The following is a 125,483-nucleotide window of genomic DNA, read 5'->3' as shown; positions in this document are numbered from 1 at the left end:
TGGCAAGCGGACGCGGATTTCATCGAGGCCGACCTACAAATCTCAAACAGCCCCCCGGTTATCCTCGGCCGCCGCAATACTAAAATTGACGAGATTCGGGCCCTGGAGGCTAGAGTTAGCCAGTACTTCTCAGAAAACCCCAGCCACGAATCACAAGATACCCAGGCCGCTAGCCCAAGCGCCTCAGATTTTCGGCCTGCCGCGGAGACTCGAGATGAGGGCCCTGCATTGCCCAACCAGCCTCTAGAGTCTCATATACTTGCCAAGGATGCACCGGAGGATCAACCCGACGATGGGAATGCAGGTCTCCACCCCCGATCGGTCAGCCAGACAAATCTGAAAGTGGATGAGCTCAGGTTGCGTGAAATTGAGACCTTATCCAGGAAGGCACTCGCAACGGCTAGACTGGACGAGTTGCGGGAGAGAAATATTAGAATTTCACGTTCACCATCCCCAGATGTCGCACGAATATCTAGCAGCGAACGGACGCGGGCGTTCTCTCCGCTGCGTGACAGGCTGCGGAAGCCAGGGAATGAAACGTCCGGGGTCACAATCCAAGGTGAAGGAGGCCAACCCGACAAGAGCATATTTGGTCCACCCCCTCCTGTTCAAGATCGCTCCCTGGACAATCAAGTGGATACCGGCGGCGAGAGAAGCGGCGAAGGTAGGAAGGGTCAACACAGCGCCCCAGAAGCGGGGGAAGACCCGGGTGACGAGGTCTTACGCCGGCTGGGAGCCGAAACGGGCAGCAGCCCGACTCTCGAAGTGTGGACAGTTGCAAATAGCAACCATTCAGCACCACGTTCCCTCGGGCTAGCCGAACGAGCAAGGCAGAGAAGGTCAATCGGCGGCGCTAAGAGCGACGTCAGGCCCACCGTTGGCTTCAGCGGCCTCTCGAGAAGTCCGTCAGCTGACTCGAAGACGGCTAAGCGCAGAAGCTTTGCGCATTCGGACGTCGACCCGACGGAACGCATAGAGGGGGAAATGAAGCTCTTTGCGCCCCAAGAGAATCAATCAGAAAAGGGTTCCTTGCGGGCTCCGTCGCCAGAGGCCGAGGAAGAGGCTCCCGATGAGACGCCAAAGCCGACCAAGACTGATCCTTCAACGCAGCCTACTCCTAAGGTGACGGGGGCGTTTGTCGAGACCCCAGCAACGGTCAAGGTGGAGAAGGTAGAGAGTCCTGTCTCGGCTCCGCCTGCTGAGAACAAGGACGTCGAATCGCAGCGAAACGGGGCCAGACGCTTGAGTAACAGCAGCAGCGGGGATTCTAAATCCTCTCTTTCTCTGGGCGAAAGAGACGGTATTACGGCGCGCCGACGAAAGCGTACGCTGTCGTCTAGGGGCGAGCGGGCGCCTGGGCGGTCGTCATTGCTCTCTGCACGGCGGCGTGCGAGGTCATTATCCAGAAGCCGCACACCATTGATCAATTCGGCGAGGCCACCAACCGTCAGAGACGACTTACTAGAAATCCAGCGGGCCAACCAGATTGATGACTCGACGCTCGAAGACCTCGCTGATCTGCTCAGTCACCAGGGTCACTCACCTGCCGTTCCACCAAGTGCAGCAAGCGACGACGACAAGCTCGATAGGCAGAAGGAACTGGAAGCATATGATCGGATAAGCCGGTCGCTCGAGACTGGCCTGCTCGGAATCCGAAGTGCAAAGCAAGGGATTGAGCGTCTTGAGGACAAAGTCTCCCAGGCGGAGCTCAAGGATCACACACGACACTCAGGTCACGGCGACCGCGTCAGGGGAGAATCGGCATCGTGCCTGGTTTGCCAGGGCTCCAAACCCCCAGTCGACGGGTCAGTGACGTACCTCCACCTTCCGCTTCCATACCTCTGGTCGCGACGCCCGAAGTTTCGGTTCACGCTCTTTGGTCTCAGCCTATTTCTGCTGTCTCTCTGGTATATTTTGGAGTCGTGGATTTGCTTCCGGTATTGCAAACCAGAATACTGTTACCCCGGCACGGCATGCGACTGGTCATCGGATGATCCGGTCTGGGGCTATGCGCTTCCAGTGAAGTTGGATGAGTGGGCTACTGGCGGACAAGGAAGGCGTCTCGTGCGTCGACTCCAGCCCGAGGTGTCTGACTGGTTAGCTGACATGTGGGATGCCGCCACCGGGACCGATATCAAGACGATCGACACGTCTCGCTACGGCTGGGAACAGAAGCGGCAGTACAGAAGACGGCTGGCTAAAAAGGGACTCCGCAAGCCGTTCGTCGAACGGCCGGAGGACAAGGCTGTATTTTCGGGGTGGAAATCTGTTCGGCGAGCCAACGAAAGGGCCCAATCAGCGCAGGAGATGGGATATGAGGTGGATGAAGACGAGACCATCGGCTCCGATGAAAGGCTCTAGCAGTACGAGAATGCTGTGGTCGTTGATACCAGTGGAATTTACGGAACTTATGCCTGTATCAGGAAGAGACCGGAGGTTGCCGTGGGCCGGGTCGAACTTGGGGTTACGGCAGTCACTGAAGAGCATGACGTTCTCGGTTGGCGCCATTTGGCCATAATCTCACAGGATGAGGGTAGGAAAGGAGGAAAGGAAGGAGGGCCGGGGAGGGAATGGGTGTACTCCCGAAGCGATACCATACTCGTCTCCGTGTCTAGTGATGTCTAAAACTGGCAATGATGCTGATAGCAGCCTAGATGGGCTATGTTTTCACTTGACCCCAGCTCCTCCTCTAATTCGTTGCTCCAGTGTGCGTCTTCATTCGATGAGTAAGTGCTGTAGGTCCTGAGAGGCACATCCTTGCAGCACCGATATGAGTGTTGGGGCTTAAGGGTCAATTTCCCAGTGGCTACCTTCTCTACCATGCTATCCAGGAATGCCCTGACCCGACCCAGATTTACGAGATGCCTTCAGTAGCATTGCTTCTTGCGCTCGCTGCTGTTGCATTGCCCATGCAACCTTGGCCAGCTCCTCCAGGTTATGGTGGATGAAGTTGCGGACAGCACTTGTGTCGTAGAAGCCGTCTGCGAGCCGTAGGCCTGAAGGATCGAATCCGAACGACGGGTCGCCCTCCAGTATGATCTTCTTCAGAGCACCTACTACACATGCTCTCCGCTGCGGGTCCACGGTGCTCGGAACTGATTCCTTGACCAGGGCCTTCATCTGCTCACCGTCTCTTTTTAGCCGCCACTCCCTCAACCGCTCCCGATACTCCGCCTCCACAGAGAAGCGCTCAAATGCTTCATCTCGTACCATGGCTCGCAGCTCTTCGGCGGACTTAGCGGGATGGTTGCTGAGGAATTTGCCTTCGGCGCAGAGTCGGGGGATGAACTCATTGATCCAGCGTCGATAGACCGGGCGGCTAGCCATCCGCCGTCGATCGTTGGCTTTCAGCCTTCTCCGCCCATCCTCCCCGCCAATAACTCCAGAAGCGTCGGCGTCCTCTTCAGCCACACCAACCGGGGTGTCTCGGACCCAAAACAGCCGGCAGGTCGTCGCATAGTCGAACAGGGCATCCACCGATTGGAACGGCTCGTCCCAGAAGCCCTCCACTTTCATCCCGAGGAAATGGATGATCTCGACGGGGTCCCTACTCAGGCACACTTTGGCCCTCTTACGGTCGAACTTTTCGATCTCGGGTATCCGAAGCCACAGTGCTTCCTCATCAATGGTGAGTCCAAATGGCCTGATGGTGCTCCCTAGGATGTTCCAGAGGTCGCCGTGAGCATGTTTGAAGAGTCTCTGGGAGGCGCGGTCAGCGATGTCGGTCCCTGGCCCTCTCGCGGGGCTCAGCGCATCCTTACCCAGCAGAAATCGTCAATGTCTGGGCAGATGTGAACATCGACCTGCACGTACTTGGCTTCCGGCTCTCCCTGGCTCTCGGCAATTCCTCGGTCGCCCAACACCCCACCGGGCGTTGAGACATGCTGGTCCATATCCGATGGCCACTGGATCGTCAGGTGCGCCGAGGTACCTGCCGGGTGGACGATGGCGTGCTTCGCGCCGAGCTGGTGTTGAATGATGGCCATCAGCTCATGTGGGCTTCTCGGGATCGAGTCATCGCGGGTTCGCGGAAACACGGTACGCTTCTCCAGCGCCACCAAGATGTCAATGTCGCCATGATCCTTCTTTCCTGGCCCTTCGATGGGCGACGCCACGCAGACGAATATCTCACTCAGTAACGCATTACATGCGGATAGCGCGCGCCTGTAGACCGCGGGAGGCATCCGTGGCGTGTAGGGAGGGTCGGGAAGAGAGGAAAAAGCAGAGCCGCCCATGATGATTTTTAAAAATATGATGATGTTGGCTGGCGAGGGGGCAGAGCGCGATCCTTGTTGTACAATGGGAAGGTAGAAAGAAGGCCCAGGCAGCGATCTGGAGAGAGAACACAGAGGGCAAAGGGGAGGCAGAAGAAAAGAGCCAAATGGAAATGAGTTCTCAAATATGTAATGCACCTGAACCAGGGAGGAGCGAGGCTGTGGTGGCTCGCTTCGCGGGCCCTGCACCCTCGGGATGAGAGGCCTCTTTCTGTCTTGCCCTTAAAAGCAAGGCTTCTGTGGAGAGTTCTTCTCAAATGCCTACAGGTAAAAATAAAGCGGGTATGCCTATTGGGCGAGAGAGAGAGAGAGAGAGAGAGAGAGAGAATGTGTGTGTTTGTGTTTGTGTGTGTGTGTGTGTGTGGGTATATGCGTGTTTGAGGTAGAGAGGGAGGGAGGAGACATATCCAGAAACTCTCGGGGACTACAGGGTACTTGGCGCCCTCTTCTCTAAATATGACCCCTCCCAACATGCTTCCCAACCAATTTCAAGCTGGAAATTTATGGCATCCAAACGGAAAGTTATTTCGTGGTCATCTTTCATCAAGTATTTGCACCTTGCGTAGTGGGAGGATTTGGAACTTGGAGAGTAGGCTTGCGAAACGTCAAGGAGTGCATCAATTGAGTGTGTTAACCTCCGTTTCCGATGCCCAGAGCGAGTCGATGCTCTGATGTGGGCCTCCTTCGTCCCACTGCACTGCAAATCCCCCCACGTCTCTCTCCCTCTCTTCTGCAAATCAAGTGACCTGGCCAAGCATAGAGCTGCCAACCGCCAAGTCGCACAACGCAAGCACCAACAAGCGAAGTTTCTCTCCCCCCCCCTTTCTCTCCGTCCTTTTCTTTCCCGCTTTCATTCATTCTCGTCAGCAACATGGAGAACGGCGCGGCTACCCAGAGCGGCGAGGGAAAGGACCCCTCCAGCTTTTTGGGCGAGATCATTGGCAACCCGGTAACGGTTAAGCTGAACTCTGGCGTCGTCTACAAGGGTAAGTGCTCCATTCATCTTCTCACCGGTGATGCTTGATAGGCAGGCCTCAACACTTGAGCACCTAGCTATTTCCTGCTGTCTCCTTCATTTAGGGCACTCGGCTTGAGTCTCTGTTAACATATTCTTGGTGTTGCTCCAGGTGAGCTCCAGTCAGTGGATGGGTACATGAATATTGCGCTGGAGAAGACGGAAGAATACGTCAACGGCACAAAGCGGCGGACTTATGGCGATGCTTTCGTGAGAGGAAACAATGGTCAGTAATGATCTTACCACTCTGTGCTAGCTGTCTCTAACTCTTAAGCATAGTCATGTACATCTCGGCAGATTGAAATACCTCCTGTGTCTCAAGCGAAGACTCTGAAGGCCAACCTACGGGCTGCACCTATCTAGTAAAGCACGTGTTGCTGTCGAGGTACTTGCAGCTGGATAGACTAGCGATTGGCTTTGGGTCGGGGCCGTAGGGTGTGGATTGTGCTCATATGTTGGGCATCCCGAGCAGCCGATTCAACGTGCAAGGACAACGATACACCAAGCTGCGGAAACGAGGACGAAGCACCAGTGGGTAGTGGCAGAGAGGAACCGCAATGTCTTTGCTCAACCACGGGCAAGAGAGAACAGCTTGAACAATTTAGGAATGCTGACATTGCACTTTCTATTGGGTATCAACGCTAACTCTCAAAGAGCCCACCAAGTGGTTTCCCACGCCAGGTTGCCAATACCTCCCGGGATACATTGGAAACACTCACATCTGTGTACCCTTTCTCCCAGCCATATCCTCACCACGTACGCCGATGCCATGCCAAGAGGGTGCAAGTGACTTGCTATATATACAACTCAGAGAACCCAACGCAATAAGATCGAGAAAAAAAGAAAGCTCATTGCAGAAAATGAACTCCAAATGGTGGGGAAGAGGGTGAAAGGTTCGGATAATGCGAGAACGTCCGAGATGGTTCAGTTGATGGCGATGCGGCGGGCCTCGTGCCTCCTGGCCTTCGGCACGACGACGCTCAGGATGCCGTTGTGGAGGCGTGCAGAGACGGCGTTCTGGTCGATGCGAGTGGGGAAGTTGAAGACGCGAGCAAAGTCGCCGACGGTGCGCTCCTGCAGCCAGTATCTGTCCGAGGCTGCCTTGCTGTTGTCGTCGCCGGCGCCCTCCTCGCTACTCTCGGCGCCGGAGGTGTCAGCCGGCTGCCGAGCTGACGGGGAGGGGTAAGCGCGCTCGGTGCGGCCGCGGATCACCATGGTCTGGGGCTCGGTGAACTCGACGCTGATCTTGTCGCGCTCAATGCCGGGGAGCTCGCCATAGAGCTCAAAGGCACTGTCGGTCTCGCGGGCATCGAACTTGGGCTGGAATGCACCGGCCTGCCGGCGACCGCGGGGACGGAAGCGCTCATTGGTCGTACCGTGGACTTCGCGGGTATAGTTGTCGAACTCGTCCAGGAGACGGAAGAGTGGCGTGAAGCTCCGGTTGGGGCTGTAGACGGTGTCGGTGAAGAACGCCATTTTGTATGCTAGTGTGACTTTGCAACACTCGGCGGTGGCGGTTGGTATGAATCGTTGGACGATGGTCGAGAACGTTGTCAACTTTATTAGATGATTTTTTTTTTCTCTCTGCTGTACATAACACGAGCAGCGAGCGACGGGACTGAAGATGTCGCCTAGCTATATATACCCCACGAGACTCGCCTCCCAGAAGTTCTACTAGACTCTCGAACTCTCGAGACTAAGGCGTAGAGGCGCAGTCGCCATGTTTACTCTAGTATTCTGGAATGCACCGGTATCTACCAGAGGCCGCGATCCGCTTCAGCGTGGCGCAAGCAGGAGAGAAGCGACGAGTTGAGTGAGTATCGCGATGGGACTGGGAGCTTCTGTAGGATAGTACTACACATGTATTAACTGCACGCCGAAACTCCCGACTAACCATCCACTAGTTTGGGCAGCAGGAAGGTTGTTTGTGCACGCAGCAGTACGTTACAAGGTACATCTCGTTGAGGCTGGAAGGCGTAAGCGGCTTCTCGAATGACGGATCCACAGTTCGAGGTGGGGCCAGCGAGAGCTTGTTGGAAGCTGCGACAAAATCAGTCAGCCGTGCGAGTTAATAACTAGGTGTATGATGACGTCATTGGCCTGTTGCGCAGCTTGCCGCGCAAGTACGAAACTTTGAAATCGAGCAATCCGTATTCTGTACGGATATACACCTCGCACGGTGGCACACACTTAACACTGCCTCCCCCATCCTCATCCCATGACTATAGCAGGATGGGGAAATTTGCAGCCGGTGTACGGAGTATGGGCAAGGTTCCGCAGTGGTGGGGAAACGAATTGTAGAGACCACGGCGACGACACGCCCAATTGAAGGACGGAGGAGAGCAACTCAACATCTCTGTTGACTTTTTCAATACCCGTGCGCAGCTTCTTGGGTTGACAGCCACAAAGGTTTGTTTGGTTTAACTTCAGTGGCACCACCTGGGGAAGGGAGAGTGCTCTACGGCTGATTACTTCTCTTCAGTAGCTCCCAAGGACAGCACCTGTTCAGACAAGCCGGCTCGGGGGTATTGGAGAGAACTATGAACACATAACCAATGCTACCGCCGCCTGTCCATGCTCTGTCTCGCTGTTGCAACGCCGCTTGGATCGAGGAAGTACGAAGTAAGGTAACCAAGTAAACATAAAGGTAATTGGAGAAATGAAGACAGCCAAGGCATTTTACCGCAAGGGCGGATACCCAACCTGTGGTAGAGGACCGTGCATTCCGATGCCCACTGGAGCCACACCGGGGACCATGACGGGCAGCACGTTCGGCACGGGACTCTGTACCTTGTTGAAGAGTCCAATCACCCTCCTCCCGACCGACGGCTCGAGTTCCGTGCCGTCTCTTGCGATCTTCACCTCCCGGTTCGAGTTCCATGGATTCCGGAGCCCCCTCGTGCGGTAGAACGGGAGACGGGTCGTTGACAGCCACTCGACCCGGAACGGCTTGCCCCAGGCCTTGGGCTCCGATGCGCTGCTATCCCGTCCGCTCCGGACGCTGCCCGTGTCCCCCCCCGCCGAGGCGCCCGAGCCTTCGTCCTCCTGCCCACCATCAGACCCAGCCCTGTTGTTGTTCTTGTTCTTGTTGTTGTCATCATTGTCGTCGTCGTCGTCGTCGTCATGCTCTGCCTCCCAGAAAATGGTGCCGCGGGCCGAGTCATCGATGATGCGGCCCCTGGGCGCGAACTCGGTTGGCTCCGTCGGTATCGCTTTGGGGAGGTCGACCTCGCTCGCTGCATGCGCGCTCGGCGCGAACTGGATGGCCGCCGCCGGGTCTTCGTTGATGGCTGACGCCATGCGTGCGTAGCCAAAATACTCGCCTGATTTGTTCGCCGAGAATACGAGATAGACATTGTCCGAAGTCTGTCGCGGTTAGTCTGCTGAATACGCCTCAGGGGAGGCCCCTCATTGCCGCCACCTCCCTTCGTTCGCCTCGAATACCGCGGCGCCAGTGAGGGATCAAGTGTCTGCCTACCTTGAATGCAGTGTTCAACGTCTCCTCGTTGTGCGACTGTGTCGCCCAAGTTTTGGTCCGGACACTCAGCTCGAGATCTTCGACGGTGAGGCTCTTGAGGACAAAGAAACGGTCCTTGCGGGGAGGCGCCCCTCCGTCTACAGGTGGAGAGCCTGCCGGAGAGCCTGAATGAGCTGCGGCCGATTTAGGTAGCGGAGCGCTGCTCTCTGCCCTCTTGCCTCCGTCACCCTCACCACCCGCGGAGGCGCTCGCCCCTTGCGTACCCGCCACCTTCGGCGCCGATGCGGCCGGTCCCGTCGGAGCCGTGACGCCCGCTGGCCCTTCCACAGTGCTCTTCCTCAGCCTGCTCACCAACCGGACCGTCATGAACCTAGAGTCGTGAAGTTTCCGCTGCGCCGCTACGCAGGACTGCTCGTCCTTGAAATTGGCAAACGCGCAATTGCTCTTAGAAATCAAAAACAGCGACTCAAGCCCCTCTGTCTCCTTGCAAACATGATGCACGAGACTCATGAGGTTGGTTTGGGGAGGAAGGTTTCCGATCCAAATAGCGTGACCTTGGAAGTTGTATCGTAGACCGTGTCAGCAACCCTTGATGCACCAAGAATCCCTCTTGACTCGGCTCGTCCCCCCAGAAAAGATAAAACAGCGTGAGTTTGGAGAGAGAGAGAGAGAGGGGGGGGGGGGATTGATAAGTGAGGAAGGGGCTAACACCTACCGCTCTGCCTTGGTTTCCTCGGTGGTCCCCGAACCATGCTTTGGCGGGCTCCGGCGCCTACAGAGGAGCGATCCGTCAGTGCCACAAGTTCCCAAAGTGCTGCAGTGTTCCCGGGAAGAGGGGGGTTTACCGTTTCCCTGGGGGCTTGACGGCAGCGGCAGCGGTGCCGCCACGCTTGGCTCCTGGGTCCTCCCGTGCTGCATCTGGCGCGACGACCCATGGTCGGAGTAGCAATGCTGCAAGTCTGGGGCTCCGAATTGCCCAAGCGCTACTTGCCCCGGGAATTGGGGCGTCGGCGCCGAATAGGCAGGCCCTGGCTGGTAGTAGAAATGCTGCCCCGCAGGGGTCGTCTGGTTCATGACCAACGGCGGGGTGTAGTATCCCAAATCGGGTCTCGGCGGTATCGTGGGTGGTGGCTGCGCCGACATGGGCGACTGGTAGAAGGACGCCATGGGGCTGTGCGGCGAGGCGTAGTATGGCTGTGGAGGCATGGCGCCCATGCCGTTGGGTGTTCCGTACTGGGCCGGAGCCATCTGGGCAAAGCCCATATATCGGGCCCCGACATGGCTATAGGGTTGTCCTCGGTAGGGACTCTGTGGCAGAGCGTGACCCATGGAACTCATGTCAAACGGCACTGCTTGCGGCTGATGTGCCATGTCAACCGTGAAAAACGGCTGGGCGCCCGCGGATCGCCCGTCTTGCGGCTCTTGCGGTACTGCTGCGGAGGCGTGCTCCTCGGCCACAACGTGGCCCGGGCTTGGTTCAGACGCTGGCAGCGTGGCAGAAGCGGTCGCCGGTTGAGAGAATTCCGCTTGAGTGCTAGGGTGGCGCGTATCGTCTCCCATGGGAGCGCAGGTGACTCCGGAAACCGGAGAATCGATTGGGTTTATCCTCTCTTTGCTCAGTCAGGTCTTGGTCCACATCCACTTAGTCGATTATCCCGGGGAGTGGAGGGGCAGCTCGCTGTAAGACGCTGTGACTTCCTTCTAATGTCGCTGTAGGTATCGGTCTCTGATGGTTCCAGAAGGTGTGTGATGAACGGGGGGTGGCAGGGGAAGAAAGGGTGGGAAAAACGAGGTTCTCAAGGAAGGCGGCAGCAGAATAGCGGAGAGGAAAAAAACCACCTTACAACCCACTCAACAATCTTTTTCTGTTCCCTTAACTTCTCCTTCCACCTCTTTCCTTCTTCTCGCCACAGACTGCGAGAAGACCGGGTGTAGCAACGTCCCAGGAGAAGGGGGGAGGGAAGGGGACCCAGGATAATGCTTCGGCAAGCCTAATCTCGGCAGGCTATTCCGAACAGTACAATGGCAGAAGTGCAAAGTTTAGGTCCTTTAGGGTGAAATAGACAGGCGTGAGCGCATGAGATTAAACAGGCGGGGACCGAGAATCTTCAGCGTGGCAATTGATAAACCTAACGTTATCAGAAGCAACCCTCACTGGGCTGCCGTGAGCAATGACAGGATTGAACTTGTTGTATAGCCGTCAGGAAGGCGTGGAGAGAGCTCTCTCCCCCAGTGGTAGGGCAGGGTAGTGGTCCAATAAGAAGGGCGGCCGAGGAGGGTGAGAAAAGCGGAAGACACGGCCAGTGGCGTGAGGCGCGGAGGCGAAAACCCTGGCCTGCCTGTCGAAAAGGAAAAAGAAAAAGAAGAAATGCTGCCCAGTGCCAACGGCTTTCTCCTCGGGCCGGGGCGGTTGCGTAGGGCGGCTGGCTGACCGGGGCGAAAAACGGTCTGGCGGGTTGTGGGTATGTCACGGAGCTGCAGCTGCAGCTGGAGCCGGTGCAGACAAACTACCCAACGCGACCTAACGTAGGGTTTCGGTACTCGAGGCGGAGGCAACGGCAGGCCAACCACTTTATCAACGCCGACCAGTTGGCGGGGAGGCTCTGTGCGTCTAGAACCAAGGTGAGACGAACCGACTAACTTGGCCTGCGGACACGGCGCGTACTCTCCAAGCTCCAGTCGTGATGGCGTGGGATTGTTCGTCAGCAGAGAACTTCCCTTTCAGAAGGAGCCCCTCCCTTCCTTTTCCCTATTTCTTTATTTTTTTTTATTTCTTTTCTTCTATTTTTTCTCACTTCTTGATTTTGCCCTCGTGAAATCAGGCCGCCGGGAATCTTTCCTCAGAGATAAACAAGGACTCCTAGGGACCTGTGTGTGTGAAGTAAAGAAGCTGGTTTTCCCGGGAAGAGGGTTAGACGAGACAGTTGCAACACAGCTTTCTAGACCGGGAGGAGCAGTGAGATGCCGGACTCTGCGTCTGTTCGTATGTTCCGTGCCTATGGATGAAGAAAATGGACGAGTCTAGGCAACTGGAGGTATGGGATGGGCCGGGGGGGGGGGGGGGGGGAGGGGAAGACGCTACCTTGGGATCTTCTGCTAACGCACCCTGGGGCTGGAACCGGCAAAAGATGGGCGCCCCGACGGCCGTTTTGCCACCGAAACAAAAAAGCCAGGAAAGTACTTACGACCACTTGGATCCAGTGCCTCTCCCCTGCATTTAACATGCGCGTGGGCAAATTCCCTCCCCACTGTGCGGAAATGCGCCAGGCATGCATCCACCGTGTCCCATCAGAGTTTACGGGCGACGGATGTCAATTCATGGGACAAGGAGAGCTTCGGTAGGAGCTTAGGTCGTCGGCTATCACGTGTCAAGGAACCGTCCTGATCCTGGGCAGTCCAGGACTCCGGTTTATCCTCAGCGACTGTCAATCTCTGTCTCAGTTTTGCCGGGTTCCTAGCTTCGACCCATGAGAGGAAAGCGGGGTGTGCAACCTTGCAACCTTTGCAGAAATGAGCACGATGACGGCGACTTGCTGGGGAAGTGGCGATCTGGAGCTCTCGTTTCTGCAGCCGGCAGCCCTGGCAAGGGAAGGTTCAATAGAGCCCTCCTGAGGCAGACGCACCACCCATGATGACACCCCAGTGCCTGGGCCCCCACTTGAGTATTCAATCACCCAGGACCTGCTCTGCTGCGGACGGGCGCGCAAGCGCGCTCGCGTGTACGTTGACGTCGTCGCGGTTCAATTCAGAGAGAAAGTGGGCCCCGCCCTGGAGCCTGCCAGGCCTGGTTACGTCATAGGATGCACCAGCCAAGTTAGGGTTTTGTGTCACCGCCCCGTGCTCCCTGAATACGAGACAGCCTCGGGGAACTACGTTTGCAGACGCAGTAGCAATAGGTATCATCGAGGTACCACCTACCTTATTTACCCACCTTGTACAGTACCTACCTTACCAACACAAGTTCGGGACATTCTATATGCACATGTTGGGGTCCAGCTATGATCAGCAGCTATACTATGCTATAATATGGTTCTTTGGCTCCAGGCCACGAGGCCTGGCCTCTTCACAGACGACATCAGTTTCGTAGTAGTTAGTGCAAGGGTGTATTTTATAAGCGTATTGTTGTGTCTTGGGTCGTTTGTGCTGCTCTTTTCGTTTTTGGCTCACTCGTGGCTAGTGTTTGCCGGTCAATGCCCAAATACTGTGATTGCTGCAGCTCGCACCAGACACCGGCACGCTTCTCTACGGAGCATCCCGCTTCGTGCAATGCGTTTACTTATGTATTACCCAAGGTAGGTGAACTTCCGTAGGTAGGTCGGGAGGTAGGTAACTTGGTAAGGAAACCTGTGCTCACGGCACAGCCCATTACCATAGATTGGGACCGGCATTCCTGGCATGTTTGCCAGACACTTCTCGGACAGCACAAGAAAACCAGAATATGCCAGCTATCGGTTTTAGAATTCGATAGCTGCTTTCGCTTGGGCAAAGGGCAACCTGCCAATGTACTGTACACAACCGGCCAACCCTCTCGTCATCCACCCATTTAATCCTTCTTGAGGGGGAGCGTGATCTCCTCAATTCCGTCCTTCGTGATAGTCATGATCTGTAGGCCGTCGCCCACTTCGATGTGTCGCTCGACCGCTCCGTCAAAGGCATCCTTGACCAAGACCTCCACTTCGCTGCGCGTCAAGGGCCGCCGCTCGCGCTCCTGCAGCGCATGCCCCTCGCCGCTGTTCGGAACGTACTGGTTCTTAAAGTTGACCTGATTGTCAAGGAACGGCATAATCAAGCTAGCGGCCGCACCGCCGGCACGGCACTGTTCTCGCTCGTAGCTGCCCACGGGGTCGTACGAGTACACGGCGCCCTTCCCCTCCTCGTCCAGCCCGCCTAGAATAGCGTGGGTGTAGTATGGGAAGAAGCGCTTCTGGTATAGGATGGTCGACAGTCGCTGAGCACACGCCTTGACACTCATCGGCTTTCCGTGGCGGTAGCGGTACATCTTGCAAATGGTATCCAGCCGTTCCTTGAGAGCCTCCCCGTCCGCCGCAAAGCCCACCACCGAGAGCACGATGGTGGCGTCCTTTTGGTCTGCCGTTGTACCACCAATCTTGAAGAGCTTAGGGTGTTGGCGGGAGTTGATGCTGTAGCCCGACGAGAGGCGCGTGTCGCCTGCCATGACGGTAAAATCGGCACCAGCAATCGCAAGCGTCGACCCGCCGTTGTCAGCGTAGCTAGATTGAGGGTCAGCGAATTCATGTGGCTGTAGTGAACGGGCAGCAAAATGCGCACGTATCAACACAGGGGAAGGGGGGAGGGAAAAAGAGGAAGGGGTTCCCCGTACGGATCAAAGCGATGCTCTCGGGCACCCTCGGGCGCATTCATCCTCGGCGTATCGCTAATGGAGTAGTTTGGCCCATTCATGAGCGGGTTCTGACTAAACATGGCGGCCATGGCTGCTTTGCGTCGAATCCGCTGTTATCAACCTTGGAGTCCGCAGATTTGCGTATTTAAGATTCTAAAGGCGAAGACGGTCGTGGTAATGGGAAGAGGCTTGGGCTGCTTGGTGCTCTCTGGAGGGTTGCTGGAGGTTGTTGGCGAAGCTCCAATGGTGGGGACGCTGGAGGCAGCGCGCGTCAGCCCTGCAGCCTGAAGAGGCTGAAGGTCCGCTGCTCGAGCCCGAGCGTCTTGGCCTGATGACTCAGCAGAGCTTCAAGGGTATGTGGGTACCATCAACATGCTAGTTACACGGAATGGTGGGGCTGAAAATGCCTTATAAAGTGTATGCACTGACTACAGTACGTATATGGAATCAGTAAGGTAGGTAGCTTGATTAGCGTGTTTCGAATGCAGCAGCAGGATTTACGAGGCAGTTACTCCCTGTCAATCTCTGTTCCTGGGTAAACGATACCATAACGGTAACGGAGTTGACAGGAACCGGGCGCAATTTCAACCTCCGTACCACCGCACTGAGCCGTGAAATGTTCCAACATTGGCAACCAACATTGCCCCACTCTCCGCAGATCTGCCCGAGGGCGACCGGGATCCGTTTCGGTCTTTCCCAGGGACGGCCTTGAGCGAGAGTTCCCCTGATTTTCCTCTTTGGACTTTGAGGTCGACCAGCGTTCCCCGCCACGGTGTCCCGCAAACCAATTCAACCCGAGCCGCCAATATGGCTCGGAACCTCCGAAGCCAGGCCTTCCAGCGGCTTGCTGCCCTTGCTGCGACCAGCTCGGAGACGTCTCTCGATAAGTCTGACCTTGACAGGCTGTGCAGCGCTACTCCCAGCCGTCGGGGCTCGGTGCCCTCCATCAACGGTCACAATGCGCCGGCTCCGGGGCCTGAAGTTGGTCGTGTACCTATGGTAGCTTAGTCCCCTAACCTGCTTGGGTTCCTGTCGTGCCGGGCCTTGCACGTTGGCTGACCAGCGTCCGTGTCGACCGCAGACTACCCGCGAGTATGAGATCCTCTTGGCCGTCTGCAAGACCGCACCATCGCTGCAGACGGCTCAGAGCGCCCAGAAGCTGTCTCGCCACTTGGTTCCATACCTTATGGATGTACATGTCCAGACGTTTGCTGCGTCACCGTTCTTTCGAAAAGTCGAGCCCTCACCCACCGAACACTTGAGCTTTCATGTTACCGCCGCGCTGCTTTATCTTGGCATCAACCACCCAGATCTGCGGCAGACCATATCTGACGGCATCTCGGCCTTTGTCAACGCCTGTGCTCACGCCGCCGAGAGCGTTTCTCACGCAACCGCCGCCGACGCCGACGACGATGACCACTACCACGACGAAGACGACGACGACCCGAGCGCTGTGGAGGATGCCACCAGGACTGCCACCATTGCCATTGCCCTCCTGGGATTCTTGGATGCGGCCTGTGCTCAGGCAAATTTCTGGCGAACCGGTGGCCGTGTTGGCCTGGTGATGCGTGTGCGGGATCTCTTTTCACAGCCTTTCCTCGTTGCAGTCGAGGCTGCTTTCTCGACCATTCGAAACGCGCACTCTCATGATCGTCACGCCAAGGAGTGGAAGCGCTGGGCTCGCCACTACGACGATGCTGGTCGCCCGCTGGGCGCCATGCTTCTGCAGCGCAGCTTCATGAGGCTGCTCGTGGCTGCGACATCGCTCTTGATCGCAGAAGAGGACGCTTTGCGGAAGTCGCACATCCTCGATATCGTCATGTCTGGCAGCGGCCTTCGGCGACCGCTGACTGACCGCAGCGCCGAGGCCGATTTCCGGTCCGTCGAGCTGTATGCAACTGTCGCCATTGACCAGATGAACTACCTCGAATCCAGTGCCGACTTTGATAAGCTGTCACCCGCCAAGCAAAAGCTGGCCTTTTCCGTCAAGGCCTGCGCACTAATCAGCTATCTTAACGCTTGCACCTTGAATGACGATGCCGCCGACGGCGAGATCCTCATGTCTTGGCTCGAGGACGCCCTGGGCGATGCCGCGGGCATGGCCCACGATGAACTCGCCGCTGTGGTTCTCAAGTCCATGGCCTTGCTGTGCAGGGTGTCGCCTTCGTACGCCGTCAGTGTCAGCCGGCTTCTCCCTCGCTTCATCGTCCAAAGCGGTGCCAAGAGCACAATGATTGCCGTCGCGTCCAAATCCCTTGCCTTTGTGTTGCAAAATCTTTCCAAGGATGCAGTCATCACCACTCTGTACACCCTCGGTAACGTCTTGGGTCCTACCAACGATCGGCTCCCGGCAAACGGCGCTACCGGTGCCGACGCCCAGGACCCATCACACGTATACGGAGCCGGACACCCTACCGGCAGTTCCATCTCTCTGCCGACCTCGGGCGAAGAAGTATCGTCGGCTGCCCAGGGAAACGTGGTGCAGGCCATCTGCGAAATCGCGGCCGCCATAAAGGACGAGAAGATTACCGGCCTAGCCCAGTCAATGCTCGCGCAAAAGATTGTCAAGCTCAGCAGCCCGCTCGATGCTAGAATCATTACCGGTGCTGCTGCCCTGTCCCTCAGCGGTGGCCCATCGGAGTTCCGCTACCTCCTCAAGCGCTATGCCGCTATTGTCCATGATGCCGTAGTGGAAGGCAAGGACGGGATTTTGCAAGCGGTAAGTCCATCCATGCCGGGGTTCATGGAGGCCTTTGCTAAACAGATTGGTCAGGTAATGAACGCCCGGAACTATATCTCGGCCAACATCCAGCGGGACTCACCCTTGTTCGATGTCTACCTGGAGGAGCTGCTCGATGGCATCATCTCGCAAGGCGACGCCCATGCCAAACAGAACCACCACGCCAAAGCGTCGGAAGTTGAACTGGCTGCCCGAGAAATTGCTCAGCTGCTTCCGCCCCTCGCCATCTTCATGTCCGCCAACCCTCTGGCGTTCGAGGAGCCGTCCGATGACGACACGCGCTCCATGCTTCGTGATGCCTGGTTCAACATTGTTGTCCACGGCTTTACGACCTCCACCGATCGCGGGAGGCAGAGCCTCAAGCACTTGAGGATCATGGCTGTTCACTCGCCGCCGCTGGTTTCCGAAAATCGTGGCGAGCAAGATGAGAGCGACATCGACCTCAATCCTATCTTGCGCCGCGGCGAGAGCTCCGATCGGGAGTCGATGCAGAAGAAGCTCCTCGCAGAGCAGGTCCCCGCACGAAGCAGCGAGATCAAGGGACTCAGCTATCGCAAGACAATCTTCCTCCAAGCTGCCTGCCTTGTCGAGAGCCTCCGCGCAGACGCGGGCGACTGCACCAAAGCCTTGTCGTATTTCCTCGAGCCCAGCATGCGTCGAGGCGAGGTGAGCCGCACCATGGACACCATCATGAACGCCGTCGTGGACCGCTATCTGTACAAAGTTGTCAACATGGCCAACCCAACCTTCTCCGCCCAGTACGCTGCTGCTCAGCTTGCCAAGATCTTCTGCAGCTGCTGTCACCGGATAGAACGAGTTCAGCAGGCGGCGTTTGGTTGCGCAGATCGACTGGTGGAGTCCATCCCTTCCGCCTTGTGCCAGCGGTCATCTCTTTTCACTCTCCTCGAGCTCCTGTCATTGATGTGGTCCAGCTGTCTCGAGGCGGAGACGGACAGGTACGAGCCGAGGACCACGTTCAGCTCGGCGAGGGGAGACGTAGTTGTTGAGCTCTCGGACGACTACCAGCTGAGGCAGCTGACTCTTGAGAATCTGCACAAGAAGGCTAAAACATGGTTGGCGAGGGCCGTCAATATCGCCCCCGCAGACGTCAAAGGGCTGCTGCAAACTTACCTGTCCGAATTTGACGAGGAGAGTGGCTATGGCCACATGTCTCTGGGCAGGTCGTTTGCCCTTGAGATCGGCTCAACTATCCCATCAACCGACCAGAGGCTGTCGTCGCTCGGCATGCTTGGTGAATGCCCCATCAACACGGCCTCCGACTTCATAGCACAGTATACCGCCCGGCAGGAATACCGGTACTCCGAAGCATTGCCTGATCGGACCTTGTTGTCCAGCTCCATGCGTTTAGACCACCGGCCATCGTCCTTCACCCCCTCTGAAGCTGAAGGTGCCGACGCCATTGCAGCCCTCGCACTGATCGAGAAGCGCATCCTTAGCCGAACGGCCACGTCTCACATGGAGGTGAGGGACGTCCTTCGCCGTGCTGCTGCGTTGTTGTGTCGGAGCGCGCAGGACGAATGCTCCATCGTCCACTATCTCGTCAGCATACCGTTTGCCATGTTTACGAAGCAGTCGATCAAGCTCGGCATCTCCCTCTGGCTCGGAGTCATGAACGAGAACCCTAGGATGGAACCCCGCATTCTCGCCGAGATCGTGCATCAATGGGAAGTCAGCATACAAAGGCGACAGGGGCTCTTCAACCCGTCCATCACGAGCCCAGACCCGTTCTTCCTCAGACAAGAGTTTGCCCCTAGCGATAATGCAGCTCTCGCCAAGCGCAGACAGCTCGTCCACAATCTACTGGCGCCTCATTCTCGCCTCCTCCAGTTCCTGAGCAGCCACTACAATGCTACCCGCCTGGGCAGCCCCGACACGCACCGCATCTTCCTCCGGCTTCTTGACGTGACACTCGAGGCGATCAAACGCTCGACGGCGCATCCCATGGCCAGGGAGATCCGATTCCAGGTGGTTCTCTTTGGTCTCCGAGTTCTTACCGCGAGCACGACAATGGATGCCGTTGCGCAGTATCGCCTAAAGGATCAAATTCTGTCGGCAGGCCTCGGATGGTTCAACAGCCCACCGCGTTGGTCCTTCGGGAGCAACATCCTCCAGCTTAGGACCGAGATTCGCTTGATAGAGGATGTCATGGCGGGCATCCAAGAGACGACCCATATTGGTGCGCAATCCATGGGCCCGGCCAAGTCGCTGGCCCCCAAGGAGAAGTTGCTAGTGCTGCTTCTAGAAAGCGAACAGGCTAGGCTCCATGTCTGGGCCCGCCCGGTTGACGTGTCAAGGCATCAGATATCCCCGTTCCATCACGGAGGGAAGGACAGCATACATGAGGTAAGTGTGCCGCCTCGTCCGTGCAACTTTCTCTGCTAGTATATACACTCACGCTCACCTCGTCTACAGGCCGCTGTCCAGCCCCTTGTCCGAACTGCTTGGGCAGAGAATCCATCATTAGCCGTACACCTGGCCAGCAGATTTCCGTACCCTAGAGTCCAGAGGGAGGTTCGTTGGCTACTCCTCAACTTCCCCGCCAAGGCTGCTGCAGAACCTGAGGCGATACCTATCCTCATTGGCGGCACCTTGCCCGACGACGTTAGCTTTCAGCTCAAGGTATGCCAACCGAACCTTAGCACTAAGCCCGTCGCCCTCTATCGCTCTCGTGCTAATGGCCGCTAGTACCTCTTGTTTTGGGCGCCAGTGAACCCCATCACTGCCGTGACACTCTTCCTACCGGCATACCGAAATCATCCGTACCTGATCCAGTATGCTATGAGAGCACTGGAGAGCCACTCGGTTGACGTGACATTCTTTTATGTCCCGCAGATTGTCCAGACGCTTCGGTACGACGCTCTGGGTTATGTTGAGCGGTATATTCTAGAGACTGCCCAATTTTCCCAGATGTTCGCGCATCAGATTATCTGGAATATGAAGGCCAACGCATACAAGGACGACGATTCTCAAATTGTAGGTCGAGCCTGGGGACTTTCGCACAGGTTACTATGTGACACACACTAACACCCCATCTCACCAGCCCGATGCCATCAAGCCGACCCTGGACAAGGTTATGGGTCACATGATTGACAGTTTCTCCCACGTCGATCGGGACTTTTACGAACGCGAGTTTGCCTTCTTCGACGAAGTCACCAGCATTTCGGGCAAGCTGAAGCCCCTGATCAAGCGCACAAAGCCCGAGAAGAAGCAAAAGATCGAAGAAGAGCTTCGGAAGATCAAAGTGGAGGTCGGCGTGTACCTGCCAAGTAATCCTGACGGCGTGGTCGTCGGCATCGACCGGAAGTCCGGGAAGCCGCTGCAGAGCCACGCCAAGGCTCCTTTCATGGCGACATTTCGCATCAGGAAGAACAAGAGTGGTATCGAAGAAGCGGAAGAGATGCTCGAGGAGAGCGCCAAAGGAAATGGCAAGGCAGGCAATCAGGACAACACGGTCGAGGTATGGCAATCCGCCATCTTCAAGGTAGGCGACGACTGCCGCCAGGACGTGTTGGCTCTGCAGATGATTGCGGCCTTCCGGGGTATCTTCCACAGCGTCGGCTTGGACGTTTACGTGTTCCCCTATCGGGTCACCGCGACTGCCCCCGGTTGCGGAGTCATTGACGTCCTTCCAAACTCCATCTCTCGGGATATGCTTGGCCGCGAGGCGGTCAACGGGCTCTACGACTACTTCGTCTCCAAGTACGGCAACGAGGATTCGCTTCGGTTCCAGCAGGCCCGGAACAACTTTGTCAAGAGCATGGCAGCGTACTCGGTCATATCGTTCCTCCTCCAGTTCAAGGATCGGCACAACGGCAACATCATGATTGACGACGCCGGGCACATTCTCCATATAGATTTCGGTTTCTGCTTCGATATCGCCCCCGGAGGCATCAAGTTTGAGCGTGCGCCCTTCAAGCTCACCTCGGAGATGGTCGCCGTGATGGGTGGCAGTCCCGAGCATCAGGCCTTCAGGTGGTTCGAGGAGCTCTGTGTCAAGGCGTTCCTGGCGTCCCGGCAGCACGCCGAGAAGCTTTCGCAAATCGTGCTGCTCATGATGGAAAGCGGCCTGCCCTGCTTCAAGCCAGAGAGCGTCAGGCACTTCAAGGAGCGCTTCGTGCTAGAGAAGAGTGAGCGCGAGGCCGCCGAGTTTATGAGAGGACTCATCAAGCGGAGCTATAGCAGCTACTCGACTGGCATTTACGACCAGTTCCAACTTTTGACAAACGGCATCCCGTACTAATGTAATATTCTCTAGAAGCCAGTCAACAGCCTCTTCCTTTCTATCTTCTTTTCCTTCTATTGATCTTCGTCTTTTTCTTTACTCCCATCTGACTTGTCCCTCGAAAGGGAGTGAGATGCGGGTACGTGGTGTAGTTAACATCTCCTTCCAAATATAGTTGGTATTGATTTGTTCATCGCCTTTTTGACTGCTAAAATATTGTGTTCGTTGATTGTGTCGGAAGCACGCGTTTCCGAGGGGACGACGGTCAACTTACAACCGGCTCGAAGATAGTTCTCAGCGGGCGTGTTTGACCAAATCATGCCCGACCAAATCGGATTATCGAAGTTATCTGGTGTGATGCCCAGACCCAATCCCCCCTCCTCCCTGCCTTTAGGTCCCGAACACACTTTCCTTTTTCAAGGCGTCTTTCCGAAGGTGGTTTTCATTCGGCATGCGACCGACCTCTCTCGCTCTGACCGTCGTCAGATGGATGCTTCTTCGCATCATGATCCGACAAAGGACGGCAACCTAGGCGGATCAGACTGGTAACCACCGATCGAACCGTGCCTTTTGCCGCACTTTGATGTCTAGCTCGAACCTTTCCGGGGGGCAGGAAAAAAAAAGGCTTAGTTGATTTGCTGTTGCATGTGGGTTGGCAGATTGTAGGTTGCGTAGTCCACGTGAACAAACGCCCTGTCGACGATGGGGACCGACTCAAGAACATATTGCAAACTTTCACTGTTTGTGCACTGGGTCAGCACTCTGGTGTATCTCGGGAAACGCTAGCACGATACGGGGCGACGGGCTGTAGTATCTCACCTCAAGTCGTGGCTGTCTCTGAGCGGGGTGCTGGCGTCGAGCACAATGTCTACTTCGACATTGAGCTTGTCACCGGCATGGTAAGCCTGTAACCCCTGGATCTGCTTGATGGTTTTTGCAAACCGCATGGTCAAGTAGAGCACTGATGTGGTTGTCAGCCCAGGAAACAGCAAGCCAAAGCAGCGCAATTGCCAGCCGAGGGACTCACGTATGTTCCTCTGGTCCGCAGTAGCCGAGCAACCGGAGAGGTGTCTGATGTGTTCCCACAACGTCTGGGACCAGTTGAAGATGACGATGAGGGCGAGGGTCAGGCCGCCCAGGGCATCGAGCCACCACAGATTGGCGTAGAAACCGACTACATCGATCCTCGTGTCAGATACCGATCTCCACGGTTGGCAGGAGGTATGGCGGACATACCAATGGGGAATGCTATGGATCCGGCGTTAAAGATGACATCTGTACCACGAACGTGTCAGATATGCATGGCGGGTCTCCAAGGTTGTGATCGGCGGAGACGTCTCGGTGCACACATACCGGTAAGTGCATCTGCGGCTCTATACGAACAGGTCAGCAGGGGAGAGGAGACGAGAAGGGGCCAACAACAGGAATGAAGGACAGAGACGGGGATAGAAAAACAGGAGAAAAAGGAAGTCGAAGTTTTTTTTTTTTGGGGGGGGGGGGGGGGAACGTCGAAAAGGGAAACTAACAATGCTTGAACGCTCGAGTTATTAACCGAGCGACACCAAAGCCAGCACAAGCCCTTGACCACGATGGTGCTGAGCATAATTGCGATGGAAGGAACCCCGCTATGATGGTGGTTTTACTTGGTTAGCACGTAGCACAGGGTGAGCGAAGATGGCGGTCTGGGTAGGCTACAGTTGGATGACCTCGTGGTCGGGAGATGCCAGCCGGGTCACGGCCTCGAGGGCGACCTGGACGAAGGAAGTGATCATGATGACGGAGAAGACGAGCACGCCCAGGGGCTCGAGCCTGCGCCTGCCGACGGGGTAGCGGTAGTGGTCCTGCTTGCGGATGAGCCAGGTGGTGACCCAGACAATGACGGTGGAGAGGAAGTCGAGCATGGCGTCGACCAAGCTGGCGAGGACCGAGAGGGAAGGGACGGAGATGACGATGAAAAACTTGGCTGCCAAGAGGATGAGGTTGGCGGCGAAGTTGACATAGATGGCGAGGGTGACGATGGGCGCGTCGCTGTCGATAACGTCGTCTTCGAGCCAGGGGATCTCGGGCTTGGAGCGGCCGTTCTCGACATCGCCGTCGGCGCCGTAAGAGACACGGTCGCCGGCCGAGACGAGAGGGGTCGTCTCGGTGGAGCGGTAGATGGCCCTGGGGGTCCGCTCGACCTTGCGGGCGGGTTGGCTGGTCGGGGCGGACGAGGCTTCCAGGATGGTGGCGGGAATCTCGACGCCGCGGAAGGCCGATGCCGGCATGTTGTTGTACTCGTTGAGCAGGTCGTGGGGCAGGGATGAGTCCAGCAGCCTGTCGATGTACAGGTACTGCTGGACGAGGTGGTTGACGCGCTCATAGTACTTGCGGCTGGGAGGCAGCGCGTCAGCAAAGCAAAGGCGGGAGGCGCGGGAAGAGTGAGAGCAGCGCAACGCAACGGAGGGAAACGGGAGCAAAACAGACTGACATGTGCTTGGGCATGGTGGCCAGCTCGGCCTCGGTCTTCCAATAGCGCTCCCAACAGTAGCGCGGGTTGCTGTTCCCGATCAGGCGCATGCTGCGCATGTTGGCGCTGTTGAGGATGGCGCTCATGCGCCGCTCATCGCGCCGCGGCGGCTCGTCTTCCAGGCTGTCGCCGGCGTGTCCGTCCTCCTCCGCCCGGTGTTTGATGAGGGACGCGAGCGCTCCGTGGCCCGCGGGCGCGAGAGGCGGCTCGTCCTGGAGCAGAAAGGCGCCCCGGCTCCGCGGGAGGCGCAGAGTGGTTGGCGAGCTCATGATGGTCCTCTCTCTCTCTCTCTCTCTCACACACACACACAAGGATACGGCGGAATAGGGGGCGCCTGACCTTCCGCGAGGCACCTTCGGATCTGTATATGTAGGTCCCCTCTGCCAGGTATGCAGTGTCGACCACAAAGCTGCGAGCGGTGCAGTGACAGCAGAAGACGCGCCCTTTTTGAAGTCGGCAAGTCTCGCAGCCGCGATGCCTGTTGTTCCCTTAACCGGTCCCCGCCGGTCCCCCGATGCGCTCCGCCGGGGTATCATGTGCTGTAGTTACGGATACCTTGAGCAGAGATTTGTTCGAGTGCGCCTACCAATGGGTGCTGACGCGACTTGGGACGGAGGACCCTTACTTGCGTCGACGCGGCCTGGGTCTCTTTTCAACTCGAGACGAAAAGCAACGGTGGCGAGGTCCCAAGTCGGGCAACTGCAAGCGCAGGCCGGGGCTGCTGTCAGTGCGATGCGCTCTCCATGTTCCAGATGGTCGGCAGGGCTCCGCCTCGGCTGCCCCTCAGTACCCCGTTCTGCCCACGCGCCAACGGCATCTACACTACGATATGCAGTGCATTCCCTACTTGGCAATAACATCTGTCACCGGCCCCTGAGAGGCACCCCTTTGGTGTTTCGAAACAGCCGGCGCTGAAACAACACCGCCAGCTCCTTCCCCCGAATTTGTTCCCCAGTTCGGGCCTTATCATTCGCCAATGCCGCCCCGCGGTACCTCCCCCGGCTTTGTTGGTTGAGCTGCCGTACTATCAAACTATTACCACCCAGCACGGCACATGCGGCTGGGTTGGGGAAGTTACAGTAGTATCCGTAGCGTGCATTGTTGCGTACATACACTACGCTTCTGCAGCATAGCGCAACGGAAGATCTCCTACTTTTGGTCCTTGCTATACACACTGTGTAGCGCCGGTAGTACTGCCGGGTGGGTGGACAGGAGCTACGGCGGCTGCTTTTTTGCTGGCGGATCCCATGCTGCGAGTTTGTCGTGTTGCGCGCCGGGAAAACGGTTTACTGATGTCATACCGAACCAGAAGGGGAGCCAAGAGTCACGCAAGTGCTTCAAGAGGCGGGTGCCCCACTTCATCTGCCGAGCGTTGTCGAACCTTAGTGTATTCGCGGCCAGAGCGCCAGAACGACACCAGCCAAACATAGCTAACTATTAAGTATGTCTCGCATCGCCCTTCACCGGCTTCCGGGCAGCGCTGTGTCGCGCCAAACCGCAGCCGATTCCCCTCGTCTGCTGTTTGCCGTTCGGAGAAGGCCATCTGGTGCTCGACGTAATAAGCTTCCACTTCTCTGCTGCTTCTGGGGAAATGCATCGTACATACCTACCTACATCCACAGTGAATGGGAACTCGGTTTACAGATGGGTGTACGGATTACTGTATGTATGTGCGGAGTACGGATTACGGCTCCCTAAGTACATACACGCGGCAGATCTGTGAGCGGGCTTGCCCCACATCTTCCGGAGATGCAGGCGCGCTCGTTGTGTACTCAGCAGCAGACTCCCTACGGAATAATACTTGTTAACATCCTGGGACTTGTTTGTATGTTATACGAGCTCAGTTGCTGTCGCGTCGGCCTCTGCCGTCATGGAGCTTCACTCCCCAATCATCACCGGATTCGGCATCTTGTCCGAGTACGTGTTCACGTGTCACTACCTGCCTTACCTACAATACTCGATACTAGTGTAAAGGCAGGGATGTGGCCTAATTCGCACGTACCTGACCTGACACACAAACATGGAATCCATACCTACATAACTGCCGTTTGTCTCCGTGCCACAGGTAGTTGCACCTACTGATCTAGGTCTTCGTCGGGATCAGAAAATTGTGTAAAACGGCACATTAGGCTCGGCCGAGGCTGGTCGCCCTCCTGATCATTGATGGATGCAGTCGATTGCGACCTTTGGTGACCTCTTCCGTAGTTTCGTCAATGCCTGACCAGGGCTGCAAGATGCTCCGTTGCCCGGGGCTTGGCCTCCGCCACAATGAGCCCCCTTCCCCCCCCCCCCCCCACCACAGTTTGTTCCGGCTTGTCTCTTCTTGCCTGGCTCGGTTCGGGTGGCTTCCATATTGTACACTACTTTTTTTACGACCAGTCAATCTTCCTTCATTTCACGTCATTGCTTCCGGATGACAATCCTAAGCCGAGCTGGCCGTTTAACTCTCCAGCTACCCAGGGGGAAAATTACAAACACGAAATTAAAAAACAATAAAATATTCAAATATCTTCCGCCATTCTAACGTCGTGGTTCCCGGCGCAGCCCCCAGGGGTCGTCCATTCTCCCTGCGGAATGGGAAGCAGACTTGCAGCAAGCCTGGCTGCTGCGTGTAATCCAGAAAAAAAACCATTGTGAAGCACATTTACCAAGTAAAAATTCCTGTTAACCGTCGTACCTGAAATTGGACACTGCAACACAAGAATTGGATGACCGGCACGTTCCATTGGCGAGGGAGAAGCGAAACTCGAGAGGGGGTTCTGTGACGGGTGGTGTTGTCAGAGGTGGGTCGAGATCAGCGGGCATCAGGCTGATCTTCGTGATCGGTTCCTGGCTGCCCCGAGCTCCTGCATACCCACGTACGGAGTGGTTACCTCCTTGAACTCCACGCTACAAGGTGCTCTGTACTGCATAGTGCGCAATGATAAGTGGCCGCTTCCGGTGGGAGGAGCGCCTTCTGGTATTGGCAGCTTCCAGAAAACAGACCAACTCCTATCGCGGTGTTGAAGTAGCGGGCGGCTGGCTTTTTGCAAGCGGCCAGAGACTTGGTGACCACGAATAGTATTACTGGCTCTAATATTTACCTACCTTGGTACCCGAGGCTCGAGAGAGTTACCCCTGATCATTCGCGGCATTCGGCTGATTGAGAAACGTAGCTACCCAACTTGAACCTGAAAGCTAAGGTACCCGACCTAACGGAGACATCAGCAACCGAACCTGAAAGGCAGCAGCACTCAGTGTGTATGCTATAGCGTTTCTTAACACATCGCAGTGCATAATATCAAACACCTCTTATACCTTCTACCTGGACACTATGTTCAGTCTAGGCGCCACTGGCTTGAATTATCAGTGTGCTGCCACGCTCAGTGTCAGGTATTGAGTCCGCAGCGCCATTAGCAATGCAACACCAAGAAGGGAGTCCGGCCCGTCTGCAAAGTGGAGAAACAGAGCGATCCTTGGCGATCCAGCGCGTTGCCTAGGCCCGGCGCCTGGGCCACCGCCCCCGGTTGCATCGATACCACACCCGGTTTTCTCGACAATTCCAGGTTGCTCCCTTCAATTTCTGATGACTCCGTGCTCTAGGTGCATTACATAATACATCTTGCCTAGGTGGGCTCCTGCTCGTCGAGCTCGAGTCCTTGGTTAGGCCAGTCAGGTCGGCAGGGGAACAGCGAGCGTATAGTACACGGGATACTTGTGAGGTACTAGCCAAGTCACCCACCAGAGCCCACGGTTCTCGCCCAATGGCCCTGCCGCGTTGCCGGTAGCGCCTCTCTCGCTCCCCACTCCCCTGTCCCAATAGTGCCAGTGCGACGCTGGGCCAAGAAATAAAAATAAATTCATGTCGACCAACCGATTCCTTCTTCCCTTCTGGTTCCGATCGTGTTGGTGGTCTTCATCACCGCCTTGTTATTCCCCATCGCCATCAACGCCATCGCCTTTCTACCTCGAGCTGAAACAGCACGACTTGGGCATTTTTGGCCTGTTTGCTTGGTACATATTTGTTTAACCCTCTTTCTCCATTTATTTTCCTCCGGGACATCCATCGTCATTCTCGTCGTGCTAGGCATCGTCACTCCACTCCGCTGCGACCCGTGGCATTGCACATCGAAAACACGGCCGCTTCTTTTGGCGAGTTTTCAAAGTGCCGGGTTTCTCTCACTCGAAGCGTAGTTTCGCCTTTGCCTTGTGCATCGTTACCTAGACATTCAAACTACGAGGCCAATCCTCGCCATACCACAGATCGAGGGGCACAGTACACCAACTTCGTCCTCCGACAGGCGTTTCGCTCACCTTAATCGCCAGTCTGCTCCACACGCCTGCTGGTTGTTCCTGAATCCGTAAGTTGCTCCCTATCTCAGCGCGAACCCGAGCTGCGCAGCTCTCAGTAGCGAGTTCCTCTTGTCGCCATCCGGAAATCCATGTCTGGTTTTTCCCATGGTTCCAACTATTCGGGATACTACCAGACCTGAAAAACCTTCTGGCCCCGGACGCTTTAGATGAGGGGAGCTTGCGCCGATCTTGCTGGTTTTAGCTGCTTGCGAGGCCATCGATCCCTGTCTCGACCCGGAGCCTTCTCAATCATGTTCTTCTCTCGACGGTCGCCCTTTGGATTCTGGCGATGTGTCTTGCCTTTGTCACTCCGCAGCCGGCCACCCTTCCTCCCCCCCCCCCCGCCCCCGGCTCCCCCGGCCGCCCTTATGTCGTTACGCTTTGCGGTTAGGTTATACGAGCGCGATCTGAACCGACTGACCAGGCCCCTTCTAGTACAGGCAAACCGTCTTTAAAAGAGACGACAGAGTGCCGATTGTCCCGCACTCCGGCCCTCGAAACTGCGCTCGGCCGTCGCTGTCTCGCCCCACGACAGACAGCCTTCCTGCGTTGCTCTCGCAACTCGATTTGTTTGGCTGGTCACAGCGAATTCACAGTCCCAGAAGTAGCCTGGCCCTCCTGTATCCTACATGCCTAGGTTTTCGGTTGCGTTTGGCAGGCGGAAGTCGGCCTCCGATAACCTCGAAAATGCCACGCTAACAGGTTCGTCGTTTCGCGTTCTCGAGCGCACCGAGGTGGTTGGGGCCAAGCCTTTCGATGGCGGTGCGAAACTCACGACAGCGACCCATGCGCTCCACAGGTCGACGGGGTCCGACGTGACGATCGATAACAACATATTCGCCGATCTCAAGTCGAATCGGTATGTCTGGCCCCGCTCTAAGTTCTCGCCGCCTCAAAGAGCCTGTTGCTGACCATATACAAGAGGGAGCGGGTCTTCGAACACAACCAAGACCACCTCGACGGACAACTCGTCCCGGCACAGCAATGCCTCCACCGCTCCATCGTCTGCCGATACAGGAGGTTCTGATGAATGGCGGACCGCGCAGAGGAGACCCCCAGTGGACGTTCCGGTACCTCCTATCCCAAAGCCTTCCTCCGCCGGGTTCCTGAAAGCTGCCGGGCGCACGTTCTCCTTCGGCGGACCAAAGAAACCATCCCCCGCCCCCGCTACGATCGAGGAGTCACCGCCGTCGAGCCCAGCTGTGACCGGTGTGCCGACTCCTGCCAATGGACGGCCAAGAGCACCCACTTCTTCCACCTCGACGACTACCACGGTGACACCCCCCCGGCTCGACAATGACTTTGACTTGGATTTGGGCGGCGATTTCGGGAAGTTGGTACTAGAGAGTGACAAGCGAGCCAGTGTGGCGACCGTCAGAAACGAGCAGTATTCTGGGCCGGTGCCCCCTCCCCGATCCCTTACAGCGCCCAGACCAATTCAACCATCACCGATTCAGATCGACACGACCACCAAGGTTGAGCCACCGCCACACTCATGGGGCAGCCAGCATTCCAACGACCAATTGATTGCCTCCTCCAGTCCTCCATTGTCGCCCACTGTCAAGAACGACGCGCCGCCTCCGGTGCCGCGTCACACATCACCGCTGCCCGAACGGCAGGAGTCGGGACATTCGCCAGAAGTAGGACCGAGTCGGCCTTTGCTCGCTCCCCAGAGGAGTGATTCGGTCGAAGAGGACGCAGAGGATGAGGAGGCCAAATTGCTCAAGGATTCGCTATCGACCGTGACCAAGTTCATAGCAGGGACAGGTGGCTCAGACTCTGAGCCAGTTGACGGATACACCATGGGTGGGAATGGCTTGGAGCAAGATGGGGATGGCATGTTCAACTCGCGCCCGGGACGTTCTTCCCAGTATCCGGGTCGTCATTCTGGTGCTCGGAACGAGAATAGCCTGTCCGGAGGCTACAAAGTTATGACTCCCGCCGAATTTGAACGATACCGCAAAGATAAGGAACGCCAAGACAGGGAGCGCGAGTTGTTACGTGCACCTGGGGCCAAGGTTGGCGAGGATGAGGACGATGAAGAAAATTATGAAGACGAGGAGGACGATGCGGAGAAGGCGAGGCAGCAAGCGAAGCAGAGACGGAAGCAAGAGGCACACATGTCGGTCTACCGGCAGCAGATGATGAAGGTGACAGGGGAATCTGCAAGCAGCACCCCTCCCTCCAGACCGGGTCTGCAAATGTCGTTCAGCACGCCGAACCTGCCAAATTCGGCACCCGCACCCGGCCCAAGAGCGGCTAACACGTCTGAGAACTCTGACGAGGACGAGGACATTCCCTTGGCTATCCTTGCAGCGCATGGCTTCCCGGCAAAGAACCGCCCGCCGAACCGCTTGAGCACCATGGGGTCGAATCCGAATTTGCGGGCCTCTCAGCAGCCGAGTTATCAGCGACCGATGTCCGTGGTCGGGGATGCACCGGGATTAGGGAACTCGCGTCTTCCTGCCTTCGCAAGAAACCTTCCCAAGGACCCTTTTGTTGGCGCCAGCCTCGTTCGCAATTCAGTCCGGGAGAGCTTCGCCCTCGGCGGCGGTACTCCTGCGCCAGGTCAATCCGGTTCCTCAGTCCCTCCGGGTGGCCTCATTGGGGTGATCGCCAGCGAAGAACGTAACCGCGCAATGAGAAGAGGCAGTCCGCATCTGGACGGCCCCGGACCGACTGCCGGAACAGCTGGGTTTGATCCCATCGCGGGTATCCCTGCTCACATGATGTACCAAGCCAATCCAAACCCGAACCACCAAGTGCTCTCACCTGGCGATCAGGCACAAATTCAAATGACCCAGCAGATGCAGCAGTTCATGCAAATGCAAATGCAATTTATGCAGATGATGGCGAGCCAGACCGGAAATGCTCCGTCTATGGCTAGCGGTTCGTTGACATCGCCATCGACCGGGAACCTCTCCGCTATGGGCGGCGGTTTCGCTCAAGGTCTCAGGGGCCCTGATATGCGGCACTCCTTCGTCGGTAACGACTCGATGCTCGATCTCCCTTTCGGGCGGGGTGAGACGCAGATGCGCACCATGAGCATGGTTCAGCCTAGTTCCGCGTCTTGGATTCAGCCAACACAGCCCGTTGGCTACGCGCCTTCGAGTCGGGGCCAAAGCGGCGGCTATACCCCGTCGATCGCCCCCTCGGAGCGCAGCAACATCGGTCTTCCGGGCCGCTACCGTCCCGTCTCGCATGTGCCAGTCGCACCCGCAACGAGCCACCTGCGAAAGTCATCTACCATGTCCGGTGCCGTCTCGCAGCTCAACATGACCGCGGCAAAGTCTGGCAGCGCTTCAGATGACGATGACGAAGAAGGGTGGGAGGCCATGAAGGCTAAAAGAGAGAAGAAGAAGTCGCTATGGAGAGCCAAAAAGTCTCTTGGCGACGGTATTGGCGCGCTCATCAGCTGAGAGGAGGCTGGAATGTCGGTGTGGAGGTGTGTTAAATGCATGGCTGAAGCTTTGGTTTCTTATTCCGTGAGACCATTCATTTGAATATGCCGGGCAAAGGTGCTGCATTGTATATTCGCGCTCAGGCTTCTCAGGCAGTTTTCTCGACGGGGGTTGACAGAGTGGGTTGAGAGTCGGCAGCTGTGAATTAAGGTATCGGAACTCAGGGGCGTCTGCCCCTGCTGCACGGAGGATCATGATAGACATAGCATTTTTGATGCTCTAATCTGGTAATACCGATATACAATAAGGGAAGGACAATAAGCGACCCTTTGTCTTCCACTTGTATGTGCGGTCGTGTAAGCGGCTCCGGGCTTAAGCATACAAGAATACTTTGACAGTTCCGTTTCTATTCAATGATTCCGGCAGCCCAGGCCTTCCGTTTTACTCCCATTTCAACCGCGGCGAGGCCCCAGTCTTCGCCGTGGTTGTGGCTCCCCGCGGTGAGACCGGCCCGAGCCTTGGCTTGCTCCTCGTTCAGGACGGTGAGAACGCCAAAAATGACTGGCACACCCGTGTCCAGGGAGACGCGCATCAACCCGTCCGAGACGCTCCCGGCGATGTACTCGAAATGCATCGTCTCGCCCTTTATGAGCACCCCAATGGCAATGATGGCATCGAACGGTCCCTTTGAGGAGGAGGCTGAGGGGAGAGATGCCAGGTCGGTTGTTGAGCTGCCGAGCAGGTCCCCCGCGGAGCCGCCGCTGCCGGCCGATGCCGATTGAACTTGCGACGCTGCGTAGAGGCTGTCGAGAGAATCACGAGGGGACGGTCATCAGTGGAATGCGCGGTTCCGTGGTGTTGGTTGAGTAGATACATACCGCTGGACGGCGATTGGCAGCTCCCATGAGCCCGGGACGGTTTGTACCACAATGTTCGAGTCCTTCACGCCGCACTCCTTGAGCTTGGCCTTTGCGCCGGCAAGGAGGGGCTCGATGATGGTGTTATTCCATCGCGCGTGCACAATGCCAATGCGGAGATTGCTGCCGTCGTGGAGCTGCGGAGCTGGGCCCTTGTTGTACATCTTGACCAGCGGCCGATGCGGAACCGTATGAGGAGATTGACTATGGAGCTTTCTCGATGAATGAATGAAGACAGGCTGATTGGTCGCCGCACCAATGCCTTGCTCACCGTCTTCCACCTGACCTTGGTGCGAGGTGATGAGGTGTTTGGGATGGAGGGGGCGGTCATGGAAGGGTAAGCACCGAGGGGCAGCCCCACCTCTCCAAGCAGCTTCTGTGCGCAGTGTGTGCTTGGGTTAAAGTGCTTCTGCTGCGCTCGGACGCTGAGTCAGTTAGTTCGCTCCGCCAGACGCATCCAGGCAAGGAAGCTCTACCCCTGAGGGGTGACAGCTTCTTGGAGACCTCTGCAAAATGCATTGCCTCCGGATAGACGAAGGCGAGAACTCACTCAGCAGATCCCGACAAGCTTCTTGACGCAATGCATACAGCACTTTCTTCATGCCTGCCTGCCCTGGGACCAATGTAGGACAGGTTGAACGAGAAGGGTGCCCAATATTGTCGTCAACCAGCTCCTTCCTTCTCCCTGCTCCTTCCTCATCGAGACTTGCAGAGTGATGCCTGGATGACGTGACTAGGAAAGGTACTAGATTGCTTCCTCTTCTATCTGCCCCTGCTGCCTTACGCCTACCAAGCACGAGTCTTTCTCTTCCTGGGGTTTGCTAAGCGTCTACCATTGAGTACCTCGGGATAATCACTCAAACCCCTTCGGGTCGCCCTGCTGCCGTGGTGGTCACAAAACATAATGCTATCTCACCTACCCCCCACACCTCCCACGTTTTCACGGCATACTTTGTTCCATTCGTCGTGCTATTATCTTTTTAAGTCCAGTACCTCACGAGATGCCGATATTACCTTTAACGCAAAGCACTGCCAGACGTCTAGGCTCGACTCTGGCCATCACCAGCCCGGTGCTCTTGCTTAAGGAGCTCTTGGACAATGCAATTGACGCAGACGCAACTTCTATGGATGTTCTGGTAGCGCCTAACACAGTCGACAGAATCGAAGTCAGAGATAACGGCCACGGTATCAGCCCCGAAGATTTTGATGGCCTCGGCCGCCCCGGCCACACAAGCAAGCTCAGGTTCTTGGAAGAACTTGACACGCTAGGAGGAAGAACGCTGGGATTTCGGGGTGTTGCGTTGGCGAGCATTAACGCTTTAGCGGAAGTTTCTATAACGACTAGAGTGGCGACGGAACATGTTGCAACAGTCATATCCCTCGCGAAGGGAGGAGGCGTTGCCACTCGGCGCCACGCTGCCTCACCCGTCGGTACCGTCGTCCGTGTGACGAGCTTGTTCTCGAATCTACCCGTTAGGCAGCGTGCCGCCCTCAAAGATGCACAGAAGAGTTTGGACAGAATGAGGGATCTTCTGCGAGCCTATGCGCTTACGAGACCATCCATCAGGTTGCGGTTCACTGTTTTGCAAAACCCTGGCCTATCATGGTCCTACGCCCCGGCCGTCAACGGGGGTGTCAAAGAAGCTGCGCTGCAGCTGTTCGGAATGGACTTAGCGTCTCAGTGCACGTTTCTAACGTTCCCAGGCGAACATTCCGAGAGAGACGATGGCTATTCGAACTTCCAGGATGACACTGAATGTTCATCTAGGCAAGAAGGAGGCGCAATATTTGAAGCTCTCTTGCCTGGAGCTACAGCCGATCCACTAAAGGTTTCTAAAGGAGCGTTTGTCTCTGTGGACGGACGACCGATCTCGACAGCGCTAGGGACGGCAAAAAAACTCGTTTACGTTTTCAGAAGGTGCATCGAGGACCATTTTGCCACTACTGCCTCGAGGAATCCGCCCAGAGACCCCTTCATAACGTTGAACATTCGGTGTCCGCCGGGAGCCTACGATGTAAACATCGAACCGTCAAAGGAGGACGTCATCTTCAAGGAGGAGGATAGGATCCTTGGCCAACTCGAGTCGTTCCTATCACGAATATACCCTCCCTCTGCCCCCCATGGCTCAAAACAATCCGCTAGGGCCGACGTCAGACCAAGTGCTAATGCAGGTGCCGAGCGAAGTTCAGAGGGTTCCCTCCGAAGCCTGGCGCCACAGGTACGGTGACATTCATGCACACCCCACCAGCCTCTTACTGACATCCAAAGACTGCGACCCAGACATGGGAAGTTGACATGTCTGCGGGACTCGACGGAGAGAGCGAAAGTGACGTCGATAGCTACGGCAATGATGGCTCACAATGCACGCAACGGCGAGTTCAGGACGACGCGGACAAGGAACCCCTTGAGTCGCCTTCGAAGGAGGGTCTAAATCCGTGGTCTATCGCAAAACTCGCGAGAACAAAAAGAAAGAGTGAACTGACGATCGAAGGAGTTGTGCAAGGAAACCATCACAGAGCTCACACTGAAATTCCAGGGGGCGGTTCCATGAACTCAACTGACGTTGTTTCACAGTCAACCACGCAAGGGGAGATCTCAGGGACAATACTGGAATCCGCACCTGGTCCTGAAATTAATAGGCTTGAGCATCCAGCATCTCAGGGTCGGCGTCTACAGGACGGATCCGGGCACAAACGTCGATCTCCGCCTGATTGTTCGGGGACCCTATCAAGCCACCGTCGCCGCCCTCGCCACAGTTACGGGCTTCGAAGCCCACCGGCCTCTTCTCCACACGAGTCGGACTACAACCTGGCTGGTTTGAGGGAGCTTCCCGGTCTACACCACGCAACAGGATCGAGTCGTTCGGCACAGAACCGAATAGCGTCTGGCAAAGGCAACAGCCGGCAAAGGCACCGTGACCGACCAAGCGCCAATCCCGACGAGCGATTTTCTGAGCCGACTCGGCCAAGAAAATGGAAGAATGGGCCAGCACCCCTTCGACAGGCAGAGCGTAAAGAAGAGGTTCCCATGGCAGGGCAGGTTGTCACGGGTAACCTTGGGCGGGCGATGACGGTTCGACGGGCACAGCAGCCTCGCCGGCCCCTAACAGACAGTGCCTCAGGCGTCGGTGGACACGCAACGAATATCCATTCTAGAGCAAGATTCGACGGAGACATAGCACAGCCAACTATCTTAACAGATAACATGATATCACAGCCCACCCAACTGCAGCGTCTTGGAATGAATGATACCGAGAAGAAGAGAAACAAGCGGTTGGAGACAGAGCAGCTACCTCTTGAGACGATCCCTCGGTATCAGGAGACTTGCACCCTGTCACTGACGGTAAAGGTTGATGCCCGTGGCCTGGCGCAGCTGGTCGCTGTGGCGTCTCAATATGACGCTTGGTTGGTTGACGGAGAGTTGAGGGGCGCCTTTCAGTATGGAGGCATTCCTCAGGTCACGGCCAGATTGATCGACAATCTGCTGGCGCGAGTCGGCCAAGGAGGATCTGTAACGGCCTGAAGAGAAACGGCCATGCCGCTGTGGCGGCGATAGCACCATTAAGTCTGCTGATGGCGGAGTGGGAAGATGTTCAGGCTGTCACCGGCGTGCTTACCATGTTTGGTCTGTGCAGGAGTCATTGCGCACAGCTTCGTAACATGCATCGCCAGTGGAGATCGCTACCCACCTAGTTGCAGATATCTTACATCGTCCGGTGGGCCGAATCGCGGGCACGGGGGACGGGGAAGTCTAAGGTGCAGCGACAGACACGAGGAGATGGGACTGAAGAAATAGGAGAACCTGGCCGAGTGAAGGTTTAAGCGGTACCAGCATCTTCCGGTTTGCCGCTGCCACTGTGTGTGCGTCGGGATGGGCATGCATTAGTGTAGTTCATGTTGAGGATGTTCTTGCATGAGGTTTCCGAGTATGCGTGTCCGCCCGTATTTGCACCATGAGAAGGGTGTGGCGGGTTTCGAATTCGCGAGCGGCCCCAATCCGGGAAATGCTTGGTCCAATTCCTTGGCCAAGCCGTCGCCTTAGCACTCGTATTATGCAAAACATCGGCAACAGCCTGCCAACTCAACTACTAGATAGCTATGAATCAACGATGAAAGCTGTACTGTACATACCGCCAACATCCTCCCAAAAGTCAGAAGAAACTAGGAGCGAGATCAAATAGTAAATAGTAAAGCTCCCCAACTGGGGACAGTACCCAGAGCAATGTTCTTACCGTCGACCCCGGAGCAACTGGAGACAAGCGCATCTAGTTAAAAGAGAAAGGCTTCTGCCCCGATTTTGAGGTTGTTTGGATTCGATTGTCCCTGCTCGGCTTCAATCAAGACCCTGACGTTCTCGTGGAATTGGTGACGGTAGCTTAGTTCGCTGTGGGTGGATGGTCAAGGGGTAAGACGTCCACCCAAGAGTTACTGGGCTGTGTTCGTCTATTCCTCGTGTTGGGGGTGGTGGAATGGAGCTGCTACACCACGCTAGTGTAGAGGATGGGGAGGCTTAGATGGTGCTTCCTAAAACTTCGTTACTGCCGTCTCCACTTTATCTGGCTGGTAGCGGACGTCATCGCTGACTTGGCGTCGCCTGTCACCCTTTCCAGGTCTCAGCCCCAGCAGAGCGCCATGGGTCACTGACGGGCTGAGGGCGCCGCAGCCAACCCGCGCCCAACCAGATTGAAGTGGGCCGCCGTTGATCAACAAGCCGGCGCTGTGATGCATTGTGGACCTCGCCCAGACCACGCCCCAAAATCATCCCATCCAACACCATCCAACGTTCGCGAAGCCCTTCTTGCTGTATCTTTTTTCTTCTTCTCTTTTTTCTTCGTTTTTAACGAGCTGTGGACGCCCTTCAGAGTACGCGACAAACAGTAGCGCTCGCTTCGGTCTGTTGTTGGCCGGGTTATTGAGCCCTACTTTGCTTCGCCAGCCGAGTTGACAAAGAGGCGTTGCAGGCCGGGGAGCTTCGACCAAGATGCACAGCTAGTCGGCTGCTAACGCCTGCCGTCGTCGCTCCATCCACCCTTTCCGCCCGGGCTTCTCTGGAGAGTGCACTGTCGCCTACAGGCCGCGCCGCCCGACCTTTGAGTCAGCCGGTCGTCGACGCACTTGGCAATCTACGGCCTCGATTTAAATCATGCCAACAGTTGATGCTTTCGGCCCGTTGATCCCCGAGTCCGAGCCCGAGCCCTATGGTGCTCGCCATAGCGACCGTCGCCGTGGGCATCGGCGATGCTCCGGCCATGCATCTTGCCAGCCGCACCACTCGTTCTCCGTAGCCAGCCGGACTGGATCACTGGCTGGTCTTTCATTCGACGGTACCGGCGGGCGGCAGCGTTCTGGCTTTCATCTGCCCCGGCCGTCCTCCCTCGCCGCCCTCGGTTCGCTGATGTTCTTGCCTAGCGTCTTGCTTCGCCCTGCCGCAGCAGCAACCGTTCCCTTCGAGAATTGCCTGCCCGAGTCCTACGTCCAACATGTGCCTACGCCTCTGCAATGGGTTCCCGAGTGGGTTGACGCCTCGTTTGAAGCGACGGGTCCCAAACACACACTCCGTGTGACCATGTGGGGGAACGTGACGGGCTCCTTCACCAATGTCGCGCTACCGCCGCCCGACAGCCCGTACTGGAAGGACCCCAGCAAGACCGACGGCAAAATCGTGGATGAGCCAGAGCCGGACGTGCCACATCCCAAACTCACGACGCTACATAGCAAGGTCCAGGTCCTGACATACGAGCCATGGAGTGAGAACACCAACTTTTGCAACACGTCGCTGGTGAATGCTTCGTGTCCGCTGGCGCCGGTTTTTGTCGAAGCCAACTCGAGGTAGGTTCCCGGTCGCTGTCGTCTTGCACCGTCTTTGGTTCGACCAACTCGGGCAATCCCCTCCCCTCTGCTTTTCAAGATGCTGACCATTGGCGATTCCCCCCCCCCCCCCCCCAAAACCCCCAGTGCTCTTCCGGACATTCTGCCATCTCTGCCATCCGTGACAATGAGCAACGACTTCTACTCGTCGTACGCCTTTACCTCTTTGACGGCGACTTTCATCATCATATATGGAGACTCGAAAGGCACCAACATCGGATGTGTTTCTGCTGCGGTCACTCCCGAACTGGGAAACCTCGCATGGCTGCTCAGGTTCCTGCCTCTGCTCGTCCTGCTGTTTGTGGGCGCGGCCACCGTCTTCGCCGGTATTTTCAGCCCGTGGGGAGCCGCCGATATCTTCCACTGGAGCTCCAACTACGGCCGTGATCCCGATCTCCTTCGCCTCGTCACGCCTGGCTTCGGCGACTGCCTGCAGTACATCCAGTTCGTCGTCCTCACTGGGGGTCTTACTTTGAACTACCCGGGTTTCTACCAACCCATTGTCAGCCGGGGTTCTTGGGCTGCCCTGATGTTCAACCAGAGCCTCGTGAGCAAGGAACCGGGGTGGATCAGCGTCCGAGACGGCATATATGTTACGGATGGCAAGTATGGCCTGCAGAAGCTTGCCCAGCTGGTTGGGATGAGCAGGGTGGACGATGTCTGGGCGGGCATGATGGTGTGGCTCCTCGTCATCATTGCCAGCATGATAGTCCTTGTCCAGGCCGGCTTCTTTGGTCACTGGCTGTATCGCTTTGTGATGAAGATCCCAGAGGAGGATCTCCGTTCCAAGAACATCCCCTTCACTCTTGGGAACGTCATCAGGATAGTCTTCAACTATTTCCTGCTACCCATTGTAGCATTGTCGACTTTTCAGCTGGTCGTCGCCAGCGGCTCGCCGGCCTACGCGGTCGCCCTCGCCGCCCTCACCCTGATCCTCATCATCGGCTTTGCAGCTTGGCTGCTCTACCTCATCGCAACCACGAAACCGAGGGCGTTCTTGTTCGACGACCTTCCGACGCTTCTTCTTTACGGACCTCTCTACAACACATACTCGGACGAAGCTGCCGCCTTCACGCTGATACCGGTCCTACTCACCTTTGTCCGCGGCATCGCCATTGGCGCCGTGCAGCCCGCAGGAGTTGCCCAAGTGGTCCTCCTTGCTATCTGTGAGGTGATTCAGATCTTGACGCTCCACGCTTTCAGACCGTTTCACTCGCCCACGTCCATGAACGCCTACCACACGCTCTTCTCTGCGCTTCGCCTCATAACCGTTCTCTTGATGGTTGCTTTCGTTCCCTCTCTTGGGGTAACTGACGGGCCAAAGGGTTGGATCGGTTATGCAATTCTCGTCACCCACGCCGGCGTACTCGTACTTGGTTTCCTGCTCAACGCCGTGCAGACCATAGTTGAGGTGCTCGCCCGACTGCTCGGAGCCGGCGGTGACGACATCCGTGGGCAGACTAGGGGTGCTTTGTCCAAGATCTTTGGCATGCGCCAGCTGTCGCGGCGCATGTCTCGTCGTCGGGAGAATGGCCCGTCCAGGAATAGCCAGCTGTCTACTTCCGCGATGCTTGATGCCGATGAGGTATCTAAAAATGGATACATCATGCCAGGCGGTCGTCTTCGGAGCGAATCGGCCGGAAGTATTGGGATGTTGATGCATCGTCGCCAGAGAAGCTCGTCTGTTCTAGACACCCTGAGCCTCGATACCCCAGCTCGCAATCTTGACAGCGGGGCAAGTTCCTTCACCCCAACGACACCGGGCGAGACAAGTACATTCTCATACTTGCCTTCGCCCAAGCAAGCCCTTCGCCACCACGGCGCCTTTGGTATGCAGACGCCAGACCCTTATTATCGACCCCCGAGGCAGCGGCGCCAGACCATGGAGACGTCATCTTCGCCGTCGCCGAACGCTGCCGGGCCATTGAGAAATAGTGAGCTGTCCCAGAAACGCCTTAGCCAGGCCTGGTCCGGCGCCGCTGAAAATCCAGCGGAAGCCGGTGCTTCGATTTCTAGGGATGCTACTCCCGCTCCCTACACGGTTCCTTTCGCTCCAAGAGCCGATTATTCGACTCGTGAGGTCGATTTCTATTACGGTGTCAGGGGCGAGCGGTTGAACTCGGACGCGCCGAACCGTAAACTGAGGACCGGCCCTGCTGACCCAACCAAGCCGGTAACCTCACCGGCCGGCTGGTTCTGGGGCATGTTTGGCAAAAAGAGGAAAGACAAGGGGAAAGGATTCGAGGTGGTTAGGAGCTCACGAATGCCGCCAGCCATGCGAGTTGCGGGCAGCGACTTCGACGACGATCCTCCCCCAGAAGGGATACCAGTCGCCATGGGCGTGTTGCGGAACGGTCCGATTGAGTCAGACGAGGAAGACGAAGGGCGGGAGGCGCAGAGGCGCGGGAACGGGAGCGCCCGCATCTCTCGGGTAACATCACCAGAGAGAGAACCACTCAACAGCGGGAGGCGGTCTCGGGACGATAGCTTGGACGGACTCGGCGCCTCAGACGCACCGCCAGCCTCTGCCTTGTCTAGGAATGGTTCCCCAGAAAAGGGCGCCGATGATACCGTTGAAGCGCTACTCACCGAAGTGGAAAGCGACCTGCGGGTTCCCGAGGTTCCTCGGAAGAGCTCGAAGCGGAATTCGTGGACTCAGTCGCAGTCTAGGGAGTCGCATCCCAAACAACCCGAGCCAGATCAACAGGCAAATCTTTCTCCATCTGCGGCAACGCCATCCCGGTTACCGTTCGAACGGACGAGCTCGCAAAAGACGGGCTCGTCAGCAGGACTCACAGACGATTTCGTCCAGGTGGACTTGCAAGACTCTAACAGCGGGACGCCTGCAGGCTACGGCTTCGTGAATCAGGGAAGTGCAAACAGGGTTGACCATCAGGTCGACCTCCTTGGAAGTTCAGCTGAGGTGGTGGACGAGAGACGATAGGCCCATCTTTCCCCCTCTTCATGAATAATCCCCGCTGTGAAAACCGATTTCCATACTTGATCTCTCAGCTCATATGTTTACCTCTCGCTCAAGCATGCCAAAAGTGTTGGTTGGAGGATCTGTCGATATATCCCCGGATGGGCCTCTTTTTTTACTCTCCCTTTTCATGATTCGGCATTGGATATCCATGAGTACTAAGCGGGGGCGCACAAAAGGGGATTTTGTTTTTTTACGGGCGGTGATTGAAATGGTCCTAATTGTAGACTGGCCCAGTAACAGATAATAATGCTGTGTGTATGTAATCAGGAGCCCAAAATAGGATTCAGTGGGGTAAACTCGGATTTTGAAATGGATAATCAACAAAACATTAAGGACATGAAAGTAGCTGGTGACGGGGCAGTAGCCATGTGAACAACATCTGTCAACAAATGGCGCAAAACAAAGCAGAGACAACAAAGTGAAGCAGAGTGGGTATTTGATCATGTATTCATGACTTCGTGAAAGCAATATCGAATGGGTATGATGGAGGCGGAATGCAAACAAGACGTTTGCCAGTCTCATCCGCCAGTTCTATGAAGATCAAACCAGAGAGCCTTCAAAGAACCGGGTCGAAGCGCAAAACGAGCCCGTCAAACCTCCCATGTTAACTGCGGAATGGCCTTTCACAGGATACCTAGGCCTGCAACACCAGCCGCAAAGACACCGACCACTCCGGCACAGGCTGCCGCCGTCGGCCTCGTGGCAGGGTTGTCCGTGCCCGTGCCGAAGTAGAAACCATCGGCGGCGGTGCCAGACCTGGTGCACATGCTGGGTTGTAGACTACCGCATGCCGCGCTGGATAAGCTGCTGCCTATACAACAGGCCGAGTAAGCTCCTTGCGGGCCAGCAATGGGTTACTGAAATCGGGTGGGAAGCGGGAGGGCCGGGGAATGCGGTCCTTACAGATGCTGGTAGCGGCTGCGGCATCTACGCTGATCCCCGCGGCCGCGGTCACCGTCGTCCCGCCACCGCCCGGGACGACGACGGTAACGGCGTAGCCGCCATCTCCGGAACCGCCCACCAGAGCCAGCTGCGAGGTACAGGCTGCGTAGTTGGAACTGCATTGCATGACGGCCGCCGAGCAATGGCCCGGGTTGGCAAAGGAAGTGGCAACATAGGGGAAGGAGAAGAACTCGTTCGGGACGTAGGATACGGCCGTGGTGGCGCCGGCCGGGTCTGGGGTCACGAAACTTGCTGGTGCGGTGCCTGTACACACAGCACTGGATAGAAGCGGAGCGGAGCGAGTCAAGCAGTCAGTGTGCTGCTGCTCCGTTTGGTGGTTCGAGGCACGCCCTAACGAGACTTACTTGGTAGGACAACAGGCCGGTTCATTGTTGGCATCGAGGGCGCATCTTTGGCCGTTCTGGCAGCAGGTGCCGTCGAAAGCCGGACCCTGGTCGGCGCAGCTGAAGAAGTTGGCAAGACATGATTGCTGACGTCGCGCGATGGCAGCTGCTGTCTCGACGGGCTGGAAGGGCTGCATGCTCGCGCAGGTTGCCGATGCCCATGCAAGCACCAGAAGCAGGCCGCCCAGACTTCGGGCATGAGACCGTCCTTCGATGCTCATTCTGAAATCTGACCACTGGACCAACTCCGGTTGGAAACGGCCGGTAACGGGGCCCTGAGGCCAATCACGCAGGAGGACGAACGGAACGGCGCCCAACGATTCCAGGAACAAGATGGTCGCCTGACTGGTTGGACAGACGCTTGTGCCTCAAAGCCGCATTGTTCCTAGCAAATATATAGGTATGTACAGGAAGCAGGTGTGCCCGAGTGCGACCTTCGTGATCCTGACACTTCTCGCGAATGCCATACAAAAAGAACGTGAGCGGCGGGTTCCTAGGGCAGGGCGGTGTGGCAGCCGCGAGCCGAGATTGTACCGTACAACACAGCGCTGCGAGAGGCTTGGCTTTCCAGGTGATGGAAGCTCGGAGATATAGCATGGACCAACCACAGGCCTACAAAAGCGGTTGAGTGATGTCATGGCGCCGCTGCCACAGCAACCCAGGCGCTGGAGACCCCGGTTCGCTGGCCGTCCAGCGGGGTAAAAATGCAACACCGCGCTGTCGAGCGGGGCAGCCAGGCGTGCCTGGTCGCGATCCCAGCACTAAAAATCCCACGCAAACACGTGGGAAAACATGGGACTCCAAGCGGCATGGAAACGGCCGCTGTGCAGGTCTCGGGCCGAGTCCACTCGCCGCCTCATCGCCGACAGACTCTGAAGCGGCAAGGCAGCGCATATCTTGACTTGTTCCGCTGTTTATGGCTCGCGAAGATGACCGAGGATGGCCCGCAGCCTCAGTAACGCAGTTGGTACGGGGGGCTTCTCCCCAGGCTTCACCTCCTCCATCCGCCGGATCTCGGTGCGGGCCTCGTCAACAAGCGCGCTCAAATCGCCCCAGACCTCGTCCTGGTAGCTTGTCAGCACACGGGACCACTGGCTTATCCACGTTTGCCAGGCCTCGTCCGGGGCAACGGTGCCCAGGTGCGCCGAAAGTTGGCCGTCTGGCTCGATGCCGGGTGCGGATATCGTAGGCGTCCGAAGGTACTCTGGGATGAAGTTGAGAACGTTATCCCACGCAATGGGAGATGAGTTGCCGGAATCTGCTCCATCCCCGAACAGCGCCTGGCGCAGTGCCGATAAATCGCTCGCTGACGGGGACTCGTCGACATGCTCAAATACACTGTCAAAGTCGCCGTCACGAGACAGCAAGGCGACGACATCGGCGCCGTCTCTCGCCTCTTGATCTGCAACTGACAGTGGAACCGAATCCATGGGCCTAGTGACTTGCGCCGCAGCTGCACGAGGAACAGCCGACTGCCAGGCCTCTTCCAGGCCGCCTGGCTCCGAAAGCATTGGTGCGCTTCCGCTGTCTAGGAAGGCAGCAAACGATGCCTCCTCCTGAGCAATGTGCTCCTGTACCTGCCCGGTTCTCATGCTCGCGCCGCCCGGGCCGTTTGGTCGCAGCCGAACGGAGCTCTCGCCTACCCTCGCGAAGGCTTCCCCGACTCGCGATGAGTCCCCCTTCTCGGCGTCGGGCCCTCCTCCTAGCGGTCCCGACAGCAAAAGTGACGCCGCTGACTGCGCCATTCGAGAAAGTGACGGGCCGGAAGCTGTTGGCTCGGCCGGAACATGGCTGGAAGCCTCGTCATGGTCCGCTGCGGTAGCCTTTCCTTTTCCCTTGAAATCGTTTTTCGCGGCCTCGCCCCCCATCCTGACCAGCGGTTGTCATCAGCTGTAGGCACGGCTCGGCACTGGTCACAGCCAGTGAGAGACGGGACAGGGCTTCACAAACTGTAGATTTTGGTTAGCCGTCAATGAGCGAATCCACGTCGCCAGCCGATGAGTTGCATGTGATGCGGCACGATCCGGTTGGGAGATTGAGCATTGCTGCCCGGTGTCGGTTCCCAACAAGGCCGTCGGCGGGTGGTTTCTCAAACCCTTGATTCAGGATCTCTTCCGTATCTTGATGTTTCAAGGCGTCTCTCTATGGCTGAGGTAGTCCGCAAGCTGTTGCAGGCAGTGAAGGTTGCCTGTTGGTTGTTTGCGAAGAAGTTTGGGGCAGGTGAAGAACTGGCAGGTACAAGAATCGCCTCTGTTCATGTCCTTGCTAGCTTCCCTCGGTTATAGGGAAGGCATGCTCCACATCTGACCGCGGGGACAGCACCTACTTGTTGTGCTCCAGAGGGTGGTAACCGGGATTGTATGTCTCCAGTGTAGGTGCCTGACCTCCTCTATGTATATAAGATACATACCCAATGCTGGAATCGCGCTGATTGTAGCTGAGCAGTGGCTCTAAGGAAGCACAGTGATACCTTAGGTAGTGTCTTTGTAAAATATCTGCGTTGAGTGAACGTTGGGGTACGTATAGTGTACGTGCATGTATGTACCGATATACATAGGCACATACTTAGGTAGCTCTTCAGCGAAGCACAGACTGGCTTATCGATGCCCGCCTTGGTGGGCTCTGCGGTGGGCTGGTGGCCGGTGCTTTTGGGGGGTCTCCATTCGGCCCCAAAGCAGTTTGGCCGATTCGGGCAGTGCACCGTCAAAGTCATTGCGCCAACGCTTGCTCCCGTCATTTCAAGATCAACCTGCTTCTAACAACGTTCGTGCCCTTCCGCATACACCAAACATCGACACACGACCCCACTGTGTCCCTTACCACAACGTATGCCTCATTTGAAATCCCCTGTCCCGCGCCTGCCGTATACTGAGGTTTGAGCTTGGTGCCAGGGCTGGCCATTTGCCTCTCTTTCCCTTCTTTTTTTGATCGCCGCTCCGTGCTACAATCCCCTCGTGCAAGGTGGCACAGTTGCTTTCCGCGTCCTTCCCCGCCAGCAACGGATCACAGCAGGCCTCAGTTCTTCCCATTCAGATCCTGCCTCTCCGACATCTGCATCATAGACTTTGCATCGCGCCAGCTCGCCCAAGCTTCCACGCACCCCGGTACGATCGCCGAACCCCGCCTTCGTACCGCCCCGACACAGAACCAACCCGCGGGGACCCCTTCAATACCACTCCAGACCTCGACTTCACCGCGTCGCATCCCCGGCTCGGCCCCCGCCTTCCTGTTCGTACTTTGGCAGCAGTTGTTGGCAGAAGCGGGCTATTTCTCGCTTGCGCCTCCGGATTTCCAAGATGGTGGACGCAGAAGCAAACGTACCGACATGGAAATTCACCCAGTAAGCCCGCACTTCCTCGCCGCGCTCGCGCACACACAATATGGTTGTGATCAGCCAGGCCCTCGGGCCACCTGTCCTGCTGTTCGCTAACCGCGAGTCCTAGATGCTTTGGTGATAAAGGAGATGTGGAGGACATCACAGAAGGTACGACAGGCTCGAGTCCAGCGCTGTAACACGAGGTAGTTTGGGTATCGAATCGTGCTGACCTTCACCCAAACCAGCCGATATCATCTCGACCGTCGAGTTCGACCACACAGGAAACTATCTAGCCACGGGTGATAAGGGCGGGCGCGTTGTTCTATTCGAGCGCAATGAAACAGTCAGTCGGAAATCCGTGCCCACCCCACCCCTCGTCTGGTATTTCTCCCTCGGCGGCTCAGCTAATTCCGCGCAGAAAAAGACTTGCGAGTACAAGTTCCACACCGAGTTCCAGTCCCACGAGCCCGAGTTCGATTATCTCAAGTCGCTTGAGATAGAGGAGAAGATCAACAAGATCAAGTGGTGCCGGCGGCAGAACGCTTCCCACTACCTTCTGTCAACAAACGATAAAACCATCAAGCTCTGGAAAGTGTTTGAGAAGTCACTCAAGGTCGTGGCCGAGAACAACCTTTCGCACGACTTGACCCCGGCAAACATAGCTGGAGGAGGCGGAGCCCCGCGCCCGCTGCCAAATGTCCAGTTCCGCAGTGCAAGTGACCTGAAGCTTCCCAGGCTGACCCACCACGATACCGTCGTGGCCGCTGTTCCCCGGCGGACGTATGCGAATGCCCACGCCTACCACATCAACAGCATCTCGGTGAACAGTGACGGCGAGACGTTCATCAGCAGTGACGACCTGCGTATTAACCTGTGGAATCTGAACATCCAAGACCAGAGCTTCAATATCGTCGACATCAAGCCAGCAAACATGGAGGAGCTGACCGAAGTCATCACGGCAGCCGAGTTCCATCCTCTGAGCTGCAACTGGTTCATGTATGCCAGCTCCAAAGGGACGATTAAGTTGGCGGACATGCGGCAGAGCGCCCTGTGCGATCAGCATGCCAAGTGTAAGTAGGCCGGCGTGCACCCGTCCGGCCGCGGCTAACATGGCTGCAGTGTTTGAGCAAGAGGAAGACCCCGCTTCGAGGTCGTTCTTCTCTGAGATTATCTCGTCCATCTCAGACGTCCGCTTCTCGTACGATGGCCGATACATCCTTTCACGCGACTACCTGACCGTCAAGATCTGGGATGTGAACATGGAGAGACAACCCATCAAGACGATCCCGATTCACGAACACCTCAGGCCAAGGCTCTGCGACACGTATGAGAACGACAGCATCTTTGACAAGTTCGAGGTGGTGTTTTCGGGCGATGGCAAGAACGTTATGACCGGAAGCTACAACAACAATTTCATGATCTACCCTTCAGACCCGGAGCAGGAGGTGGAGGTAGTGCTGCAGGCCGACAAGTCGGCCTTCAAGGCTAAAAAGGTAGGAGTACCGACGCCCATCAACTCCTCGACGAGCTCCACGGCGAACGGAAAGAAGGGCGGCTCGAGGGCGGGGAGCCCGGCTGCACCAGGCCAAGGCCAGAGGATGCGCAAGGAGACGGATGCCGACCAGATCGATTTCAACAAGAAGATTCTCCACATGAGTTGGCATCCTTTTGAGGACAGCATCGCGATTGCCGCGACGAATAATGTAAGCGCCAGTTCCGATCAAAACCGACCAACGTGACGTTCGGCCGCCTGCTGACATGATGTGTAGCTCTTTGTCTTTTCTGCTTTGTAGACAGGTGCTCAACCCACCTCAACAGTGGGACGCTCCGGAGAGATGATCGTGTGCGGCACTTTCTGCCTGGCCTGAAATGCTGTGGAAGTTACGGATGATCTTGGCGCAAGACAGCGTCTGGCACGAGTCGGCGCTGCCCACACTGGACCTTTCAACTTTATTCCCAACTGGGTCTATGCGACCTTCATCGGAACGTTTACCGAAGCATAATGGAGATTGGCGAGAGTGTTGGCTGGGAACATGGGCAGAAACAAAGGTGAAACAGACAAAGATACATGAGAAAGCGAGACGAGACTGGCATTCCGCCAGGTGTTGGAGGCGGCTGGTTGGCCGGGGTCTCTATTCGTACCTCGCCAGAACTTGGACATCACAATGTCCTTGGCCGCAGACGTCCCCGCATAGTGCGGGACTTGCATTGGGCGATATAGCAAGGCGCTAGAGGTGGCATTCCACGGGGTGCCACGGCCACAATAAAACTTTAGTAATGAACCTTGAAAGGTTCTTTCCTTACTCGCCTGCAGACGCGACTGGAGTCGCGAATCAGCAAATCGGAAAGCTGTTGTGGAACATATGAAAGTACTACGAATTGCCATTTTTGGAAGCCTGTCTTGGGTTCCGCGGGAGTGAAGTCGCCAATATGAACGAGGGTTAAGCTTTGTTTGAGGGTGAGCGATCAACCATTACGGAGTAATCCGTACATGGGCCCATATGTATGTAAGGACGTAGTGTACATGCACGCACGCACTAAACGGATTCCCTGGTCGAATCCTGAGCTCGGAGCTTCCCTTGTAGGGCTTTCCGAGTTGGGCTGAACGACCCCACCACGTTGGGTTGAGCCGCAATGCCCCGACAGCAAGGGACGCGGTCGATCCCGCAAGTGATGGCCCCAGCTCATGCTTCCTAATACACAGTATGCGTTTGTTGAAATCAGATCCCCGCACTGTAGCCGCAACACCACAAAGGCATGTGCTGTCTGCTCATGGCAACACCTGCCCAACCATTCCAGATCCCCATATTCCCGAAGCCGGAGCAGCTCAATACTTTAAGGACTTCGCGAATCTCCGATCAAAGGAACTGGTTGCAGGCAGCGCATTCTGATCGAGAACAAGCTTGACAGCATATACCGTCGATCGAGGTTTGCTCTGAGGAGTGGACCAGCGCAGCGGCCTCGGCATCAACTAGTTCTCGAGACGCCATCTCCACGCACACGCACACGCACACAGGGAGACAAAGAGAAAGAGAGGAAAACATGTCAGACCAGAATCACGCACCTACGTCCCGGTCGAAGCCGCCACCGCCGGGCGAGGAGGAGGCGGGCGCGGTGCTCAAGCTGGGCGAATTCGAAAACGTTGACACACTGACGCTCTCGGAGGCGTCGCTGGTCCTCGACGCGCTGCTGACGAAGCGGCGCAAGGATCGCAAGGACCGTAACGAGACGGACGTGCTCAACAAGACGCTCGACTACCTCGACGCGTTCGCCCGCTTCAAGGAGAAGGAGAATGTCGAGGCCGTCGAGCGGCTGCTCAGCTCACGCAAGGAGCTGACCAAGTTTGAGAGGGCGCAGATTGGTTAGTTTTTCCCTCCCTTACCGACCGCCCGTTCTTATGCGCGTTTGAAGGCAATGAGCTTACCATCTCCGCCTCTCCAGGATCTCTCTGCTGCGACGGCGCCGATGAATGCAAGACCATGATCCCTTCCCTTGCCGACAAGATCAGCGACGAGGATCTGCAGGAGCTGCTGGATGAGATGGCCAAGCGGATGAGCCATTAAGGAGGCACCGGACAAAAACAAGAAAGTTTAAGAAAGAAGAGAAAAAGGGAAAGAAAGAAAGAAAAACCTTCTGCTGGTGGACACATGCAGGTTCTGGCCCTGTTCCTGTTGGTGACCATACACATAATGGTAACCTCTTCCTGCAGCAGTATCCTAACTTCAAGAGCGGAGTGGAAGAGGGGCAAGTAACCTTCACGGTACAAATCCGCCGTGTTGCCTATCTACGCCCTTTGAGGGCAAACCTCGGGCGAAGCGCACGGCACACAGTGGTTCGATAGGAGGTTAGGTGTGTCTTTCCTCTTCTTCCTGTGGCATTACTAGATAGTTCCCAGCGCTGTTCTGACATAACATTGAGATACCCACACAAATCATGATTCCCATCGCCCTGAGTATCGTGATGCGTGATCAACAACTTCTCCGACATCCCAAGGCCCTGATCCAAGTAAGGTGATTTCCGTCTACTTCGTAGTGTTAATGTTTGACTGGATGGATCGGCTTTATTTTCTTTCCTCATGTTACCACAACTCTTGTTCCGGAGGACAGTACATCCCCCACGAATGGGCAATCCAGCCTTCTGGCGCTCCATTTACAACTGGACGTTCTGAAATTTTGTCCAGCTGTTCGCGTAAGTCCCGGTCTCTCGCTCGTTCGCGGTCGCGCCGAGTGTTGCCCGTGGCACAGCTTCTGCTTCCTCCCTCCTGACGATATGGGGGCCGGTGTTGGCCTGTTTGTTGTGCTGTTTGTTGTGCTTTGTTGAGTTAATCATACCACCGCGTATCGGGTTAGTATCCAGCTCTGGAGGGCAATAGCGCGAACCGCAACCCCCCGAGCTATCGGGGCTGAGAGGTCTGACGGTGCCGATACCGTTGTGTGCGCCACTGCTCAAGATGCTCTGGCGGGAACTGTGCATGAGCGGACTGAAACCCACCAAGCTATCCGCTTTCGCCATTCGTCCTGGGGTGGGTAAGCATCAGCCCCGGTGATCGTTATCCCTGAGCCATGACATGGAGAGTCATCATACCTTCTGATCGGTCAAAGACACTCCCGGGGCCAATCTGTGCCATGGGGTTGAAAACGGACTCCAGCCCTGGGGGTATCTGCTCCTCGCCTGGTCCTCTCGATGAACCAAGCCTTGCGACATGAACGCGCTCCTCCTTCTTCTCCCGTCGGTGCCGGCTCCACCACATGCACGCGACCAGGGCCGCGAACACGGCGACGATACCGCATCCAACAATAATACCGACAATGGCGCTTAGGGAGACGGTCATCCCATCGCTTTTCCCCTCGTCATTGGTGGCGTTTGGCGTGGTAGGGATGGTGGCTGATGATGGTGCGGCTGCACTTGGAGTCGGCGTTGAAGGGGGAAGGGACAAAGGGAGCGATATCGAGGGTGTTTTCGTGACCGTCTGGGTCGATGGTGATGTTAAGGTCAAAATTCACGTCTAGCGAGGCTGGTTGGCCGCGCGCTTGCGCAGGGCAACCGCTGGGTTCTTGTCTACAAGGATTGACACTGCAGCAGCCGCTGCAGAATGGGGTCGTCCAAGTGAAAAAATGTACCAAAAGTACCCGCTATCGTTCTCGCAGACCCTGCTGGTTGTATCCATGGCTGTCTCCGCCCGCCGGCCATCGATACGAGTTCTCGAACTTGACGGCCCTCTCGGTCGCTCCACCCTGCTTGAAATGAGCACTCCACCGGCGAAATACTCGGGAGCTGAGTTTTTTTTTTTTTTTTTTTTTTTTTTTTTTTTTTTTTTTGGGGGGGGGGGGGGGGGGGGGAGAGAGGATGCGTAGTGGGTTCGACTTTGAAATTCAAAAGCCGGCGAGGTTGGTTTTGTGACGATACCTTTGGACACAGCGCTATCCCCGAGCAGAGAACGGAATGGGTGACGACAAGGTGAGATTCGCAAGTGTGAAACCCATATTTGAGAAGTACGAAGTTGACCCAGGGGTTTCGACTCGGTGCCGAACGTCGCCGGGTGCACCAAGTACGACCCCCGAAGTCGGATGAAGGCGCATGGGCAGACTAAAGAACTTCACGAACACGGCAGGACCCTGGGTTCTTCTTTCCTGTTGTGCCTTCTATCTATCGCCTTCCCCCCTTTTTCCAATCCATGCGAGTGTATTGTGATCTTGAACTCGCAGCCTGAGCAGACACTGGTTTCCATGTACACGCATATACTAAGAAAGAATCTCAAAGAGAGCTGATGGAGCAAACCGAAGGTCAATTCTTCCAATCTCGGTCTCGGTACTTCCCCTTCTAGCTTAACGAGACCAAGAACATCAGGTCAAGTCTCAGATTGTCAGGTGTGATCCATCCCGTATCTCCGTCCTGTGCGCCTGTCGCCAAGTGAGCCCGCCACATGCCCCGTTATAACTTTTCGAGAATCAGCTTTGCTCCCTGATTTCCACCAGACTTGCCCTTATCCTGCTGCTGCCCCTTGGCTTTCGATTTCGATTTCTTCCCATTACTCGTTTCAGCCTTGTCAGTCGTTTCCCCAGCAGCTGCTTCCTCGAGCGTCTTCTTGTTCGAACGGAGAATCTTTAAGAGCTCCTTCTTAGAAGAGAAGTCGGGTGCCTCTAGTAACCCCAACACAGTAAAGGAGCTAGGTCCAGTTGCCCACTGCAAAATGTATTCCTTGATGATGGGGTAGAGGACATCGGCAAAGTTGAGTGGCGGATCAACCCGTTTGACGACACCGGCCGCCTTATCAAACCTGCCGCCGGCGATCAAGGTCTTGAACATCTTGCCACCGTGCGTTGTCAGCGAGATGTGAGGTGGGGAAGGGTATAGGGAGTCGCCATCCTCTGGCTGTGTCTGCGATGGGTTGCCCGCCGCTGTCGAAGCCACGGCCTCTAGAGCAGCTTTCTTATCGCCAATTGCTGATAATAGGACGTCGGCCACGAATTGACATCCAAAGGACGTGGCAATGAGGTCGGCGGGCGAGGTCGCGACTGCGGCCAGCAGGGGGGGGGACATGGCCGCCACCAACTCCTTGCGCCGAACCTCGGGATCCTTCTTGCTTGTCCTCTTGCGGATCTCGTGGATCTCGGCTAGAAGCTCCAGGTCGTAGGCGTGGCTGGCGGGAAATAGTGACTTGGATTGCCCCTCGAAGAGATAGCAGACCGTGATGCGAGCATTGAGGTCGTTAGCGAGGAGGACAATGTTTTCAATGTTCTTTTCCTCGTTCCTGCCCAGGATCTCTGGGAAGATCGTCTTGGAAGTCAACACGGTATCGTCGATGACATCGTACGCCGCCAGCAGGATCATGTGACCGTGAGGATCGCCGCACATGAGCTGGAACGTGTCCTTGTATGTCTTGATGATCTGTTTACGGTCCTTGGCGGTCCCGTGGGCCAAGAGCAAGCACACAAGGCGGGCCCCCGACTTGGTGAAAGCCATGTTCTTCAGCAGGTCGCCGTTATCATCCTCCTTGACGATCTCCACGAACTCCTTGAGTTCCTCGCTCTCTGGTTTGAGATTGAGGAAATATTGTAGCATGGCATCATGGAGCATGGTGAAGCCGGTCATCTTTTTCTGAATCAGGGTGTTCGTCATGTCGAACAGGTACTTCATAACCGGGCCTCGCTTGCTAGGCTCATCGGCAAGGATCTTGCTGAGATCTGCAGTGACCTCTGCATCCTTGCCAGCCTTGAACAAGGCAAACTCGGGTCCATACCATTCTCGCAGCATTTGGGCCTTCTGCTCCTTGGTAGCCACCCCGCGGTAGATGTCATCCAGGATCCAGGAAGCTTCCGGGTGGTTGATGAGCTTCCGGACCTTGCCGTAGAACTCGGGGATGATCATGTCTCGGATCTCGACATCGTTCTGAACGAGCAGTTTTCCAATGAGGAACTTGGCGTATCTGCTTTCGGCAAGCTGGGCGTACGTGCCCTGGAGCTCCTTGGCGATCTGCTTCCGCTGGGTTGGGGTCGAGTACTTGATGGCGGTTTGGACGGCGCGAACAGCGTCATGCTTCAGCACAAAGTCCTTGATGCGCCCGGTGATGATGCCGTACAGCTCGTCCACGAGCTGTTGGCGCTCTTGCTTGGGCACATGCGACTTCCGACGCAGTTTCTCCCACAGCTGCTTCGTCCGGTACACCTCATCAGCCAATGGCTTCGCAGCCTTGCGCTCTTGTGCCAGTTGTTTCTGTCTTGCGTGGGCCTCACGGGACGTCTGGGCTGAGAGGGAGTTAGAGCAGAGATCTTGCGGGGGGTCAATTGGGAAGAAGCCAACCTCGTTCGGCCGGGTGCCCCTTGTTCCGCCCATTTTCTTTTCGTTTCGCCGGGCCCCGGTCGCGTCGAGCGTCCGCCTGTTCGGCGCCCCCGTCTACAGCGTCCGAGAACCCGCTGCCATCGCTGTCTAAGCCCGCCTCCTCCTCATTGTCAAACCTCTGATGCTTAGGACCAGTGGCCGTCTTCGCCTTTTTGGCGCGGTTGCTGCCGTCACTATGTTTATCACCGGAGGCTGCCTTCCGTTTTGTCGAGGCAGCGGACGTTGAGTGTTTGGACGCCATGGTGGGAGGGACGTTGGAGATATGCAGCCGGCGGCGCAAATCCACGGGCACGGAATTGTCGCTTTATTCAAGAGACAGAAACTCTGCACCGCAGCTCAGGTCGTTTCTCCGATTATTTTTTTTCTGGGGCCGACCCCTGTTCTGCCAGGCGGTCAGACATAGTTTGGTGCAGGAGCCGGGATCTCGTGGACCCCACCAAAAGTCCCAAACGCTTGGCTCACTGCCCCTCCGTCGGCCCTGTCTGGAAAGGCACGACTTCCGTCTTCCAAGACTGCCTACCCTACGCCTGTAATAGTTCTTTTTTGGATTCGGCAACCTCACCTCCTTGCTACCCCACATAAAGCTCAAGATGGGGCGCGAGGAGCAAATTGAGGAACGGGAAGTTCTAAACTCCATCTTCCCTGACGAAATAACAGGTGGGAACGGCCTGTGTAAAGGGTGCAGAGTGCCGAGGAGGGGCTGATGGGTTTCTTCTGCTCCGCAGACATATCGGAGACCGAGTATCGGATTACCATAAAGCTTGACATTCCAGACGATGAAGGAGAACCGCCGGTCATGCTCCTTACCGTGCGGTACCCGGAAGAATATCCGGACAAAGCGCCTCTCCTGGAGTTAGCCACACCTCAAAACTCTACCCCTCACCAATACCTGAATATCGCCGAGGACAAAGACCAGCTGCTAAGCGGGCTGGAAGCCACGATCGAGGAGAACCTGGGCATGGCAATGGTCTTTACTCTGGTCTCTGCGGTGAAGGAAGCTGCCGAAAAATTGGTGGAAGACCGAAAACAGGCCGCTGCCAAGGCGCATGAAGAAGCGATTCTCGCCGCCGAACGAGAGGAGAACAAGAAGTTCCATGGCACCCCCGTGAACCGCGAGACATTCTTGAAATGGCGGGAGCAGTTCCTGAAGGAGATGGAGGAGGCCCGACTCAGGGAGGAGGAGGAGAGGGCGGCCGAAATGAAGAAGGCAAAAATTAAGGAGCCGGTAAAGCTCACAGGGAAGCAATTGTGGGAAAGGGGTCTTGCCACTGCTGGCCAGGAGGATGGCGATGAGGACGGGGTGCCAACAGAGGATGTACAGAAGCTCAAAGTTGGCGGTAGTTAAATCTGCTACCCTCGCTGGGAATGGATGCTTGCACAGCCACCGCTTTCCAAGAATCGCTAACACTGAGGGATGCCGCAAAACTCCCCAACCAACCGTCCATATGAGTCCGCAGGTGCCTCTGGATCGCCAGCCGACAATGTTCTGTACAGAACGCCTGCTAGTATGCCGCGGAAATGTCTGACATAACAACCGTCTATCAATGCCGTGTGGAATTTCCCGCTTGCGAGAAAGAAAAAACATGGGCTCGTCACTGCATTTCCGTGTCCTCGTCGTCATCAATACCCTCCCACTCTTCGTCGTCGGTATCCTCCCATTCGTCTTCATCCTCTCCGTTCTCGGCAGCCTCGCCAAGTTCGCCTTTTATGGACTCAAGAAGCTCCTGCGCATGCTCCCCTAACCTTTCGTCCTCGTACTCCTCCTGCTTAAAGACCTTGAGGCACTGAGCGAGCCACTTCCTGGATGATCGCCAGAAGGCTTTCCAGGTCTCGGCATCTGAAGGCTGTCCCTGGGTCTTCAGGTTCTCCCCGGAGATGTACCTGGCGTACCCGCCGAGGTACAGAACCTCGACGCTCCGGTCGTCTTCGGCTATCAAGCGCTCCGTGACATCAATCGCCTCCTTCTCCATTCCAACCTCGATCAGCAACCTAACAAGACTGACTCGTGTAGGAAACGGTGGTACGGCAGGATCTTCCGGCGCAAGATCGCTCCACAGCCCCAAACTTCGCTTCAAGGCCTCCCGCGCCTCCTCGGTCCTGGTCTGGGAGATCCGAACGTTGGCGACCGTCTGCCACGTCTCGGCGGACTCGGGGGCGAGCATGGTCGCTTCCGTAACGAGAGCCTCGCATCGCTGTTCGGCGTCCTCCTCCCAGCTGAGGTCCGTCATGTAAACCTCCGCCACGGCGCACAGCGTCTCGGCAAGGCGCTTCCGCTTTTCTGCTATAACCGCCTCTTGCGCGTCGCGTGTCAGGGGTCGTGATTCGAGCGATTCGGTGAGTGTCTGGATCTGGCCACGCAAGACGGCGGCCCCGCGCTCATACCACGAAACACTGTCTTGCCCGCCCTCCTCGCTAAGCTGCGCCAACCATAAGAATTTCTCGGCTCCGCCGCCAACGTCTTCTGGGAGGGAGCCGTCCTCGTCAACCTTGACGGCAGCAGCGAAGAAGCCACGGGCGGTGTCAACTTCGCCCAGTTCGACATGGATCTGACCGAGGATGGACAAGACGGCTCCAGCAAGCCTTCCGCCTTCTCCAACATGCTCATAAGCGGCGAGCGCTATCTTCGCTGCGGTTTGGGGGTCGCCTGCTTCAAGGTGGGCGGTCGCTTGGGCAAGGAGCTCCCTCGGGTTAACATTTGCGCTTCGTGCAGCTGCTGGCTTTACTCGAGCTCGATCCCTCGCTCTGTCCGACTGCGACTTCTTCTTGGGTTTTGTCGGTGCCATCGCGCGAATGTCGACCGAGATATAGAGGCAGGCAATTGGTGAGGAATGAGCCAGGTTCAATGGCCAAATCGAAATTTGGGCGTTATCAGAGGACAGTGGGGCCTTATCGATAACGATTTTCCCCGCAAAACCTTGGTGGGCTGGCATGGGGTGGGTCTGAGATCTTGATATTACGCAGTAACAAACTAACGTAATCCATACCCTGCTCGCGCGGCTACCCTGCTCGCGCATCAACACCAGGGACATCTAATTTCCACCAATTTCCACCAATTTGAACTACTATTCGAACTACAATTCGAACAGCAATTCGAACAGCGATTGGAATAGCGATTCAAATAGCGATTCAAATAGCGATTCAAATAGCGATTGGAATAGCAATTCGAATAGCGATTGGAACAGCGATTGGAACGGCGATTGGAACGGCGATTGGAACAGCGATTGGAACAGCGATTCGAATAGCGATTCGAAAGGCGATTCGAACGGCAATTGGAACGGCGATTCGAACGGCAATTGGAAAGGCGATTCGAATAGCGATTCGAACGGCTTGAACGGCTCGAACGGCGATTGGAACAGCGATTCGAACGGCGATTCGAACGGCGATTCGAATAGCGATTCAAAGGGCTTAACCGGCTCGAACGGCAATTAGAACAGCGATTGGAACAGCGATTCGAATAGCGATTAGAACGGCGATTTAAATAGCTACCAGAAAAGGCGATAATAAGCCTCTTGGCAAGTGCTAGAAGGGGTATATAAAGGGGATTGGCGATGCCTATAAGATCATCTTCCTATACGAAGTTCAAGTAGATAGATAGACGTTATACTAAGGAAAGTATCACCAGATTGAATTGAACTATACTATTTAGCTATTTGGCTATTGGAATTGTTGTTATTGCCTAGATGTTTCTCCTGTTCATGGGTAAATTTGGTGGTGGTTTGGGTGGAGGTTTGGCTGCGCGAGCAGGGTAGCCGCGCGAGCAGGGTATGGATTACGTTAGTTATCCGCTCATTCCCGCCATTGCATGCTAACTGTGCCGATGTTCCGAACGCCACTAGGTGGCCACCGCATCCAAGGTAGCCTATTATCACCACGGAGACTGTAACTATACTACGCACAACATACCGCACCTCGAGCTTGTAGTACATACATACATTACATACATTATTTGAACTTGCAGTCAACCTCCCAAACCCTCGCTGCAAATATGCAATACGGGATGAAGTTCGAGAGCGTGGCGGCGTGTACGTATGTTGGTGTAGCGCTCGCAAGTGAACGGAACTACTCCGTACCTGCTGCAGCATGTAAGACTCGGACGCCTTCAGGTACGTTACTAATTTTACACTACATGTGGTTGGCATCTGCACCCGCACCTTCCAACCTTTTTCGACGGTGCTACGCTAAATCTTGGTGGTAGCCACTGCAGAGGGTGGTGGTGACTCGGGACGCCCATTGGCCAATGCTCGCGATGTCTGATTAAAGGACCTGGTGTTTGTGGCTTGACCCATCCCTCACCCCTGTCCGTGATGTTTCAGCCTAGCAACGATGAGTGACCTCTTGTCAAATGACGAGGTAAAGTTGGTGATCGCCGGCATTCCCAGTGCCGTTGAAGAGGGAAGGTTCCGCATTGGAACCGAGGGATCTCTCGAGGCTAGTTTAGGAATAATCTGCGCCCGTCTCTTTAAAAAGAAAACAGTGTCCTGAACATGCCGCTCATCGCGTCTCTCCCATCTCTCCTTCCATCCCTCTCTCTCTCTCTCGGGTGACCGCTCCAGGACCCTCTGTACAACAGTCTAAGCCCGGGCGCTTGTGTGTACATACCTCTCCTCAAACTTGGGCGGGCAGGCCTTCTCCCTCGTCTTGCGACATCCTCGCTCCCCTGCCGTGGCCAACCATGGTTCTCGCCAGCTACCTCCGGCTTGCTGTGCTCGGCACAGTGCTGCTCTTCTCCCAAGCCCAGGCAGCCTTCGACTTCACATCCTGTGTCGAGAACTGCATCTCCTCGTCCGGCTGTGAGCCAGACAGCGCAGGATGCGTTTGCAAGGAAGCAAGGGGGCTCCTGCTCGACTCGGTCATCTCGTGCCTGTTCTTCAACTGCAAGAGCGACCTCGTCAATTTCGAGGACGCCTTCCTGGACCCGGTCAAAGAAGGCTGCGAGGACCGCCACCGAGATATTCCCGAGTCCAAGCTCGAGGCTGCTGAAAGCCTAGCCAGCAGCTACATCGACAAACTGCCCTCCCCTACCACCGTGAAGACCACAACGGCGGAGGCGTCGAGGACGACGACCAAGCCGAGCACCACTCAGCCGCCAGAGGCCTCGTCCTCCTCGTCGACCTCAACGACCACGACGGCGACGTCGGAAGAAGATGCACAGCCCAGCAGGTCGGCCACACACAGGGGCGCCGAACAGCCGACGTCAGTCACATCCGCTCCTACCGATGGGGTCGCCGCGCCAACGTCTACCGTAGAAGTGCCCGCCGCTCAGAGCTCGACCACGTCATCGTCAGAATCGTCCCAGCCCGGAAGGTCTGGTTCTAACCCTTTTGATTCCAACCCTTTCGCAACTATGAAGTCCGCGGTGTCGGCTGTCAAGCCGTTGGTCACGCTTCTCGGGTTGCCCCTGGCTATTTCCGTATTAGCGTTGGCGTAGCAGGAGTACTGGCGAGGAGGTATGGTACTCCAAAAGGATTAATAATGGGGTGTGAACGTACATGCATCATGAGGAGGCCGCGGCTTGTTCCGTGTCCTTGGGAGAAGATGGCGGCTGTGTACGAAGTGGTGGCGGTTTTCATGATTTTCATATTGATACCCTCCGTCGATGGTTACGGTGAACGGTTTTTTTGTTCTGGCTACATCATGGTCAAGAATCATACCTGGCTTGTGCAGGGCCATGTTTGCTAATAACGTGTAATATACTGAAGCAGCAGGATGTCGGCAATTGATGGAATGCATACCCCTCGCGCTTAAAACCTGTCGCAATTCGTCGCCATCATGTTTGATGTACCCTCTTCTTCTGGTGCGAATATGGCTTGTAACAGCTCTCGGATGGAAGCACCGCCGTCTTCTCCGTGGCCCAGGCCTCGAAATTGCAACTCCAAGAAATTTCTTGCAATGAGCTCCGCTTGTTTCAGTTCCAACCTGTCTTCCTCGGATAACCCAGAGCAAACTTCTAGCAGGCTCTCATTCTCGTTCTGCAGTGCTACGAGGGCTTCAGCCCTCCTAATGATGTTGCTCGGTACATCACTCACTGCCGCGCACATTACTCCGAGGCTCGATGGACCTCGACCGGGCACTAACCGGTAAAGGAACGTTACTTGCTCCGATAAGTCCTCGGCTTTCGGGTCGAGGCGGACATCCATGTGCGCAAAGGCGATATTCTTTCCTGAGCGGAGGAACTCGTTGTCGAACACTTCGTGGAAATGAGTACCAGCAAGAACCTTGGGGCTTTCCGTGCCGAGGTCCAGAAAGTAGGTAAGATATGCTGCTAAGAGAGCGGAGCCGCTCTCCGCCGTGGTGCCTTTCCCAAACTCATCGATTAACAACAGGCTCCGGCGGGTTGCGAAATTCATCGAGAACGCAGCCTGTTTCAGGTCGACCAAGAAGGCACTTTCGTCATCAACAACCGTCTCCCTCGTAGCAATGCGGGTAAGGATGCGGTCTGTCACCCCGATTGTGGCATGGGTTGCCGGAACGTAGCTGCCAGTATGTGCCAAGTACACAATGAGGGCGACCTGCCTCATGTACACACTCTTGCCTGAGTTGTTTGGGCCCGTCAAGATGAGCATGGAAGGGGCTAGTTCCATTCTGCCACCGTTGATTGCTATGCCGCCAGTGCCACAGCCTCCGGCCACCGTAGTGTCGTTGGGGATGTACGATGGCACTAGAAGCTCCTGGAGTGGGTGACGGCCGCCGGTGATGTCTATCACATTCGAAGTCGTAATTGTAGGAGCCGTCCAATTATACTTTTCCGCGGCCAAGGCGAGTGCGAGCATACTGTCGAGTTCTGCGAAGAGGTCAGACGCGTGGAGGATCGCCCCCTCATGCTCCATAACTTCATTTGCTAAGGCCATCATCACCTCGATTTCCTCGTCTGCCCATGCACGTTAGATCTATCCGAAACAGCAGAAGCCAACTTACCCGCAATGCGGGAGAGGAGGTCCCCGTATTGGGAGTCAAGGTCCAGCATGAGTCGATTCTTGTAATACCCCATGTCTTCGCTAACGAAACACATCACCCACTCACTGTCGGGGTCGTTTTGGCCATGGTAGGCGCCTTCACCGGTCTCGGGGTCGAGCTCCATGGCGACCAGAAACCCTATTTGCGGCATGACAGTGCAATGACGGATAAACCTTGCCGCCTCTCTGGGAGTCTCCCGGACGACGGAATCCTTCAGTTCGGGAAGTATATGGCAAACATTTGCGAATTCTCGTCTTAACCCGTCGAGGTATTCGCTTGCTCCCGCGTGAATCTCTGCATGGCCAGACTCCTTGGATAGCCGAAAGTCGATGGTTCTCATAATAATGTCGCCGAGATACAAGAAGCGGTTAACATCAATTTCGTTGCGTATCTGTCTACGTTAGTGACCTGGCGGATCTGTCAAGTCTTGTCGCCTATGAGATGCTCACCTTATCGAAAACGTCGACTTCGGAAGGCCCTTTCAACGCGTGAACAGCCCGCTTCAACTGGCTGGACACCATAGCGAACCTCAGCAACGCTTTCCATTCCCCAACACGGATGGATAACTGGCCGCGTATTCGATCCACCCCCTTCTTTACATGGAGAAGCAAAGTTTTGGCGTTCTTCGCCTTTCTGAGAAGCATCCGCATATTCTTCGCAATTTCCTGGTTTTCTGGGCGGAGTAGAACTTCAATGCTCCTGTGTCGCTCCTGGATCAGTCTGATATCAGTAGTTGGCCGAAGGATTATCTGACGGAGCCTCCTTTTGCCTTGGGCGCTGGAGGCAAGGGCTTGGAGAAGGCCTGTGACTGAGAGCGCCTCTTTCGCTTTGGGCTCGGAACTGTTTGAGAACCGGGCTTGCACGTTGGGGTGCAATTCTGACTGCAGGATTTGTAGGGAGACCAGGGAGTCACCGCTCACGAGTAAAGTGTCTGTGGCTGTGTTCATCCTGATGTCTTTTACACAAAATAAGAACGCCATGTCCTCTTCCTCGTCTGAAGATAGGCCTTCGGCTCTTCTTCGCCGCTCAAGGTCGGTAAGAACTGCTCCTGCGCAACCGACAGACAGGTAGCTCTCAATGCTGATCTTCTCTCCGACACGTATGAGTTTGTTATGGGCGGCGGAGCCGAGAGATTGCACGGGCTCTTCTCCCACCGCTAGGATTGCAATAGGGTCAGGCTCTGCCGGCCTGGGATCGGCCTTAGCCAGCGCTTCCTTTCCAGCCTCGTAGTCGAACTGTGCAGATGATATGTACTGTAGAACATACGCTCCTTGCCCACCAAACCGGTTCTCGTTGTCGTCAAACCGGTGTGCATCACGCTCAAGGAATTCGATCAGGTCACCAGGTGCCCTGTTTGGTATGATGATGGATGTCGGCTGGACCTGAAGCAGAAGCGTGTCGACAGTTGCAACTCCTCCCATGGAGACGTCTTCCTCGAGTACCAGGGTTTGGTCCATCGCGATATAGTAAGCACATCCAACCCTGCCGTCCTTGTCCACGTCAATCGCCATGATGACCTCGTTGAGGGTATCTTGGCGATCGCTGTTCCTGTCCTGTTGGTCAACTGCATAGTCGATGCGTATGTCAGGGTGTTTATGTCTTCCTGACGTGTTAAGGTGTGGCACTTGTGACGGGCAGGCGTGACGATATGATGGCCATCGTCTTGGAGGTTGTGACCTGACTTCCGCTGGTATCGTGTTCGGTAGGACGGTTGGAGAGGTCAGATTTAAGGTCCTTCTTAGGTTGGAGTGGTCGAATGAGGCTTCCTGGCCCCGGTACCAATGGCTTACAGACGCGAATTGATTCTCGGAAGGGCTCGAGCGGCGAGGAATAGTAAGATGACGGCCAGTGCCGTTGTTGGATCTGGACGCCCTATTTTGAGGTGATTGGTAATCAGATACCGGAGCGAATCCGGATAAAGCTCTATTTGTGTGATGAGTAGGCCCGTAGCCGGAAGAGCATGGTTGGTTAAGAGACGGGAGTGGCGTTCCCAGCCGCGATAATGTAACCGACTGTGAGCGGGATGGAGCGGGGGATGAGGACGAGTCAAGACTCCGAGGGGACAGCAAATGAGACGCGGTCGAGTAGACACTGCGAGTACTTCCATTGGTTGCCATGGTTGCAGTCCGCGTCGAACACACTCTCACCGAGGGTCGACAAACTTGAGAGGCTGCGAAGCGTCAGCCTGGAAAATACCCATTCATATACATGCCTTCCAGCGTTCTGACCCACCAACGTTGTTTCAGAACAGCCCACGAGGCGGAATAGGTTGCAGTGGTACGTATTCTCTTGGTGGTTCCGAGCGGCAGGCAGCGGACCTGGACCCAGAAGAATCCTCGAGGAGCTGCGAGGCACATCAAGGTTGGAGGGTCATAGAGGGGAGCTCCTCCGATTGTTGACTTGTTATGGTAAAATGATGGAAAGAAAACCGGGAAGCAAGCAGCCTTTGAAGTTCTATGACTGCTACGAACGCGTCGCGCACGGCAGTTGGAAGGAGCGCCCGACATATCTGACCTGCTGTCTCCTGCTGCAAACCCCGACTGGCAAGAGAAGCGGATTCGGCACGAGAACTGGGGTCATTGTTGGGAGGCAGCCCGGAAATATTTATGTTAGCAACCAAAAGAAGGGAGAGAAGAAGAGACAGGTTGTATTTCGCGGATTCCAGGCTATCACTGCCCTTGCTGAGCACCTCCATTCTGAATCCAGTCGGTAAACTCCCTGCGTTGCTTCCGGATGTCCACGAAGTTGGGACGAGACTCCAGGACACTGAACGGATTTCCCATATAGTCCTTTGCTACTGCTCCAGAATTGTCTGTAAAGCCTTCTTCGCCTTCACGCTCAATCTTCCCTGCCCAGACGCGCCACTCGATCGGTCGCAGCGGGCGCGTGCCTAGGACCAGCCCGAGGAGAATAATAAAGGTTGAAACGATCGTTTCGAGTTTGATGTCAACCGGAAGAGAGGCCGCAGACGAAGTTACTGTGGCAGTGGTAGCAACCCGTAGAGATTGCAGAGCAGTATGTTCTCGCGCGGAGTAGCAGCTTGGAACTGGTCAGAACGCGGTTTCGCTAGCTAAGGCGGGTCTCCTTACGCGTGTGCAAGCAGAAGACCGCCAAGGACGGTGATTGATCTGGAAAGGAGCGTCATTTTGTGCAGCGCTCGATGATTCGTCTCGACGTGGTTGAAACGGGTTGAGGCTCCTGATGACGAGAGCCTACAAGACCTCGAAGGAGCTTGGAGCTGATGTGGGTCGTGCGATGGTTGGGTAAGCATTGAAGCTGATATCAGCGACAAGGCGAGTTGCAAGCACTACCTAGGTACCTCCATTACGCCTGTAAGGAGAGGTGTGTATGTACCTAGCCATACAAATTAGCTGCGCCCATGCATGCATCTACCTGGTAGTTACACCTCCTCCAGGATTCTGAATCCTAGCGTGGTACGTGGGTCCTGCGCCAAAAAAGCCACTGGCGGCAAGTACCGCGCTAGGATTCAGAATCCTGGAGGAGGTGTAGTTGTAAACATTATGGGGTAGGCGCCTGTAATCTCCAGGCAGTCCAAACTCAGTTGATACATATCAGATAGATGCATAAATGTATCTAAGCAACACATAGTCCCACTTCCTCTAACTTGCTGTTCCTGGCCATTATTGACACCAACTTTCGAACCACTTACAGGCTCGCTCCGGGCTTGGTGGTTTCAAAAGGAGTTTTTTCTTTTCTTTTTTTTTTTTCGGTCAGCCTTGCTTGGCTCTAAGGTCCTTAAATCCACCTGGTAGCTAAAGGAACGGCCAAATGCAAGGAGCTCGCACAAAGGCGTTGTCATGAGAGCCTCGAGGCACACACGCCGAAGGCAAGGAGAGCTGCAGCACATATCAGCCCAAGCACAAGCACAGGCACAGGCGACTTGATAAGCCATGTTGTCCGGGCAGTAGTACTGTCTAAGATAGGACGCCAAAAGTAGGCCAGGAGTTTCTTTTTGTCATTATTTCACTCGAAAGCCCTCCACAATCCCCCCCCCCCCCCAAAAAAAAAATCAAAAAATCTGAAAACAAAGAAATGCTCATTATTCAGAACCCGCTGAATCACACCGAGACTCCCGTTCCCCAAATCCCCCGGACGTCTATGTTCTTCTCCTACCCAACGCCAACGCTGATACCCATGGATCGTCGGGATGAGACATCTACAATGCTAGCACCTGGTTGATGCTTTCCGCTTTTCTTTCTGTACTGTTGTTCTTCGTTCCCGTTCCTTTCGGCTCACTCCATCCTCTTCTTTGCCGCCGCTCTTGCTCCAGCGGTTGCGCACTTCGACTTCCCCTTCTTTCCCATCTCTCTTCCCCCCTTTCGCCATCTCTCGCTCCCCCTCGGGAAGGTTTCATCTTCCTTTCTTGGCCCGGGACATCACAAGCTCAGTCCTTCTGATCTACCCAACTGGTGTCCAAGTGCGCAGCGTCTGGCAGGGGCTCGACCTGCCATTCACCTCCCAGGAACTGGGTCTGCTGCTCGAGAGACAGCGGCTCCGCGAGACCCATAAAGGCGTTGGAGAACTGGCCGTCGGCCTCGGTAGCTGACGCCAGCTGCGTCGCCTGCCAGGTCTGCTGAGTCGCCGCGCCCAGGCTACCGCCGAACATGCTCAGGAGGTCGTTGAAACTGCCTGCGTCAAACATGGAACCCTCCTGTGACAGCAGCGACGGGTCTATGCGATGCTCGAACGGGTGGTGGGCATAGTGCTGCTGCTGGTGTTGATGGGGCTGCGACTGCGACTGGGCCTGGGCCCGGGCCAATTGCGGCTCGATCTTTTGCTGGTACTGATCGAGGTCGTAGTATGGATGCAGGCCGGCGGCAGCCGGCTGCTGGAAAGCGAGGCTCGGGGATGGGGTCCTGTGCATCAAGACATCATCGCCGACACCGGGCTGCTGGTGGCGCTGCTGGTGGTGCTGGTTGCGCATGTGCGTCTCATAGTACTGCGCTTGCAGGCCGTCGTACGTGCCCGGCAACGGCTTCCCGGGGTCGAAGCCGAGCCCGGCCGCCCGAGTGTGGTGCAGCATGCTCAGCGGGTGCATCCCCGCGAACTGGTTCGGATGCGGGTGGGCTGCCGCGTAGGCGGAGCGGGTCGGGATGTAGTCGCTGTCGGCGCCGGGCGTGTGGGTTGCTGACCGTATCCCCTGGCCCGCCACGCCAGCCCAGTCATAGTCCTCCAGGTCGGAACCGTCGCTCTGCTCGTCATATTCGGCATCCAACTTGGGCGGCGGCTTGTGCGGCTTGGCTGGGGTGAACTTGTAGTTGGGGTGGGCTTTCTGGTGGTTGTCGCGCTCCGTGTCGGCCCACAACTTGAACTGCTGCCGGACGTGCTCCGGCTCTAACGGCCAGCTCAGACCGCACACCCGAGACACGACCTGGTGGTTGTGCTGCGACGCCCACTCCTTGGCGCGTTGTTGGTACGCCTTCCGGTACAGCATGAAGGCGTTCATCGGCCGCTTGACCCTGCCGGGATTCTTCCCCGTCTCGACCTCCTGCCGCCGGACCTCGACTGGCCGGTTCACGTACGCCTCGATGTCGGCAATCGGGATCGACGAGCCCTTGGTCAGCTCGCTCATGGGCTTGTCCAGCACTGGCATGTTCTTGGGCGGCCTGGCGCGCTCCTTCTTCCTCTTCGGCGTCGACTTTTCGACGCGCGTGCTCCGGGGACCCAGTACCTTCGCGCCAGCCTCTCCCCGAACGTTGCTCCGACCGCTCGCCACGTCCGACCCCCGCGACGGCGTTGGCGGCGAGGTTGCCGGAGTGCCGTACGGCTGGGTAGGCTCGACACCTCGGCGTTAGCACGTTTGGCCGCGTGCTCAAAACGGCACCCTGGAGACTCACCTCTGGAAGGGGCCCATAAGGGCTGTCATCTTGTGGATACAGTACCTGCTGGTGATACCCCTGATATTGAACACGTTAGCAGCCAGGTCCCGTCCGACCTGCGATTGGTTACCTACAAGCTCACTAGCACCTCCGCATTGTTGATCGTCCACTGGTGAGTCCCCTCCCTGCGGGTGGTGCGGCAGTGGGTGCGGACCCGGCGTTCCGTATCTCGAAGCTGGTTGCGAGTGCGCGTGGATAGACTCGGCATGGATTATTCCGCAAGGGTAAGACGCGGAGGCGTTATGCTGGATCAGCTCGTAGAAGCCGGTAGGGAGTGGTTCGGCTTTGGTCGGCGCCGGGGATGGCGGTGTATGGCGATCCATGATGGGTTTCGCTGTCTGGCGTCTCCGAGGTGACCCAGGCGAAGCGATGAGGAGACGACGTTGGTGGCTCGGACACGGGGGTAATAGTTGTTAGGTTGGGGGCTTGCCTGGGGCTTCCCTGCTGCCCAAATACCTTTCAAGATGGGCTACTGCGGCTGCTGACGGGGTGTTGTAGCATCGAGCTTGGCCTTTCAAGACGAGCAGGTGGCTCTGCTCCCGAAAACGAAGTGGCGGCTCCGGACTGTGAAGGAGCTGTCAAGTGGAAGCAAAATCTGGTGCAGAAAGTCGGAAGACGGCCGGCAAGGCCAGCTTTTGCAGCAGTGCTTCGCCTGGAGAGCCGGACGGGAATGCCTGGATGAGGAGGACTGTGCACGTAACTGCGTCAGGGGGCGCTGGCTAGGGGTTGGGGGAGGTGGCGGCCAAAGACGCGCAGAATATGGTGGACGATACGCACCCTTTTCAACAAAATTGGCCCTCAGGTTGCAGCGGGGACGTCGAGCAGCTCTTGCGATGCACACCAAGTCTTCTGGGACACTTCTGTTCCCTCCTCGCGCCCTCCAGCGAGCAGTGTCGTTTTCTCTTGATTATCCTAGTGGGCCTTTTGCTATGCAGGCCAGCTCTTCGCGGAACAGATGCTGCCTTTCCAGAGAGGCAACGGTGAAGTTTTTTTTTCTTTGTCCTGCGTCCTTCGATGACAGGGTCCGGGACGCTGGAGCGGCATCCGGTTGATGTGCTCGCTTCTCTCTGCTGCGTCAATGAGGGTGGCAAGGGGGCTTTGTCTCGGGGCAGAGTACCATGAAGGCCCTGGGGGGAAAGGGGAAGGGGGCGGGCCTTGTATTTGTATTCTCTTTATCCCAGACCTTCTTTAGTGGGCAACGTTAGTTGCGATCTGGTGTGCAGGCCCGGTGGCTTGACGCATTCGGAAGCCGGCCGGGTCAGCAGTGCAAAGGGAATCTGGATGGCAGGTCCCGGAACCCACTCTGCACCGCCTGTTGGCAATCCATCCATGTTCGGTCGGCTCAGGAGACCTGGGGCTGCCGCACGAGGCCTTAGGGTGACTGGAGGTAGCAGGCCGCCATCTTAGTAGGGATGAGAGGCTTTCCTGAACCCCGGCCAGCACCCAAAAATGAGCCGCCTTCTGCAGCAAACAGCGGGCAAATGACACTTTCACGGCTTCTGTGCCGGTCTCTTTTGGACTGCTTCTCCACATGTTCACGCAGCGAGCCGAAGCACCAATCCTCGAAGGGCAACGAGGACTCGTTGCGTTGCTCCTCCGGTTGCACAGGGCCACGGGAGCAACGCAGGGCTGATGATTGTGTGCGCGAGGTACCCGAGGCTCGCTGGAATGTGGCCGGTCATCACCCGGAAACGGGATCTTGGTTGCGGCCTGTTCTTGGCCCATTGCTAAACCTCCGGCACGCGCCGAGTCGAGTGGCTGCGCTCTTCTTTGACAAGACCAGCAAGCCCCAAGGAGGCCTTCTGACGGCGTAGGTGGCCAGCATTGCTTCTATTCGCCTTCCCGCCCTGTACCCAAGGCCGACAGGGCGGGAAGCGAAGCACACACAGGTTTGGTAGGTTTGGGACAGAGAGATGTCCGCCGACAAAAAAGCAGGGAGCAACCTCACTCTCAAGGTTTCGCTTGTAGCATCTTGGGCGGATATCCGGTTGACTGCCACTCCCCTCCCTAACCAGTACATACTAGTACATGGTGCTCTCCCTGCCCAAACCGCGTGTGCATGCAGGGTTGGCTGGGGTTTACGTCTGGTTCGCTATCTCCCCTGCAAGCCAATACGGGTGGCCGCATTAGTCTGCGACTGTTTGAACATCAGTCGTACAGAAAGGCGGATCCTGGTTCCGAAGGGTCGGCCAATGGAGCCGTCGCTCGTGGTTCTCTGCAAGTTGCAGTTGCCCATCTGGACATCCGGGGCCAAGGGTACGAGATCTGGACTGCGGTCCCTGCGACTTCTATTTTCCTCCCTTGCGGCTGAGCGGCTTGCCCCAAGGCTGCGCTTGCTGCTTTGGGACTGTGTTTGCTAGGAAAGGAATTCTTAGCAACCAAGGGATCCCAGTCTTTCCCCCGCGGATTGGAAGGAAAAAAGGGCACGGCTGTGCTTCTCTGGCTGAAGGGGTGGGTAGTGGTCGCTCGGCAGGTGCCCCCGAAGATGCCGTGGGTCACCTCTTGCCCACTGGACCGGTTGGTTGCTCTCGCCCTCTATGGTGGTCGGTACCAAGGCAGGTGACGACGATGCCGCTCACCTGGCGGTCTGTCTGCGGTTGCAGCGTGCCTGGAGCGCCTCGCGTTGAAATCCTGCGATCTCCCGGCCGACCGCCGGGGGCCAATCGCGGTCTCTCCCGCTCGTTCCGCGGGCTGCAGAATGTTTTTCGTTCGCATCATCTTCTTCCATGGGCGCTCGGCCATGTGCTAGACCCAAAGCTCAGACCATCCGTTCGTGCAGCCTATCGTACCCGAGAGAGCGTTGACGCGGCTAGGAGAAGGTGATATCTCACTTGTCATATCCTCCTTTAGACCGCCGACACCACCTCCGCCCCTTTACGCCCCGTAGCAAGTGCCGGCATCAATTACCTAGGCGACCTGACCGAGAGCGACAGAAAACTGGCAGATAGCCCCCTAGACACTTCGTCGTGGGAAGACCGTCGTGTGGTAGGTTCGACTTTCGTGGTGTTGACATTTTGGAGCCTGCCTTTCGATAATTTGCATATCATTCAAAACACGCAGGTTGGGAGCTGTTGGGCCCGATCTGAACCTTCGACAATAAGCAGAGGGGGGTCTTTCAGGTACCTCACGACGGTCTTTTTAGTAGCATGGATGTCGCGAGATGACGCTGGGCACAGAAGGTGGTAGTGATCGGCTTCACAGGTTCCGCCGGGCTCATTCTCCTGGTGTTAGAATGCTCTGTGGAGGCTGCCCGCCAGTCTATCTTCTAAACATGCTTAATTAATGCCGTAAGTGCCGGTGCCACGCCTTGCCAGGCGCACGTACGTCCCAATTCCAAGCCATGATTCTCAAATTTGTATGATACAACAGTACATGCCCTTCTCATCGATGCCCGCCAACAATCCGATATGCATATCAAAAACCTTGATGTTCTCCCGCCATCGCGTTCAACCCAGCCATAGGTTCCAGCTACCATGCATCAACTCGACTGAGCATCCGATTGTGGAGAGCTGGCCGGGGCAAGCTTAGGCGGCTGCACGCCCTTGGTCACCTGTGGAGGCGGGACCCTGACGGGTTCTGCAGGTTTGACTGGAGGCGTCAGTATCTGTTGCCGCGGGGACGGCGACAGGGACGCCACGGGCGGGAACACGGTTGAAGGCGGGTGGGATCCCCCAACCATGGGACTCGCGGCGCTGCTGGCGCCCCCGTTGACGTGCTGCTGCGGGCGTCTGGGCGCAGGCGGCGAATGCTTCGTGGGAGACAAGCCACCGCTAGAAGGCGGTAGTGGCGAGGAGCTGGAGGCGGCATGATCAGATCTAACATCGTGCGACGGCGCCGGGGTAAGATGTGGTGGCAAAGTCGCCGAGGACGAAGATGCCACACTGCCAATATTCTCCGCAGAAAGCGGAGGGGCTTGCCCGCTCGGAGCGGCGGAAACAGTCGAAGATGTCTTTGTTGGAGGAGAAGGGGGACTGTCTTGTCGCTTTGATGGCGAGGCGCCACTCCCGCTTCCGGGCAGCGTTGAAGGAGGCGCGGTCACTTCGGCCGATTTAGCAACCAATCCCGCCTTGCCGCCATCGCCAGACGGGAGAGGTGTGAGGGTGCCGCGAGTGGATTCGTCAAGGCCGCGTTGGGTCGACTGGCCGCCGGAGGGCAAAAGACTTGGATGTGGCGACGAGAAAGGGCTGTTCCCCTGGCTCGTTGATGGTCCTTGAATGGTCTCTCGTCCGGGTTCGCAGTTGTTCGTCGCATCACCGCTTGTTTCTTGCTGTTGTGGATTGGAAGCGCTCGAATGAGCTGGTTGAACCGCCGGGGTCTCCTGGACGCTGCGGCCTTGGTTTGTTGGTAATGGTTCCGAACTATCAGCGGCGTTTGGTGATGGCCGTGCGTCGAGTTCAGCAACTGACTGTCCTTGGGGTTGTTGTTGAGGGGCTGCTGTGCCCTCTACCACCGGTTGTTGGCCGGTAAGGGTATTCGACGCCTGGTGGTGGTTGTTGACTTTGATTTTGATCATCCGAGGGTGCGAATCGTCCGCTGCTTCCCGACGCCGGCGGCAGGAGCTGCATATGAAGTGGAAATCCTCCTTGTCCGCTTCCTCCTCGCTGATGCCCAGGCATTTGCTATGCTGCCAAATGTTGCATTTCTCACATGCGACGCTGTGCGTGCCGTCATCGACCTTGCCGGAAACCCCACAGACGCAATCGAAGATCCAGTCTTCCTCCTCCTCCTCTAGCTCCTGCAAGGCTTTCTTGTTCCTCTCAATCTCGGCTAATCGCCGTCGCTCTGACATGCGGGCGGAGGCATTGCTTGCCCCCCTGCTGCCCTCTGACAGTTGAGCAAGTTCCTCCTCATACAGCCTGCGGCGCGCCTCCCGTTCCCTGAGACGCCGTTCTCTCGACATCATCCGGCGTTCTCTCTCACGTTCCATCTTCAACCGCTGCTCCTCTTGCTTCCTTCTGGCCGCTTCCTCCTCGAGCCTCTTCCGCTCCTCTTCACGAGCCCGCTCCTCCATCTTTTGCTGTTCCATTCTGCTAGCAATCCGGCTAGACCTCTTCGCGAAAGCCAGCTTCTGCAGGTTCAGAAGTTCCTTCTCCCGCTGAAGCTGTCTCCGTTTCCTCGACTCTTCTTGCTTCTCGAGGATGGGCACCAGATGATTTTGAATCTGATTGTATAGGATCTTCTCGTTGGCATCCTTGGACTTCTGGATGGTCGACAGGAACTCGCGGACTTCGTCGAGGGTGACAGCGATACACTCCCACTTCATGCCTCCAAGACCATCATCTTCTGGTTCCGCCGCATCTTTTGATTCGCAAGCATCGTCGTGCGCATCAGCATCGCTTGCCGCTCCGGTTGCGACGCGACGCCTCTTGCTGGACCGTTGCGCAGCTCTGAATTTTTTGGTGTTCTTCTTCGGTTTCGGAGGCGGCGGTGGTGCATCGGTCAGGCGGTACAAACGGTTGTCGTCGAGGACAAAGTAGGTGCGGTCGTGACGGTCCCATCCATAGGGCTCGATGCGCTGCAAAAGGTTAGAACAACGGCTATACGTGCCGGTTCGGAGCCTATTCTGACGCACCCATGATGTCTGCTCTGTGTCTTTCTGTTCTTCGGTCCTCTCTCGCAACCGTTCCGGGTTCATCATGATCAACTGCGTCATCTGTTGTAACACGCGAATCTGTTCCGTCGTCAGCTTGTTGTTCAAACGCTAGGCCTGTGGATTGGCTGGCGGATACGGCAATCGGGAGAGCAGACCTTGGTAAAGACGTCGAACTGCGCAAACTTGGCGGGTTCCTCTGCGGTACCGAACGGGTTCTTCTCCGGCGCCTTGCTGAGAAATTGTCTCCTTGTATATTCGTCAAACAACTCGTGGCTGTCCGAGTGAGCAACTGTGGGCAGGAATACGAAAGAAATCCAATCGGGTGTCCGGATGATACATACGTTAGGCCGCGGTGCGAGGAGAGGAACTTAAGAAGGCCGAGGCCAATCTCCTGGAGTGCCATGGACCCTGGTTTAAGGCATTCTGCCTCCAGATCCTAGAATCAAACCAAGTCGCTCATCAGCAAACGCTCCTTTCCTCCAAACGAGGTGATGCAGCAACACATCGGGGTAGGGCTGCGCACTTCGATGTCGAGGTTGTCGTCTAACTTGAGAGCTTGTCCGAAGAGCACGATGAACTGGTACAAGTTGGCAAATTGCCACATATTTCTGAGGCGATGCAACATCGACGGCTGCGCCGGGTCCTGGGCATCGTCGGTACTGAGCTCCTGCGAGGAGCGCTTGCGGCCTGTCGGCATCTTGCTCCCCGTGTTCAAGGCGCGATGTCGTCCCGCAGGGTTGGCGAATGCGACGGATTCTGCGCACAACAGTTCAGTGGGTATGACGGTTTCTCAAAGCTCGGCAGCAGGCAAAATTCGGCCACAGTAGGAGGCCCTCATTGCAAAGCTTCGTTGGCTTAGAAGGATTATGTCCTGTCAAGATGGTTAAAGAAGGGTTGACTGCCAGATTGTACCGGAGCCAGGCTCTGGTGAAGGAATCTGGAGCAATGTTGCGTCGAGGCTTTTGCCAAGCCAAGTTCACAATTCAAGTCGCGGCGCGGGCTTGTCAAGACGCGACGGACCCCGCGTCGACAATCCGGTACTCTCTAGCGCCTCGTTTGTTGCAAAGATCCTGCCTTTGCCCCCATTTGATGAAACCTTAAACCTTGATGGACCGTTCGAGCACCAGAAACTCTTCTCGCGAAATGACAGCCAATTCCGGGCCATCACCGGCGTCTGCATTGGCTGATGGTAGGACTGCACTGAGCTCGGGCTTGAGCACACCACTCGAGTTCATATTTAAGTTGCCCCTGTTTCGCCTACCTGTGCGTACATCAGGTACATTCAGCCATACATAGGTACTTGTCCATACATTATATATATAATAGAAAGAGTACTCAGTAGTGCAACCAGTCCGCTCGATACGTGAGTATGTATAGGACATAAGAATCAACTTGTAGGAGAGCCTTCGACGTCTGGCTATGTGACTCGAATACCAACCTTCTTTATCACTAAGGCATAGCCATGGACAGCTTGCGATGATAGTTTAGTTAAGGCTCTGCTTCATTTTTCGGGAGGACAATATCGTGAGCCGTCATACCTGCCATGGCCATGATTGTATGTACGGAGGACTTCTGTTGTATTTATTTCATTTATTTCCCTTCCTCCTGTTGCTGCGGCAAGTTCCGCGACGCATGAGGCGTAGGAATCCAAGGCTTGCGCATTCAAGATAGTTACAGGAAACGTTTCAATATTATGCTGAGGTGGGGTCTAGTCCGTTCTCCGTAGTGAAGCTTCAGACAATCGTTCAAAGTCTCAAGATGCTGTGGCCTGCCCGAGCAGGCACCAACTGGGGTATAGGGAGAACCTTAAGTTGGGCCCCCTGCGACTTGAACGCAGCAGGATCACAAAAAATGTGCCACCCTGCCTGGGATTCAACGACCGAACACTGACTTCTGTACGGATTACTTTGCTTAGCTTCCATGTTTGGCGGCCTCGTTAGCTGTTGCATCCAGATGGGGTCTAAGCGAACGCCACAAGTCGGTGGGCGGTGCTCTCAGCTTTCCCCCTGGGCCCTGGGCGGGCCGGGTGAGGGTCGAGGTCCCCCCTGCTTGGGTTTGCGGCTTGCCATAGGTGGAGGAGGTACGGAGTACGGACCGTACTTCGTACGGCATACCGGAATACGCACCATACAAACCCCAGATTCCAGAATCCGTTTTGCGGCGCAGTGAGACGTCGGCCAACTCGCAGGCCCTCCCCAAATATCTTCCCCTTTTGTTCTTTTCTTAGAATTGCAGTTGCTCCTTTTGTCTTCGATTCCTTATTTTTGTTATTTTTTCCCCTCTTTTCTTTGGCGACTACAACACCATTCGGCAATTGCTGGGCCACTTTCCACGCAGCTCGCATTCAAGCACGGCAGACGGCGAGACAATACGAATCCGCTTCCCGTCCTGACACCTGGCAATTACCTCTGGCGCGCATAATGCTTGATTCGAGACGCGGCGAGCATACATCGCGACTGTGCTAGCGCATCGCGCGCCGACTCTGCACGCGAGACCAATCGGCAACGACGGCTCGGGTTCCGTTCGACTCCCTCAACATGAACGAGAACACGCCGCAGTCTTCGCGTCGGGCCCCTGCTCCCGCGCCGAATCAGCCGCAATCAATCCCCCTCCAAGAACTACAGCGACCCGGGCAGGCCGACGGGCTTCGAGGGGCGGGTGTACCGGCCGGCGCTGGAAGCGGTGGGACGGCTGAGGAGGGATGGCAGCAGCATTCGGGGCTTGGAAGACACAATGGAGCCGGGGAGCCATCGTCGCCCATCATTTTGTCGGCAAACCTGCCTGGTTTATCGTCATACTGGGAGCGTCATGATCCGCATGGCGACGACCCAGCGAGTGCCACTGGTAGTGGCGGCGGCTCGCCCATCGACCGCATGGGCTTGCAGTCTGCCCTCCCTCCCGACATACACCCTTCCACTTCCTCGCGTATGGGGGAGTACATGACCTCCGCCGACGACCCCTACCGAACCCCCCCAGCGTATTTCGAGGAGCGCGCCGATACCGACTCCCTTGAGTCGGATACAGTGCCCCTGAAGCCGGCAGCCCAACCCATCGGTCGCTTGGGGCCCGGAGATGGCGAGCCATCGCCCAGGACCAGTTTTCAGACTGTATCCGATTTGGGAAACACGCCCTCCCGCTCCCGGAGCGCCCAGATGCTTGGCTTCAATCTGGAAACCGGCTTGGCCTCGGATCGCCATCGCAGCTACGGAGATCACCTCTCGCCCGTGGACCAGCGCCGGTCTCGGTCACCGTCGACAGGCGGGGCTCTGTCACGAGCAAGCTCCATCATGAGAGCCATGTCCCAACGTGTCGTCATGATCAGCGGAGAGGGTGACCTAATGGACCAGGCAAATCGTGGAGACCGTTCGCGATCACCGAGCCCCAATGGACGCCATCCGGCCGCTCCACCCGAGCCCATGCTGGTTGATACGTCGTACCCTTCTCAGACGTTCTCAACGCCCGCCGAGAAGAGATCGGCTTCCGATTATTTTCAGCCGGAGCCAGCGGCTCCTATTCTTCGTCGGCGTGGGCCCCTCCCGAACCCCTTGAGGGGGAACTCATTGGGCATATTCCCGCCCGATAACCCGCTACGAAAACGACTTTGTGACCTCCTGGTCAATCCATGGACTGAGCCGTTTATCTTGGTCTTGATCATTACGCAGACGATTCTCCTCGCCGTGGAGGCTGCGCCAGACGTTTTCGTGCACGGAAATGGCAGACCTGAGCGCTGGGGTTCCACCCGGATCGATTGGGCCATCCTAGGTCTGTTTGTGATTTTTACTCTCGAAATCATAGCCAGGATTATTGTCTCCGGGCTTGTGATCAATGCGGATGACTACGCGCCGGTCGGGAGCAAGCGGAGATTCAGAGAGAAAGTGGCTGAGCAGTACCGTGCCATCTTCCAGCCACAGCGCCAAAAGTCAGTCAGACAGCCGCCGAAGGAGCAACAGTTCGTGCCTACATTGGCGCGGTCATTCACCATGATGCAGGGAATGGAGACCCAGATCTCGCTCGAGGAGCAGCAGCGTCTCCATCTCGCCCGCAGAGCGTTTCTGCGCCACGGTTTCAACAGGCTGGACTTTGTGGCCGTTGTTTCCTTTTGGATATCGTTCATCCTCGGCATCACCGGTTTGGAGAACAACCACCACGTCTACGTATTTCGCATGCTCAGCAGTCTGCGTATCATCAGGTTGCTGGCTCTGACAAAGGGCAATCTCGTGAGTTAGCCACCCCTCAGCCGAGACGGTCAGCACTCGCATGCTAATAATATATCCTCTGCAGATCATTCTCAGAAGTCTCAAGAAATCCGCTCCGCTTCTCGTTCGGGTGTCGTTCCTGATGGGCTTCTTTTGGCTTCTCTTTGCCATCATCGGAGTCCAGAGCTTCAAGTCCAGCCTAAGCCGCCAGTGCACTTGGATCAATCCGGAAGATCCCACGAATTTCGATGCCACGTTTACTCCAGACCTGTCGTTTTGCGGAGGCCACGTGAACCTCACAACGAACAAGACAGATCCGTGGGTGTACTCCTCCTCCCCAACGAGGAACCTGTCGAACGAGTTCCTCATACCGGGCGCGAGCAGCGCCAAAGGCTTCATCTGCCCTAGAGGATCTATTTGTCTTAAACAGGACAACCCCTTCAATGGAACGGTTCACTTTGACGATATCGGACATTCTCTGGAACTGGTCTTCGTCATCATGAGCGCCAACACCTTCTCCGATCTCATGTACTACACTGTGAGATCGGATTTTTTACCAGCTGCCTTGTTCTTCGGGGCCGGTATCATAATCATGATGCTCTGGATGACCAACTTGCTTATTGCCGTCATCACTTCATCCTTTCAAGTCATCAGAGAAGAGTCCAAGGCCAGCGCGTTCACGGCCGAGGAGGAACCCCCTATTTTCCAGACAAGCGTTGACCACGGCTTAAGGAGACAGTCGTCGTTACAGCGAATAACCGAAACGACCTCTTGGGTTTGGGTTCTGGTCATCGTTTACGGTCTCTTTTGCCAGTGCTTACGGAGCGCAAGCATGTCACGAAGTCGTGAACACTTTATCGATGTTTCCGAGATCGTCGTCACCAGTCTCCTCGACGTTGAGATTGCCTTGCGATTGGTGACGGATCTCCGCGGATTCCATCACAAGCCTCGTAACTTGGTCGACCTCGGCCTCGCCGTGATCACTACCATCATTCTCATACCGCCAATCCGCAATTCTGGCCAGACGTACAACTGGCTCACCATCTTCCAAATCCTCCGGGCCTATCGCGTCGTCCTGGCCATTCCTATGACGAGGACGTTGATCGAATTGGTGCTGGGGAATGTTACCGGTATCGGGAATCTGATGATGTTCGTCTTCCTCATCACCTTTCTCATGGCCATCTTCGCCTCACAGCTGTTCCGGGGCCAGTTGCCCGCACAAGGGGATGACGGCGAGTATCTGAGGATTCCGTTCAACACAATCTACAACTCGTTCCTCGGCATGTACCAGATCCTCTCGAGCGAGAACTGGACAAGCATTCTATACAGCGTTACGTCCCACACGGTTCATATGCACACGGCGTGGATCGGCGCCATATTTCTCATTGGATGGTTCATCCTCTCCTACTTTATTCTCATCAATATGTTCATTGCCGTCATTCAAGAGAACTTTGACGTCGGCGAGGACATGAAGCGCTTGGAGCAGGTTAAGGCGTTTCTGCAACGCAGGGAGCTGGGCACCTCGTCCAACCTTGCGCTGTCCAAAGTCTTCGGCTTTGGCAGATCCCGGTATCGGGTAGACCCGCTGGATCACACCACAGGGACGGGAGTGGTTGACATGCTCTTCAAGGAGGGCTTTGTGCGCGAGTTCCTTGACGAGCACTTGGACGACCTGCAGGATTCTTCGAAAGACAAGCCATCGTCACAACGTCTCGGGGCAATAGGTAAGGCTAACCTCGGGTTTCTGGCTGCTGCGCGAGAAAAGGTTCGCTCGATATTCCGCAGCCGGGAACCCAACCCCTTCTATTCCGACGTTCAATTCGGCGGGCCCATCGCGACTCTCGACCCTGGACAGTTGGCTCGCCAAGCGGTGAATTCCACTGCTGCCAGGCGTAAAGCGCAGAGAGAGTATTTGATGCGACACCCTAACTACAATACTTCTCTCTTCATCTTCAAGCCGCGGAATCCTCTTCGGCGACTCTGCCAGAAGCTGGTTGGCCCCGGCCACGGTACCGAACGTTTCGATGGTGTTCAGCCCAACAAGTATGCCTGGTACACCTTCTCGGCCGTCATCTACGCCGCCATCGTGGCCATGGTCATCCTGGCTTGTATCACTACGCCTCTGTACCAGAAGGAGTACTTCGACAAGCACAAGTTCAGCATTCTGAATTGGTTTGTCTGGACCGACACGGCCTTTGCTCTCGTATTCACCGTGGAGGCCGCCATCAAGATTATCGCTGACGGCTTCTTCTGGACACCCAATGCCTACTTTCGGAGCACGTGGGGCATCATCGATGCCATCGTGCTTGTCACTCTTTGGATCAACGTCATCACGCTTTTTACCAACGCGGGGGCTATCTCTCGGGCCGTCGGCGCCTTTAAGGCTCTCAGAGCGCTGCGCTTGCTTAATGTCAGCGATAGCGCGCGAGATACGTTTCACTCTCTCATCATCGTCGGCGGCTGGAAGATTCTTAGCGTAAGTATCAGCAGCCCGATTTATAGATTTGTTTTTAGCAGTATAAGGGGTGGGAAGGGATGCTGATTTGCGCCGTAGGCCGCCTTCGTCTCAATCTCTCTGCTAATCCCCTTTGCCATCTATGGGCTAAACCTCTTCAACGGGAAGCTGGTGGCCTGCAACGACGGGGACGGCATCGTGCATTTGAGTGACTGCGTCGGCGAATATAACAGCACGCCTTTCAACAACGACTGGCCCGTGCTCGCTCCGAGGGTCGCCCGCAACCCGTTCTTCGACTTCGATGACTTTGGGTCTAGCCTCTTCATCCTCTTCCAGATCGTGAGTCAGGAAGGGTGGACGGATGTGTCGTTCGCTGCGCAAGCCATCACCGGGAAGGGCCTCCAACCCCAGGGCCAACCGCCTTACAAGGCCCAGGGAAACGCCCTCTTCTTTGTGGTGTTCAATCTCCTGGCGACCGTCTTCGTCCTCACTCTGTTCATCTCCGTTTTCATGAGAGGCTACACGGAACAGACCGGAGTGGCATTCTTGACAGCCGAGCAGCGGTCCTGGCTTGAGCTGCGCAAGATGCTGCGGCAGATCTCGCCATCCAGGAGCGCATATGACGACAAGAAGAACAAGTGGAAGATGTGGTGTCACAAGCGGGCCATTGAGAAGCGCGGCAAGTGGTACACGGCCATCACCAGCGTCCTCGTCTGTCACCTGCTCCTTCTTCTCACCGAGTATGACGCCGAGCCTTTATGGTGGACGCTAGCCAAGGACATATTCTTCCTCGTCTTTACCCTCATTTACATTGTCAACATCATCGTCCGCATCGTCGGCCTGGGATGGACCCGGTTCCGGAGGAGTTCATGGGACCTGTTCTCTCTTGTTGCCGTGGCGGGTGCCTTCGCCACCTCGATTCTCTTTCTCACGGACAGGAATGAAGTCACATATGTCCAGCTACACAAGTTCTTCTTGGTAGCGCTGGTCCTCATGCTCATCCCGCGGAACGACGCTCTCGACCAGCTGTTCAAGACGGCGGCGGCCAGTTTGACGACGATCGGCAGCTTGTTGGCTACGTGGCTTGTGTTCTTCCTGGTCTTTGCCATAGCGCTCACGCAGACATTCAGCCTCACGCGGTTCGGTAGCGGGGAGGATGCCAACGTGAACCTCCGCACCGTGCCACACGCCCTCATTCTGCTCTTTAGGTTCAGCTGTGGAGAGGGCTGGAACCAGGTGATGGAGGACTTTGCGCAGATCAAGCCTCCGTTTTGCGTGGAAGGCGAGACGTTCTTTGACAGCGATTGCGGCAGTACCGCGTGGGCTCGGGTGCTCTTCGTGGCGTGGAACATCATCAGCATGTACATCTTCGTCAGTTTGTTCGTGTCGCTGATCTACGAGAGCTTCTCGTACGTGTACCAGCGGACGAGCGGCCTGGCTGCTGTCGATCGGGACGAGATCCGGCGGTTCAAAGAAGCTTGGCGCAGCGTCGACCCATCCGGAACGGGGTTCATCAGTAAAGACGCGTTTCCGCGCCTCCTCGGCGAGCTTTCCGGCGTTTTCGAGATGCGCATCTATGACAATGACGACTCGGTGCGAGCCATTCTCGAGGACGTGCGGAACGAGAACGATGCAGCCAGCATCAGACACGCATCGCTCGTCAGCAAAAATCAATATCATACGGGCATCGATCTGAAGAAGCTGAACGAGCGCCTGTCGAGGATCGACGTGGCCAAGGTTCGCGAGCGCCGGCGTCGGTTCAATATCTTCTTCGAGGAGGTCATGGTGTCTGCGGACCCGGAGAGAGGCATCTCGTTCACCACGGTGCTGATGTTGCTGGCCCACTACAACATCATCAACGACAGCAAGAGCTTACGGTAAGTGTGTTACTTTTTCTTTGTAGAGCATGGCAGGGGCTGACACGGCGACACACCAGATTGGAGGAATTCTTGCGTCGCAAACTGCGGCTGCAGCGTGTCGAAGAAGAAGTCCGCAGGCGGATCGTCCTGGGCTTCTTCGACATGATCTACTACTCGCGCCAGTTCAAGCGGCACTTGGAGGCCAAGCGGGCCGGGCGCATGACGGCCATTCCGCAGCTCGGCATTCCCGAGATCTTGGTGGACAACGATGATCATCAGTCCGAGGACGATGAGGGCCGCAACAAGGACGGGCAACAACAGCAGCAACAACAACAACAGCAGCAGCAGCAGCAGCAGCAACCCGCAGTAACCCGCAGCAGGGCCAAGTCGAGCGCAGCGGCCATCACGCTCGGCAGACAGGGCTCGGGCAGCTTGCTCTCACCGACACTCACTCGGACACGATCGCAGCACCGGAGCTGGGCGGGTCTCGGCGCCGACCTGTCGTCCTACGATACTTCTTACGGACATCCGCTAGCCGGGCCGCGGAGTTCCAGGCCGGCCGGCTCCTCGTCCTTGGGACAACGCTCGGAGGCGAACCACTTCAGCTTCGAGCTGTCGGAGCCGGGGCTGGTGGCGGGCGACGACGCGGACGAGGCGACGAGCCTTGGGAATCGCGGTAGCTCGGTTGATCCTGCCGCCGTCAGGGAGATGCTGGACGATTCGGAATGGGTAAAGAGCCTGAGGAGGAGTGCGACGAGGAAGAGTGGGCCGAGGAAGAGTGGGTGGGGAGGCGTAGGGGGCGGCGGTTTCAAGTGAGGATCTCTCTTGGGATGGGACGGTGTTGTGTAACAGGTGGGGGAGTGGGGTAAAGGGGGGAAAAGGCGTAGTGAACATGTGGGATTAATTGAGTTGTCGCAGGGCTGGCGTTTGGGAATTCTTTTTTTTTGGGGGGGGAAGGGGAGGGGGGGTGTTTGACTTCATGAGCGATGATAATGGGGGGGATGTAACATTTTTCTTCTGGTTCACAGGTTGGCCTGGCTCCTGTAAAACAAGCACTGGCGCTCGATTCTTGGAGGGATCCTGGGGGGGAAAGGAGGGCATTCTAGAATTGCTAGCGGTGTTTATGCGTGTAAATAATTGTGTTGACGGGGGTACCGTGTATTGTTACTTCCTAGAGCGATTCTTTTATTCATTTGGGTGTACATACGTATGTACATCCGTACTATGGCTGATAAATGGCTGCTTACTTGGTACTATGAAGGACCGAGCCATCATCATCATCATCACATGTGAGTAAAGGTCGGTGCGTCGCGAACACTCCTTTGTTTTACCGTGGACCTTGAGAGCGCTCCTTGGGGAAAGGGCATTGTTGTTGTACGGGGGACGAACTCTGATACCCCAGGGATCAGTGATTGGTATTTGTTGCTCTCAGCGCAAGGACATTCGAGGGGTGTCATCATTGAAGCTTTGCTTCAATGACTGAGTATCTGAAATGTGAATACATTGAAGAGCGAAGGGAGGAGCTTCGCTTCTATATAAACGGCTAATCCTCCCGATTTATCTTGCCCTCTCTATCACGATCGAGGGTGCATTTTTTGAAGCGAAGCTTCATGGCTACTGTGGGCCTCGATGAGAGGTGTGCGAAGTGTACGGACGTACACCACAGGGTATTTTAGCGGCATCACACGCATATCGTTCGCTTCAAAGACTAACGAGGACTGGCACCCTGGTGGCTGGCCAAAACCTTCTTTGCTAAAACCGAATAACCCCGTGATAGGGCGAAGGGCCTCTATGCGCAGTTTGTTTCTGTGCCTGAATTCGGTACGGAGTACAAATAAGGGTACGGAATAAGGTGGCTCGACTTCAATATATTCGCATGCATGCGTGTGTCCTCAATATGCGCAGGCCATTCAATTCGTTGTCTCACTGTTTCTTGCATACTCTGTAGGGAAGTAGTCTACTGCACGCTTCGTTCGCGACGGAGATACGGCGGGGCAAAAGGGAGAGCTGAAACGGCCATGCATGTTGCACAGGGCCCAAGCTCTTACACCGCGCTTGGTGGCTGCCGAGAAGGCTCGGCTCACCTGGAACGACGATCATACAAGCACTCCTGTGGGCTTGTACGGTGGGTCCACGTCTGGGGGACCCGTCTGCTCGGCAGCGCGCAGTTCGATCGACGGGCTCAACAACGTCGCTGCTTTTGATCATCATACAATATGGAGTACCAAGTACAGGGTGGAAGCTCTTCGTCTGCCCCGAAGTGCATGGGCGCCCTGCGTATGTTAGTACACTAGCTGTGGGATCAATTGAGAGAGACCTTTGCCATCCCTCTTTAGTCCACGGAGATCTCGGCTCGTCCTCGCCCGACAAAAAGGGAATGGGGTGTTTCATCATCGCTCGGTTGCCCCACACAGCTGCCCCGGGCAAGTGCACCCACCTTTGGGTCAAGAACCATCGGCTGCATTATCGACAATCGCCGTCGACGAGATCCCGAGGATCATGTCGCTGCCCATCAGGTTAGACCAATGTGTGACCGGCTCTCCGAGCAATGGTAACGCTTACGCCGCTGAGGATTACTGGTGCTGGCGGACTGATGTGCAACTGAGTCGCTGCTGCGCTGGCGATCGTAGTGTCGGACGTAGTATAGGCGGCCACGCTCTCTCCCTGCTTCTTTCTCGGAGTGGATGTTGTCTGGATGTATGTGTGTGTACTCTTTCAGGGGTTCCGGCCTTGATATTTGAGTGCACCGAGCCACTCTAAGAGACACGTTTGCCCCGGCCATTCCCCGACAGCGCATGACGGATGCCCTGCAGCACCCGTCCATCCTTCCTGCCTTGCCGAATCAGTTCGCTGCCTATCCTCTGAGGTTTTCGTATTCCTCCTACTACCGAGCCGGGCTGTGCCTGCTCCTGCATTGTGTCCACTTCTCTCGCTCCTTCCCCCTCCCCCCGGTTGCAGTTCTTGTTTCTGACCCAAGTCAGTTCCAGCCAGGGCTGAAGTGCACGCAAACGTAACTACCCCTTGTCGAGCACGGGGTAGCCCCCTAGCAGATTACCCGGTGCCCTTCTCTCGTTTGATACGAGACTTGGGGCCCTGCATCACTAAGTTTACTTAAAGTAAGTGCGCATCCCCGTCGGCACACAGTTACCGGGAACCCGATAACCCTTCTTCCTGCTCAGGCTCTCCGGGGTGGGCTGGCTTCATCACGGGCGTAAGTTAGTCGCTGACGCGGGCGAAGACCGACCGACCAAACACCACCACCATTGGCATAATCGTCTGCCACCTGATCCGTGCCAGCCATAGATCGTCCCGTCGTTTATTCATCAAGAGAACCTGTCATAACCAGTCTCTCGCTTCCATCGTTCGCCCTTCGCTTTCCACGGACAGGTTCCTTCGGGAGAAGAAAAGAACAAACTTTGTTTCTACTTCTTCGTCTTCTTCATCCTCCTCCTCTTCTTCAACCACAACAGGCTGTGCCTGTTAATCGGACTTTTTTTTACCACTCGAGCCTGAGCGGTTCCAAAACGCAGGACATCATAAACAAAACGTCGCCTGCGCGAATCACTTCCTCAGCCACACCGCCCGTCTCAGTTCCAACCGCCAGCCATGCAGACCACCGGCTTCCAGTCCATCCGGGCACGCCTCTCGCCGCGGAGCCTCCGTGGCTCGCTTCGGCGGTCCATGTCGTCATCGTCGACATCGTCGACGACGTCGACGACGTCCTCGCGGGCCAGCAGCACTGACGTGGCGTCGTTCACCTCGCTGGCCAGCTCGCCGGTCAGCGTCATCAACAGCATCGTGTTCCGCCAGAAGTCGGTTCTCGAATCGTATGACGAGGCGGAGCGTCCCGCGCACATTCTCGAACCGAGGCCCATTGCCCCCTTTGGCAGTGTAGAGCAGCGCTTGTTTATGTGAAAGACCTCGGCGACAAGGGGGGCGGGGTATCCTCTGGTGTCGGCCGGCCTTGGCTTCGTTAGAACCCCAAGTCGGGTTCTATCTTTGTCTATGCTATTCTTCAACCACTGTTTTTTGGTGACATGTTGTTGTTGGGGGTTCACGGGCACGAATTGGGAATGTGATGGTTTATGAACGTGGGAGAGACGCAGTTTCTGAGGTCACGATTCTGGCAGGTATGGCGTTTATGCCTAGGCTTCCCGGCTGAGGCATTGAAGGGTCTTATGTAGGGGTTCTTATGTATGCTACAGAACGCCACCTCATGAATGCTTTTGTCGTTGTTGCAGTTGCTCGCAAACTCGTCCCCGCTTGGGACCGTCAAGCCGGCTCTCACTTGCATATATATTGCTAGCATACCGTAGCACACCTAAGAAGGGTGCATGAAGTCCCTTGCTGCATGCATGCAGATGCACCATGCAGGCACGGCTACCGAGACAAAAATGTCACGGGTATACTACTCAAGCACAGGCATGTATGTATGTATGTAGGTACATAAACTCTCCGTACCTGGACCTTTTTGATTATCTACAAGCCTCTGGCGCAGTGTATGTATGGTAAGGGTTTGGGTTGAACGCATTGGGCTGTAGTGGCCGATTGATTGGCGTCAATCGCCCATACCGGGGATGAAAAGTTGAACCTTAGGTGCCAGAGCTACCACCTAGGTATACATGTATAGTACGGATTACACTAATCGGTACTGAACATGAGGTTCATGTGTTATGTGTATACTGTACAACAAATTTAGGTGCAAAAGGACGGATTATTGCGTGCCGGAACCTAGACTACGCTTAGTTTGCTAGCCCCGGCGATACCCGGGTTCTCGGAGCCGAGACCGCCTTCAACCAAGCAACCAAAGCCGCATTCGGCCGTAAACCGTCGCCTGGCGGTGTGCACGGCGCCTTTCCCAAGGTCAACCGGGCGCAGAAGAACGCTAAGGTCGCAGAACCGCAGGGCTGTCAATTCACAGACCCTACACAGTAGCCGTGTGGTTAAGCTGTCCCTTCCACGAAAGCGAAACGGTTGGGACGGCTTGACCGGTGCCGACGACGTGGCAGAACAGCGCGCTGCCCAAGCCACGTCACGCTTCGCCTCATGATTCGGTGCGACTTGTGGGGACAGATATGGGTGACCAAGATGGGGACACGCTCTCTCGCAACGTATGGACAGTACCATCCAGCTAGCATTTGCCTCGGTCCGTCGCTTGGATTGCCTTACGTTGCTGCATGCACAAGGAATCTGACCGCGTGGATCGGGCACCAAGCGCGCCCCCGCCCCCCGGTCCGTCTTGGTCGATGGTGATGATGATGATTCAGCACGCCTCGAATGGCAGCCGTGCGGTGGCACTTGAACATACGCGTCTTGTTCGTCCTACGGATAATGGAGCTGCTCTTTCGCTTTCTTCCTCTTCTTCTTCCTCTTCTTCTTCCTCTTGTTCTTCTTCTTCTCCCCATCCGTCATGACACCGGGACCGCTTCAACACAACCTGCCCTCACTTTTGGTATACTTCCAAAATTGGTAACTCCCAAGAGACTATTGTTGTCTCTGACCCTTTTTTTGCGCGCCAGCCACCGATGGACACCACCATGGACCTTAGCACAAGCATGGTCAGTATCATGGCCGACGATGGAGACCGGCCATATGCCATGAGTGGCATCTGGGTATCGGTGCCGCGGCGAGTCCCTGCTCGGGAACGGTCTCGTCGCAATGCCCGTCCAACAACGAGACTCAACGGGAAACCTGGCAGCGGGAGAATCGAGCGCCAGCTTCAAAGAAGGCGGGTGTCCGAAAGGCGCCACGGTGAAGGTGAGAGAAGCCATTGATGCTTTTACTGTTTTTTTCCTTCCTTGTTTTCTTTCTTTTACTTGTTCATCGCCATCTCTACGCGTATTCGTCTTCTTGTATCTTCCCTGTTTGATACCTTCTGTCTTATATCCGGCTGGCGCCGTTCGTTTACCCTGCTTTTATGGACTTGTTGCTGGCGGTGACTTGCACGGGAAGCGGTTTGCTTTCATCCCAAGTAACCCGACCACAACACGGCCTGTCCAGTGAACAGAATGCAGTCACAGGAGTCACGGAGTTGGCAACGATGGATTCAACATTCTTCTTCCCTGGATTAGTTTCTGCCCACTTTCTCATTCACGAGTACCGGTATCCCGGGTCGATCTTGCAATTCCATTTCCTCGATTTCCTGCTTGTCAGCCGCGGATCTCATGAGAATACTTCATCCTTCTCAAGGTTGTCTCCCGAAGAAGATTCTTAGAGCACTAACAACCTCTTGAATTATCAAATCGCTACAGCTCTTGCCGCCATCATCGCAGCAGCAATGCTCGATTATATCCCTTTCTACAGACCGCTCGCCGCCCCCAACAATCGGCTCGCCAAATACGTCCTCCTGCCCGGTCGCCCGTCGCATATCGACAAGGAACCGATCCTGACGGGCCTCCCGTTCGAGAGCCGCCTTCCGCGTCATCGGGAGGATCCTTGCTCGTTCCGAACGAGGCTGATCGATCCTTTGACCGGCTCCGACGTCGATCTCACTCTGGGGAGCACAGAGACGCTGCTCAGCAGTGATGATTTCACGTTTGATGACACCCAGTGCGTCTCTGTCGGTCGATGGACGGGGAAATTCATGGCCAATCCCGAGATTCCAACCTTTTTGGCACCGGGCCGCGCGCAGCCCAACGAGGCCGGAGTTATACAGATGGACGTAGCTCCCCACCCGAGCTCAGCCCCGGCGGACGATGCCGCCCCGAAGGATCACGAGAAGCTCGAATCTATCGAGCCCGCTGCGACCGACGACACGTGCAGATTCGCCATCGCGTCCTTCGGTGGGCACCAGGACCGGGCAGTCTTTCAGGCTCTCTCTAACAGCGGCAACGGAGAAGCCGGCGGCAGCATGGAAGCCATGAACATGCCGTTCTGGGACCTTCCCAGGCGCCCGAAGCGGCACCCGGCCCGCCCCGCGGACGCCATTCCCGACGACATGTCCGTCATCTCGGACGCGTCGCTCATCCCGACCTACTGCCCGACCGACGTCGCCAGGCAGCAGCGGCCCCCGCCCCGCGCCCTCCTCGTCAAGCGCCTGATCCGCGCCAAGGCGAGGGCGGCCAGACAGGCCATGCGCCAGCTGAGGCGCTCGTGCCGCGACGCCGTCGAGCACGTCTTCGTCGAGCCCGCTGCCCACGTGACCACCACCTCCTCCACCACCACCACCACCAAGTGTTTCGCCGTTGGCTCGACACAGTGATGGGAGGGTGCAGCGAGACAAGGCATCGTCCTCCCGGGAAAAGCGAGGAGACTGACTACACAAAGAATGGAAGGGGGGAGGAGAGGATAAGTTAGGGGCCCTAAAGTTTGAGAGGGAACTTAGAAGAGACATCAGCAGACTGGTCAAGCTTCAGGCAGCGACAGTTCTTTTTTTTTCTTCCTCCCTTCTTTGATGATACCCCCCTCATTGTTGGTTTGATCTGGCGTTTCGGGCTGCTTTTCATTCCTGGAATCTTTTTGGTCAAATCTTCTATTCTCTTTCTCTCTCACTTTCTTGCTCGCACACGTTCTCTCACGATGTAGACCCCGCCTGCCCTTGTGTGCTGTGTGCTGGAGAAGGGATCCGGTTCTGCCCAGGAAGCGGGGGCAATAATTCGATGATGTTTTTTGGAGAAAGGCGCTAGGTCCATCGTAATTCATATCAATAACTTTTTGAGCCAAAGCTGTCTCCTACGGGTTGACTGTGCTCTCTGGCACATGCATGCACTAGGTGAATGTCTCGCTGGTCTGGAGAGCCTCGGAACCGTTCGCCGTTTCATGCCCAGCGTTTCATCTTTCATGTCAAGTCAACTGCTTCGTTGACTGGGGGATTTGAAGAGCACACAGTCCGCGACAACCATCCACGAAACGCAAGTCAGCAAAAGGGGGGGGGGGGGAAGACGCACGGCTTTTGTAACCGCTAATCACTCCCACACCAGCTAGAGCGGGTTAAACGTACCAAAACTCCAAACTCACCATCTCGTCGCACGGCTCAGTGTGGCGATGGCCGAGGAAGAGCCTGTTATCACAGCGGCCTGTCTTGAAGTGCTAGTTGCACATTTGCCAACCTACGCAATCTACTGGCCAAGCTTCCCAAAGGTCCGGTGACGGTCATAGCAAGATGTTCAGAGACAATGCAACTGCTCCCATTCCCATGCCTTAAAAAAACATCCATCATCACCCAAGGCTAGACCAACAAACGGGTATGTACACAGTTTCCCCCTCGTCCCCAGCCCTCGTTCCTCTTCTAGGGGCTGCCTCCCGCCAGCAGTCCATTCCGTACGTCTACCCCTGCCCATAATTATGCAGCAACCGAGCACCAAGTTTCCCAAAGCCGTCCTTCAGGAATCAAGCGGGAGAATCCAGCAATCCAGCAGCAGGAAGGCGGCATTTAAAGCCTCAAGCGAAGCCCTTGCAAAAGCAAATCTGCCAACGAAGAAGACGGGCCAAAAGCACATCCACCCAAACACCATCCACTTGCCTGTAACCACCGGGCGCCGCTGCCATAATAATCCTGTCATCGAAAGAGGAATAAGGTAGCGGAGAAGAGCAAGACCAAAAAAAGACACTGAAGACAACGAAACCGACAAAGCCGTGGAGTAGACGCCTAACAACGACCATCCTAAATGCACCGGTAGTCCTCAATGGGGCATTGCGTGAAGACCAAGATGCCGAGAACAAGACCTGGCGTCCCAAGGAACGGGAGCCGAAATGCGTCATGACTCTATAATCGTGAGGTCTCGTCAGGGGGGCGAATCCTACCACAGCGTGGTATCCTGACATTTCGCAGCATAAAGATGAGGCACAATGCTGCGTAGTGTAATGCATAATAGCAAGAGCGAGGCTTCTATGGCGATACTTCATCGAGGGTGAGGTGGATATCATGGATCCCGAACAGGTGTGCGTTCTTCTTTGACCATTGTCGGGTCAAAATTGATGCTGCGGCTCAAGTTTTAGACATGTCTTACGTATGGCAATAGCTGGCATAAAGTGCACGTACCTTTCAAGAACTTCTTGCTAGCATACTTCTTGAAGAAGGCCTCATGAATCACAGGTCTTGCCATGTAGTCAACCATCAATGTAACGACTGGCTGGATCTCTTCTTCCGTATAGCCGGAATAGTACTCAAGCGTCTCGTCCTTATAATAACACACATGAAGGTCAGTCAAGCTCTTAGGCCAGAGTGCTCCTCGGGCACGTACCCATTCACCCCTGTCGAGGATCAACCGGGAGAGGTACATCGCGGCAGCGGCGATATGGCTGGGACGGTATGCCATGAGGCGGTGGTCCAACAGGCTGATCTCCATAAGATACTTCCCGATGGTACGTGATTGAATGTCATAGTTGTCGGCCTTCGAGATGCGGCGGAGGAAATTCATTGGGTTCGGGTAGCTGAGGTCATAGTTCAATGTGGCGAGAACAAAACGCTCAGCGCTGAGAATCTCGGCCTCGGTGAACCCATCGTCGGCGATATGACGGAAGTTAGCAATGTGGGGCGAGAGGACTTCCTCATACTTAGAAGCAATGAACATGGCAGTGATGCCAACGAGTTGAAGACGGTCGAGCTGAACCACCTTCTCGGAAAGGAAGCGGTCGACGACATTGACGGCGAGAAACAATGTTTCGGGAAGCAGATGAAAGCGGAGGTGGACTTCGACAAGCCAGTCGATAAGGATTCCCCGCGTCTTCCACTCAAGATCGTCTTGATGCGCCATGTACTGGGGGTTGGGTATTGATTGGCACTCAAGGTCCCGGAGGTACTCGAAGATGTCATTGGCATATTCGGCAACCATCAACGGGTCATCAAGGTCTTCGCTGTCAAGGATCCTTGCAGCCTCGGGGGTCGGAGGACGAGGCTGGAGCTCGTTGGTCACAGGGGCTGGTGATGGTGCCGCCTCTTTGAGCACCGGCTCTTCTTGCTTCACGTCGGTCTTGGTTTTCTTGTCGTCCTCAAGCGTGTGAACCTTCTTACGAATCGGTTCGTCCTCCTCTGGGGTAGCCTCCTTGGAAACAGTGTTGGCGGCCACAGTGCTCAGGGTCTTGCGCTTCTGAGCGACAATTGAACCAGGCCCTGAGCGTTTTACCTCCGGCTTCTTGTTGGCGTCCTTTAATGTGACGGTCGACCGCGTCGTGGTCTTCTTGACACCGGTGGGCTGGGCCGCCTTGGACACAAGACCGGTCCGGCCGACCGGCTTCTTGGTATCTCCAGCCTCAACCTTCGTTACATTGCTGACGTCGCCAAGCGCGGCGCGCCTCTTCCCGGGGTTAGCGTTGGTAGTTTTCTTTGTCTGCAGCACCTTGGTGGGCATTGCAAGTTCGTCGACGTTCAGAGTTGCTGCGGCCTTCGCCCTGGTGACGCGGGTCGGCGCGTTGCTGTTCTCATCATTCTCGTTCGTCACCAAACGTGGGTTTCTTGTCCTGGTCTGCCCGGTTTGTTAGATGGACCTACAGCACTCGTGGTCGAAATCAATCGCGTCAAAGCAGAGCTGCCCGACGAGATCGATACTTGCCCGGGGTGTATACACTTACAACCGGCATCGTGGCGGCCGAGTTTGTGGACAAGTACACAAACGAATGCTATGTAAAGCTAACGAAAAGGTTAGCCTTGACGCGCTATTGCCGGACGGCCAAGGTCGCGACCGGAGATCTGTGGACGGTGAGGAACAAAAATCTGCATACTCACCGAAGATGAAGGAATAACAGACGACGGGGGGCGATATGACGTGTTTTTGTGTCGATATGCCGAGAAAAACTGAGCACCAAACGCGCTCTAGACCGGGATATGTTGCTGTCTCGAGATGCGACGCGTTCGCTCTCGCACTGCGAGTGCAGGGCCGAGTTATTAACCCGATGACCTCTGCAATTGACAATGGGAGAAGTCGAGAGAACTCGAAGCGCGCCTTGCTGGTAGAAGGCTTCGTAATGTCGGAATGGGAGGGTGCTCGCGGGTTAGAGAGCTATCTTGTTTTTAAGATGCGTTCGGTGGAGAGGTGGATGGGGTAGGAAGGGTTCGCGAGTTAAGGGAGAAGCTTGACTGAGGTGGGACAGGTGAAATCAGCTTGGTGGGTTGGCTAAAGTACCTGGTACCACGCAGGTTGAGGCACAAGCTCTGCGAGTGGGTCTTCTGCACACAGGAGCGCGTCGCTACGAGGCGCGGAACCAAAGCTCACTGCAACGAGTCTGGTCTCAAATTATGGCCAAAAAAGCCAGAAAGTCAGGAAATCTGTCGGGCAACTGCAAATAGCTCATATGGATGGGTATTGAGAAAAAGAAAGAAAATACTGCTCTCAATGGCCAGCGGCGAGGTGCTTGTGCTATAAGACAAATTTTCAGGTACATGGTACAAGGAGCGAACGCGGTGGCCCAAACCGTGCTTGCTATTTTCCGAACCCACTGTCAACAGCGGCAACCACGGGGCAACGGCCCTGCTATTGGCTCAGCGAGGAGAGCTTTTCAATACCCCTGTTAAACAAGCACCGCGTTTTTCGCGCCTCTTTGATGGGTCACAGGTGTGGCTCCACGCGGCACTCAGCCCCATGTACATACATCATCAGCCACAGTTTCTTGGTTGCTGGTGCACGGGCCTGCAGACCGTGCCGGGGCAAGCAAATTTCCAAAAGTCCGGAGAAACACTATCAGCGACCGACGGGCGTTGACGGGACGACCTGTTACCACCTGCCGCATAACCACAGCGTCGCGAAGATTGGCGGCCAATTGGCTGCTGCCCGCATTTACAAACCCTTTCGACATAGAGACGTACCTCGATGTGCCGACCTTGAGTCAACCTTGTCGGTTGCTGGTTTCCCTCCGGTCCCGGTCGAACTCGCGCCACTCGAGACCTCCCGACAATGCTGAAGCCACGGCTCTTCCCCTTGACTTCGGGGGTAGCCTCGCTTTCCATCCTCTGTCAGAGAACCCTCCAACTCAACGCTGTCAGGCGGTACTCAGCCGTGGTGCCGAGCGATGCCAAGGATGCGCCCAGCGAGGACACGACCGCAGCCTTTGGGCCCCCCTCCGCCCAGCTTGAAGCTGTGAAGATGCGGACGTACAAGCCACGGACTCCCGGTCTTCGACACCTCAAACGACCCATCAACGATCACCTCTGGAAGGGCAGGCCGTTTCTGCCCTTGACCTTTCCCAAGAAGGGTCATGGGAAGGGTGGCAGAAACAACTCGGGCAAGATTACGGTCAGACACCGTGGAGGTGGCCATAAACGGAGAATCCGTATCGTTGACTTCAAGCGGTGGACGCCGGGGCCGCACACGGTCGAGCGTATCGAATACGACCCGGGCCGGAGTGCCCACATCGCCCTGTTGACGGAGCAGGCAACAGGAAAGAAGAGTTATATTGTGGCCGCTGAGGGCATGCGCGCTGGAGACGTGGTGCAGAGCTACAGGTCTGGCATTCCTCAGGATCTGCTCGACAGTATGGGCGGCGTTATCGATCCCGGTATCCTAGCGGCCAAGACCGCTTGGAGAGGAAACTGCCTGCCTCTTCACATGATTCCCGTCGGCACGGCTGTGTACTGTGTGGGATCGCGGAAGGACGGCGGTGCGGTCTTCTGCCGTAGTGCCGGTACATATGCAACCATCATCTCCAAGGAGGAGGAGACGCGGGACGACGGCACCAAGGTCATGACCGGGAAGCATGTCATAGTCCGTTTACAGAGCGGCGAGATTCGCAAGGTTAGCAAGGATGCTTGCGCAACAATCGGTGTGGCCAGCAACGTCATGCATCAATATAGGCAGCTGGGAAAGGCCGGACGTAGCCGGTGGCTCAACATCAGGCCCACGGTGAGAGGCGTGGCCATGAACGCATGTATGTGGAACGCGATTCCGCCCTCTCCCCCCTCCTTGATTCCTTTCTCGCCATCACCCCTCATTTTGCCGCTGACATTGAATCAGTTGAACATCCCCACGGTGGTGGTCGTGGTAAATCGAAGGGTAACAGGCATCCTGTCAGCCCCTGGGGCCAACCAGCCAAGGGTGGCTTCAAGACGCGCAAGAAGAGAAATGTCAACAAATGGGTGGTCACTCCTCGGGCACGCAACATGGGCAAGCGTAGAAACAAGAACACCGCCTAAGGAGGGCAGCGACTGCGTTGTGGAGCGATGGGGTGGTCATTATGTACAATATGTAGATCAGCAATCATTGTTCTTTTCCGAGTCTGAGGTCGAAAATCGCGCCAAGCGGCGGCATACCAGCATGGCTTTTGCATCGGCTTCTGAGCGTTCACCGTGTCTCAATCCCGCAAACAGCAACCACCCCACCTGGAGAAATTGGCAAAGCATGGTAAACCGATAGGTGGCTAGGGCGTAGTCTACACTAGCACCGAGGAGATTGCCAAGTACGCTACTCCGCACACAACCTCGTCTCATCCGGGTTGGACATCAGTACGGATCTGTACTGTCAAGTGACCCCCTGACCATCAGGTACATTTAGTTTTTCGGAGTACGAATTAGTTACTTCGTATTGCTTTTCCGGAAGTTGACAAAAAAACGTCGTTGATTGCTGCAACTCTTTAGTCCGTTACATAGTACCCGCTGGATGGACCTGGTACCTGCAAATACAGTAAATCCGTACATCCGTACAGAGGATTACGATGCAAGTTCAGCCATCGTATTGGCTCTTATACTCGTATCACAACGTGCTACTCTGCATTACGCGTCTGGGATTCTATAATCACTGTCTCACGCTACCCTTCAAAGGGGAGGTGCGGAACATAGCGTGTGTCAAGGAATCCAGTTCACAACAGCTTGCAGGTAGGTGAGGGCAAGCTACCCGGGCTTATAAACCGATTCTAAAGGTATTACTCCGGACTAAGGCCGTTAGGGGGGTTGGTACGGATGGTGTTGGCAAGGTACTAGTGTTACCCGAAAGTACCAACGAGCGCCGAGGTACTCCCTTACCTGCCACCTCACAAGCTGAACCAGAGATACACTAATCCGTATACTTCGTAATCTCTTCGCGGTATACCATCAATTTTACGCTCCTCCTTGTGGAGAACCCCTTCCGCGGAAACGTCCTGCACCGCGCTTGCTCACTGCCCTTCGTTCCAACTAGCCCTGTTTCCTAAGGTTCTACAGAGTACGGAGAAATCCGTAGTTATAGGAGTTGTGCAGCACAGTAGTTAATCCGCATGTCGAACATTCAAACTGAGAAACCTGGTCTCTCTTAACATTAACAACGCGTAGTTCATAAAAATCTCGCGGGACCTGCTTGTGACCAGTGTTTCAGGATTTGGGTCGAACTGTGGGCCCCAAGGCTTTGCTTTGTCGATCGACCTTGGGCCACCCACTCGCATCTCAATCCCTTTGTGGCTGAGCTCCCACAAGTCGGCGGCAAAGCGCATCCCTTTCTTGGTCGGTTGCAGGGGACGTGGCGGCAATCCAACCGCCTACAACTGACTACTAGGGTCACATACGTTCAAGAAACCCAGTGGATGACGCGTTCTGGACGTTCGCATTTGGTTTTCAACCCTGCTGGAACCAGACCGCCGTTCCCTTGGTATAGTTGCAGCAACTGGTGGCGGCAACTCGAGCTTGGTACTCTCCTAGTTCTTCTCGCATCCTAGCGTGCCTTGCTTCCATTTTGGGGTGGTCTGGCCCGGCGCTTGAACATCGCCGCCCGCAACTGGCACTGCTTCACCCCTTCCCTTCCCATTACACTACCTTACCTACCTGAGGTACAGGGCATCCCAATGCCCGACGATTCCATTCGACCTCTTATCCACTCTCGCTCGGGTTCTCCTGCACCGACCTTCGGAGCCCACAACAATATGAACAATCTGGATGTCGCCGGGGAAAGTTTGCGAAGGATGGAGCGGACTTCATGGGTAGTGACGATTTCGTATGTCTTCGACTGGGTCGTGCTCGCTATCTTCGCCGCAGTCGGCTACGTTTTGGGGAAGATCACTCCGAACAAACGGCCGTTTTCTCTGGATGACCGTAATATCGCGTATGTTGTCGCCCCTTTGACCTTGCTCTGTTCTCCGGTTAAGGTTGCCGAGCAGTGCTGACAGCGCGGCAGTTTCCCTTACACGGTCGAGGAGACTGTCCCAGTCTGGCTGCTGGTAATCATTGCCATCATCGCTCCGATCTGTCTCATCGCTGTTATCTGCCTCATATTCGTCCCCGGTGCGACAGTCCCCGTCGGGACGCCAAAGTCGCTGATCTGGAAGCGCAAGCTATGGGAGCTACACACCGGCCTGCTGGGCCTCGCCTTGTCGATAGTCGCGGCTTGGTTTATCACCAACGGCATGAAAAATCTGTTTGGGAAGCCACGGCCAGATCTCCTGTCCAGATGCCAACCCGACCTTGATAATCTCCCCAACTACGTCATCGGCGGCACGAAGGGGTTGCCGATGGCGACAGCGGCTGGGCAGCTCGTGAGCCCCAGCATTTGCAAGAATCCGGACAAGCATATGCTGGATGATGGTTTCAGGAGTTACCCGAGCGGGCATTCAAGTTCTTCAGCTGCAGGTGCGCACCCGAGAGTCTCGGGCTCTCGCGGGTGACGAGATTGGCTAATCATGCGCTAGGTCTGATTTACTTCTCCCTCTTCATTGCGAGCAAGTTCGCCATTACAATTCCGTTCCTCGCCCCGGCCGGCTTCGCCGACGCGTCCGCCTTTACCGCTTTCCCCTCGCGCACACGCCTCTCAAACATCAGAGTTTCAGGCCCCAATTCATACGAGCTCCCTGACCGTAACCGCGGCGCGCTGTCAGCATCGACGCAGGACACAGCCTTGGGTAACAAGGGTATTTCGCGGCACAACCAGACAATCTCAGCCGTGCGCCGTCAAGCGGCCGCGCCACCTATCTACCTTCTCTGCATCGCGGTTGTTCCCTTCTTCGCTTCCGTTTTCATCGCCGGCTCGCGGTGGTGGGATTTTCGACACCACGGTTTCGACATCATATTTGGTTACCTCATCGGAACCATCACTGCTATCTTTTCCTTCCGCTACTATCACCTGCCCATCTCCAGCGGTGCTGGATGGGCGTGGGGACCTCGCAGCCGCGACAAGGCATTTTGGGCTGGTGTGGGAAGCTTCAGCTACGCAACGGACCATTTGCGAGGGACGTACCGATCCGGCGACGAAGAGGAAGCCCTTCCGAGTGCTGATCCATATGGCCGTGGCAGTGCGCTGAACGGCACCACGGATCATGCTCCATCCTCACGCAAGGTTGCGGGGCCGGAGGGGAGAGATGTGGAATATGCTGGGGATTCGAGGATCTAAAAAGTGTTGTGATAAGTATGTTATCTATTTCGATATGATTTGGGCAGCCAGGTGGGACTGAGTCTCTCGGTGCCCTAGGGAGGGTTCGACGAGCTCATTCGAGAGCGGAAGATGCATGGGCATGGTGGTCCGGCGTTTAGGGATGCCATTTCCAACGTTAAAACACAATACAAAAGCGGGCGAGCGGAACATGGCGTGGACTTCATACTTGATTCTGGGTCGGTCTGTTCAGGTTCTAGCGGGACAAATTGATCTTTCTCCAAAATCTTAGTTCATTTGTTCTTTCCGAACACTCGATTCTTGAAGATCCGGCGACTCTTGCAAGCTGAGAGTCCCATGTCTGCTTCTCGCTCGGGAAGCTGCCATGTCGATTGGTGACACATCCACCTGAAGCATTACCTGCCCGCGATTATTCAAAGGACGTACCTTGGAGGGCTCTGGATAACGCAACTCTTCCCAAGTGGGCGGGATATGCACCGTTTGTGACGCACGGCAAAGGGACATGTCGGCCTTGAAGGTTCTTGTTATACCCGTGTAGTAGTGTCATGTTCCATCGTTTCGCGTCGTGTTCCGTGCATTTGGGGACAAACTCGGAAACCGAGCCCGCTTCAATCACAGATAGGCCCCCCTTGACTCCGGTGTCCCGCGCCCCTTTCAATACAACATTCCTCCTTCAGCCTTTCCCAAGAGAACGCCCAGTTCAAATGCGCCAGCCACAAACTTTTCCCTAAAAGGAATAACGGAGAAGTCAACCACCTATAGAAACGAACCGCTGTTACCATGCCGTTCAAACGCGCCCCTTTTGCGATGCCAGACGTGAGATACCATACCTCCTCTTTCGGACACCTTATGCAGCGCTCCCCGTCTGCGCCTCACCCCCAAACGCTCCGGACGAGCCGGCCCCGGCTGAGGGATTAGGACGGGTAAGAGCCATCTGTTCCTCCTCCTCCTCCTCCTCCTCGGGGTCGTCCTCCTCCTCGTCATCGTCCAGGTCGTCCTCGCCGTCATTGAACCCGCTCTCGACCTCCATCTTGCGCAGGCGGCGGCGCATTTCGTCACGCACGCCGTTCTGCCAGCGCATGAGCGCCGCGGCCGCGTGGACCTTGAAGCCGTAGACGCGGGGAATGTAGCGCTCGGCGCTCTTGGTGGGAATTAGCCCCGGGTAGACCTGGAAGAGGATGTTGTGGAACGAAGTGCCGAAGTAGGCGCCGTCGATGGACGCATGGCGAGAGGACTTGGGGTTGTACGTGTCCTCGCAGCGCGCACAATACAGCTTGACGGGTTTGAGGTTGGGGACGTCGGAAAGGCCCATGGGCAGGAGCGGATGCGAGTTGCACATTACACGCGGGCATTTGCCGAAGTCGCCTTTCTTGTACTTCTCGAGCTGGTTTGGGGGTAGGGGGCGGGTTTCATGTCCGTTAGTCTCGGAATGGAAGACGAACGAACGATGGGAGCAGAAGCGGGCACGCTCATACCATCTTCGCCAAACCCCTTGTAGTGACGATATAACGGGCGTGGACGAGACCATACAGATGCCGGGCTGATTTCTCTATCGTCTCGCGCATCTCGTCGTCGCAATCGAGGTCGAACACGTCCGTCACGAGATCCAGCGCATACTGGTAGTACTGCACCTCAGTGTTGAGGCCAGTCAGGTTGAAACGATCCGTCAGGTATTCCTCGTCGATCTCGCAGAAGTACTCGTTGCCGCGGGACGAGATGAACTACGTGTAAGCAATGTTAGGACAAACCGTCGACAACCGGACAAGGCACGGGAAATGATGAACATGGATGGTCAAGACATACCCAATCCCGCCAGTAGCTGGTGTAGTCGCTGTCAGACTCGGTCGCATAGTCATCCATCTTGCGATCAAAGACGGTCGAAACTGAGTGCAGGAAGCTGGGCAGTGGCCGTTGGCAAGGAGGAGAACGGGGCCGAGACGGTGGAGGGATAGCTCAGATGACGAGAATCAACAGGAAAAACAACAGATCGAAGGGGTGCGCTGTTGGGTGTTCACGTCTTTGTCGGCGTTAGAGATCGCTGGGTTGGCGGACAGAGGGACAGCGAGGGCCCATAGAGAGATTCCGTGGATGCAAGGCGGCGGCTGGAAATATGCCTGGCGGGGGGGCTGCCCCACGAGGTCAGCTAGCGCCTGCCCTCAGAAGCAATGATGCAGCAACTTCGTAGTTGCTCGCACTGTGAAACAATCAGACCGATAACCACTTGTATTCCGGGAATTAACTGTCTGAGACGGCAACAGTTTTGAAGCTGATGAGTGGCTTTACTCACAAGCTGCCTGTATTCGAAGTATTTTTCTAGGTTATGAGAGGTGCACTTCGTCTTAGCAGCCAAACCTAAGTGCGTGCAATCCGTATAAATGTACTGTCTGTACAGTATTTTGATACTACACACTGACCTGAGTGGTCTTTGGCTGCCGAGTCCGCAACTACAGCTTTGGGGCAACGATTTGTACTGTACTGTACAAGCGAAGCACCGTCTCCTCGTAACAGGGCCAAATGGAATAAATATACTTGCATTTTTAGACGTGCAATCGAAGGTCTGGATTGAGGTGAAAACGACAGCAGGCCGCTGAGTTCGACGCTTCTTCAACATCAATTATCTTCCGAATTATTCGGCAAAGGGGTGGACAGTGTGTGCGAGAATGTGGCACACGGTCGCTCCTTCCATCGCGGACGGCGAGCGCTGGCGATGACAAACCCGGAAGGGTGACAGGGTTCAGAGCAAATGCCGCTAAAATGACCAGGCACAAGACACATGATAGCCAGAGAGGGATGAAGAACGCACACCGCTACCCGGGCTGCGAAGTGAAGTTGTGATTGCTTGAGTGGATGGGCACAGGACAGACCTACTCTCGCTCTTCACCTTAGTCCATTCCAGCCAACGCCACGAGAAATAGAGGAGCTTGAGCAATATATTACGATTATGGCAGGCTTCTCGGTTAACCTGCGTGCCTGTTCCAATCGACTTGCGCTTTCTGATTCCCGCCGTTCGTGGCATTTACTGTCTACAACTGATATGAACAATGGCTGGGTTGTATCCAGAGGCCCCTCCTTTTTGCTATTCACGTTCATCCAACTCCATGTCCAAACGACCTTACCTGGCCGTTTAAATATCTGGTTACGTGCTGCTGACGAAAGAGCCCGCGTCGCTGGCAGAGCGCCCTTCTGCTTCCGAATCGCTCCCTGCTGTCCGTCCGAGACCGGTTCCGGCCGAACCGCCGCCGAGGGAAGGGTAGATTGCCGTGGAAGGAATCTCGAGTCTGCTCATAAACCCCCCCCTGACAGGGCCTTCGTCCATTTCGGGGCCCTGGCTCATGCGGGCTTTCACCATCTCCATCGCCTCTCTGAGCGTATCGCCGGTTTCGTCGAGGGCCGCCAAGAACCGCGCAAGCTCCTTGCACAAGTCCCAGTCTTCCTCGTGCATGGCGCGACTCAGTAGCCGCACGCTCTGCTCGCTGGCTGTAGATAGCTCGTCGAAGGTGTGAAGAATGAGCAAATAGCCGCCCGCCGTTTTCAGACTTCCACGCTGCAAACTCTCCTCAAAGAGCTCTTGGGGCGGGGGCAAATAGGCGAACAGCGTACGCCAAGAGCGCACCTCCGTCTTGCGTGTACACTGGACCACAATGTCGAGGTATTGTTTGAAGGACGAGAGGAGCGAAAGCACGCGTGGGAGAATAGCGCGCTCGGGAGCTGGAGTAGGGTTTGCATCTACCTCCTCATCCAGAACGTGGTGGAGAAGAATCTCGAGGCCGTGGGCGAAGTACTCAAGGTGTTCATACTGCTGAGCTAGCTGCAAGGCTTCGGTGGCTCTGTTTGCGGCGAGATAAGACCGCAAGATATCGGGGAAGAAGAGGTGGGTCTGCCATGGCTGGTTAGCTTGGTCCGTCGGGATACGGTGGAACGTCTCAATCTTTACCCTGATGGAAAACCGAAAGAAAGAGAAGCCGATATCGCGGCGTTGTATGAGATCCGGCTCCACACCGAGCACGATAGCCTTGGAAAGCAGGACTGAGAGCGGATAGAAGTCGATGGGCACCGAAACCATGGGTGGTAGCTCTCGCGACGACTCTTCTCCAGAAATTGCTTTCATGACGGGCTCCATGTCTGTCCACGCTTTCAACTCGGTTCCATCGAACAACCAGAGGGAGTCTTCAAGAACTCGACCGCCCGTGTAGTTGGCTGCTTGGGTCAACTGCTGCGGCGCCGGCGCCAGGTCCGGGGAATGTGGCCGGTCTCTCATGCTGAGGTAGTATTCGACGTTATGTGCGATGGCGCGCATGTCGTACTTCAGAGTGCCCTCGCTGATCGAGGGCCGTAGGAGGACCAGCTTCCCATCCACGAGGAACAAGACGGATGCATGGGCTACGTCCTGGGTAGGATCTCCCTCCAGAAGCTGGTGGTCTGGAAGGATCCAGCTTAACCCCCTCACTCTTGCGGGCGACCTCACGATCCCGTGGAAAGCTATGTGGCCCACTTCAACCAGCTTGATAGAGCCTGACACGGGAGCAAATACGTAATGATAGAGGAGGTTGTCGTATGTGTAGACCAACAACGAGTCCTCCCCCGTAGCGGTAATCAGAACGACCGGTGTCGCCATTTTCTGCGTGTACGCCACGGTGCCGTCCAGTGCGGATTCGCGGGAGTATAGGCGCAGCTCAAAGGACCTGTTGGCCTCCACCGCCGCCACCAAGATATTCTGGTACCAACACATACCCCCCCTGACCTGAAACTCGTTCTCCAGAGCTTCGTTCGCAAACGTCTTCCAGCGGCCGCTGTTAACGCTGTAGTGAGCTAGCCCCCTCCTTCCTGCCACGGCGACATAGCGGCCGTCTGCAGAGATGGCGGTGCATCTGATTGGCCACTGGTTCCAGAGGTAGACGGCGGGGACCCGACTCGTGTGCCATAAGGACGGCTCGGCCGAGATGGATGCAAGGTCCGGCATGTCGTAGCCCCGATAGATCATGACACTCGAGGTACTCTGAAGCACCGTCCGGAACAGGTTTGCGGGGTTGTAGCACCCCGTTACCGCACTTCGTGCCATCTCCAAAAGCCATACCGCCGCATGCGCTGTGCTTGCCAGTAGAAGGTCGCAAGAATTACCGATCCAAGCAGCGTCCAGCACGCCAGAAAGCCATTCTTCACCATTCGCGGAGGAAATAGCGTGGTCGGCCTGAAATGTACTGCTCGAGAGCTTCCCGAAAACACTCCAGGTTGCCCAGCCCTTCTCGAAGCCGGCAAAGAGACAGTAGCCGTCGGGCGAGTAATTGAGAGTGGTAAGTTTCCCAGAGACAGCCGCGGAAACGTGGATCTTGTGAATGTGAGACGCAGTAATGTTGCCAGAGTAGTCCCTTGCTGAGTAGACGCGAATGCTGCCATCCGCGCAACCTACTGCGATCAGCGAGAACCTCGCATTGATCACGCACCGAACAGCATAATCCTCTTGTCGTTGAGGTAGGTGGAAGCAATAGCCTTTGAACAACTTCTTGGGGTCAGGTGGCCCATTCGAGCTGCCGTCCTGCTGTCCCGGGGTCAGTCGCTGCACTGCGTATGCCCTCCCATCGCTCGTAATCCACGTCGAGAGGTTCATTGGTCTGTCGTATGTCATGTCTCTGACGGTGACCTTCTTTTCCAGCCAGCTCATGCGGCTCAGCAGTTCAGTGCTTGTCTGGCTACCCGAGCTGTCGGGTGCCCAGCGGATGCACTGGACCGCAGCGGGTTTTTGCGTGGCCACAACCAACTCGTCATCTAGAGCCAACGCGCTCTCGATCCCTGCATCGACCTTGATCACCATACGGAAACGAACGCTGACATCCCTCACCCCACTTCCCTCGCCCGGTCCCCAGAGTATCTGGTCGGGGGCGGCGTGGCCGGGGTCCCCGACGTGGTTCTGGCGTCTCCGCTGGACGTTGGTATGATGGGCAAAGTGCGGCCGGTATATTCGGGCCTCGGGATCTGTGGCGAGGGTGTATGTTATGAGGTAGCCCAGGCTCGTATGGAGGACAAGGATGGCAGAGTCGGGCCGGAGAAGCAGGTCGGTATTGGTGCCGTAGGTCTCGAGAGATGCCTGCGAACGGACGACGACGGCTAGGAGGACAGTTGGCTGGGATGAACGTCAGACAGAAGAGCAGGCGACGACAAGAGTTACAAGGAGGCTTCCCACACCTTCGTCTGCCAGATGGTAATCGAGGTCGCCGTAATGACGGCGAAGATGTGGCCCGCACGGGCTACACGGAGCGCAAGGATGGGCTCATGCAGAGGGATGGCGGAAGCTGCAGGCCCCGTCGAATGCGCGGGGCTGTCCTCGTCCAGATAGTCTGGTTCGACGGGTTTGATCACAGGGGTCAAGGGCGTGATCGGTGTCACCGGGGTAAGAGGGGTTGTCGTGGGAGGAGGCGCTGCCGAGGTGCTCGCGTCTTGATGAGCGGAGTCGGGGGAAGAAGAGAGCCAACCTTTGTCGGCCCTCTGCCCGGACGCATTGGGGACGCTAGGGAGGCCATCGTGGGAGACAGTGTGGAGGGAGCCCGTCTGGCGGGAGTTGCTCGTCGCATAGATTCGCGGCGTCCCAAGCGGCCAGTACATGGCTCCTCGAATGCCGGGGTCTGCACGGCGGCTTTAATGCGCGCGCATCGGCGAAGTTCAGATTCCCAATTCCCGGCGTGAATTCATGTCATGGCGTATTGCTCGACCGGTGCTGTCGGTCAGGTGCGGAGGCATCCGCATTGAGCGCAAATGGCGTTGCGTTCGGTTACCCAGATAACTACCTTAAGTGTATGGGCCGGTGGGTGGGCGGTTGCGGTCGGACTGAGGCGGACAGCTTAGGTGCTTGGTAACTACTCCGTAGTGGAGCAGCCTAGCGTGTCTCCACTCGGGTGGGACGGAGCTGAGAGAAGGAAACACGAAAGCGGAGCGGGACATGGCTGCTGCGAATCCCAAGAGGTCGACACCTCCAAGTCCATGGCGGCATCTACACTAATCCATACACTTGTTACCGTGTCGGATTGCATCGAAGGTACAGAATACGGAGTGGTGCACACACACACACACACAGTCCTCGGCACTAGCGAGGCAGGCGGTCACTGCGCTCCTTCAGCTTGAATGCTGGTTCCAGTGACCCACCAGGTCTTGGGATACTCATACTGTTTAGACTTGGCGCGTTCTTGTAGATTCCTTGTCCAAGACAAGACGCCCGGCCCTTAAGCCTGTGGGCGATGCCTTCAATTCATTCAGTTACCTAAAGGTATCTGGGATACCTATCCTAACTTAGGTTTTCCGGCAAGCCTAACTAAAAAAGAGATTCCGCCCTAGATCACTTGAAGCTCGTCGCCTATTGGAGCGCCTCGGACCCTCGACTCTACAGCAAGCTTTATCGCGGTCATCACTCGGAAGCGGATTCTCCTGTCTTTCACATCATGTCCCAACCCGGCAGACCCAGGATCGGCCGCATCTCCAAAGAATTATTCTCAAGTTACTTCAAGGATATCCCGAGCCAACCCTACCATGAGCCGGCTCCCGGCCGCGGGTCGTCGAGCTCTCACCACCGGTGCGTCTTCCCACGATGCCGGCGGGATGTTCAGAAGCGGGGTGTGGGTGCTAATGATGATTCTTTCACAGACTCCGCCTCATTGCCTGGAATCCCCTAAGCACTTGGGTCGCCACGGTCACCTCAGAAAAGACCATCCGCGTCTGTAAGTTGCTCTTGTGCCACGCCCCGCTGACTTGTTGTCCTGGGGCTTCTAATGCGTTGGATACAGGGAACCCCGAGAAGAGAGAGCACAGGTACTCAACGGAACTCAGGGGCCATGTTGCGGGGATTGAAAAGATAGCGTTCAACCCAGCGAAAGAGGCAGAACTCTGCAGTGTCAGCAACGACGGAGCTGTCAAGATCTGGGACGTGAGGACCAAGGCTTGTGTCAGTGAAATCAAGGGCCCCAGCGGTGCCCACTCGCTAGCTTGGGCACCTGACGGCTCCTCGCTCCTCGTTGGAAACAAGGTATGTTCAGCGATCTGGAGGTATGGATGGATGGGATGGGCTGACTCGGCGGTCATCCTAGCGCGGTGAACTCTTCCAGATATCGCCGACCAAATCTGCAGCGGTTTCTACTCACCAGCTGGGCGTTGACACGAACCAGATGGCCTTCTGCTGGAGCGGAAAGAAAGTTTTTATCCCAACCGCTGACGGTACAATACGGATTCTCTCGTATCCCGAGCTCGAGCCTGTCTTGCACACCAGCTACTCCGCCAGAGACGGAGGACCGGCAGAGTTCATGCTCAAAGGCCATACCGCCTCCTGCCTGACAACTGAGCTTTCGCCCGCCGGGAAGTACCTTGCCACAGGGGGTGCCGACTCCATCATAGCCCTTTTCGACACCAAGGATTGGATATGCCAGCGAACAATCTCCCGCATGGTCGGCCCTGTCAAATGCTTAAGTGCGGCACCAGTGCCCTGCGGACCAAGACCTTGGATGCTGATTTGGCTTTAGGCTTCACTTTTGACGGTACTTATTTGGTCGGCGGAAGCGAAGAAGGTAATTGTGGCTCATGACCTGTCGTCCGACACAAGCGCGATTCGCTTACTCGTTTGTTTACTAGGCTCCGGAATAGACGTAATTCATACCGAAACCGGCGAGCTCATCCACACCTTCAAGACGGCGGGCCCGTGCGAAGCCGTCGCGTGGTCTCCGACGAGATATTGTCTCGCATACGGTGACCTAGGTGTGCTACGCATCATCGACGCTGACAAGAAGCCTTCGCAAAAGCCCTAGGCCCCTCCCCTTGGAGGGCACGAACGAGGACGATGCTCCGGAGAGAGAACCAAGAGGTTTGCCCTGAGGGTGGTGAGAAGCCATATGAGTTTCCACCCCGAGATCAAACCACCGCAGATGATCTCCCCCCAAACTCGAGTTGGGCCAGTGTACCGAGTCCTGCTGCGAAAAAACTATGCCGATGAAGAGCAAAGTTCCAGCCCTCCGTAACCGTGGCGGTGCCGACAGCTGCCTATCAGCACGGGGTAATGTCCCTCCGAGCCGCCCACTGGCGAGGATCAAGATTGGGACGATCTCTTGTCCCGTCTGTGGCTATGTGGCTGAGCGGCTCTATCCGCGCGATGTTGGGTATGAGTATCCAGAAATATCCCAAGCTCATGGCAACCACGTGGGAAACAGATTTGCTTGGGAGAGAAGTGCTCCTTGTGTACATACACTATACTGTTGCATGCCGAGGTACGCTGTAGTGAACGCTACACTATATGCACTTAGAGGGAGGACTGTGGGTGATAGGAGTTGGTCTAACCCCGTACTGCGCAATATATACCTCTGCGAACATGGAACCAATTACTGGGCTCAGGAGCGGCAAGAAAGAACAACCCATTTTCTTCGAGATCAAGAATGCATCCTACCATCACCCTCGCTACATGTTGAAACATCTCTTCGTTCTTCAACGCCGTGCCTGAACGTCCTGCCGAGTTCTCAGGACTGGCGGAGTTCTGTCCGATCAGCCGTCGCCAGATTGTGGTCATGCTGTAGCAACACAGCCCGACACATGGAAAAAGGGTGTCCTGTGTGGAACCAAGTCTGGCGATGTTCTAATAATAATGCACGCTAACTGCGTCATTCGAACCAATCGCGAGCCTCGAGGGTCACCACAGAAGCCCCTCGTGCAACCTGGGACCCGCTAAACGGGAGTGTGCGCGTCGCTTTGCTGCCTCGAGACCGCACGGGTTGCTCAAAGGGAGAGAGATGCAGCGCACTGCGCATCGACATAATTTCGAAAAGGACAACCCGAACGTGAGACAGTCGGCCGATCCGCGCCCCTGGTACCGAGCCGAGACTGATAACTAGCATGTGATCATGGAGTTATTAAAACCGTATCGCGAGCGGCGGGAACCTAAATGGGTATTTGCCCAGTAACAGATTGACGGCCCATGCGATCAGAAACAAGCTCAAAATACCCAAGGCAGGTCCTTACCTGACGTTACTGAGGACTGCAAGAGGGAGCTTTTGCTTAACAAAAGTACTAATTCAATCCACGACGAGTGTGTTACCCGTTCATTCAACAGTCGTTCTTCCAGAGCTCGCCTTTTGTGAGGCCTGATTACGTGGCCAAAGTGATGATTTGCGAGGGTTTGCTGCCCTTGGCTCAATGCCTTCTATTTCCAGAATACACCTTAGCAGGGTTGTATTGCAGGGACCATCATTTAATGTAGGTACCTGAGGTACGGAGTAAGTAGGTATTCAAGTGATTAACGGACAGTTAAAATCCTGAAGAGGTGAACAAGGAAATTCTCCAAGGTATGGATAAGTTACTTGAGTATGTACTCTGGAAGAAGAGGTCAAGTTACCTAGGGTGCTCTCTAAGTCACCACTGCATACTCACATTAGATGCCTGCTTAGGTAGTACCTGAGCACTAGTGTATGTATGTATGTACAGTCTAGACCCGATGCAACTCTTTTTACACGCTACACAAATGAAGGGACATGAGGTCAAGTCTACAGAGTAGAGTACCTACCTTAAATTCTATTATAGTTTGACAAACAGGGAAGCTCCAATCATTACCGCCTCATCCCACCCCCAGTCCCATCAGACCAAGCCTTGCAAGGCAACGCCAGCCATTTGTAAACCGCCTGGCCCCCCGCAATCTCTCTCGTCTGCACAAGTCTCGACTCACCGCGTTCAGCCTGCAGAAGCCACCTCCACGATTCTTGTTCAGGCTTCAATCATCGAGGAGCCGGACTCTGAGCACCGCCAATTATTGACGACTCTTGCGCGGATCAGCTGATCCTCCTTCCTTAATTCACCCACAGCCAAGGAGCTTTCCTGCTCGAACTCGACCAGAACGCAAAAGACTCTCGCATCACTCCGTCTCCAAGTATTGAGCTGCGCGTCGTACTGTCGCAGGATATTGAGGATTCAGGAACTTATTTGGCGCTTTTCAACACCCCGGGAGCGCTCGGCGGTTGCTCAGCGCCGTAGACCGCCCCCAGTTGCAGACGCGATCGAATCTGCACGACACAGCGCATGCCGACCGTGTAGTTGCCTGTCGGCAATCTCCGAAGACAAGGGCCGCCCGAGTCCTCCGAGTCATCGCTCGTTATGTCGACGTCTTCGGAAACCCCTCCTGACACCATCATGGTGTCGGAGCCGAGTGCCGATAAGCTCGCAGACAGCGACCACATCACGATTGAGACTCCCGCGGGGGGGAACTCGAGTGTGCCCAAGCCAAAACGCCTGGCATGCATGGTATGTAGGAAGCGGAAATTGAAGTGCGACGGCATCAAACCATCCTGCAGCACATGTTCGCGCCTGGGCCACAACTGTGCCTACGACGAGGTCAGGAGGAAGAGTGGACCAAAGAGAGGCTACGTGAAGGCGTTAGAGGAACGATTAAGTGCGCACATCCCCTCTCCTCAGCTAACCCAATCATCATGGGCGGTTCCCTGCTAACCGGCCTTCGCAGAGCAAGTCGAGACGCTGCTAAAGACACAGGAGATCTCATCCGGTACAGATGGCTCCAAGGGAATGCCTATATCACTCGACGGAACCGCAAAACCGCCTCTGAATCAGCACGCTGCTGCCACGGCCAATTTCAATGTCACAGACCCCCCCATTGGCATCGCCAGCGGACGCGACATGGATCGCTGGCACTTCAACGCCGCTGATTCACCCAACAATCCGCCCCTCGAGGACTTCAATTTTAACGGGGGCATGGGCATGGGCATGGGCGGAGTTGACAACAACTTCACGTGGGAGATGATTGGCTTAGGTCTGGAGGAGCCGCTGCCACCCCAGGAGACGATTGACGAGCTGTAAGTGATGGCTAGGACACGGCCATCATCCGCCGGGGCGCGAACTAACCGCTTGTCGCAGGCATCAGATCTACTTTGAAAAGATTCATCCCTCGTTACCCATGATTCACAAATACCGGTACCTAGCTGCTATGGATCTGTATGTTTACCCATTTCTAAAGCGTCATGGTCCACCCGCGAGCTGACTCGACTAGCGCTCCCGCCCAACGGCCACCTGTCTGCCTGCGGTATGCCATGTGGACTCTGGCCTGCTCTGTGTCGGACAAGTTCCAGACCTTGAAGGACCTCTTTTACGCACGCTCCAGGAAATACCTCGAGTCGGATTACATCAAGGGCTACGGCGAACACATGATCTCCGTTGCCCATGCCCAAACGCACGTATTACTCGCCTCATACGAGTTCAAGTGGATGTACTTTCCCAGAGCTTGGATGAGTACGGGTTCGGGCGTGCGGTTGTGTCAGATGTGAGTACTCCTGCTAAACGTCAATCGACGAAACTCGGCTCATACTTTCCAGGATCGGACTCCACCGCCTTGACGGCTCCGGCTTGGAAGTCAAACAGTGCCTGCCGCCGCCAAGAGACTGGACGGAAAGGGAGGAGCGGAGAAGAACCTTTTGGATGGCATTCTGCTTGGACCGCTTCGCTAGCATTGGCACCGGGTGGCCCACGATGATCGACGAGAAGGACATCCTGACAAATCTGCCAGCATCTGACGAAGCTTTCGAACTTAGCCGTCCCGAACAGACACCCGGGCTCCAGGACGCCATGGGACCCGCAGGCGCAGGAAAGCTTTCATCTTTTGCTGGAGTCGCCCTAATGGCCTGCCTCTTCGGCCGGAATCTCGTCCACTTGCACCGCCCAGACGCCGACGACAGGGATCACGACCTGAATGGCGAGTTCTGGAAGCGCCACCGGCAGATGGACAACATTCTCCTCAACACCTCGCTTTGCCTCCCGTCGAGTTTAAAGTTGCCAAATGGGCTCGGCAACGCCAACGTGGTGTTTACCAACATGTGCATACACACGTCTACTATCTGCCTCCACCAAGCGGCCATCTTCAAGGCCGACAAGAATAGGCTGCCTGCTTCGGTGAGCTCAGAAAGCAAAGTGCGGTGTCTCACCGCGGCAAAGGAGATTGCGAGCATTATGAGGATGATTTCGCATCTCGACCTCTCTGCGGTGCGTATGGCTCTACCTCATTACTTGTGACGGACGACGCTGATTCCTGTATCTTGTTCAGATGAACCCTTTCATTTCATTCTGTCTCTACGTGTCCGCTCGGGTATTTGTGCAATACTTGAAAAGCAGGCCGGATGATAGCCAAGCCGCCGATTCCTTGCGCTTCCTCCTGTCGGCCATGAATGCACTAAAGAGGCGGAACCCGCTGACCGAGTCCTTCCTCGTCCAGCTCGACGTGGACCTCGAGGCGCTCGGCGCGCGGATTCCGAAGCTGAAAAGCGCATTCCCTCGAAGCTGTGATAGCGTAAGACTCCACTACAACGTCTCATGGTTCACGTTGTGTGCTGACGAACCTAGCCCGGCTCCCCGGCCCGTCTCCATCCAACCCTCCAGAAGCAGGCTCGCGCGCACGCCATGGGTGCAGAGAGACAAGGCTACATGTCGTTTTCCAACCAGGGCAACTACATGAAGGTTTCCGGCGATGACGGAAACCCCGTCACCGCGCCCGAGATCCTCGACATCGACCCCAATCCCGTTGCCGCCAATTTCTCTCCCACGGAGCAGCCCACCGCCCTCCCGAGCCGTGAACGCAGCCACACGGGTCCCTATCTGCCTGCCCGCGGCCTCGTTCCGCCTGCGTTCTCCGCCTACGGAGCTCCCCGGGACATGGACTCGGGCAGCAACAATGATCTCTCCGGCCCGTCGCCAGACGGCCAATCCAGCGGCCGCACCCCGAACTCGAGCACGACGGGGACCTCGGACCCGCAGCGCCAGAACCTCGCGGCGCCGGCCGCGAACGGACACGTCAACGGCGGATCCGGACAGAATTCGTTTGACACCAGCCCTGCCATGTCCCATCAGAACCTCGGCAGCATGCCGGGCACGACGCAGAACGACGTCGAGAGGGGCGTTAGCGCCTTCTTCGGCACGGACCCTTCGTCGTACGGGATGCCCGCCAGCGTCTCGACGGGCCTGACGACGGCAGACCAACGGTTCGGCATGTCCGGGGCGGGGGACCCGCCGGGCGCGGGCGCGACACCGAGCGGGGCGGTTCCTGGCGGCGGTAGCGGCAGCGGGCCGGCCGAGTTTACCGGGCACGCGCCGGCATGGGCCGACATGACGGGACAGCAGGGGATGACGCCGGCTACGGATGGCATGCTCAGGTCGATCATGGCTATCGGGCCTATGGACGGGATCGAGATGGGCTGGGAGACGAGTGGGTAAAGGTGGGCTTTGAAGCTGGTGTGCTTTGGTGATTTTTTTTTTTTTGGGGGGGGGGGGGGAAGGGTATGGAGGGGATACCAGGTCGGTCGGTCGGTCGGGTTCTTTCGGTGTGACGTTTTGCAAACGATACCTCCTATAATGGATGTGGCGCTCGTCCGTTTGACCTGCGGGATATGTGGGTGAGGCTTTGGTGGCGTTCGGCTCTGGTGGATTGTTGTCTTGTTATGGATATCATGTCGATATCGTGCCAGGGAACGGCGCATGAGGGCATTGCGATTGATTATTATGTTCCTGGCAACATGAGGGCTCCGAGATGGAGAGATAGAACAGCACAGATTCCATATCAATCGCATGCCCAATCATCGGTACGCCGCGTTAGTGCGCTCGTCAAAGTCCAGCGATGGTCACCTTTTCCTCCTTTTCTCCAACTTGCTCTCTCCATGTTCTGTTCTTTTATTCCGCTCTTCGCTTACTCCACGAACCTGAGAAACGTATGCAGCAGAGATCGATCCGGAACCAGAATCCTCCCTGGATTTGTCAGGAAGTATGGCTTTACAAAAGCAACCTTCATACGTTGGGCAGGGCCACAATAGCAAGGCAATCCAGGGATGTTGAACTGGTCTTCTTCACCCTATTGATTTGCTGTTCTTTCTTCTTTCTGCCTTGCCCATGAAAGATGCACTGCCATGACCACCACCTATTCGGAACTCTCGCTTACTACATCATTGGCCGACAGAATTTAAAGTGTCTGAAGCAACAGCATGAAGCTGGGCCTTTGCTGGGCCTTTCACGACAATGTCCATGCGGGAAAACTGTTGCGGTCTCTGTTTTAAACGTTGCCCGAACGAGCCGCTAAACGCAGCACGCCCACAGCTCCGCCCATTTTTAGCACTTCTGCACCTCCGCTGCTCCTCGCCGAGCAAGCAAATAGAGGGGTGGCGTGATAGAGAGAAGAAGAAAAAATATAAGGATTAAATAACCTAAAGTGGCAATAGAGAAGACAAAGTCAAGCGCTTGTGTATGTATGTACACTGTATGGACTACTAGCCCGACAGACTTTCCACGAACGAGCCTCTAGGCGATGCCGCGACCATCCACCTCGACGGGACGCATAGTCCTGTTGTCCTCGACCACCACGGGCATGAAGGTGCCCATCTCCTCCCCCCTATCCTCCTCCTCCTCCTCCTCCTCCTCTCCCTCTCCTCTCGCAGCCCCAGACCTCGTCCCCTCGATCCTCCTTATCCTCATCCTCATCCCCATCCTCATCCTCTTGGTCCTGCTCCGCCCCGTCACCCTCCCCCAGAGATCCTCCCACTTGTTCCTCAGGCCGATGACCTGGCCCTCGAGGCAGGCGCGCCTGTAGCCCTCGCCGAGCTCCTCGAGGGTCCTGGTCTCGAGGCGGGTGCGGCCGCGGCCGCCGGGGACGGGGCGCTGGAGGTCGGGCAGGTAGGCCCAGGAGGCGACGGCGCCGAGGGCCATGAAGGTGGCGAAGAGCAGGAAGACGAGGCCCTGGCGGGTGGGGGAGGCGTAGCCGGCGCGGATGCCGTAGACGACGAGCACGGCGACGATGCTGCCCAGCTTGCCGGCGGCGGCCGAGATGCCGTGGCAGAGGCACCGGTACGAGGTGGGGAAGATCTCGGCCGGTATGATGAAGGTGAGCGTGTTTGCTCCTATAGAGGTGGTGTTTGCACGAATGGCGGCGAAAGCTTTGCATTAGTTTCCTTCTTCTCTCTTTAATCGTCTTCATTTTTACCTGCCCTCCCCTTCTTTTTATATTGATGCATTGACTTGTTGGCTCCCCCACCCCCCTTTATATATATATCCGTTTCCATCCTGTAGTCTGGGGGAGGAATAGATATAGGGGAGGGGAGAGGGAGAGGGAGAGGGAGAGGGAGAGGGGCTGTCTTACCAAAGTTGAACATAAAATGGCAAATGGCCACGAGCACGACTGTGGCGGGAGCGCCGGGTCGGTGAGCGACGCCGTAGTAGACGCCGCCGGTGACCAAGAACAAGACGGTGAGGGTGATAAAGGAGGAGGTCAGCCACTCGCGGCGGCGGATGCGGTTGGCAAAGAGGATAAAGCAGGCACTGCCGGCGATGGAGGCGAGGGAGACGGTGAGCAGGTACTGCTTGGTCTGGTCAATGATGGTTTCGTAAATGGTGTTGCAGGGCCGCGTAGGGTCGCTCTGCCAGGTGGGCAGGCCTGCCGTCACCCACGAGGGGACGAGGGACGTTCCGCCGTCCAGGGTGGAGTTCCAGCAGGGCAGGTCCGGACCGATGGGAGCCCGGTCGGTGGTGGCCCACAGACCGGCGAGTGTGCTGCGGTTGTCGAGGCTGAATCCGTAGAAGGACACGTCGAGGAAGAACCAGGTGATGGAGGTGCCGGCGAGGTAGTACCAGTTCTTGTCCTCCACAAAGAAGGCGCGCAGGTTCTGGCGCGAGAACTGGCGGGGCACGGCCTCGGTCTCGTAGGGGTGCCCGGCGGCGGCGGGAGATGCGGCCGTGCCGCTGGTGGGCGGGGGAGCGCCGTATACCCGCTGGGTGTCCCGGAAAGCGTTGCCTGGCTTGTTCTTGACCTCGAGGGTGTAGAGGCCGCAGTCGTAGAGGAAGAAGCGGAAGATGATGGCCAGCAGGGCCGGCACGGCACCAGAGCCGATGACGATGCGCCATGTACCGTCGATGATGGTCTTGCATTCCTCATGGTGCAGCATGTCGATGCCGCACTGCTTGTCATGGAGCCCGTGGGCGGCGTCCTCTCCCAGGAGAACCCAGACGCCGACTATCTGGGCGAGCGCCTGGCCGATTGGCTGCATCAGAAACACGGAGGCCAGCATGGTCGCCCTGGACGACGTGCTGGACCATTCCGAGGTTATGACAGCGGAGAGCGGGTATTCGGCGCCGATTCCTACACCAAGTCAGGGGGGGCTGGGACCCGCGGTAGCTTCCGACTGCTCCTTGCCACTCACCCACGCCCATTACGAACCGCCACTGGTGACATGCGGTTAGGAGACATAACGGAACACGGAACACGTACGAAAGGAGGGAGGGCAGACGGATTATTACACCCGAGCACGTACCCAAGTAAAGAGGGCGAGAAACGAGAGGTCGCCGTAGCCCTCGCTGGTCGTGGCTATCCCGATTGTAGACACGATGACCAGGACAAGCTCGATGCCGTACAGACGGGTCCTTCCGTACCTATCGGCAAGATAGCCAAACAACAGCTGGCCGACGACGGAGCTGAAGGCGGGACCTGTAATCAGCAATCGAAGACTCTCTCCCTTTTTCTCTCTCTCCTTGGAGACCCCAAACAACACTACGGCACGCGTACCCGACCAATGTGGCGAGGTTGATGACCAGGCCGCACCACTTCTCGTGGGGGAAGTAGACAAATGAGACGGTGGAAAGAATGACGTTGGTCGCAAAGAGGTTGTATCTGCAGGAAAGGAAAAAGGGGGTGGGGGATGTGTGAGTTAGATTGTAGTCTTAGTCAATGGCCGCCCTTTTACCCCAGGGGTGTCTGATATGGAGGACCACGAGCAAAACGTACGAGTCTGTTAGGAAGCCGGACGCGGCCACGCCCCAGATTCTCAGGTTCCAGGAGTTGAGGTCAAGTTCGTAGCGCAACTGCTGGCGGTCCTAGTTTTATTCCCCGGGTAGCCGGGTAATCCGTCAGCGGCGCCCGACAACCCAACTATCTCCAACAGTTGGTAGGCAGCATACGAGACGGTCCCGCGGCGAAAGCGCTGAGCTGTCGTGGCCCAGGTAGCCGCGGTTCGTCTTCTTCTCGGCATCGCGATGCATGTTGGCTGCTGCAAGGAGCGAGCGGGCGAGCGAGCATGCGAGGGTGATCGCGTAAAGCGGGAGGTGGTTTGACAGTTGTGTGTTCTAGATGAACGGCATGGCGAGGACACAGGCAGCGATCTTTCCCCTCTCGGCAGACAGGTTTTTCAAAAGTTCGACACGCTCTCAGAAAGAGGACAGTAGGGCGAAACAACACGGCGCGCTCGGCTCAAGGTGGAGAGATGGCGTCGCGTCAGTGACTGCTCTACACCACGGTTTGGCCTGGTATCAATTTCAGATCGGATCTGACCCGTCCCAGGTCCGGGGTGAAGCTCAGGTGGGCAGGTTACTAAACGTTAGCGCACAGCGCCCGCTACCCTAGGCCTGGGCGCGGCCAAACACCCACACCCCCCCAGTGGGAGTTGGGGAATGGGATCTGTGGATGGGGGATCGAACCCTTGGGGGGCGCGGCACTGGACTAATAGCGGCACGAACTGGTATACCCGGCATGTATGTACATATACATGCGGGATACATGACAACAACACCTACGATGAGGTGGTCCCTTTCTTTTTGTTGGCCAAGGTCGAGAATCTTTAGAGCCTTGGCAGCTTCTTCGTCATGCAACGCCGAGCTTTTTGTCGCAGCGAGATTGCCCTGAATCTCTCTTCCAGTGACCAATGTAGGGCATCGAATCGACAAATGCTGGGCGTGGCAACCAACAATGATTCTGCGACCTCTACTCGAGCCTTTGTTGTCATCCGGGGCCCAGATCCCGCTCCCCGTCAGACACTCGCATGCTCTAATAGTATACACAGTCTGCATGACTGAACCAAGCGGCCATGTGTACCATACAGTCGGGCGCGTTGCAGGCTCGACCACCTGGGGTTGAACCGTGAGTTGCAGGATTGCGCAGATAGTCGCTAATGTTAGCGGAACTGCGCGTGTATAATAATTGGCCCAATCACATCCGGCATCTTGGATCTGCTGTCGCAGTCTCAGTTTCTTATTGGCTCCGCGCTCGCCCCCCCCCCCCCCCCCCCCCCCCCCCCCCCCCCCCCGACCTCCAGGCCAGATGGATTGGAAGGATGGGGGGTGCACGGTTCAAGAAGGGTCCATGGAGTCTTGGTGGAACCGCCTGGCCAGCGAGGTTGCGTCGTAGTGTCGAGGTGAGGTCGAGGTAGGAGGACCATCACGCATCCGCACTGCTCAAGCCAAGCCATGCTTGGAGCAATATCTGCATCAAGGGATGACCGCAGTTCGGCCGATGCTAAGGCACGCCCATTCTAGAGGTAGCACCCCCAACTCCATCCCAGAGGACACAGCGACAACTTCGGGTTTGGGCCCTCCCTTCCCAGCGCTCATCCGGCACTGCTCGCTGGATTATCTTGCCAAAGATCCCGGCGGACAGCCCGGCTCTTGATGCTGCCGCCCAAGAGCTTACGCCAACGGAGCCAGCTGCCGCTGGTCATCACGACACAGATCGAGAGTGGCAGCCCGGTCTCCTTGGTCGCTAGTTACTGTCCACGCCGGGTTGTTTCTGAAGCTCGAGAGCGATAGAGCGCCCCTCTTCTTCTCTCAGCTTCCTGGCCCGTATCCGAGCGCACCGGCCGTTCCTCAGGAATGTCCCGCCATACGCCTTACGAATCTGTCGACTGATCGTCGTGAGGCTGACTTCGAGGCCACATTGGGTCCGCAGGAACATCTGCATGTCGTCGAGTAGCGCGTCGGGGTGCTCTTTGTGCCACTCGATCAGCTTCTGAGAGTTCGAGGAACGCGAGGGTCAGCAGATTCCCGAGGACGCGACACGACAGACACCAAAAGGGCCCAGGAAGGCAAGTACCTCCAGATGCTGCGGCGTCAGCTTCTCCGCGTTCTTGCTGACATCCTTGTGTTTCTTGATCCCGCCTGTCGTCTCGAACTCGTGACGCCGACGTCGAACGGTCCTATCGTCGATGCCGAGGACCCACGCGACCTCGTGATTGCTTAGCTTGGGAAGCTGGAGGAGCTTGGTTAAGATGGCCCTCTGATAGTCAGTCAATTGCTTTCCGGTCATGGTTTGCGGCGTGTGCACGCCGAGGCTTGCCGCTCGAGGTGAAGGTCGAGGTCAAGCCGTGGAAGCCGTGGGGTGGGGCTGCAACAAGGGGAAACAGCCGGGTGTTACCGATAACTAGTGTAGCTTATCCCGTAGTGTAACCAGGTACCCACGTAGTAACTAGTTACTTTGTAGTCACTTGTATGTATGTACATCCGTACTGCGTACGGAGTACGGTTACGAGACCGTGCCAAGCTTCACCGCGTAGTGTAGTTTGTCTGCGACGTATTACAGGACATACCTGGGCAACGACAGTCTCAGCAGTCACCAGCTGTTGTAATTTGATCAATTGTACTGTACTCACCCTACTTAGTAAGTCCCTTTTCTGTATGCACGATACCTTTTCTTCTGAACCCCGTGCCAATATTAACGAACGAGCAGTAGAGACCGAAACTCGTCAAATGGTGGGGTTTAAAATGTTACTGGAAGGTGTCAGGCTTCTGGGACCCCCCAATTGGTTGGAATGCATGGGTTTCATTCATCTCTTGACACCAAGGGAATGGGGAGAGGGGGTGCTTTTTTTTTTCTTCTTCCCTGAGCTAATGCGCGGCGGCAAGGCCCCCCAGTACCCTGCCACATGATGCCTCCTGCAAATCGCAGGCCGAGTTGCCAGCTCGTGGGCACATGGCGCGCAGTGACTGCTCAGCCCACAACACCATCGTGGCCCGCTGCCCCCCACGCAAAACCAGGACCAGTGAACCTCGCCGCGTTTAGAGTGTGTCCGGCGCAAAGCTTCTGGTTCTGCGAGGATAGTCAACAAAGGATTCGAGTGGGCCGGCTGCTGGCGAAGGCAGGATTCCGATTCCTGGCTCGCCGGTTCGAAGCAACTAGCATTCGTCGTTTACCCACTGAAAGCTCAAGCTCGTCTGTCCTGCATTCGTTAACAAGTTTCTCGGCTGCTGCACCCCGGACGCAGTACGGGGTTCCCCAACGCAGACTGGAGCCGAGGCCCTCCTATACTCATCATTGCCCCGCGTTCATACACAACGCCTTTTCGCTGCCGACATCGTCATCTCTCGGCCGAGCAAAGCATGTTGTCTCCAACGACTGCCCCAAATCTGAGCATCTTCTTGTCTGCCACCGTCAGGTTTTGTGGCTCAACCCCCTTTTTCCAGCTCGCAAGCTCGGCAACAGGATCAGGCCGGTCATACCTTCATGTTCTGAGATGGTTGACCGTTGGATCGCCAACTCCATGACAGCCTCTCCGTGGCTCTTCAGGTACCGGTAGTCAACCAAGCAGTTCATACAGCGCAGCGCAGCGGTCTGCTTGACGCGTTGAGCGGATCGGATCGGATCGGATCGGATCGGCAGAACACCACGATGGCGACATCATGGCGTTCCGGTTCGTCTTCCTCGTTCACTTCGTCGGCCCTGAGCGCACAGCCGTCACATCCGCAACATGCCAGTCCGGCCGACTCGACCTTCACGCCCACTTCTGCTGCCATCTCCGCTCTGACGACCGAGTCCTCGGCCCCGCAGACACCCCCGGCGCCGCTTGATCTCGGACCGCCCGGCTACCACGCGACAATGTAATGCCTAGCCGGCCATGGCCCTAGCCTTCCCAGCCCCGACCAACGCAGCGATCTTGTCTTCTGACGGCCGGCTGTCTAGAAAGCTTTTCGAGCGGACGCCGAATGAGATGATTGTCTACCTCGGGCCCTGGGAGATTGTAGGTTCCAACCCAAGGCGGCTGCTGTGGCAATGCAGCTACGCCGGCGAGGTACTGGAACACTTCCGTGCGTCCCCTTGCCGTTGTTGTCATCCCGTCTCTGGCGAACCCTCGAGGAAGACCAGAAGTGCTGAGACGCGTAAGCCAGTACCGTCCGACAATCCCGGCGAACTTTTCCCCTACACTCTCCACGCCCAGCATCGCCGTTTTGGCGATCCGCGGGAACTAGAGCTGTACTTGTCCTTCCAGGAGCCGCATCGCATACGGTACACCACGACCAGCGGCACGTTGCACGACGAGTACATCGAGGTCAAGTACGAGTTCACGACCATCGAGAGTTCCATCCAGCTGCAGAGCGACATCAGGAAAAGGGACTTGATCGATTGGTTTGACGTCGACGTTGTCTGGTCCGACGTCCACCGCCGGACTGACTCGTACGGAAACGTCAGGGGTCTGGGGACAATCCAGAGGATGAAGCTTTGGCGGGACCGATACACAACGTTCCATTACATCACCTTCTATGCTAACCACCGGCGGCGCTGGAAGGAGTACCTCGTGGACGGCTTCGAGAGGGAGCTGCGCCAGCGGGACGACAGGCACAAGCGGGTTCAATTGGGTGTCCGGGGCGCCAGGAGGGGCAGCGCGGCATCGGAAAGCAGCTCGGGCCGCGGACGGCGCCTTTCGACGTCAATCTTTTCTCGTTCCTCGAGGCATGCTAACTCGTCCGTTGCCAATGGAAATACGACTTCACCAACGGCCCAGAATGCCCTCGGCATACGATATCTCGGCATCCAGTTCTCCAGGAACGCCAACGTCCAAGCCGAGACCGATGGTGAGTCGGCCCACATCTACCGGAGGGTCGGATTCGAGTGTCGCTCGATCCAGGCGGGCAAGCTGATGACCAAGTGCAAAAAAGATCACGCCAGATTCATCCTCCGGTGGGAGTCTGCGCATGCAGCGGACTCGCAGTTCAGCGCCACGTTTCCTATCGATCGTGTCGAGCTGCCTCTGCCTTACGTGAATGGATACCACGAAGGCGCCCGGCCCTCTGTCGACGGAGTTGCCGAGCTGCCCTCGGAGCCCTCCTCGCGTGAACAGTCGGGCCGTTTACGACCGGCTGCCGAGCCGGGGTACGAGCCGGACTCTGATGAGACCCCATGAAAAAGAACTCTGCCCTTGCTCGGAGCTTCGAAGTTCGGCACATGAGCGAAGGGCTTGAAGAACATAGGGCCAGTGTTCTGCGGATTCTTTGCCGAGATAAAATAACCCCGATCCCTGCCGGCGCTACCAGCGTACGTTCTATCGAGGAGCCGGAAGAGTCCATTGGATGGTGGGTAGAAAAAAAATGGGAGAGCTCTCCACGGTAAGGGATGAGGCGAGTTTTCAGTAGGCAGGCCCCCATTCTTTCTGGTTGTTAGTCTATGGTCCATCATGCAAGTACGGACGTTACAGTACGTAGTTACCTCGCTCCCCGCCGGATAGATACAGTGGGGGCCCCCGTTCGTCTCGCCCTGGCTCTGTCACGCCCCGAGCGATAAGACCGGTCCGACGGGCCCCGCTGCGGGCCGCAGTCACCCAGTTCTCCCCCGCCAAGCCAGCACGACGTCATACAAGTCTTCTTGCCTGGACCGTCTTCTCGGGCCCTCCTCATCAGCCCACCCTCGAACCCTTTGGGGGAAGCACCCTATTGTCTCATGGCACCACAAACACAAGCACACCGTTCGATCTTGGTGTGACTAGAAAGGGTTACTGTGTTCTCCGAGCGCGAGATCCTCGAGCGACGGACGAGGCAACGCCGCTCCGGTGGCCTGATAACTCGCACTTCCTCGGCCCTGAACGTTGGTTACTTTTCAGTCTCTGGATCGCTCGTTCCGGAGAGCACCTCTCAGGATTCCCTCTCTCCCTTTCTCATATCCAGCGCGACTGTAGCGTGTCTTAAAAAACAACTCGCAATCCGCTCTTTCGTAAAAATCCTACCTCTCGTGCTAATGGGGACGGTCATACTAGCCGTCAATGCCGGCTCCTCGTCGGTGAAGATCTCGGTATACACCGCCGAGCAGGGACGATCGCCGAAACAAATCGCAGAGGCCCAAGTGGGCGGTCTCACAGCACCTCCCGCGGCTCTCAAGTATGAACGGGGTGGCGAAACCGTTATCGAGCACCGCGAGGTGAGCGAGGAGGTGAAGGACCAGAGAGATGCCTTCAGCCTCATCCTCGACACCCTCGTCAAGGATCACGGGCTGCCCGGGATCAAGAGCAAGGACGACATCGGCATCATCTGCCACCGCATCGTCCACGGCGGCGACTACACCAAGCCACAGCTCATCTCGGAGAGCACGTATTACCACTTGGAGAAGCTCAACGACCTGGCACCCCTGCACAACGCCAACAGCCTGGGCATCGTCCGGCTGTGCGTCAAGGAATTCCCCTCGTCGCGCAACGTCGCCTGCTTCGACAGCCAGTTCCATTCCACCATCCCCGAGCACATCCGCACCTACGCCATCAACCAGCAAATCGCGCGCAACAACCGCCTGCGCAAATACGGCTTCCACGGCATCAGCTACTCCTTCATCACCCGGGCAACCGCCGAGTTCTTGGGCAAGAAGCCGGATGAGACCAACATCATCGCCATGCACCTCGGTTCTGGCGCTAGCGTGTGCGCCATCAAGGGCGGCAAGAGCTGGGATACCAGCATGGGCTTGACCCCTTTGTCCGGCCTGCCAGGAGCGACGAGAAGCGGCAGCGTAGATCCCAGGTCAGTAGTGGTGGCGGTAGTGGCTGGTTTTCCCCCCCACCCCCAAAGCGCCCCCCTCCTTATCTCCGATTACCGTCGGTGCTGACACGCAAAGGGGGGGGGACACCCCTCATCACAGTCTTGTTTTCCACTACGCAAGCGACGTAGGCCGGTTCTCCCCGAACTCGACAAAAGAACTGCACATCTCGCGCGCCGAGGAGATCCTCAACAAGGAAGCCGGCTGGAAGGCGCTAACGGGAACCACCAACTTCGGCGTCATCGCGGCCGTGGGTCCTTCGGAGGACGACGACGAGGATAAGAAGAGCAACGACGCCGCCAAGCGCCTGGCCTTCGACCTCTTCGTCGACCGCATCTGCGGCTTCGTCGGCGCCTACTACGTCTCGCTGCGCGGGCAGGTCGACGCCCTCGTCTTTGCCGGCGGCATCGGCGAGAAGAGCGACCGGCTGCGGGCGGCCGTGGTCGACCGGGCCGGCTGTCTCGGGTTCGTCATCGACCAGGAACGGAACGACGCCCGCAGGCTTGCGGACGCCACCGCCGTCGTCCAGGAGGTGGGGAAGGAAGGGGTGACGCCGAGGGTGCTGGTCTGTCGGACGGATGAGCAGTATGAGATGGCGAGGGCATGTGCGGAGGATCCCGCTTTCTGGTGAGAAGAGAGCCAAGGGTGAAAAGAGAATATAGGAGAGGGCGGGGGGGAGGGAGAGGGTGGTCGAATCTCGGGGGCGCCCGGGACTAATTGGAGGCTTGTAATGACCCTGTCGTATTGCGCTACTGCGGCGAACGTTTCCCGAGTAGTGAAAGCGCGAGAAATCCCTGTGGACAATTCCATCTCGTCAGACTCATCCAGTTGGGGGATCCAGAGAACAATAATTCACGACCGCAGTTGGAAAGAAGTCATAGCTGCGCTACCACGGTAAGGGCTCTGCTCGTGTACGTACATACACTTTTGTTTTTATTCACGCTCAGCGTGGATTACCCTGGTTGAGCTGCGTACAGAAGCTTTGACTTCTTCCTTCGACCGTTGTACGTACTGCTTGCCCGTGCAAACCTCCTCATCAGCGTGACGGGAAAATGAGTGCGTTCCTAGGCCATTTGGTGATGGGCCTATCATAGCATCTCACCAACCCGACGCCGACCGGCGTACCCAACACCTTGCTTGTCGCTCCGCGTCCGCTGGGGAGCTTCTCTCCCAGGTGAAGAACTATCGGTCCCAACACAGCTAAACCCTAGCTCCCCAACCCAAGTTCCCGCGAAAGAAAGCAGGCTTCGTAATTCGCAAAACTGACATACGACCATCCGTTGCTTCGGCCGTATCCCCATCAATTGGTGGTGCCAAACATGGTAAATAACCTCGTCCTACGAGGCTGAAAGATCCCTCCCTCTCTTGCCATCAAGGGAGCTGATCCCGTAGATACCAGCAGCTCTCTTCTCGCTTATCACGGAGAGACAGGATAGTTTTATCAACCGATCCCGTCTAATCCATTTTCCGTCCCTTTGTTGCGCCCCGGAAAGAACGCCCAGATTCCAAGAAAAAGAGACAAAAAATAGAAGAAAAAAAAACATTACGGATATCGTTTCTTGAGGAGAGAAAAATGCAATTGAGAACCCCGGCTCCAGTTCCGGATTACCTGACCCTTGAACGCGAAACGCCAGATGAACGCGCACCTCATTCGCCTCCCGAAATGTCGCAACCTCCCGTGGCCGTAATCAAAAGTCCCGCCTGTATGTCCGTGCAGAGTGCCGAAAACGAAAATCGTGATAAGCTGTCCCTCAAGACGATCAAGTCCCGGTTTTAGACGAGAAAGGGTGTAGATAGATGGTAGAAGGATGTTTTCACCTCCCGCTGCCCTGGCGCAAAGCCGCCAATGCAAGGGTATCGAGCCCTGTCCGCGTAGGGAGCGCGTCCCTAGTGGAAGCACGATTGACAAGCATGTCATCAAGGTCGCGCATGTCCCAGGCGCTGCCGTTTGGGGGCGGCTGCACCGGCATTCCTCGAAACAGAGCGGGCTCTAGGCCGTTCATGCGTGGTAATGAGGATGATGATGATGGTGGCGGTGGCGGTGGCGATGGAGATGACTGTGCAGTTGCAGTTGCAGTTATTGCTGCCATAGCTGCTGTGGTCATCGCTATGATTCGGTTGCGGCTCGCTGCTGCCGATGCAGATGACAAAGAGGATGATGAAGACAGCTTCCCTAGGGAGGAAGAGGACGAGGAAGCAGAGGAAGATCGTCTCCCGCCGGAGACGGAGGGTCGGGAAATCGAAGAACGAGACTTGTCCTTGTAGTGCGTCTCAAGGTGCTGCTTCATGTTGTCGGCGCGCGTGAACCTTTTTGGGCAGCCTTCGAAGGAGCAGTTTACTCCTTTTTCAGCAGTGTGGATCTTGGCGTGGCGTGAGGCGTGACCGGACGTTGTGAAGGTCTTGTCGCAGCCATGTGTTTCCCGGTACCGACATGGGAAGCGCTTCCCGGGCCTTTCGCTGCCAGGTGTGGTAGTCGAGCTGGTGGCGGTAGACGTGGAAGGGGGCGAGGAGGAAGAAGAGGAGGAAGAGGAGGACGACAACGATGACGAGGAGGACGAGCATGAGCCGATGTTGGTAGGGGCGGTGTGATACAGGTCGTCGTCGTAAGTAACAGACCGGCCGTCACTAAACGCGCTGGGCCGCCGTTTCATTCCCGCATGAACATGCGTCCCCTCAACATAGTAGTCTTCGTAAACGGACCGGTACTCGGGCGCGGGGGGGTTGTACCGGAATCCTGGGTCATAGAGTGGAGTTAAAGGTGAGGCGGGCTCGACAGCAGCCATGTGAGAGTCGTATGAGTCGGACCGAAGCAGCTCCGGTGTAGCCGGGGTCGAGGCGGTCCTCGGGGCTCGCGGGTCGTAGGAGGGGGTGACAATGGGGGAGACGCGGGTCGTGAAATGTGGGCTGTGGTCGTCGTTGAGGATCGACACACGCCTTCCCGACGCATCTCGTGTGTGCAAACCAGCCGGCATTGTGGGCGTGTTCTAATCAAATTCGTGATTCGATTTACAGACTTGAGAAGAAGCAAAAGCTCCGTGTTGTTACACAGCCAAGGACACCGTTGTCTGCCCGAAAGTTCAACAGGTAACAAGAACCGGTCGAGCCGAGGCGGTTTTGAAGGAAGATTGTGCTAGCGTGATGAAGAGGACCGAGCGAGGGACCAAACGGGGTTTCATCCAGTAAAGAGGAAACGAGGGGGAGGAAGAAAAAGGGCTGGAGAAAGTCGAGGGACGGGGTCCAGATAGATTGCGGGAGAATAATGGACGGCTCGCTTCCGACTGCAAACAATGTTGCCCAGGAAGGCAGGGAGCTCGAGTTAATAAGGACAATCGCTTGGACCCAGAAGAGATCAAGAAAGCAGCAGTGTGCTTTTGCAGACCCTCCAGGGATTCATGTGCCTGCAGGGGTCGGCGAGTGATGCAGTGGGGAAGAGGGGTGCCTGCAATGGACCGGGTAGGGACAGCTGATGCTTGGCCCTGCAAAACTGCAGCCGCGCCAGGAGACGGGACCCGCCCAGGAGCCACTGGCACATGGGAGGGAAGTAACAACTTCCTAGTCCTGCAGACCGTTACGTTGGACCTTCCACATCCGTTATCTTTCGCAGCAGGCAGGCACGACCTTGCCGTAACCTGAAACCGCACTCAGGAGATCGCAGTCATTTACTGCTTTCCCGTGCTTCTGAGATCGCCAATTCCGAAAAGTTAAGTGACCCGCTGCTGAGTTCCAAGTTGCCTACCTCGCTCATGAAGGGCGCCTCTCTTGACCCGTGGCCTGACTGCGCAAGGGACGCGCTCAACACGGTGTGCGGTACTGTAACCCTTGATCCTCTGCAACCGTTTCGGACAACCTAGCGCTACTCGTGTCATTATACCCGCCACCCCCTCCCCCTTCCAACCTCCCCCCCGCGGGCCATCCGGGCATTAGCTCTTGGAACAGTGGATTCGATGACGAAAATCATCCAGCACGCGAGAGCGCAACTTTGGCGCACTCGGACACTCTACACACGAAGGGTGCGCTCCGTTTGGCCGGCGCTGCCAAAAGGGAAACTGGTAAACAACCCCAGTTTTGTCACCATGACAGCAGCCTCGTACGACCCGCATTGGGGCAACTTGCAAACACGATCCTAAGCCTTTCTCCTGATACACTTG

General features: G+C 56.4%; 45 protein-coding genes across 45 annotated transcripts in view; 22 read left to right on the top strand and 23 right to left on the bottom strand.

Annotated features, from left to right (window-relative positions):
• The window catches only part of P884DRAFT_197189 (uncharacterized protein), a gene marked incomplete at both ends in the record, with an annotated part of 3,240 nt that extends 879 nt beyond the window's left edge, over positions 1-2,361 (top strand). The window contains one exon of the mRNA XM_069438045.1: positions 1-2,361. This exon is cut by the window's left edge and continues 879 nt beyond it. Coding sequence (XP_069298809.1) covers positions 1-2,361 — 2,361 coding nt within the window.
• Positions 2,362-2,823: 462 nt separating this feature from the next.
• P884DRAFT_276528 (uncharacterized protein) lies at positions 2,824-4,235 on the bottom strand (the record flags this gene model as incomplete). Its single annotated transcript, XM_069442967.1, has 3 exons — positions 2,824-3,699; positions 3,762-3,812; positions 3,882-4,235. The coding sequence occupies 3 exons, from the start codon at positions 4,233-4,235 to the stop codon at positions 2,824-2,826; spliced, it is 1,281 nt and encodes a 426-aa protein (XP_069298808.1).
• An 808-nt stretch (positions 4,236-5,043) lies between these two features.
• Positions 5,044-5,591, top strand: P884DRAFT_328672 (uncharacterized protein; the record flags this gene model as incomplete). The annotated part of the gene is made up of 3 exons (XM_069445601.1): positions 5,044-5,260; positions 5,402-5,515; positions 5,569-5,591. The coding sequence occupies exons 1-3, from the start codon at positions 5,146-5,148 to the stop codon at positions 5,589-5,591; spliced, it is 252 nt and encodes an 83-aa protein (XP_069298807.1). The 5' UTR covers positions 5,044-5,145.
• Positions 5,592-5,904: 313 nt separating this feature from the next.
• P884DRAFT_257832 (small heat shock protein) lies at positions 5,905-7,179 on the bottom strand. The gene has a single exon (XM_069441189.1). The coding sequence runs from the start codon at positions 6,763-6,765 to the stop codon at positions 6,214-6,216; it is 552 nt and encodes a 183-aa protein (XP_069298806.1). The 5' UTR covers positions 6,766-7,179; the 3' UTR covers positions 5,905-6,213.
• Positions 7,180-7,968: 789 nt separating this feature from the next.
• Positions 7,969-9,519, bottom strand: P884DRAFT_276526 (YT521-B-like domain-containing protein; the record flags this gene model as incomplete). The annotated part of the gene is made up of 3 exons (XM_069442966.1): positions 7,969-8,655; positions 8,768-9,321; positions 9,483-9,519. 3 exons carry the CDS (start codon positions 9,517-9,519, stop codon positions 7,969-7,971), a joined length of 1,278 nt encoding a protein of 425 aa, XP_069298805.1.
• Positions 9,479-10,327, bottom strand: P884DRAFT_196811 (uncharacterized protein; the record flags this gene model as incomplete). The annotated part of the gene is made up of 1 exon (XM_069438009.1): positions 9,479-10,327. One exon carries the CDS (start codon positions 10,325-10,327, stop codon positions 9,479-9,481), a length of 849 nt encoding a protein of 282 aa, XP_069298804.1.
• A 2,712-nt stretch (positions 10,328-13,039) lies between these two features.
• P884DRAFT_257829 (nucleophile aminohydrolase) lies at positions 13,040-13,998 on the bottom strand. Its single transcript, XM_069441188.1, has one exon. The coding sequence runs from the start codon at positions 13,941-13,943 to the stop codon at positions 13,311-13,313; it is 633 nt and encodes a 210-aa protein (XP_069298803.1). The 5' UTR covers positions 13,944-13,998; the 3' UTR covers positions 13,040-13,310.
• On the bottom strand, positions 13,932-14,388 carry P884DRAFT_257828 (uncharacterized protein). The gene has a single exon (XM_069441187.1). The coding sequence runs from the start codon at positions 14,216-14,218 to the stop codon at positions 14,060-14,062; it is 159 nt and encodes a 52-aa protein (XP_069298802.1). The 5' UTR covers positions 14,219-14,388; the 3' UTR covers positions 13,932-14,059.
• Positions 14,389-14,708: 320 nt separating this feature from the next.
• On the top strand, positions 14,709-21,287 carry P884DRAFT_221004 (uncharacterized protein). Its single transcript, XM_069439478.1, has 6 exons — positions 14,709-15,128; positions 15,211-16,848; positions 16,903-19,233; positions 19,303-19,509; positions 19,576-19,863; positions 19,931-21,287. Exons 1-6 carry the CDS (start codon positions 14,937-14,939, stop codon positions 21,128-21,130), a joined length of 5,856 nt encoding a protein of 1,951 aa, XP_069298801.1. The 5' UTR covers positions 14,709-14,936; the 3' UTR covers positions 21,131-21,287.
• An 8-nt stretch (positions 21,288-21,295) lies between these two features.
• Positions 21,296-23,890, bottom strand: P884DRAFT_240584 (uncharacterized protein; the record flags this gene model as incomplete). Its single annotated transcript, XM_069440183.1, has 7 exons — positions 21,296-21,850; positions 21,932-22,286; positions 22,349-22,387; positions 22,466-22,485; positions 22,639-22,737; positions 22,808-23,485; positions 23,583-23,890. The coding sequence occupies 7 exons, from the start codon at positions 23,888-23,890 to the stop codon at positions 21,739-21,741; spliced, it is 1,611 nt and encodes a 536-aa protein (XP_069298800.1). The 3' UTR covers positions 21,296-21,738.
• A 3,642-nt stretch (positions 23,891-27,532) lies between these two features.
• Positions 27,533-28,279, top strand: P884DRAFT_220999 (uncharacterized protein; the record flags this gene model as incomplete). Its single annotated transcript, XM_069439477.1, has 1 exon — positions 27,533-28,279. A coding segment is annotated over one exon (262 nt), but the record flags the coding sequence as incomplete, so codon positions are not given.
• A 303-nt stretch (positions 28,280-28,582) lies between these two features.
• P884DRAFT_197112 (uncharacterized protein) lies at positions 28,583-31,372 on the top strand (the record flags this gene model as incomplete). The annotated part of the gene is made up of 2 exons (XM_069438038.1): positions 28,583-28,812; positions 28,876-31,372. 2 exons carry the CDS (start codon positions 28,583-28,585, stop codon positions 31,370-31,372), a joined length of 2,727 nt encoding a protein of 908 aa, XP_069298798.1.
• A 388-nt stretch (positions 31,373-31,760) lies between these two features.
• P884DRAFT_197435 (6,7-dimethyl-8-ribityllumazine synthase) lies at positions 31,761-32,435 on the bottom strand (the record flags this gene model as incomplete). The annotated part of the gene is made up of 2 exons (XM_069438058.1): positions 31,761-32,157; positions 32,233-32,435. The coding sequence occupies 2 exons, from the start codon at positions 32,433-32,435 to the stop codon at positions 31,761-31,763; spliced, it is 600 nt and encodes a 199-aa protein (XP_069298797.1).
• An 837-nt stretch (positions 32,436-33,272) lies between these two features.
• Positions 33,273-34,499, top strand: P884DRAFT_196749 (histidine kinase-like ATPase; the record flags this gene model as incomplete). Its single annotated transcript, XM_069438001.1, has 1 exon — positions 33,273-34,499. The coding sequence occupies one exon, from the start codon at positions 33,273-33,275 to the stop codon at positions 34,497-34,499; it is 1,227 nt and encodes a 408-aa protein (XP_069298796.1).
• Positions 34,500-35,370: 871 nt separating this feature from the next.
• P884DRAFT_257817 (uncharacterized protein) lies at positions 35,371-36,278 on the top strand. The gene has a single exon (XM_069441186.1). The coding sequence runs from the start codon at positions 35,477-35,479 to the stop codon at positions 35,792-35,794; it is 318 nt and encodes a 105-aa protein (XP_069298795.1). The 5' UTR covers positions 35,371-35,476; the 3' UTR covers positions 35,795-36,278.
• A 1,388-nt stretch (positions 36,279-37,666) lies between these two features.
• Positions 37,667-41,083, top strand: P884DRAFT_197181 (uncharacterized protein; the record flags this gene model as incomplete). The annotated part of the gene is made up of 2 exons (XM_069438044.1): positions 37,667-38,100; positions 38,227-41,083. 2 exons carry the CDS (start codon positions 37,667-37,669, stop codon positions 41,081-41,083), a joined length of 3,291 nt encoding a protein of 1,096 aa, XP_069298794.1.
• Positions 41,084-41,118: 35 nt separating this feature from the next.
• On the bottom strand, positions 41,119-41,939 carry P884DRAFT_118809 (uncharacterized protein). The gene has a single exon (XM_069437133.1). The coding sequence runs from the start codon at positions 41,642-41,644 to the stop codon at positions 41,153-41,155; it is 492 nt and encodes a 163-aa protein (XP_069298793.1). The 5' UTR covers positions 41,645-41,939; the 3' UTR covers positions 41,119-41,152.
• P884DRAFT_276518 (uncharacterized protein) lies at positions 41,746-42,689 on the bottom strand (the record flags this gene model as incomplete). The annotated part of the gene is made up of 3 exons (XM_069442965.1): positions 41,746-41,933; positions 42,026-42,342; positions 42,430-42,689. The coding sequence occupies 3 exons, from the start codon at positions 42,687-42,689 to the stop codon at positions 41,746-41,748; spliced, it is 765 nt and encodes a 254-aa protein (XP_069298792.1).
• Positions 42,690-43,223: 534 nt separating this feature from the next.
• P884DRAFT_118830 (uncharacterized protein) lies at positions 43,224-44,637 on the bottom strand. The gene is made up of 2 exons (XM_069437134.1): positions 44,419-44,637; positions 43,224-44,337 (listed from the first exon to the last, which is right to left on the bottom strand). Exon 2 carries the CDS (start codon positions 44,334-44,336, stop codon positions 43,383-43,385), a length of 954 nt encoding a protein of 317 aa, XP_069298791.1. The 5' UTR covers position 44,337; positions 44,419-44,637; the 3' UTR covers positions 43,224-43,382.
• A 994-nt stretch (positions 44,638-45,631) lies between these two features.
• Positions 45,632-47,637, top strand: P884DRAFT_118770 (WD40-repeat-containing domain protein). The gene is made up of 5 exons (XM_069437132.1): positions 45,632-45,808; positions 45,912-45,952; positions 46,030-46,127; positions 46,209-46,854; positions 46,904-47,637. Exons 1-5 carry the CDS (start codon positions 45,765-45,767, stop codon positions 47,521-47,523), a joined length of 1,449 nt encoding a protein of 482 aa, XP_069298790.1. The 5' UTR covers positions 45,632-45,764; the 3' UTR covers positions 47,524-47,637.
• Positions 47,638-48,561: 924 nt separating this feature from the next.
• P884DRAFT_240559 (HRDC-like protein) lies at positions 48,562-49,708 on the top strand. The gene is made up of 2 exons (XM_069440182.1): positions 48,562-49,145; positions 49,226-49,708. Exons 1-2 carry the CDS (start codon positions 48,827-48,829, stop codon positions 49,345-49,347), a joined length of 441 nt encoding a protein of 146 aa, XP_069298789.1. The 5' UTR covers positions 48,562-48,826; the 3' UTR covers positions 49,348-49,708.
• Positions 49,709-50,969, bottom strand: P884DRAFT_257808 (uncharacterized protein). Its single transcript, XM_069441185.1, has 2 exons — positions 50,369-50,969; positions 49,709-50,301 (listed from the first exon to the last, which is right to left on the bottom strand). Exons 1-2 carry the CDS (start codon positions 50,613-50,615, stop codon positions 49,934-49,936), a joined length of 615 nt encoding a protein of 204 aa, XP_069298788.1. The 5' UTR covers positions 50,616-50,969; the 3' UTR covers positions 49,709-49,933.
• A 746-nt stretch (positions 50,970-51,715) lies between these two features.
• P884DRAFT_196822 (armadillo-type protein) lies at positions 51,716-53,864 on the bottom strand (the record flags this gene model as incomplete). The annotated part of the gene is made up of 2 exons (XM_069438012.1): positions 51,716-53,529; positions 53,585-53,864. The coding sequence occupies 2 exons, from the start codon at positions 53,862-53,864 to the stop codon at positions 51,716-51,718; spliced, it is 2,094 nt and encodes a 697-aa protein (XP_069298787.1).
• Positions 53,865-54,213: 349 nt separating this feature from the next.
• On the top strand, positions 54,214-54,968 carry P884DRAFT_196790 (ubiquitin-conjugating enzyme/RWD-like protein; the record flags this gene model as incomplete). The annotated part of the gene is made up of 2 exons (XM_069438007.1): positions 54,214-54,280; positions 54,349-54,968. The coding sequence occupies 2 exons, from the start codon at positions 54,214-54,216 to the stop codon at positions 54,966-54,968; spliced, it is 687 nt and encodes a 228-aa protein (XP_069298786.1).
• Positions 54,969-55,004: 36 nt separating this feature from the next.
• On the bottom strand, positions 55,005-56,431 carry P884DRAFT_257805 (uncharacterized protein). Its single transcript, XM_069441184.1, has one exon. It carries the CDS (start codon positions 56,404-56,406, stop codon positions 55,216-55,218), a length of 1,191 nt encoding a protein of 396 aa, XP_069298785.1. The 5' UTR covers positions 56,407-56,431; the 3' UTR covers positions 55,005-55,215.
• A 1,566-nt stretch (positions 56,432-57,997) lies between these two features.
• Positions 57,998-59,419, top strand: P884DRAFT_257804 (uncharacterized protein). The gene has a single exon (XM_069441183.1). It carries the CDS (start codon positions 58,296-58,298, stop codon positions 59,049-59,051), a length of 756 nt encoding a protein of 251 aa, XP_069298784.1. The 5' UTR covers positions 57,998-58,295; the 3' UTR covers positions 59,052-59,419.
• On the bottom strand, positions 59,071-62,088 carry P884DRAFT_322542 (muts domain V-domain-containing protein; the record flags this gene model as incomplete). The annotated part of the gene is made up of 3 exons (XM_069445428.1): positions 59,071-60,491; positions 60,539-60,968; positions 61,027-62,088. The coding sequence occupies 3 exons, from the start codon at positions 62,086-62,088 to the stop codon at positions 59,365-59,367; spliced, it is 2,619 nt and encodes an 872-aa protein (XP_069298783.1). The 3' UTR covers positions 59,071-59,364.
• A 1,023-nt stretch (positions 62,089-63,111) lies between these two features.
• On the bottom strand, positions 63,112-63,722 carry P884DRAFT_220964 (magnesium transporter; the record flags this gene model as incomplete). Its single annotated transcript, XM_069439476.1, has 2 exons — positions 63,112-63,616; positions 63,667-63,722. The coding sequence occupies 2 exons, from the start codon at positions 63,720-63,722 to the stop codon at positions 63,247-63,249; spliced, it is 426 nt and encodes a 141-aa protein (XP_069298782.1). The 3' UTR covers positions 63,112-63,246.
• Positions 63,723-64,644: 922 nt separating this feature from the next.
• Positions 64,645-67,174, bottom strand: P884DRAFT_240539 (uncharacterized protein). The gene is made up of 3 exons (XM_069440181.1): positions 66,632-67,174; positions 66,436-66,464; positions 64,645-66,365 (listed from the first exon to the last, which is right to left on the bottom strand). Exons 1-3 carry the CDS (start codon positions 66,798-66,800, stop codon positions 64,983-64,985), a joined length of 1,581 nt encoding a protein of 526 aa, XP_069298781.1. The 5' UTR covers positions 66,801-67,174; the 3' UTR covers positions 64,645-64,982.
• Positions 67,175-69,955: 2,781 nt separating this feature from the next.
• Positions 69,956-73,003, bottom strand: P884DRAFT_322520 (uncharacterized protein; the record flags this gene model as incomplete). Its single annotated transcript, XM_069445427.1, is given in 5 exon segments — positions 69,956-71,992; positions 72,050-72,148; positions 72,226-72,343; positions 72,361-72,506; positions 72,594-73,003. The coding sequence occupies 5 exon segments, from the start codon at positions 72,765-72,767 to the stop codon at positions 69,956-69,958; spliced, it is 2,574 nt and encodes an 857-aa protein (XP_069298780.1). The 5' UTR covers positions 72,768-73,003.
• Positions 73,004-74,248: 1,245 nt separating this feature from the next.
• Positions 74,249-81,437, top strand: P884DRAFT_328653 (Ion transport protein-domain-containing protein). Its single transcript, XM_069445600.1, has 4 exons — positions 74,249-76,287; positions 76,352-78,742; positions 78,821-80,598; positions 80,658-81,437. The coding sequence occupies exons 1-4, from the start codon at positions 74,608-74,610 to the stop codon at positions 81,394-81,396; spliced, it is 6,588 nt and encodes a 2,195-aa protein (XP_069298779.1). The 5' UTR covers positions 74,249-74,607; the 3' UTR covers positions 81,397-81,437.
• Positions 81,438-84,186: 2,749 nt separating this feature from the next.
• Positions 84,187-84,495, top strand: P884DRAFT_298564 (uncharacterized protein; the record flags this gene model as incomplete). The annotated part of the gene is made up of 1 exon (XM_069444613.1): positions 84,187-84,495. The coding sequence occupies one exon, from the start codon at positions 84,187-84,189 to the stop codon at positions 84,493-84,495; it is 309 nt and encodes a 102-aa protein (XP_069298778.1).
• Positions 84,496-86,798: 2,303 nt separating this feature from the next.
• On the top strand, positions 86,799-88,201 carry P884DRAFT_257793 (uncharacterized protein). The gene has a single exon (XM_069441182.1). The coding sequence runs from the start codon at positions 86,858-86,860 to the stop codon at positions 87,779-87,781; it is 924 nt and encodes a 307-aa protein (XP_069298777.1). The 5' UTR covers positions 86,799-86,857; the 3' UTR covers positions 87,782-88,201.
• A 1,312-nt stretch (positions 88,202-89,513) lies between these two features.
• P884DRAFT_276504 (cyclin-like protein) lies at positions 89,514-91,098 on the bottom strand (the record flags this gene model as incomplete). The annotated part of the gene is made up of 3 exons (XM_069442964.1): positions 89,514-89,699; positions 89,763-90,983; positions 91,090-91,098. The coding sequence occupies 3 exons, from the start codon at positions 91,096-91,098 to the stop codon at positions 89,514-89,516; spliced, it is 1,416 nt and encodes a 471-aa protein (XP_069298776.1).
• A 1,310-nt stretch (positions 91,099-92,408) lies between these two features.
• Positions 92,409-93,643, top strand: P884DRAFT_197128 (mitochondrial 54S ribosomal protein uL2m; the record flags this gene model as incomplete). Its single annotated transcript, XM_069438040.1, has 2 exons — positions 92,409-93,378; positions 93,465-93,643. The coding sequence occupies 2 exons, from the start codon at positions 92,409-92,411 to the stop codon at positions 93,641-93,643; spliced, it is 1,149 nt and encodes a 382-aa protein (XP_069298775.1).
• A 1,616-nt stretch (positions 93,644-95,259) lies between these two features.
• On the top strand, positions 95,260-96,797 carry P884DRAFT_276502 (PAP2 superfamily-domain-containing protein; the record flags this gene model as incomplete). Its single annotated transcript, XM_069442963.1, has 3 exons — positions 95,260-95,516; positions 95,589-96,040; positions 96,100-96,797. 3 exons carry the CDS (start codon positions 95,260-95,262, stop codon positions 96,795-96,797), a joined length of 1,407 nt encoding a protein of 468 aa, XP_069298774.1.
• Positions 96,798-97,644: 847 nt separating this feature from the next.
• P884DRAFT_268595 (casein kinase II, regulatory subunit) lies at positions 97,645-98,657 on the bottom strand (the record flags this gene model as incomplete). Its single annotated transcript, XM_069442212.1, has 3 exons — positions 97,645-98,181; positions 98,273-98,518; positions 98,601-98,657. 3 exons carry the CDS (start codon positions 98,655-98,657, stop codon positions 97,645-97,647), a joined length of 840 nt encoding a protein of 279 aa, XP_069298773.1.
• Positions 98,658-99,682: 1,025 nt separating this feature from the next.
• Positions 99,683-103,586, bottom strand: P884DRAFT_284003 (RIC1-domain-containing protein). The gene is made up of 3 exons (XM_069443696.1): positions 102,978-103,586; positions 100,732-102,915; positions 99,683-100,674 (listed from the first exon to the last, which is right to left on the bottom strand). The coding sequence occupies exons 1-3, from the start codon at positions 103,392-103,394 to the stop codon at positions 99,934-99,936; spliced, it is 3,342 nt and encodes a 1,113-aa protein (XP_069298772.1). The 5' UTR covers positions 103,395-103,586; the 3' UTR covers positions 99,683-99,933.
• Positions 103,587-104,040: 454 nt separating this feature from the next.
• Positions 104,041-105,665, top strand: P884DRAFT_118435 (WD40-repeat-containing domain protein). The gene is made up of 7 exons (XM_069437131.1): positions 104,041-104,052; positions 104,107-104,355; positions 104,427-104,500; positions 104,567-104,805; positions 104,867-105,242; positions 105,296-105,340; positions 105,405-105,665. Exons 2-7 carry the CDS (start codon positions 104,225-104,227, stop codon positions 105,575-105,577), a joined length of 1,038 nt encoding a protein of 345 aa, XP_069298771.1. The 5' UTR covers positions 104,041-104,052; positions 104,107-104,224; the 3' UTR covers positions 105,578-105,665.
• P884DRAFT_257783 (uncharacterized protein) lies at positions 105,403-106,177 on the top strand. Its single transcript, XM_069441181.1, has one exon. The coding sequence runs from the start codon at positions 105,826-105,828 to the stop codon at positions 106,042-106,044; it is 219 nt and encodes a 72-aa protein (XP_069298770.1). The 5' UTR covers positions 105,403-105,825; the 3' UTR covers positions 106,045-106,177.
• Positions 106,178-107,456: 1,279 nt separating this feature from the next.
• Positions 107,457-111,020, top strand: P884DRAFT_284001 (fungal-specific transcription factor domain-containing protein; the record flags this gene model as incomplete). Its single annotated transcript, XM_069443695.1, has 7 exons — positions 107,457-108,198; positions 108,268-108,616; positions 108,678-108,755; positions 108,811-109,080; positions 109,133-109,796; positions 109,858-110,100; positions 110,154-111,020. The coding sequence occupies exons 1-7, from the start codon at positions 107,904-107,906 to the stop codon at positions 111,018-111,020; spliced, it is 2,766 nt and encodes a 921-aa protein (XP_069298769.1). The 5' UTR covers positions 107,457-107,903.
• Positions 111,021-112,094: 1,074 nt separating this feature from the next.
• P884DRAFT_276497 (major facilitator superfamily domain-containing protein) lies at positions 112,095-116,856 on the bottom strand (the record flags this gene model as incomplete). The annotated part of the gene is made up of 8 exons (XM_069442962.1): positions 112,095-112,247; positions 112,314-112,690; positions 112,930-113,925; positions 114,094-114,257; positions 114,349-114,453; positions 114,568-114,656; positions 116,329-116,559; positions 116,644-116,856. The coding sequence occupies 8 exons, from the start codon at positions 116,854-116,856 to the stop codon at positions 112,095-112,097; spliced, it is 2,328 nt and encodes a 775-aa protein (XP_069298768.1).
• Positions 116,857-117,912: 1,056 nt separating this feature from the next.
• P884DRAFT_118314 (uncharacterized protein) lies at positions 117,913-119,874 on the top strand. The gene is made up of 4 exons (XM_069437130.1): positions 117,913-118,424; positions 118,507-118,631; positions 118,713-119,396; positions 119,481-119,874. Exons 1-4 carry the CDS (start codon positions 118,216-118,218, stop codon positions 119,723-119,725), a joined length of 1,263 nt encoding a protein of 420 aa, XP_069298767.1. The 5' UTR covers positions 117,913-118,215; the 3' UTR covers positions 119,726-119,874.
• Positions 119,875-120,552: 678 nt separating this feature from the next.
• Positions 120,553-121,966, top strand: P884DRAFT_298552 (acetate and butyrate kinase-like protein; the record flags this gene model as incomplete). Its single annotated transcript, XM_069444612.1, has 2 exons — positions 120,553-121,319; positions 121,438-121,966. The coding sequence occupies 2 exons, from the start codon at positions 120,553-120,555 to the stop codon at positions 121,964-121,966; spliced, it is 1,296 nt and encodes a 431-aa protein (XP_069298766.1).
• Positions 121,967-123,149: 1,183 nt separating this feature from the next.
• On the bottom strand, positions 123,150-124,657 carry P884DRAFT_240505 (uncharacterized protein; the record flags this gene model as incomplete). The annotated part of the gene is made up of 2 exons (XM_069440180.1): positions 123,928-124,657; positions 123,150-123,813 (listed from the first exon to the last, which is right to left on the bottom strand). The coding sequence occupies exons 1-2, from the start codon at positions 124,305-124,307 to the stop codon at positions 123,150-123,152; spliced, it is 1,044 nt and encodes a 347-aa protein (XP_069298765.1). The 5' UTR covers positions 124,308-124,657.
• Between the last annotated feature and the right edge of the window lie 826 nt (positions 124,658-125,483).

The sequence above is a fragment of the Thermothelomyces heterothallicus genome (genome assembly GCF_042370625.1).
Source record: "Thermothelomyces heterothallicus CBS 202.75 unplaced genomic scaffold P884_scaffold_7, whole genome shotgun sequence".
Classification (NCBI taxonomy): domain Eukaryota; kingdom Fungi; phylum Ascomycota; class Sordariomycetes; order Sordariales; family Chaetomiaceae; genus Thermothelomyces; species Thermothelomyces heterothallicus.
The sequence above is the reverse complement of the archived record's forward strand: the minus strand, read 5'-3'. Positions and strand labels throughout refer to the sequence as shown.

What these genes read in the sequence shown, in the direction of transcription:
- P884DRAFT_118770 (XM_069437132.1), top strand. Translation starts at nt 45,765, where the DNA reads ATGGTGGACGCAGAAGCAAACGTACCGACATGGAAATTCACCCA. An exon ending in TGTGGAGGACATCACAGAAG is followed by an intron (nt 45,953 to 46,029) that starts GTACGACAGGCT and finishes CACCCAAACCAG; the next exon opens with CCGATATCATCTCGACCGTC. An exon ending in TATTCGAGCGCAATGAAACA is followed by an intron (nt 46,128 to 46,208) that starts GTCAGTCGGAAA and finishes GCGCAGAAAAAG; the next exon opens with ACTTGCGAGTACAAGTTCCA.
- P884DRAFT_257828 (XM_069441187.1), bottom strand. Translation starts at nt 14,218, where the DNA reads ATGGCCGCCATGTTTAGTCAGAACCCGCTCATGAATGGGCCAAACTAC.
- P884DRAFT_257832 (XM_069441189.1), bottom strand. Translation starts at nt 6,765, where the DNA reads ATGGCGTTCTTCACCGACACCGTCTACAGCCCCAACCGGAGCTTCACG.
- P884DRAFT_257793 (XM_069441182.1), top strand. Translation starts at nt 86,858, where the DNA reads ATGCTCGATTATATCCCTTTCTACAGACCGCTCGCCGCCCCCAACAAT.
- P884DRAFT_118809 (XM_069437133.1), bottom strand. Translation starts at nt 41,644, where the DNA reads ATGAGACTGGCAAACGTCTTGTTTGCATTCCGCCTCCATCATACCCAT.
- P884DRAFT_118435 (XM_069437131.1), top strand. Translation starts at nt 104,225, where the DNA reads ATGTCCCAACCCGGCAGACCCAGGATCGGCCGCATCTCCAAAGAATTA. An exon ending in TCGTCGAGCTCTCACCACCG is followed by an intron (nt 104,356 to 104,426) that starts GTGCGTCTTCCC and finishes ATTCTTTCACAG; the next exon opens with ACTCCGCCTCATTGCCTGGA. An exon ending in CGGCCCTGTCAAATGCTTAA is followed by an intron (nt 105,243 to 105,295) that starts GTGCGGCACCAG and finishes ATTTGGCTTTAG; the next exon opens with GCTTCACTTTTGACGGTACT.
- P884DRAFT_118830 (XM_069437134.1), bottom strand. Translation starts at nt 44,336, where the DNA reads ATGGGGGGCGAGGCCGCGAAAAACGATTTCAAGGGAAAAGGAAAGGCT.
- P884DRAFT_257817 (XM_069441186.1), top strand. Translation starts at nt 35,477, where the DNA reads ATGATATCACAGCCCACCCAACTGCAGCGTCTTGGAATGAATGATACC.
- P884DRAFT_257808 (XM_069441185.1), bottom strand. Translation starts at nt 50,615, where the DNA reads ATGACCGTCTCCCTAAGCGCCATTGTCGGTATTATTGTTGGATGCGGT. An exon ending in TGTCTTTGACCGATCAGAAG is followed by an intron (nt 50,302 to 50,368) that starts GTATGATGACTC and finishes TACCCACCCCAG; the next exon opens with GACGAATGGCGAAAGCGGAT.
- P884DRAFT_328653 (XM_069445600.1), top strand. Translation starts at nt 74,608, where the DNA reads ATGAACGAGAACACGCCGCAGTCTTCGCGTCGGGCCCCTGCTCCCGCG. An exon ending in GCGGCTGGAAGATTCTTAGC is followed by an intron (nt 78,743 to 78,820) that starts GTAAGTATCAGC and finishes TTTGCGCCGTAG; the next exon opens with GCCGCCTTCGTCTCAATCTC. An exon ending in AACGACAGCAAGAGCTTACG is followed by an intron (nt 80,599 to 80,657) that starts GTAAGTGTGTTA and finishes GCGACACACCAG; the next exon opens with ATTGGAGGAATTCTTGCGTC.
- P884DRAFT_257804 (XM_069441183.1), top strand. Translation starts at nt 58,296, where the DNA reads ATGGTTCTCGCCAGCTACCTCCGGCTTGCTGTGCTCGGCACAGTGCTG.
- P884DRAFT_118314 (XM_069437130.1), top strand. Translation starts at nt 118,216, where the DNA reads ATGGCGACATCATGGCGTTCCGGTTCGTCTTCCTCGTTCACTTCGTCG. An exon ending in CGAGGTACTGGAACACTTCC is followed by an intron (nt 118,632 to 118,712) that starts GTGCGTCCCCTT and finishes CGCGTAAGCCAG; the next exon opens with TACCGTCCGACAATCCCGGC. An exon ending in CGTCCAAGCCGAGACCGATG is followed by an intron (nt 119,397 to 119,480) that starts GTGAGTCGGCCC and finishes AGTGCAAAAAAG; the next exon opens with ATCACGCCAGATTCATCCTC.
- P884DRAFT_221004 (XM_069439478.1), top strand. Translation starts at nt 14,937, where the DNA reads ATGGCTCGGAACCTCCGAAGCCAGGCCTTCCAGCGGCTTGCTGCCCTT. An exon ending in AAGTTGGTCGTGTACCTATG is followed by an intron (nt 15,129 to 15,210) that starts GTAGCTTAGTCC and finishes TGTCGACCGCAG; the next exon opens with ACTACCCGCGAGTATGAGAT. An exon ending in AGGACGACGATTCTCAAATT is followed by an intron (nt 19,864 to 19,930) that starts GTAGGTCGAGCC and finishes CCATCTCACCAG; the next exon opens with CCCGATGCCATCAAGCCGAC.
- P884DRAFT_257829 (XM_069441188.1), bottom strand. Translation starts at nt 13,943, where the DNA reads ATGGCAGGCGACACGCGCCTCTCGTCGGGCTACAGCATCAACTCCCGC.
- P884DRAFT_240559 (XM_069440182.1), top strand. Translation starts at nt 48,827, where the DNA reads ATGTCAGACCAGAATCACGCACCTACGTCCCGGTCGAAGCCGCCACCG. An exon ending in GTTTGAGAGGGCGCAGATTG is followed by an intron (nt 49,146 to 49,225) that starts GTTAGTTTTTCC and finishes CCGCCTCTCCAG; the next exon opens with GATCTCTCTGCTGCGACGGC.
- P884DRAFT_240539 (XM_069440181.1), bottom strand. Translation starts at nt 66,800, where the DNA reads ATGGATCGCCATACACCGCCATCCCCGGCGCCGACCAAAGCCGAACCA. An exon ending in TTCGAGATACGGAACGCCGG is followed by an intron (nt 66,465 to 66,631) that starts GTCCGCACCCAC and finishes TGTATCCACAAG; the next exon opens with ATGACAGCCCTTATGGGCCC. An exon ending in CTTATGGGCCCCTTCCAGAG is followed by an intron (nt 66,366 to 66,435) that starts GTGAGTCTCCAG and finishes GAGCCTACCCAG; the next exon opens with CCGTACGGCACTCCGGCAAC.
- P884DRAFT_257783 (XM_069441181.1), top strand. Translation starts at nt 105,826, where the DNA reads ATGTCCCTCCGAGCCGCCCACTGGCGAGGATCAAGATTGGGACGATCT.
- P884DRAFT_257805 (XM_069441184.1), bottom strand. Translation starts at nt 56,406, where the DNA reads ATGGCACCGACAAAACCCAAGAAGAAGTCGCAGTCGGACAGAGCGAGG.
- P884DRAFT_284003 (XM_069443696.1), bottom strand. Translation starts at nt 103,394, where the DNA reads ATGTACTGGCCGCTTGGGACGCCGCGAATCTATGCGACGAGCAACTCC. An exon ending in TTACCATCTGGCAGACGAAG is followed by an intron (nt 102,916 to 102,977) that starts GTGTGGGAAGCC and finishes CGTTCATCCCAG; the next exon opens with CCAACTGTCCTCCTAGCCGT. An exon ending in TCTTTCGGTTTTCCATCAGG is followed by an intron (nt 100,675 to 100,731) that starts GTAAAGATTGAG and finishes CAGCCATGGCAG; the next exon opens with ACCCACCTCTTCTTCCCCGA.